The 129,619-nt window shown below is 35.7% G+C and overlaps 16 protein-coding genes, 1 long non-coding RNA gene and 1 pseudogene across 22 annotated transcripts; 12 read left to right on the forward strand and 6 right to left on the reverse strand.

The window, feature by feature from the left end:
* Positions 1–805: 805 nt before the first annotated feature.
* Positions 806–4,519, forward strand: LOC147552590 (Peptidase family M48 family protein). The gene is made up of 3 exons (XM_086664819.1): positions 806–2,523; positions 3,136–3,287; positions 4,021–4,519. Exons 1-3 carry the CDS (start codon positions 1,564–1,566, stop codon positions 4,268–4,270), a joined length of 1,362 nt encoding a protein of 453 aa, XP_086520945.1. The 5' UTR covers positions 806–1,563; the 3' UTR covers positions 4,271–4,519.
* A 562-nt stretch (positions 4,520–5,081) lies between these two features.
* LOC147552591 (coiled-coil protein) lies at positions 5,082–7,368 on the reverse strand. The gene is made up of 5 exons (XM_086664824.1): positions 7,130–7,368; positions 6,992–7,047; positions 6,306–6,532; positions 5,502–5,631; positions 5,082–5,386 (listed from the first exon to the last, which is right to left on the reverse strand). Exons 1-5 carry the CDS (start codon positions 7,332–7,334, stop codon positions 5,246–5,248), a joined length of 759 nt encoding a protein of 252 aa, XP_086520950.1. The 5' UTR covers positions 7,335–7,368; the 3' UTR covers positions 5,082–5,245.
* Positions 6,983–12,551, forward strand: LOC147552592 (putative pentatricopeptide repeat-containing protein At3g23330). 3 transcript variants are annotated; one of them, XM_086664823.1, is made up of 4 exons: positions 7,540–7,685; positions 8,964–10,048; positions 10,306–11,839; positions 11,925–12,551. In XM_086664823.1, the coding sequence occupies exons 3-4, from the start codon at positions 11,647–11,649 to the stop codon at positions 12,380–12,382; spliced, it is 651 nt and encodes a 216-aa protein (XP_086520949.1). In that variant the 5' UTR covers positions 7,540–7,685; positions 8,964–10,048; positions 10,306–11,646; the 3' UTR covers positions 12,383–12,551. The 3 variants fall into 3 exon arrangements, with proteins under 3 accessions (XP_086520947.1, XP_086520948.1, XP_086520949.1); XM_086664821.1 differs by lacking the exon at positions 11,925–12,551 and having other exon boundaries at positions 6,983–7,685; positions 10,306–10,852; XM_086664822.1 differs by lacking the exons at positions 7,540–7,685; positions 11,925–12,551 and adding an exon at positions 7,397–7,520 and having other exon boundaries at positions 10,306–10,445.
* A 722-nt stretch (positions 12,552–13,273) lies between these two features.
* Positions 13,274–16,324, reverse strand: LOC147552593 (putative late blight resistance protein homolog R1B-16). The gene is made up of 2 exons (XM_086664817.1): positions 13,677–16,324; positions 13,274–13,577 (listed from the first exon to the last, which is right to left on the reverse strand). Exons 1-2 carry the CDS (start codon positions 16,204–16,206, stop codon positions 13,528–13,530), a joined length of 2,580 nt encoding a protein of 859 aa, XP_086520943.1. The 5' UTR covers positions 16,207–16,324; the 3' UTR covers positions 13,274–13,527.
* Positions 16,325–21,855: 5,531 nt separating this feature from the next.
* Positions 21,856–22,377, forward strand: LOC147552594 (uncharacterized). Its single transcript, XM_086668645.1, has one exon. The coding sequence runs from the start codon at positions 21,856–21,858 to the stop codon at positions 22,375–22,377; it is 522 nt and encodes a 173-aa protein (XP_086524771.1).
* An 11,683-nt stretch (positions 22,378–34,060) lies between these two features.
* Positions 34,061–36,996, forward strand: LOC147552595 (Protein kinase superfamily protein). Its single transcript, XM_086664828.1, has one exon. It carries the CDS (start codon positions 34,716–34,718, stop codon positions 36,849–36,851), a length of 2,136 nt encoding a protein of 711 aa, XP_086520954.1. The 5' UTR covers positions 34,061–34,715; the 3' UTR covers positions 36,852–36,996.
* A 2,623-nt stretch (positions 36,997–39,619) lies between these two features.
* On the reverse strand, positions 39,620–41,446 carry LOC147552596 (glutamyl-tRNA (Gln) amidotransferase subunit C). The gene is made up of 3 exons (XM_086664829.1): positions 41,153–41,446; positions 40,962–41,038; positions 39,620–40,620 (listed from the first exon to the last, which is right to left on the reverse strand). Exons 1-3 carry the CDS (start codon positions 41,248–41,250, stop codon positions 39,827–39,829), a joined length of 969 nt encoding a protein of 322 aa, XP_086520955.1. The 5' UTR covers positions 41,251–41,446; the 3' UTR covers positions 39,620–39,826.
* Positions 41,447–42,578: 1,132 nt separating this feature from the next.
* On the forward strand, positions 42,579–47,299 carry NSI (nuclear shuttle interacting). Of its 2 annotated transcripts, none has more exons than XM_086664831.1 (9): positions 42,579–42,875; positions 43,060–43,122; positions 43,197–43,279; positions 43,722–43,785; positions 44,180–44,363; positions 45,272–45,371; positions 45,937–46,037; positions 46,549–46,642; positions 47,115–47,299. In XM_086664831.1, exons 2-9 carry the CDS (start codon positions 43,070–43,072, stop codon positions 47,189–47,191), a joined length of 756 nt encoding a protein of 251 aa, XP_086520957.1. In that variant the 5' UTR covers positions 42,579–42,875; positions 43,060–43,069; the 3' UTR covers positions 47,192–47,299. The 2 variants fall into 2 exon arrangements, with proteins under 2 accessions (XP_086520957.1, XP_086520956.1); XM_086664830.1 differs by having other exon boundaries at positions 42,635–42,875; positions 43,725–43,785.
* Positions 47,300–47,941: 642 nt separating this feature from the next.
* LOC147552598 (Ribosomal protein S5 domain 2-like superfamily protein) lies at positions 47,942–51,024 on the forward strand. The gene is made up of 4 exons (XM_086664832.1): positions 47,942–49,019; positions 49,705–50,145; positions 50,411–50,491; positions 50,647–51,024. Exons 1-4 carry the CDS (start codon positions 48,386–48,388, stop codon positions 50,736–50,738), a joined length of 1,248 nt encoding a protein of 415 aa, XP_086520958.1. The 5' UTR covers positions 47,942–48,385; the 3' UTR covers positions 50,739–51,024.
* Positions 51,025–52,734: 1,710 nt separating this feature from the next.
* Positions 52,735–53,331, forward strand: LOC147552599 (phenylpyruvate reductase pseudogene; annotated as a pseudogene).
* A 7,593-nt stretch (positions 53,332–60,924) lies between these two features.
* Positions 60,925–62,938, reverse strand: LOC147552600 (gibberellin 20 oxidase 1-D-like). The gene is made up of 3 exons (XM_086668730.1): positions 61,966–62,938; positions 61,544–61,865; positions 60,925–61,430 (listed from the first exon to the last, which is right to left on the reverse strand). Exons 1-3 carry the CDS (start codon positions 62,472–62,474, stop codon positions 61,167–61,169), a joined length of 1,095 nt encoding a protein of 364 aa, XP_086524856.1. The 5' UTR covers positions 62,475–62,938; the 3' UTR covers positions 60,925–61,166.
* Positions 62,939–75,712: 12,774 nt separating this feature from the next.
* LOC147552601 (polygalacturonate 4-alpha-galacturonosyltransferase-like) lies at positions 75,713–80,190 on the reverse strand. 2 transcript variants are annotated; one of them, XM_086664833.1, is made up of 10 exons: positions 79,530–80,190; positions 78,993–79,021; positions 78,851–78,895; positions 78,533–78,658; positions 78,350–78,404; positions 78,200–78,246; positions 77,695–78,029; positions 77,244–77,601; positions 76,529–77,116; positions 75,713–76,343 (listed from the first exon to the last, which is right to left on the reverse strand). In XM_086664833.1, the coding sequence occupies exons 1-10, from the start codon at positions 79,684–79,686 to the stop codon at positions 76,068–76,070; spliced, it is 2,016 nt and encodes a 671-aa protein (XP_086520959.1). In that variant the 5' UTR covers positions 79,687–80,190; the 3' UTR covers positions 75,713–76,067. The 2 variants fall into 2 exon arrangements, with proteins under 2 accessions (XP_086520959.1, XP_086520960.1); XM_086664834.1 differs by having other exon boundaries at positions 78,993–79,222; positions 79,276–80,093.
* Positions 80,191–82,535: 2,345 nt separating this feature from the next.
* SAP18 (SIN3 associated polypeptide P18) lies at positions 82,536–86,266 on the reverse strand. The gene is made up of 6 exons (XM_086669283.1): positions 85,858–86,266; positions 85,564–85,596; positions 83,422–83,532; positions 83,203–83,298; positions 82,969–83,043; positions 82,536–82,879 (listed from the first exon to the last, which is right to left on the reverse strand). The coding sequence occupies exons 1-6, from the start codon at positions 85,963–85,965 to the stop codon at positions 82,847–82,849; spliced, it is 456 nt and encodes a 151-aa protein (XP_086525409.1). The 5' UTR covers positions 85,966–86,266; the 3' UTR covers positions 82,536–82,846.
* Positions 86,267–90,137: 3,871 nt separating this feature from the next.
* Positions 90,138–91,559, forward strand: LOC147552603 (expansin-A7-like). The gene is made up of 3 exons (XM_086664835.1): positions 90,138–90,365; positions 90,531–90,846; positions 90,943–91,559. Exons 1-3 carry the CDS (start codon positions 90,188–90,190, stop codon positions 91,253–91,255), a joined length of 807 nt encoding a protein of 268 aa, XP_086520961.1. The 5' UTR covers positions 90,138–90,187; the 3' UTR covers positions 91,256–91,559.
* A 3,823-nt stretch (positions 91,560–95,382) lies between these two features.
* Positions 95,383–96,831, forward strand: LOC147552604 (expansin-A7-like). Its single transcript, XM_086667674.1, has 3 exons — positions 95,383–95,622; positions 95,746–96,061; positions 96,162–96,831. Exons 1-3 carry the CDS (start codon positions 95,445–95,447, stop codon positions 96,472–96,474), a joined length of 807 nt encoding a protein of 268 aa, XP_086523800.1. The 5' UTR covers positions 95,383–95,444; the 3' UTR covers positions 96,475–96,831.
* Positions 96,832–97,639: 808 nt separating this feature from the next.
* LOC147552605 (uncharacterized) lies at positions 97,640–98,858 on the forward strand. Its single transcript, XM_086669674.1, has one exon. It carries the CDS (start codon positions 97,725–97,727, stop codon positions 98,628–98,630), a length of 906 nt encoding a protein of 301 aa, XP_086525800.1. The 5' UTR covers positions 97,640–97,724; the 3' UTR covers positions 98,631–98,858.
* Positions 98,859–102,331: 3,473 nt separating this feature from the next.
* On the forward strand, positions 102,332–106,763 carry LOC147552606 (B-type cell cycle switch protein ccs52A-like). Its single transcript, XM_086668722.1, has 10 exons — positions 102,332–103,255; positions 103,343–103,465; positions 103,667–103,771; positions 104,577–104,756; positions 104,896–104,958; positions 105,045–105,239; positions 105,739–105,840; positions 105,929–105,991; positions 106,100–106,168; positions 106,270–106,763. Exons 1-10 carry the CDS (start codon positions 102,662–102,664, stop codon positions 106,321–106,323), a joined length of 1,548 nt encoding a protein of 515 aa, XP_086524848.1. The 5' UTR covers positions 102,332–102,661; the 3' UTR covers positions 106,324–106,763.
* An 11,097-nt stretch (positions 106,764–117,860) lies between these two features.
* LOC147552607 (uncharacterized) lies at positions 117,861–121,154 on the forward strand. 2 transcript variants are annotated; one of them, XR_015237884.1, is made up of 4 exons: positions 117,861–117,985; positions 118,090–118,138; positions 119,555–119,768; positions 120,953–121,154. It is a non-coding gene; the product is annotated as an uncharacterized LOC147552607 (long non-coding RNA). The 2 variants fall into 2 exon arrangements; XR_015237885.1 differs by having other exon boundaries at positions 117,864–117,970.
* Positions 121,155–129,619: the final 8,465 nt, after the last annotated feature.

Below are 129,619 nucleotides of genomic sequence, written 5' to 3' on the forward strand. Positions count from 1 at the left end.
TACACCTAATCATTATTCAGATCCGAAATGGAATGCCAAAGCCTATGCCTGCGATTTTTCCTTCCCCATTTCGCTAATGTATCCCTGCGTTGCTATCTCTCGGGATGTAGATCGCCATTGACATGATTGACGCTGGTCCTTCAAATAGGAAATGATGTTCAGGTTGTCGCCTTCAAGGTGGACATGAGAGACTTGCAGATCGATGGTCCATAAAATCGCAGTCTTAATAGCTATGCTTTCACATTCTTCTACGTTTTGTCCTCGGATTGAGTCGGCAACAAATGTTGATTCTGGATCATGAATGATGCAGCCGATGCCTGGTGGTTCTCCTCTCTTTCTCTTACGACCAGGAACCCTTTTGCAGGACGTTTTCCAATTAAATATTTCCATCAACCTATCTTTTTTAGACTTTAACAAGTTAATCAAATTCATCCATTTTACTGCTTCTCCAACGAGTATCTGTCAAACTTTAATCAGAGTAATGTTAGAAGAGGCAACAAGTCAAAACCTACTTCAGACCTGCAAGAAGTCAATGATTTCCATCTTCGAGTCAACTCCCTTCCTATTTCTTGATGAAGTTTTTCACTCAAGATAGACAGTTCTTGTTTAGGTTTGGGGTACGTCTACTTTTGTAATCTCTTCTACCGTTTTCCTTTAAATAGTAGTAGTGAATATCTATCAAACGGAAGTTGATCTCGCTCCTGGGCCATCTCCAATGCAACACTCAAACTTTAAAATTTAGAATGTTGTTTATGAACTTTTAGAGTTTCTTTTATTAAACCTTCTCTAATTCAGATTCAACTTTAGCGGTGCAGTGCTGCACCTGGATGACGAGAGTCCAGTAGGCGAAAGCATCACTAGCTTACGTTCTGACTCGAGTTTCACGGGACACGTGGAATCCCGTTTGAATCAACAAAGACCACCTTGCAAGGACAAATACTCTGGGTGACCGATAGAATCTCTAAAATGACATGACATCATTTATTATGAAGATTCGGAAGTGGACATTCTAAGAGCATCTGTAATGCTAAACTTCATTAGTTTATGTATTAAGTCTTAATTGCGATTCTCATTGCTACGTAGCAAAACGAAGATCCTGTATTTTCTTTGTGTGTCTAGTGCAAATCTTTGCTGGTGAAATATTTAAAAAGACTGATATGTGTACCCAATAGTTTTTTTTGGAGATCACTATTGGTGACACAAAAAATCTTTAGAACGTTTTGATGGTTTTGAGTCGTGAGCATTTGGATTTTGAGAGTTTTTGTTGAATCTAGGGTGGGACACTGGGACATCATTTTAGGTGTGTTGGCACAAGCATCCCCTTTCTCCTCTAGATGTTCTTCCCCGTATGAGTAAATTCTAGACACATCTTGAATCATCTTTATTCTACTTCTATTACATCAAATTCCTTTATCGGATTTCCTTAACGGTATTCCAATCCTCCGTCTGCTAAGAAGAATCCGACAGAAACAAGGGAAGAGAAAAATTCCACAACAATCCTTCTTCAACGATCCAATACTGTTTTTCATGAAGTTTGATCGTCTAAATTAGGGTTTTCAAATCATGGGTAGTGTTAGAAAAGCGAAATTTGCGATCAATTCGTTTTGTAATAACCTTGCTTCGAAGATAGTAATCCGAGGAAATTCTCGAGTTCCGATTGAAGAAGCAAAAAACCATCTGAAGCAACGGATTTCTGATTACTCTTTGAATAACAGTTCTAGGGTTTCTGGGTTTTCTTCTTTGTCTTCATTAATTCGTTCAAAACCTAATTTTGATCATGTTATTAGAAGACAGAATTACTATAATCCATTTATTGGAGCTGGACGAAGATATTACTATGTGGATCGGTACAGAGTTCAACATTTCAGACCTAGAGGTCCAAAGAGATGGTTTCAAAACCCTAGAAATGTTTTAGTTGTTGTTTTGGTTAGCTCTGGAGTTGTAATTACTATGTACTTCGGAAATTTGGAAACTATACCTTATACAAAGAGATCTCATTTTGTGCTTTTATCAAAGAATTTAGAGAGAAAAATTGGGGAAACACAATTTGAACAATTAAAGGGTAGTTTCAAAGGGAAGATTTTACCAGCAATTCATCCTGAAAGTGTTAGGGTAAGATTGATTTCAAGAGATATAATTGATGCTTTACAAAGAGGATTAAAGAGTGAACAAGTTTGGAGTGATCTTGGGTATGGTTCTGAAACTACTGAAACTAATGAAGGTAAAGCTAAAGAGACATTAATGGCTTTAACTGAAGGTGTTGAAGGAAAAGTTGAAAGAGATTGGCGTAGAGAAGATGAGATTCTTGATGAGAAATGGGTTCAAGAGAGTAGAAAAAAAGGTCATGAAAAAGGTTCATCACCAGCAACTCAACATTTGGAAGGATTGAATTGGGAAGTATTGGTTGTTGATGAACCAGTTGTTAATGCCTTTTGTCTTCCTGGTGGAAAGATAGTTGTTTTTACTGGATTACTTGACCATTTCAGAACTGATACTGAGATTGCAACGATAATTGGACATGAGGTATTATGATTCTTATCATCTCTCGCAGCTTCTTACAATCTTATTTTCGAGCTTGCTATGATTAACTTCCAATGATAATTGCAATCTAGTAGAAAGTTCATGTTCTTTAATTTCTTTCGGGATTAGTATTTTACTGGTAGCTTAGTAATGGGAACGGATTAGGTTGTTATTGTTCAGTGGTCTCTTAGGAACCTTACTTGCAGTCTATAGATGTTTATACTGAATTTTCGGAAATTCGGGATATTGACTATACGAAGTAGGTTTCTGGCTTTCGGCGCGCCATGTGTGGTATATCCCGTTGGACTGCCTCCATTATGTGTGATAACGAGCTACAATTTGTGGCGAACCTATGTACCGGTTACGGTCTAGCATGTTGCAGTGGTGCATGTATGTTGGGGTTGTGCATTTACCTAGACGTTCATATACCACTGCATCCTTCCTACTCCATCTCGCATGATGCATGTACCTCTAATTCGTATATCCTACGCCAATGACAGGTATCTGCGTGACCTCAGATGGTGTATTAAAGTATAGGATTGGCCAGATTTTGATCGTTTTTTTTAGACAAATTTATGATCTTAATATGAGTTTTTATTATATTTTTGTCATCAGATTGGGCATGCAGTGGCTAGACATGCTGCCGAAGGGATCACAAAGAACATGTGGTTTGCAATTCTACAAATAATTCTTCTTCAGTTCATTTCTGCGCCTGATCTTGTCAATATGATGTCACAACTTCTCTTTAAGCTCCCTTTCTCTCGAAGGTATTCACCACCTCCTATTTCAGTTTTATGAGCAAACCTTTGTTCTCTTGTCACAATTGCTTACTTGTATGATTAGTGGTCGAGACTGAGAGTTTCTTTCTCAAAACATTCACAAACATAGTACTGTTTTACTTGTTGGAGTGTTGGTAAAAACTTGATACTCAGCTGAAACTATGCCAATTTCATGGATTCTTAGTTTAATAATTTGTAAATCTAGGATACACTTAAAAGGCGTCGTAGCTCTTAATTTGGAAACACCATTTTACTTGTTCATATGTTAATGTTTCTTATATGAGATGTTTATATATCTCTTACTTGCCCAACTTTCTGTTTCGACTTCTTTTGCGAAGTCTGAAATGTAGATCGATCTAAATTTATGCGCGATAAATTAATGTTGTAGAACAGATCCATTCTTGTTAAATTACATTTAGAAACGGAAGTAGAGTTCTGGGAGTGAAGAAAAAAAGGACTACCCGAGGATGAGTTCTGTAAAACATCGAATCTCACTAGAGCTGAAATATGGCAATTGTGCTATTTGCCTGTTATGTCGGATGTAGCGCTGCAAATAACAGATTTTGAAATTTAATGTGGATGGTGGTAAAGTGAAGTGGCATTGTGAAGAAAAGCCTTCTATGGGTTTAATACTCAGTAGGCGGAAATTTCTTCTAAGTGGTGGTGTTTTATTTCATTTACTCTTTTGTGTATGTTTATACTTGCGTGTTTGTGATATTAGGATGGAAATGGAAGCAGACTATATTGGGCTACTGTTGGTTGCTTCTGCTGGATATGATCCTCGAGTGGCACCGAGAGTGTACCAAAAGCTTGGGGAGGTGTCTGGTGATTCCTCACTGAGGGATTATCTCTCAACTCACCCATCCGGAAAGAAGAGAGCACAGTTGCTGTCCCAAGCCAAAGTCATGGAGGAAGCACTCACTATTTACAGAGAAGCAAGAGCTGGGCGAGGCGTCGAAGGCTTCTTATAAGAATAATAAACTAACTCACCAGTTCAGATATCAACATTAGTAGAATATGAAGATCTCCCAATATGATGTTCCACTATCGTTTCTGATACATCTTGTTCTTACAACAACTCGAATTGTCTTTATTTGTTCGGTTGATGTTGTTTGTGTGATCATGTCTTCTGCTGTGTCGTGAAGGTAGATCCTCCCTTAGCTTTTGTTTGATGTAAATTGTGAGAATCACAATCAAAGAATAATTTGTTAGAACAAAAACTTTGTCATCACTCCTGAAATTTGCAGCTGTGTTCAGGAGATGAAGAAAAACAGGGGAAAAGAGACGGACGTCTTTCTTTATGTTTCTCCCTGACTTCCCTCGACAGAGGGGAACTTCTCTCGGACTGTCCGTAAATGGTCAGGGAGGCGACCGTCTTATCAATTCGTACGTATCTCCCTGAGGGGAACTTCTCTTGGACCTCTGTAAATGGTCGGGGCATCCTTCTGTAAATGGGCGGGGGCATATTTCTGTAAATGGGCGGGGCATCCTTCTGGAAATGGTTGGCTGCTCTTCCTCTACTCATTTCTCTCTCCTCTCTTTGCTGCTAGCAGAGGAGCTCCCTTCTGATTTCAAGCGACACCAGCTTAAGGAGAACCTCCACAAGGTTTCAAGCAAAATTCTCGTGGAGAGATTTAGGACATTTGAAACGGTAATCTTTGGGGTTCGCAGAGGAGAGAGAAACGGGAGGAAGTAAAAAAACATACAAATTCTATCTTAGGTCCTTAGAATAAGTGTATAACAGGCATCACAGTGAAGTTAGACGACAAAGTTTCTGTTTCAAATGTATGCTAAGTTTCGAACCAAATGAAAATCAAGAACGATCCTGCTTAAACACTATATGATCAAGCTACAGAGAGTAATAAACAAAACAACCATAAATAACACAAAAATTGAAACAAAAAACTAAGCATCTAAGATGAATTAAATATACTAACTTAGGCCAATCACAAGGATTGGTCTAGGTTTACAGAAGCAGGAATCTGTATACCAGGCCTCGAAGCCCATCCTTTCCTGTTCCTATAAGCTTCAACAGCCTGCAAACGAAGCCTCTCATGTGAAGCATCTGGGACAGTCTTCTTTGATGCCTTCATGAAACACGAAAAATCTTTTTCAGTGACATAATCTAATCTGTAGATTTAATTATAGGTTCCAAAAGTACTTCATAAGTTTTTGTAGCATTGAAAATTGTGAGAGTAATACCTTAGGAACTGCTGACAATTTTGGTGGAGCTTGAACAACTTCCCCAAACTTGATTTTCTCGTGCCCCTGGAACTCCAAAGTCTCTCCCGAAGGGGCTTTCTTGTGTTTGTTTTTCTTCGCTTCCAAATATCTACACATGTTTAAGATCCACTTATCACTATCTATCAACTAACTATAGAATGTATAGCAAGCCTGACATTCTAACTCATAAATTTTGAAAAGAATGTAGTTTGGTCAACAAGGATGATGCAGGAGGCAAGAGAAAAAGGTGCATGTCGATAACTGAGGCAAAGTTAGCACTTCAAAGTGCTAATTACACATTATATAATCAAATGACATATTCAAATGTACTTCTCTTTGCATCCATTGAAGAAAAAAAGACAATCATTACGCAAGACTGTTCCATCTGAAATTCACGTGACATGACCCCCATTATGGGCATCAGCATCTGACATGATAATGTGTCGGAAACTGAAACCTAAAAATCCCAATATGGGGATTGGTCGTACACATATTTATCCTCGTTCTAGATACAATAGTTCTATTTTACACATATGATGTTAATGTGGTGGTGGTTTTCACGGATTAACACCGTGCATGTACAAAACATCAAATTGAACTCATACAGGTATTACCGAGTATTCATCTAGTATCCATGAATTCGATGCATGGAGATACAACAAAATATTAAAAAGAAATATCTATTTTACATATATGAACATCACTACACGAAAGGAGCACTAGGATTCATGTTTAAAAGGTCAAAGAGACTACAAATTGAGTGAAAGTAAAAAAGAAACTTACTTTTTCTTGCGTTCCTTTCTTTTTAACCCAGTACCAGCACCTTTAACAATTTCCTCAAACCGAAGGTCATTAATTTCCTTCCTCTTTCTTTTTGCTTTTCTCTTAGCATTCTTATCTCGATTTGAATCTTCATCATCACTGTCTTTGTTTTTGTGTTTAGGTGTTTTGTCATTCCCTTCATCATTGTCTTTTTGTTTAAAATCATTCTCACCCTCTGGAACTGGTTTCTGCAAATGAATTAGAACTAATATATGAGAACAACGCAAAGGCGATTCAAAGACAGAAAGTAACTTCTATCTCCTTAGCAACTGTAATTTACACTACACTCCTAGCCTCCAAAGAGCATTCAGGTTTGAAAAATCCCCATCTTATATCCCAGACCTTAAACCCTAAATTCAGCACAAAAACTTCCCTCCCATACTTCGATATCAGACAATGTGATACAGTTATTGTTCAAGATTCCAACTTTTCAAGTTTTGATTAAACATCTCAATAACCCTTCATTAACGAACCACAATTGAGAACAAATTTCTAAAAAAATTGCTATAATTTGTTAATATGGAATGCATTGGAATCTAAAAGTCCCAAATTTGTACTTCAACAAGTGGTAAACACAACATGTACTATCTCAAACCCTATAACTTCATGTATAAGGGAGAAGAAAAAGATGTGGGTTTAAAACTCACGGTTTCACCAGCAAGTCCTCTCTTTTTCTCCTTGCGTTCTGTGTCAATGGAAGATCCTGAAAAGGCCACAACTGATTAGAAAAACGTCAACAGAGAGGAATAGAGTCTAGAGAGAGAGAGAGGTAAGTTAGTTAGTACCTGTGTTGGTGGTGGAAGGGAGTGGTGAAGGGTGGTTAGGGTTTTTAAGATTGTTAGTTTTGGGGGAGGTGAAGTCCATAAGCTTGCGGAGTTTGGAGGGCAAAGCGTCAATCTCGTCAGGTTTTGGTGGTGGAGGAAGACGAGCATAACCTCCATGAGCAGCTTTGTAGTTCTTCTCTCGCCGTCTCTGCCCTTTCCCTCCCATCTCCTCTCTCTCTTTTCTCACTCCTTTTCTCCTCCGTGACGGCGGAAGTTTGTTGAAATGCCCCAATTTAAGGGGTACTTTCGGAAATTTCCCTAGAAGTTTTCAAAATTGTGAAGAAGGGGAGAGAATAAATTCCCCCCCAAACCAGACCAGCCGAACCCTTCCCTCTTCTTCCCGTCTTTAATGGTTGGTGTAATAGCTATTCCCCCCTTTCTTTCTTCTTGTTAGGGTTTTTCTTGTTTCCAGTGTTCCTGGTTTACCATCTCTCTCTCTCTCTCACTCTCTATCTATCGATGCCCGACGAAATCTCTCTAATATGATTTCCAAAGCGTTTTTAGCTCGAGATTAACGGTACTTTCATTTGCTTCTTCATCTCACTATGATTTTTGTATATATGTTTGATCTTAGTTTAAGATTAGGGTTTTATGTATAAAAAAATTAGGCCTTATGTTCTGTTGGAATTAAATTAATTTCTACCTAATTGAATTTTATTAGTATAATTTTCTTTATTTGCTGCGTAAAATGATTCAAGCTTATGAAATTGAAAAAGGTGTAATATTTCCTTTTTCATCTCAATATGTGATATAGTTTTTTAACTGATTATTGATGAAATAGCTTGCCTAAGCTCTTTCAGTTGAAATCGGTGGTTTCATGTCGAACTCCCTTGAAAGGAATCGACACCAAGCCACCGATATCAACGCCAGTAGCTTGCCTAAGCTACTAGAGTTCAAATTGGTGGTTTCTTTTCGAACTCCCTTGAAAGGAATTGCCACCAGGCCACCGATATCGACTCAATCTAAGCTACTAGAAATCAAATCGGTGGTTTCTCTTGAACTCCCTTGAAATGAATCGACACCAAGGCAACGATATTGACTCTAGTGGTACTATTTTGGAGTGTTTAATGTCATTATTTCTATCGTACCCACTGATCAGTGGGTACTATTTTGGAGTGATTCTCAAGTCACAATCAATGTTCACTAGCACTTAGGATAATAAACAAACATAATGAAAATTGAAGAGGGAAGGTAGTTGATTCCACCATTGCAGAACAACGGTGCTTTCATTTTATCTCTTCTAGTTTCCCTATCATTCATGATCAGATTATCCAATTTTTAACATTGATGATATAATTTCACTGATTCTATTAGATGCAAGTACTCCATTTCTTAGAAAATATTATTTTCATTGAAGAAATTCACCTGCTGCAGTTTATTAATTTTATCCTGAGAATTTAGAGTCGTGGGTTCCACACCCAGACATCTTCGTTTTCAGTTGTTTGGTACGAAAGATTCTGTAGATAGAAAAATTGTTCAAGATGGCCAGAAAGTATTTGATGAATTATTGAAACAAGTATTTGTTTTCAGTTTAATATTCTGATTCATATGTGGTTATGCTCAAAGAGGTTTGTATTATCTTTTAAGTTTGAACTTTGAATATCAGTATGAGTTCTTGAAACGCTATTTACGTATTCTTGTTTTACCAATTTTAGAATATTTGTCAATGGTGAAACTAGAATATGAGGAAGGATCTTCCAGTTATTTTGATTTTCCTTGATTGAATTTCTCTGCTATATGTTTTCTAATGTTGTTTTTTAAATTGACACAATTTTTTTTTCGTATCAATTTGCAGCAATGTCCAATAATTGAGCAAGGGATTTTTTTTTGTATTTTCTTATTAGCATGCGTACTCCTGCTGATGTCCCATTTTACGCTTCTCTGATTGAATCATGTTCTTCCAGTAAGAACCTTAAATCACTAAAACGAATCCATGCTCAGATCATCAGAATCGGTATCTTTCACCACGATTTCATCCGTGCTAAACTTGTCTCTTCTTATGCCTCCTGCTCAAAAATGAATGAAGCAACCACCATCTTCTATCGTACAAATCGTCAATCTACTTTCCTTTATAACTCATTGATTAAAGGCTTCACTTCCATAAACGAGTTCCATGAATCCCTTCATATCTACCAACAGATGATTCTTGCAAAAAAACAACAAGATCACTGCACCTTTCCTATTGTCATCAAGACTTGCGCTGGAATCTCAGCTCTCCATCTTGGCCGGCAAGTCCACCTAGCGTCCTTAATCCGAGGCTTCACTTCTGATGTGTCAACAAGTAATGCATTGATCTCAATGTATTCCAAATGTGGGGACTTAACAGCAGCACGTCGAGTTTTTGATGAAATACCCGAGAAAAACTTGATCACGTGGTCGGCGATGATAGGTGGGTATAGCATTCATGGAGTTTATAGTGAAGTTTTCAGTTTGTTTGAAGGGATGTTAGCAACTGGGGAGATGCCGGATGAGATTACTTTTACAGGGATTTTGATGGCTTGTAGCCATGGACGGATGACAGAGTTGGGGATGAAGTATTTTGAGATGATGGAAGAGAAATTTGGTTTGAAACCTAGAGTGGAGCATTATACATGCATGGTGGATATGTTGGGTAGAACTGGACAGGTAGAAGAAGCAGAAGCTTTGGTTTTGAAGATGGAAGTAGAACCAGATGATGCATTATGGGGAGCATTACTCGGGGCCTGTAAGATGCATGGAAAAGTTGAGGTAGCTGAGAGAGTGGCTGAAAAGATTTACGGGAGGCACACATCAAGCTTAACATGAGCTCGACTGAGCATTTTGAAAAAAAAACTGGCTCTTGTCACACATATTGTCACAATTGGGATTCTTGTCATTCATCTATTGATGTTTCATCACAAGGTATTATTCTTAGTCATAATGAGTTGGCGGTATCAACATATTACCAAATACTTGATTTGAATTTCCGTATTTTCCTCCTGATGTTTGAGTTGCGTAAGTTACATATATATGTTCGGAAGAATCTTTGCTGTTGTATTGTGGTTAATTTATTATTCAGTTACCGACCTGACATGTTTGTGCAACCAGTCAATAAGCCCGGAAATACTGAATGACCGACTTTACATTTCTTTTCTGATAATGGTACTCTTATTTTGCAGGAAGAGATGATTATTTCTTTGCAAGTTAGAGCATCAACATTTCGCAACCCATATATCTTACTGATGCAACTACGCGAACCAAGTGGTACAACTGCCACTATAACCTCATTCACAGGACAGCAAGTTGTCTTTAGGTCAAGTATGGGACGTTGCTAATGAGGTCAGACTTGGAAGAACCTGAATGAACCTCTCATCCTCTCGGAATACCCCGGTTTTTCTGTCCTTATGAAGAAAAAATATAATTAGCAGTGTAGGGTTCGAGTTATCGTTGCATTGAAAGACGCATGAGTGAAGCTGCTCATTGAGGTGATCACTCTTTTTAGACCTGCTTTTCTTTCTCCAGGAAAGAACTTAGCTTTGTTGCTGGTCTAAAAAATCTCGATTTTTCGAGACAAAAACAAATAGTTTGCAGTTCAAGCTTGAAAATCCAGCAGAGTTTCTTGTATCGAAAAATAGAGACAAAAACAAATAGTTTGCAGGTCATGTATAATCAGATTTGGGGTCTGAATTGACTCATTAAAATATCAAACTATTTGTTTTTGTCTGATTCGTGATGTCTACATGGATGACGATCCTTCCCCCAACAAAGACATTCCTCCATCTCAAATGGACCACCTACTAGAAATTTGTGGCAATGACATTAGAAGAATGTTTGTTTGTACTTGGCGTATACCCTTGTTTGGTAGTACTAGTGGTTCATTTGATGGAAAATATAGGCATACACATCTTAACTTGCCGAGATAGCTTTAATTTTGTTTCTAGATTGGACTACTTTCTCGTTGCAAAGTTTTTTTTTTTTTGTTGTTGAAACTTTGTAGTTTTCATTAGAGAGGCCGAGAGTGGCATTGCTCAAGCGAAAGTTAAACCAACATTCAGACAGAAGCGTGGGTTCATTAACTTAAAATCATACTCCAATAGAAAGGGCGATTATTTTAATCACTTTCATCATCAACCAAATTGTCGGCCTTTGAACTCAAAGTTAATATAATGTACAACCAATTTGTGAGATTGATATTTGAATTAACCTATGTCATAAAGTCCTAAGAAGTTTTTTTTTTTTGGTTCAAGTCCTACCAAGTTAAAAATAATAATTAATTTTATTACTTTAAATTCAATAATCCATTAAAAAATCAATATTAATTAAGAAATACACACAAAATTTTAAAAAAACCCCATAATATAATACTATTATGATAATCAGATTGGGACAACTGTGTTACAAATACCCACCCACACTCTTTTATTTGATTCCTTTCTCCATGTGAACTTCATACCTCAAGTCTCTCCCAATCCCTTTCCTTTTTCTTTCTCTCTCTATACTTTCTCTCTCCTCAATTGACAATGAAAATGGAAATAATTCTATATCTAACGGTCATGACTGTTCTGATCACTACAGTTGCATCTGATAATTCTTACACTAATCACACCGTCGGCGATTCAGCTGGTTGGTTCTTCAATCCTACCACCAATACTTCCGCCACCGATTACACCAAATGGGCTTCAAATCAAACATTCAATCTCGGCGATTACCTCAGTAAGTTCTTTACTTATATAAAACTTTACTTTCTCTCTCTAGAATACTGAAACTATAGATCTACTACTACTACCCATGTTTGCAGTATTCAATACCAATACAAATCAGACGGTGATTCAGACCTACAATGAAACGGCCTATCAAATTTGCAACGCCGACGATACATCGGAAACAGATACTTCTGTTTATAGTGGAGGAGTAAATGACATCGGAAAAGCGTTGACTTTTTCAGTGCCGTTGACTATTGAAGGTGAGAATTACTTCTTTTCAGGTGCGGATGATGGTGTACAATGCTCACAAGGTTTGGCATTCAAGATTGATGTTAAACATGGGAAAGGTTTACCACCTAGTTTAAATCAACCACCACCTCCTCCTTTTGTTGAATCTCCACCGTTAGATTCAAACCAGTCTACACCATCAACGGCCACTAATAATCAACAAGAAAGGTTATATCGTGGTGGAAGTACTAGTATTATTGGGGCTAAAATGAGCTTGTGGGTTGTTAGTGTTTTATTTTTGTTTGAGTTGTTCATTTTATGTTGATATTTTTGTTTATGATGAAATTATAGTATTTCCAAGGATTTGTTTTGAGATACCACGAGAAAAAAAAAAGAGTAGAGTTGAGATATTGGAGGCTATGTTGATGTATTTTGTACGATTAGTGATTTATGTTGTCTACGATTTCAATAAAAAAGTAACATTATTCGAGAAATTGGGTTATAAAATGTACTACTATTGTTTTGGTTTATAAGTTTTTTTTTGTGTATTTGATATGAAAATTTTATTGGGGTTAGATGTTAAGAACCCTGGTATTAAGCAATACATACAATAGTTAAAACTCTATCTAATTGCTCTTTTCTACTCGCTTCAAATCGTGATGAATTAAGCAAGTTTGACGTTATTTCTATTGTTTCTTTCCGCTTAACTCTTGTACATAGAGAACGAGAATAAATCTTTTTACTGTTTTGGATTTTGTTTTCTAAATTTGTTGTTCTTCTAGGAAATCTTAAATTTGTTAGGAACTTCGAAGAAACACGTCCCTTTTAGTACCAGGACTCCCAAAATTAACCTTTAGCTGGGTTGAGCATTACAATGTCTTTCGATCTTGTCGAAGATCTCATGTGAGTTAAGGGTTAATGTACATGTAGATAGTTGACTATAGGTTACCAATATGTCGGATCACCCCGTTCTGTTATCTCTTCATATTATGTGGGTTTACATACATGCACATACACACATAGTTGACTAAAGGTTTCCAACGGGCCCTGTCGAAGTACAAACAGCCTGTTCATTAGGCATGTCGGCCGAGACAAACGCCACAACGTTTCACTGGCAATCTATAATGTGTCGAGTCGGGATCGGCAAAATTTATAAATTTAAGAAATGGAGTACTACCTTACAGAGGTTTTAACAGTAAAAGAGAAGCAAGAAATATTGAAAACAAAAATGTATGAGTTACCATTTCTGGAAGACCAAAATTGCATATTAGTTGTAGTTATGACTCCAGTATCGACTATTATTGGACAACATGTAACAAGGAAATGTGAGTAAAGAATGAGGACAAAATTGTGTAGATGTGCAGAAGACGAGAAACCGAAAATCTGAAAGCTCGTATAAAATGAGCATTCCCACTCGAAGTTTATCCACAAAAATGTCTTAGGCGTCGTTGATGTTCTAATAGTTTCTGTTTATGCCTCACGAGTCACTTTGCACGATTTGTGAAGACGGGATGAGCTCACTGGAAAAGGACAATACGAGTTTAAATGTCTTTACCACCAATAGAATGATCAAAGAAAAAAAATGTAATAGAAGTAAAAAAAGAATTGGAAGATCTCACCTTTAGTTTGGTTGTTTTTGTGATTCTCTCCAAATGCATTTCCTTCTTGTAAATTTCGATGCTTCATTACTACTATACACCGAAATGATTCCACTAAATTAGGATAAGGTTTATCGATGACCACAGTCGAAAGATTTGCCATTGCATCTTTCACAAGTTTCCACTGCAAAATTTCCATCTCAAGTAGATGCAAGACTTGAAGTTCATGAAATGTACCTGCCTCACAAATCATATTTTTCGTGTCGAATTTGACTTTTCTCAGTTTGAGGATTTGAAGGTTTGGTAACTTACCCAAGGTTAGCATATCGTAAGATGATAGTTTAGTCTCAAGTATCGTTATCTTCTTCAAGGTGTCGTTTTGAAATTTCGGAAACACAGAATAACTAACAACCTTCAGAGATAGCAAATGAGGTAAATGAGGAATTGACATTATATGATTAGCTGATGGTAGTGTGCTTGAGCCTGGCAGTTTCGATAACCCCGTTCCATGTATTCCTAGTTTTATCAGATTAGGTATGGAATCAAAGAAATTGCGATAGCTTTTTCCGTAGTAGTTTATGATAGACAAGGACTGAAGATTACCTAAAGAGGACCAACTGTTTTCATTTTTAGGCTTGGGTATGTTATCACAACCACCTAAGAAGAGATGTCTCAAGTTTTTCATTTCCCAAATTCTGTCGGGCAACTTATCGATCGTACTGTTTCTTGCATCAAGTGTTTGTAAATTCCAAAGTTTTGTAATAGATTCTGGAAGCAGTTTCGCAGAAGGAGCATTGATCCTAATGTACCTCAAAAGATGTAGACTTCCTAGCTCTTTTGGAACTTGAGTAACAACAACTAACCCAATATCAAGAACCCTAAGATACTTAAAGTGTTTGTAACTAAGAGACAAAAGAGTGGGAATGGGATTTAGTGGCTTAAGATTACTGTAATGTTTGTCGAAGCAAAGGATAGAATGGAGGACCGAGTAACTATTAAAAGACGGAGTTGAAGTTTGAATATTGGTGATTGTACTTAAATCGTATATGGCAAGTCTACGAAGACTATCAAAAGGAAATGGAGAATGTGGGTACCTGTGAACGTGAAGGAACTTCTCTTTGGTGCTATTTATGATGCATAATTCACGCAAAACACTATGGATACGAATTTGTTTGATACCTTTGTCTGTTCTCCATTTTGTTACTTGAATCAAGCTTCTTCGATATAGTTCGTAAATGTACTCATCTGCAATTTTCTCAATACTTTTCCCGTCTTTTGTCTCTGTGATTAGTCCCTCGCTGGTCCATAATCTAATAAGTTTTCTTACAGGAATGTTGGTATCTTCCGGGAAGGCAATAAGATATAGAAAGCATTGTTTCAAGTGATGAGGTAGATCGTTGTAACTTGAGGAAAATATTATCTCTAGCGGTCGTTTTTCTTGATCATATAGGTAATCTTTTATTCTCTCGTCAACTTTCCACCAAAGATTACGGTCTTCATCTGCTAATATACCTGCCATAACCATTATTGAAGCTGGTAGACCACCACATTTGGAAGCAATCAATTTCCCAAATTTATCTTCTTCTTGTGTTTCACTTCCTCCCAATGCTTTTTGAGACAATAGTAGCCAACTTTCGTCTAGGTTTAGGAAAGGAAGATTAAAGGGACGGCCGATCCCACTAGAACGACTAGTGAGTAATATTCGACTTCGATTATTGTTATCAGGAAACACTTTTCTTATTTCAATCCACACATCTCTACCAAACCATACATCATCAATGACAATTAGATATCTCTTACTTCTTAAGTAATTTGATATCGTCTCTTTTAACTTCTGTTCATCCTTCTTTATAATATCCAACTCTGGGAAGTTTTCCTCCCCACGCAAATAATCTAAAATGCTACACAAGAATTCACTTTTTTTGAAGTTTCTTGTTGCATTAACCCAAACTAAGCATTCGAAATGATCAATGACCATGTAAAATATTTTTCTAGCAAGAGTTGACTTACCAATTCCGCCCATTCCCACGATAGAAATTGTATCGAGTTTTACCTTTCCTTGTGTCAAAAGCGTCACGATATCTTCTTCTTCTTGTTCGAATCCCACCATATAGTTCGATTCCTCCCATGAGGATACATTCTTCAACCTTGTTTGGCTTGTAGTAATTCTCTCAATCATGCTTTGGTTAGTTAGTATCTCTTTAATTCTTTTGTTAAGGCATATTAGCTCATCTAAGTAACACGGACCGGAAATGAAGTAATGAGCAAATTTCTTACCTCTGCTTTTCCAACATTGGCTAATCATCATACTCTTGTGAGTATCGATCGCGTCTTCTGCCTCATGGTGTTTGTTTCTTATATGATTCAAGAACTCTTTGACATCATCTTTGTGTTCTTCCTCCTCATGAGAGTAACTTTTGAGGAGCTTTGCAAGAGAGTCTTTCTTTTCAATTAACTTATCTACTTGTTTCTCCTCTTCCTCTGGTAATTTCAAAATGTTTTGGGCATAAAAGAGAAATTGAAGTACTGCAGGTTTGATGTCAAATTTCATCTTCTGACAGAAAAATTAAGAGAAGAAGGGTTAGCTAATTGATTTTGGAACTCAAATGAATTAAGGTAAATGAAGATTATCTCAGAGGAAGTTGATATTAATTGAAGAAATCAAAGTCAACCTCTTGGGTCAAGTGTGAAATGCAAAGTCATGATCATACAGATAATTAAAATTTAAATATCACTGTTTGTTTAGCTTATTTTCATTTGGTGACATTTTCTCTGTTTCCATTTTTGAGGAGCACATGGGATTTTATTTTTTACTCTTTAATACAAGTAATCTCTTTTATTTTATTTTTGGGTTATTTCTCTAGAGGCTCCCTACTTTGTGATCAGCATTCTGCGTAGCCCCCTACTTTATCAATAATATCGAAAAGGCCCCCTTTTTCCGTTACCGTTAATTTCTCTCCTCCATCTCATCACCCCTCTCTTTCACTTCAACTCTCTCGCCACATCATCATCTTCTCCGATAGGGTTGCCGGGCGATCAAAAATTTCGGTGACCGGCGACCTCCATACTTAAAAAAAAAAATTCTCTTTTTTCTCTCTCTCTCTAAACACTCTGGCGAAAGGATTCCCTTTTCGCCGGAGGTCTGGTTCACCAAATCTTAGGTCTGTTCGTTGAACATACCAGATCTGGTATGTTTGGAAACAAATCTTTCACGAAGGGGTTTCCCTTCGCCGGAATGCTTAGGAAGAGAGAGAAGAGGAAAATTATTTTTTAGTAGGAAGGACGCCGGTCGGTCGTCGCAATTTTTGACCGGTCGGCGACTTTATCAGAGAAGATGATGATATGGCGAGAGAATTGGTGTGGCAGAGAGAGGTGATGAGATGGAAGAGAGAGAGAGACACACACTTAACAGTAACGGAGAAAAAGGGGCCTTCTCGGTATTTCGATAAAGTAGGGGGGCTTCGCAGGAAGCTGGTCACAATGTAGGGGCCCTCTAGGGAAATAACCCCAAAAGAGAAAGTAGACTAATTCTTTTTTGGTCCATGAATATTTTTCCCTTTACAAGCCCATCTTTAGGGTGGTTTGTCATTTACTGTTTGAATAGAAAAAAAGCAGAAAACTAAAACTTGGAACAATTCGTCGCTTTCAGTCGATCAAAATTTCGCACTTCCGGTACTCTAATTATGTACTCGATGATGTCAAAAAGTGGCTTCCTGAAAAATTGTCCTGCAACAAATTTGGACAAAACAAAAAAATTCAATCGGATCGAATGTAAGATCAAGTCAAATGGAGTTATCTGAAATGAACTCATTATATTTAGAGTTGGGACGCCAGAGAAATCAATGAAAATAAAAACAATTAAACCATCAAAACCACCAAGTCGACTCTCAGCTCTCTATTTTCTTAAATGAACGGGTGAAGTTCTTTGTTTTAAGAGAAGGGGTGAAGTTTATAGTTCGGACTGAGTGATGCTACCTTTTCCTACACTTATGCTGTATCTTTTTTAACTAACTTACGGTTCATTGACTATCTTTTTATAATCGGTCTCAAAGAATTTTCAACCATTTCAAAATTGGTCGCAATAGGAGGTGTAACGGGAGGACTAATATATCATTTTCTTTTCTAAATACTAAATCAAATGGGGTTGGTTTGTATAGTTGTTTTATATTACTAAACTAATGTTTCAACTACACCCACACGGCATACATCGATTCTGCTACATAAGTTTCAAATTTTTTCTTTTCAAACCTTTATTTGAAAATATTAACTATTTAGACTATTAAATTTAATGATATAAATTGAAAATCATGTTTTAGTTATCCATAAAGAATTATATTATATATTTTTTAATATCTATCAATATATATAACTTGTGCCTTTAAAAATTAATAATAACTAATATAAAACACTATAATACTGTACAATAAGTATATTTTAACTCGTTAGAAAAATGCCCTAACCAGATCAACAACCAATTTTCCTCAATACGATAAATAGTGACAACTCTTAGATTGAACCCAAAACGGAAGCCCATTGTTGACCTGCATTCAAGACTTCTCGAGATCTATCTAATAAACGGGTGAAATTTTCTAATTCGGACTATAAAAAATCTCATTTGTCCGCCTCAATCATCTAACTCATCCAATATCCAAGGTGAAATGAGGGTATTACAGACAAAACATATGAAAATAATTTTTCTTGTACAATGGTGATAAGTGCAGTTTCATTTTAGGATTTCTTCAAAGTTAACCATTCTTAGCAGAAAAGTTAAAAAGAGGGCCAAAACTGGGTTTTGACCAATGCTGGGACCTAACAAAAGTTTGTTTTTTCCACTAGTTGGTCAAAGAGGTTTAAACGTGTCCTTCTACGAATTTAAACTAAGGTTCAAAGAAGGTTTAACACGTATAAAGGGTCATTTTCGAATTGGTCTTTAAAGTGTGATCGGATTTTTGCGTGGTCCTTTAAAGGACGAGAAATGTCGAGATGACTTTTTTTTCAGTCTTTCTATCCACGAACTATTACCATCACATTTTTACTTCTTATTTTACCCTTCTCACGCGTTTGAATTCAAATGATGTAGAAATATATGAAAGGATTATTTAGCCATTGATCTCAAACTATTTAAGAGACATGAGGATTACATCCCAAAATGAAATATATGTATGGGGTTAGTTTCCATTCTCAATTTATCGATAATATGGCTACACCTCCAAAATGATAATATGTCTAGGACTGACCCTCATTCTCGATTTTTTCATCAAATATCAATTAAGTACTTCACGTGTCACACAAATTGATCGAATAAAATTTCGATAGAAAAACAATTCCAACATACAATTTCCATAGCTAAGATGGCGTTTTTTCCATATTGTTTGAAGTTGTCTCGTGTGACTCAAATGAACCAAAATTAAACCACAATAAGACAAGTCAGACATCACGGGTCAAAAAGAATAAACACTCTGAAATATGTGATTCGAGTTAGTTTTAATCTGACTTTTAAAGAAAACAAACACGAAGTTATTAATCCATGAATTCAAAGTTAGTCTGAGAGTCTGATTGAAAAAACTCGAAAATATTACGGAACATGGGCTATTCGTAGTGCGAGACGAGTTTGGGCGGTCTGGAACAAGATCACATAGGCTACCCCTGGGACACATGAAAAAGGCTTAGCCAACATATGCATCTAATAGATCTGGTACTTTCCACGATAGAGTTATCCATATTAAGAATTCCCTTAGGGCCTGGAGTAAAGAGACCTTTGGAGTCATCAAAAACAGACTCAAAATCCTTAAGAACAGACTTCTTCAAATGCAAACTCATTTGCCTAACTCTAACAGTATTGAAATTGAATCTCAATTACAGGAACAAATCATTTACTTAGAAGAAATCCAAATGACAAAAGCCGAGCAGCGTTCCAGACTAAAATGGGCTAAGAATGGGGATAGGAACACTAAACCATTCCATTTATCTATGTCTCAACGACGCAACAAAAACAGGATAATCCAACTTCAAAATTCCTCGGGAGAACTTCTAACCTCTGAAAGTGATATTTCTACAGAATTGGTAGCTCATTTTCAGAACTTATTTGAATCTGAACCAGTGGATCAGTTCCCTCCGGACCTTTTACAGGCTCATAAGGTCATATCGGCAGAAGATCTGGCCTCTATATCAACTATTCCGACAGAGGAAGAAATCAAGCAAGTGGTCATGAGTATGAATGCATCAAATAGCCCTGGTCCTGACGGACTTCCATGCCACTTCTACCAACACAATTGGGAAGTATTGGGAGCAACATTGGTAAGTTACATTCAAACCGTCTTCGCTACAGGTACTTTTGAGAACTGCATCAGCTGGACCCAGAACGCTTTTGTCCCCGATCGACAAATTCTTGACAACATTATCATAACCCAAGAGCTTCTACACTCGATGCGGGTTTCCAAGGCTAAAAAAGGTGGTTTCGCTTCAAAGGTGGACATGGCCAAAGCCTATGACAGAGTTAACTGGTCGTTTCTGGAAACTATTCACTCTGCTACGGGTATTCGAGGCCCCATTCTAGACCTCATTATGCATTGTGTGACCTCGGTTAATTTTAATATCCAAATCAATGGTGGCTTGTATGGGGACTTTTCTCCATCTCGGGGCCTGAGGCAAGGGTGCCCCTTATCCCCCTACCTCTTTATCATTATGGCCCAATCCCTATCACTACTAATTTCACTATATGAGTTGCAGGGTACATTTACAGGATATCAGGTAAATAAAAATTGCCCTCGGATATCTCACCTTCTATTTGCCGATGATTTAATCATCTTTGGCAATGCTACCTCTCATAACTTAAATATAGTTACAGAAATTATCTCTCGTTACTCTAACTTTTCTGGACAGGCAATCAACCTTGAAAAATCTTCGCTATACTTCGGCTCCGGCGTTCCAGATAATATTAGACAAGATTATGCCCGAATATTGTCAGCCCCCTTAATGGACGATCGAGCAAAATATCTAGGTTCCTTGATTCTCAAACCTGGAAATCGTATTCAAAGCTATGATTGGTTACTAGAAAAATTCAATAAAATGCTAGCTGGATGGAAAAACAAATTTGTCACTCAAGCAGGTCGCACTACCTTGATCAAGTCAGTCCGCAACTCTTACTGCACATATCCTTTCAGCCTACACAAAGTACCCATCACGATTATAAAGAAGCTGGAACAGTTAGAACGATCATTCTGGTGGGGCCACAGTATCAATGAGAGGAAAATGCACTTTATAAATTGGGATCATATCACCTGCTCCAAAAATCATGGTGGACTTGGAATTAGAACACTAGAAGAAACAAATGACTCACTAGTAGCAAAAATAATATGGAGAATGCTTACCAATCCTGAAGCTGTTTGGGTACAATTACTAAAAGGGAAATATCATCATCAAGATAGTTTCTGGAAATGCAACAATAATAAACCAAAAAAAAGTTTTTGGAACTCGGTGTTGAAGATTAGAGAGATCATGAAACAGAACTCTCTCTGGCTCATAGGGACAGGAGCTGAAATAAACATTACAGATGACCCTTGGGTACCTACTATAACTTCTCAATCTCCAACACCCCACACCATTCTACCTAGTAACATCAACAAAGTTGCAGACTTGATAGACAATTCTACAAATCAATGGAAATTGGACATTCTACAACAATATTTTAATCAAGATGATATAGATGCAATCATGAACATATCAATTAGCAACTACAGAACTACCGACACTCTCATCTGGTGTCCTACCCCTACAGGTAAGTTCACCACAAAATCCTTTTATACCACCATTAGTACTAATTCTACTTTGACAAATAGCATATCAGACTTTCCATGGACAAAATTTTGGAATAAGAAAGACATGAGTCCAAAAATTCATCTCTTTATATGGAGACTTATTCATGATGGTATAGCAGTTCTGGACAATATTCATAAAAGAGTTAGTCATATAGATCAGACTTGTAAGATGTGTGGTCAAGAACCAGAAACAGTCTCTCACCTTTTTGGTGCTTTCCAGAGATTCAAGGACTTAGTAAATCTTACCTCTATTTCTAACTAACAACTTAATTTCAGATCCAATTAAATTTCTCAAACATTTACTAAATCATGGAGAAAGTACTAATAAAGAATAGTACCAATATATTTATCTCATATGGTCATGGTGGAAAGCTCGCAACAACATGCACTTTAATGGAGTCGAACCAGATCTCAACAAGATCTATCGATCTTCTCTGTTAGATCTGAGGTACGTCCCTTCACTAGCATCTTTAAACCCTAATCAACCTTCTCTTGATCTACAGATACAAAGGTGGACTCCTCCACCACCAGGTAAAATTAAGATAAACGTTGATGGAGGTTACTCACCGACCAGAGGGTCTGCGGCGGCGATTGCTAGGAATGAATCGGGAGAGATCATCTCATCATCTAAAATTGTGTTTCCCCCAATTTCGGTTTTAGACAGCGAGCTAAGAGGAGTAGAGCTAGGGTTAGATTTAGGTTGTCATTTGGGTGAAGGAGCTTTTATACTGGAGAGCGACTCATCTCTCATCGTTGGATTTATATCCAACGACACGAGTATTACCCCGTGGCGAATCCAGGACCGGATAATGCAAACCCGAGCTCGGTTAAGTGGTATGAGGGTTACAATTACCCACGTTTCAAGAAGCGGCAACCAACTCGCACATGACTTGGCGGCATCTTGACCTAATTTATCTTTTCCGTCTGTTGTTAACATCTCTCTAGTCAGTTTGTATTCATAACATTTGACTAGTTTATATTATTGGCGTTTCAAAAAAAAAAAAAAAAATCTGGTACTTATTACAGAGATTATAGAAGGTCTCTGATATGTAATAGTTATATATAAAATCTAGTCTTTAATTAGTTTTACGTTTGGTACTTACAATGACTAAAAAAAACTCATGCATGTAGTTGTTAAACGACCCACTTAATATTTGACAGAAAGTCAACAGTAGGAGTCAATCCCAATTATATTTTCATTTTTGGAGCGTCGTCCAATATCTCGAAATACTGGGGGTTAATGTCAAAATAACTCTAAATGTTTTTTGAAGATAATTTTGTCAAAACTCACTGATGTGGTTGACATATGAATCACTTAACAATTTGACGGAGAAATCGATAATGGAGGTCAATCCGATACATACTTTATTTTGAAGATGTAATCTTATGTCTAAATTATCCTATATGAAAATGTAAAAAATAATAATTTTTGGGTTCCTAGTCCAAAAATCTACCCCTAAACACACATTTAGTCCACCCTAATATTGATATAGGATTTTTGAGCTAAAATAATAATTATAGTGGATATTTAGTCCAAATTGACCCATCTCTATAGAAAAAACAGATCCCTATCATTTATATTTTATCATAATGCCCATTATAACTTTTTATATAATGAAAAACTCACTTTTGAAAATCAAACCCCAAAACTCTCGTTCTTTTTCTTTTCTCAGATTTTTTCGATTGATTTCAAACTTACTATCTGTTTCGCAATATACACGTTATTTAGTATCAATTACGTATATTTTTACAACAAAACACATTTAGTATAGTTAAAGTATATCTATATGTCAAAGTTATAGTATTTTTCTGTTTACTGATTCTTGTTTTGTTTCATAAGTGACGTGTCATTTATGGTTAAAGTTTCATACTTTATTTCATTTTTTTATATGTGTCATACATAACACATTATGTATCAACAATGTTTCTTCCAAAAGAAAAAATTACTAAAATTCATTTTTCTGGGAAGATTGGATCTTAACCCCTTTTGAATTTTATTTTGGACCTAAAACTTGTTGACCCAAAAAATAATCTCATGTAAGTCGCCCCATCAAGGAAACAAGTATGTGGTACGACCAATGGGCTTTGGTTTCTTTAAGCGCCCAACTATCACGATAGTAGCAATTACAAAATCCCTATTCCATGTCAAATGAGGACTACCTGGTCAAATGTTTGTTGGGTGGTTCCATAGCCACACCTCGTTATTTCTTCAAGGGCCCTTTACCCTTATGAGACTAATTGGGTCGCCAGAAACAATTCTAGGGCGTTTTTAGAATTTGGCATGTGAAGTTCAGAGTTTTTGGTTTTTGCTATTGGCAGGGGCAACATTCTGTAACCACCCTCATTCCATGTACAATTCCCACAACAATTTTCCAACACAAACTTCTTTCTGCATCGGCCCACGCTAAACAGAAGAAGAAAAAGATACTTAAGTAGGAAGAAGAAGAAGAAGAAGAAGGTATCGGTTTTTATTGTGGCTATTTTTATCTGCACGTAGCTCATTTCAACTTTCATTTAAATTTTGGCCCCTTGGTTTTAAGTGGCACTAGTTTCAGCCTAAAAGAAAAAAAAAATGAAAGATTTCTATGTTAAAATGATTTAATGAGCTTGAATTCAAGTAGCGATGTTCGAAATCGAACTAATAATTGTACATCTTCATGGTAGACAAACTCAAACTATTCAATTTTGACTTCCTATATATACCATTAAGTTTTGCACAAAATAATATTGTATTAACAATATTAAAAGCAGTTAGAATTTGACTAAATTCTGATTAAAACTCTTATAGGAAGGACTTTTGTATTTGTAGTTAGCATAAATAGAAGACTAATTCTAAGAAGGAACCAAGACAAATTTAACCAAAATCCAAATAATATTCTTCTTGGACTAAAGATGGGACTTAGCCCTTTGTGAGAAGCAATATAACATCAAAAGTCATTTACAAAAGTGGGTTTAAGTGGTAGCTTTTTTTTGTTGAAAGGGTTTAAGTGGTAGCTGTTTAGGTAGTTGTTTGGCCCTCTATGCTTTTCCAACTAGTACACTTATCATTTTCCATGCATGCCTTCCTACCAAATCCTCAACCTACTTTTTCTTACAATTTCAACTCCCACCATCAAAACCAACATCAAATCACATGTTCATTCTTTTCTTCCTTGCCCAAATTTTGTTAGGGTTAATTCCTATCTTGCCTCCAATTTGTTGCCAATTCATTCATTAGCCTCTATATTTTTGTTGACTCCAATTTCGACCCTTTAACGAACATAATTGATATACTTAAATGACGGCATTTTTATTTTTTATATTTAGGATAAGAAAGATCAAAGGAGAAAAAAATTCGTCATTGAGGGCCACTGGTGGTTTGTCCTTTAATTTATTTCCCATTTGAAATAAGACAAATTAAAAAATACCTTGATATAATGTATTAACCCAAACAATCGTATTAGTGAGAAGGCCAAATCTAGAGATGGTCAAAAGCTAGGGACCTAAAGGGTGACTTGGTCACAGATTGGTACCAAATAGGAATGAATACATTTTATTATAAGAGACTCCTACATCTGATTTAGACTCGAGTCTAGTAGCTCACTTCATACGAGCCACTTGCTCACATACACAATAAACTTGTGTGCCCGAAAAAGTCCTTGCACTTTCCTACTTAATCTTTTTAGCCCAACATTGGATTCTTACCTACAAAAGGTCCAAATTTCTTGAATACTAAAGTGAGAATTCATTCCAAATGTGGGTCCTAATAAGATATTTAGTAAGATTTCATTGAGGATGGTTCATTCATCCAACTTTAGGTGCACCCACCTTTTCAATTCCTTTTTAAGATTATCATTCATTTTGTTTTTGGATGAATTCATATAATTTTTCATGTTTGTTTGGTTCTTTGATGTAGATGTATTCCCATGTGTAGTGGAAAAGTTCAAGACATTTTAATCATCTTTTGATGTCTTTTCCAATCAATACTGATATATCAATTTTCTTGACCCACTTCTATACTATATGCTCTTTTATCAAAAAATAAAAAAGTAAAAGAAAAATATACACTATATGCTTTTATATCAATTTTCTCGACCCACTTCTTTACTATATACTCTAATTTCACTGTTATATTCTTCCTAAATCTAGAAAAATATGAGAATGGTTAAAAAGAGTTCATTCCTATTTGGCCCCCTAATTTGTGACCAGCTTCAAATATGGCCTCCAAATTTCTATAAATTCAAATATGACCCCCTATTTTCATCAAATGCCATAACTACCCCTCTTACTAATGTATTTTCAAAATAAAATAAAAAAGAAAACCTATATTCCACCTCACTTCCCTCTCCACCACTCATTTCTCTCCAACTTACCTCTCTCTCCAACTCACCTCTCTCTCTCTCCACCTCACCAGTCTCTTCTGCGATGAAGGTCCCCGGCCGGAAAATTTTCTCTCGTCTCTCTCTCTCTAAAAACTCCGGCGAAGGGAGTTTCCCTTCGCCGGAGTTCTGGTCTGTTGAAGAACAGACCGATCTGAATTTACAAAAATTTGGAGCCATATTTGAAGCTGGTCACCAAGTAGGGGGCCAAATAAGAATTAATAATTATAGTGAATCGAGAAAGGGATTAAATTTCTTCCTCTAGCATTGGAGGTGTTTTTTTTTGGTACTGGGTAGGGTCGAGGTTGTCTCAACGTGGTAAAGCGCTAGAGGTCATTTGGTGGAGACTAGTTAGATTAGGGTAGTATGAAAATAAAATGAAGTATGATGGTCCATGGCAGGGTCCAAGCGAGTTCCACACATATGCCAATTAAGAAAGCTAGCTAGCTAGTCTTGAACAAACACATAAAGAGAGAAAATCCAAGGTTCACATGCATGAAAGTAAGTATTTTGTTGTGAAGTAATTTATTACTACTCTATGACAGTTTTAGTTTTGTCACTTGGTCCTTTACTCCTGTATCCACCTAAATTTATACTACTTGTTTGTAGTTTGTAGTGATTCTACACTATTTTAAGGGTTCAATCACATATTCTGATTTAACTGTTTCAGATTTGTTATTTTATCATTTTAAACTTTAAGCACACAAATATAAAATTTAATACAATAATACTGCATGATTAAAGGGTCAGTATTGGTATGCCTTCTGACAATGTTAGTATTAAAGAAAAGGTTTACTGAGTTAATAGTACCAAGGTTAACACTAATGTGGCCCTCAATTTGTGTTGTAATATTGGCTCAGCTTGTCTATCCAGCATTCTAATTTCACCTACAAACAATGATTATGTTAGTTAAATTTGACCATCAATATTTTTTTTTCTATTTTTGGCCTTAACTATAAAATGTTTTTCATGACCCTGTCTTTTTTCTCTATCTTCTCGCGAAACAAAGTTGTTGGCCAGACGACCAGCAGACCCTCGACTGATGACCTCGACTTACAAACTTAAAGTAAATCTTCTTCGCCACCACCATCCATCACCATTATCTTCTCTCTATTTTCTCTCTTTAGGAAACCTCTATCTAAAGTTTCAATCAATCGAAATTCTAGTTTTTTATTTACTTAGTCAGAAATCGCGACTTTTGTTTCAGTTCAAACAAAACCAAAAACACCCTATGACTAAAATCATGGGGTTCAGTTAGAAATCGTGACTTTCGTTTCAGTTCAAACAAAACCAAAAACACCCTATGACTGAAATCATGGGGTTCAGTCAGAAATCGATCGACTGAAAATCATAGGTGTCAGTCAGCTGAATTGAAGTACACGGTTTTAGTCCATTTGCACGAACTTCAGGTTGGGGTTTCTTTCTGAAGTTCTTTGAAAAGAAAATTATCAAGTGGAGGTTTTCATTCTTTTTCATCCTTTTTTTCTTCACCCAAGAACACACAACCATAAGGCTACCGAACTTATTAGGGGATACCGCCCCAAGTCCACTCGGCCAACCGAGTGGGCTATCTTGTGTACATAATGGAAACTTCCATAATATATATTCTTAGTATCTTTAGTCATAGAAACAATATATTTAGAATAGGAAACCCTATATTCATTGTAAACCCTATATATACTACTTGTGTAAACTTCATTAATCATCAATACAAAGAGAATACAATTGTTAACTGTAACTAACCAACTCTTTGTACTTGATCTCTTTCATCTCTATCTCTCCTCCACGATTTCTCTATCTCTCTCACTCTCGGCTTCCAACCGAGTCAAGCTCTCTCCCTCACTCGATCACTCTATCTCTCGGCCTCAACCGAGACGAGCTCTCTCTCTCTCTCTCGATCTCTCTATCTCTCGGCCTCAACCGAGATCATCATTGTCAGAGGTTGATACCTCTTCACATGGTATAAGAGCTAGTTATATTTTTTTTTTTTTAATCATGTCTACCAACGATTCTGAAACCGTTGTTAATTCTCAACCAATTCCTGGTGGTCCATTCGATGTTCACCATTCGGATTCTCCTACTACTGTCCTTATCACACCACTTCTTACGGGTGATAACTATTCTTCATGGTCTCGAGGGATGATCAAGGCTCTTCGGGCAAAGGACAAGTTAGGTTTTGTTGATGGAACTATCACCAAACCTACCGATCCTATTGATTTACATGTTTGGAGTCGTTGCAACGACTTAGTTTCAAGTTGGCTCGTCAACTCCGTTGACCCTTCTCTTCGTTCATCAATTCTTTATGATGACAATGCTTATGATGTTTGGAAAGATCTCCATGACCGGTTTTATCAAACCAATGCTCCGAAGGTTTTTCAACTAAAACGGGCTATTTCCTCACTCAAGCAAAGTGGTTCCGATGTCTCCACTTATTTCACCAATCTAAAATCTCTCCAAGATGAATTGAATTCTCTCATGACTACTGAACCATGTATTTGCGGACATGCAAGATCTCTTCTTGATCGTACAAATCAAGATAGAGCTATGGAATTCCTTCAAGGTCTTGACGACCGGTTTTCGGCTATTCGAAGCCAAATCTTATTAATGGACCCTTTTCCATCCATCCTTCGTATTCATTCCCTTGTTAAGCAAGAAGAAATTCAGCAAAGTTTATTGAACACCATTAACAACAATGAAGCTGCTACTCTTGCCGTCGGCTCCCATGACAATGGACGTTCCTCTTTTGATCGATCGGATAAACAACGCCCAAAACGTCCTCGCCCGTTTTGTGATCATTGCAAAATCCATGGACATACTATATCAACATGTTATCAACTCCATGGTTATCCACCTCAATCCGGTGATCGTCCTCGTACCCGAAACCGAACGGGTCCTCTAGCCGCCGCCGTTCAAGACCAATCCGGCGACTCGACTCCAAACGTCTCCTCTCTCACCGCCGATCAATTCAAATCACTCATTGCTCTCTTGGATCAACAAAAGCAATCGGCTAATCCATTCGACTCTCCTCGAATTAATCTCACGGGTACGTTTTCTTCTTCCTTTTCTCCTCCTTGGGTTATAGACTCCGGTGCCGCAAAACACATATGTTCGACACTTACTCGTTTTTCTACGTATTCAAGCGCTCCTCCTAACCTTTTTGTTAGACTACCGGATGGTTCTCGAGTCCGTGTTCTCCATATAGGATCAATTTTTTTCTCTAATGATTTATATTTACAAGATGTATTACATATCCCATCTTTTCAAGTCAATCTTATCTCAATTTCTCAACTATCTAAATCTCTCCAATGCACCATCTTATTTGACTCCGACTTATGTTTATTTCAGGACAAAAGGACGAGGAAAACGATTGGGCATGGTAGTCTTCACGACGATCTCTATTTTCTTCGCACGGAGCGTCCAGTTTTTTCAATTACTAGTTTGGATAGTAGTCCTAGTAGTATTTCGTCTAATTTATGGCATTGGCGTCTTGGCCACCCATCTATGTCTCGTCTTCAATATTTTATTTCTCGCATTCCATGTATGAATTCTATTAATATTAATAATAAAGTGCCGTGCGATGTTTGTCCCCGTTCTAAACAAACCCGTTTACCGTTTCCATCTCATAATTCAACCTCCGCTAATTCTTTTGATTTAATTCATGCCGATGTTTGGGGACCTTTTCCGGTTCCCTCCACTAACGGTTGTCGATATTTTCTTACCCTCGTAGACGATTTCTCTCGTTGTACGTGGATTTTTCTCATGTGTTCAAAATCCGACACATTCAAAATAATATCAAATTTTTTCAATTACGTCTCCACTCAATTTAACACTAAAATCAAAGTTTTCCGTTCAGATAACGGTACTGAATTTATGAATAATCACTTACAATCTTGGTTCCTTTCCAAAGGAGTTATTCACCAAAGAAGTTGTACCCATACACCTCAACAAAATGGGGTGGTGGAAAGAAAACACCGCCACATTCTTGAAGTGGCTCGTTCAATCCGTTTACAGGCTCATCTCCCTCTCTCTTTTTGGGGAGAGTGTGTCTTAACTGCAGTCTATTTAATCAATAAACTGCCTACTCCAATTCTTCGTGGCCTTTCCCCACATGAAGTCTTAATGGGTTCTCCACCCGATCTTTCACACTTACGTGTGTTTGGGTGTCTCTGTTATGCCCGTATCCCGTTAGTCAAAACGAAAATGGATCCCCGTGCTTCCGCCGGTATATTTCTCGGTTACCCTAATGGTCAAAAGGGATACCGTATATATGACCTTCATTCTCGTCGAATTTATACATCTCGGGATGTTGTATTTCATGAAACAAGATTTCCGATGTCTCGGCCATTAACCTCCCTCTCACCGTCCACCGATTCACTTCGCCACTTCATCTCCATTCCGGACGATGGTTCGTTCACATTTCCGGCTATCCCGCCTTCGGTCCCATCGGTGACTACCGATTCCAATTCCCCGATCGGCCAACCGACAGAGGTGACTTCATCACCTCCGTCGTCAAACCCTACGGTGGTGCCTTTAGCACCACCCGATTCATCTCCCTCGGCTCAAACCGAGACTTCATCGGCTACACCGGGAGTCTCGATTCAACGCGAGACTCCATCGGCTACACCGGACGCACCATTAGAGGTCGCCGAATCATCTCCCATCGTCGTAGAACGACCTACCCGTCAACATCGTCCGCCAAGACATTTAAAGGACTATGTTTGTTCCACTCCATCCGTCAACATCAAGTATCCAATCGAGAACTATTTTTCTATCAATTCTTTCTCAACGTCTCATCAAATTTTTCTCTCTTCCGTCTTATCCACGGTTGAACCTACTTCTTTCACTCAAGCCATGAAATCTCCTCATTGGCGAGAAGCTATGTCCAAAGAAATCTCTGCTTTGGAAGCTAACAATACATGGTCCATCGTCCCCCTTCCTCCAGGAAAACGCCCAATTGGTTGCAAATGGGTATATAAAGTAAAATTCAAGTCTGATGGCTCTATCGAGCGCTTTAAGGCTCGCCTTGTCGCCAAAGGCTACACTCAAGTTGAAGGCTTAGACTATACCGATACATTTGCCCCGGTAGCTAAGCTAGCAACTGTTCGGGTCTTTCTTTCCATTGCAGCCATCAAAGGGTGGTCACTCCACCAACTTGATGTCAATAATGCCTTCCTTCAGGGTGACTTGAATGAAGAGGTCTATATGAAACTTCCTCCCGGATTCTCCACTCAGGGGGAGTCCAAAGTCTGTCGTCTACAAAAATCGCTCTATGGCCTTAAACAGGCATCTAGACAATGGTTTTCCAAATTTTCCTCAGTCCTCTTAGATAGAGGCTTTTCTCAATCCAAAAGTGATTACTCCCTATTCACATATTCTTCGAAATCCACGCAAATATTCGTTCTCGTCTACGTCGACGACATCATCATTACAGGAAATAACGAAGTCGCCATTTCCAAACTCAAGTCCTTCCTTGACCATACATTCTCTCTCAAGGATTTGGGACGATTACAATACTTCCTCGGTATCGAAGTTTCCCGTTCTTCCAAAGGCATATTTCTTGGTCAACGCAAATATGCCCTTGACATTATCAAAGATTCCGGACTCACCGCTTCTCGTCCCTCGGATTTTCCTATGGAACAAAAATTGCGTCTAAGTCCCACTGATGGAGTTCCTTTAAAGGATCCTTCAGTCTACCGTCGACTAATCGGTCGACTCATCTATCTCACCGTTACACGGCCCGATATCTCCTATGCGGTAAATAATTTGAGTCAATTTATGCAGACTCCAAGTCAAGTCCACTTAGATGCTGCTCATCGTGTGGTCCGTTATCTCAAAGGTTCCCTCAATAATGGAATTTTTTTATCCGCTGACAGCTCTCTTCACATCACAGGCTACTGTGATTCTGATTGGGCTGGTTGCCCAACTACTCGCCGCTCTACCACCGGCTACTTTACCATGCTTGGTTCAAGTCCATTATCATGGAAATCCAAGAAGCAACATACTGTTGCTAAATCTTCTGCGGAAGCAGAATATCGTGCTCTCGCCTTTCTCACTTGTGAGCTCCAATGGCTCAAATATCTCTTACTCGATTTTGGCATCGACCATTCTAGCCCGATGACAGTTTACTGTGACAATCGGGCGGCCCTCCATATTGCAGACAATCCGGTCTTCCATGAACGCACCAAGCACATCGAAATCGACTGCCACATTGTTCGCGAGAAGATCAAAGATAATATAATTGCCACACGCTTCACATCTTCAGACAATCAGCTTGCCGACATATTCACAAAACCTTTAGGAGCTGACTCATTCAAGACTATTATTGGCAAGTTGGGCATTACTTCAATTACTGCTCCACCTTGAGGGGGAGTATTAGGGGATACCGCCCCAAGTCCACTCGGCCAACCGAGTGGGCTATCTTGTGTACATAATGGAAACTTCCATAATATATATTCTTAGTATCTTTAGTCATAGAAACAATATATTTAGAATAGGAAACCCTATATTCATTGTAAACCCTATATATACTACTTGTGTAAACTTCATTAATCATCAATACAAAGAGAATACAATTGTTAACTGTAACTAACCAACTCTTTGTACTTGATCTCTTTCATCTCTATCTCTCCTCCACGATTTCTCTATCTCTCTCACTCTCGGCTTCCAACCGAGTCAAGCTCTCTCCCTCACTCGATCACTCTATCTCTCGGCCTCAACCGAGACGAGCTCTCTCTCTCTCTCTCGATCTCTCTATCTCTCGGCCTCAACCGAGATCATCATTGTCAGAGGTTGATACCTCTTCACAGAACTACATGATCAGAGAAATAGTAAAAAAAGAACCAAAACTACAAAAGTAAAAAAAAAAGGTAAACTAGTTTAGGTAAAGGACTTTCTGAAACACCACTAAAAACTCTTTTTTCTCCTAATGCTTTTATAAGTAGAGTTCTATTTCATGAAAGTGTGAAGTTTGTCAAAAGTGTTAGAAAGTCTTCCAACTTTGTACATTCACATGGGCAATTTGCATATTTGTGGATGAAAAGTGATATTATTTTCAATATTTTGTACATTACACCAACTAATGCTAAAAGAAGAGATAAAACATGGGGAGAATGAGCCGACCAAAGTAAGCTTGGTAAAGATCATTGGCACATGAAGATGAAGTAGAGGGTTCAATCCTAATTCCTCTTATTGGATAGATATAATATAATTTATGATATTTGTCATGATAAAAAAGTAAAAACATTTATCCACTTGAGGCTTGTTTATAATTGTGTTATGTTGCTTTCCATTTAACAAAACTAGGCCAATTAACAAAATAGATTAATAAATTTTGTTGTCTTATTATATTTTTATCTCATAAATTTGAGCTAACGAGAGCGGGTTCTCTCTCCCCTTTATACGAGTAATCGCTCAATAGTTAGGGAACTTCACTACCTAAAGGCAATACAACAACCCAGAGCCAGAAATGGTAGGTTAATTGGAAGTGGTGAAGATTAGAAGGTAAAAGACAGACAACATGATTTAAGACCCATAATCTAAATTCAAATCGTCCTCCGCATCAACTTTACTCTACACTTGGTTGCCCAAGTAGTTTCAAGTGAAGACATAAACTCCACAAGTCTCTGGAGGTTCTAGATTCGATCTCTAGAGGAAGTGGAATGTTCGAGGTATTGAGTTTGAGTTATCGGGGTATAAATAATGTAGTTAAGCTTTAGACCATTATTAGTTGAATTTTATGTCATACTTTAATTGGACTTTAGGCCTGTTCTTGTTAAAATTTGGGAAACATCGTGCCCATCACATCTTTATCGTATCAATACCATTGTTGAGACTATTGTACATTATAGTCAATTTCTAAACTAAAAAAACTTCACTCAAATTTAATGGACCAAGATTTAGCCATTTCGGTACGGAAGCCATATTTGATGGCCCAAAGCACTGGCCAAGGTAGTTGCCCCATTTTTCTGAATAATACTACTAATAAAATATTAATCTTTTTGACCTATGGAGACCTGTGCGTCGCACGTGACCTAGGTGCGACCTAGCAAAAAAATGTTCGTTGAGTTATCATTAATGTTTTCTTTCTTTTTCATTTACCAATGAAACCCCATAATTAATACTAAATTAAACGAAATTCTCTGTCAAAAAAAAAAAAAAAAAAAAAATTAAACGAAATTCTCAGGTAAACTCCTCATCTTGGAAATATCACTCTTTCTTCCTGTTTGTCCCATACACACTCACATGGATCTCCTCAGTCGTATTACTTTCTCTCTCTACCCACCCACCACCACTCTCTCCACTGTAAAGAAAACTGTAAACCTTATCTTCTAGCGAGAGAACAAAGTAAAACATCAAAAAGTCAAATACCAATATCATTATTCCCCCAACTACCCTTATACTTTTATTCAACTCTCTAATACCCTCACTCTAACCGTGTCATTCATCTGCTGTATTCAGGGTAATTTTGTCATTTAAAAAAAGAATTAGTCAAAGAATCTAGGATGAAGAATACAGTCCTGGTTTTTCTGGTCTAAGTGGGTGGTTAAAATGTGACACGTGGATAAGATAGTATCGGGGCCCACCTGAAGAGGTGAAAGTTACCGTGAGATAGTATAGCTTTATTTTGATGTACTTGTTTTACAACAAAAAGTGAGTCAAGAACAGTAAAGGAGAAACAGTTGTGATAAAAAAGCAAACCACGAGGAGTAGTGAGGAAGAAGACGAGAAGATTTTAGGAAGAGAAAGGAACAACAGAGAGATAGAGACTTTAGAGAGAGAAAGTAGAGAGAGAGAGAGAGATCTCAGTGTTAGAACTTGTAATCTTCAACTAGTGGTCTTTCAGTTAGTGATGATCGATCATCATCACTATTATTCTCATTATTATCATGCCTTCTCGCCAACTATCATCATCATCGGAGATGATTTCACCGGTGGTAACTTTACCATTGATTCCGCTCAATAATCAGACTTTAATCGAACATAATCGACAACATCACCGTCATCGTACTCACTTTCCTCTTATTCCGGTTGTTATCGTCGTCACTGTTGTTTTTTCTCTTTTGATGTTTCTAGCCGTTTTGTACCGGAAGCTATCTCGGAAAAGGACTGCTCCGGCTGATTTAAAACCTCCACAGAGATTTTCTTACTCTCTTCTCCGGCGCGCCACATCTAATTTCTCTCCATCTAATCGTCTCGGTCAAGGAGGATTTGGTTCGGTTTTTAGTGGTACTCTTCCTTCTGGTCAAGAAATTGCTGTTAAATTAATGGATTCTGGTTCTTTACAAGGTGAGAGAGAATTTCAAAATGAACTTTCTTTAGCTGGTAAAATTGATTCTAAATATGTTGTTTCTTTGATCGGATTTTCTTCTGATCAGAAACGTCGTCGGATGTTGTTAGTTTATGAGATGATGCATAATCGTAGTTTACAAGATGCTTTGATTGATCGGAAGTTGCCTGAGTTGATGGAATGGAAGAAACGTTTCAGTATTGCCATTGATATTGCTAAAGGACTTGAGTTTCTTCATTACTCTTGTGATCCAGTTGTGATTCATGGTGATATTAAACCTAGTAATATTCTATTAGATTGTGATTTCAATGCGAAGATTGCTGATTTTGGTCTTGCCAGATCAAAGATCGAAGATGTTGGAGGTGAGATTGTATCTGGAGTTTCAGGGATTGAGATCGATGAAGAAGAGGAAAGGAAGATCTGTAATGACTCTAAGAAGAAGCTAAAGAGAGAGGGATCTGAGATTACTGGGGGTGAGGAAAACGGATCCATAATTGAAGAGACTGAGAGTGTTGTGACTGGATGTGAGGAAGGGAATTGCGTTCTAGAGGTATCACCGGAAAGTTTTATTAGGGTTCCGGATGTGGAAGCATCACCAGAGGCTGTTGTGTTGGAGGTATCACCGGAAACTGTCACAGTGGACGCTTCTACGTCGGAAATCATGGAGAGAACGAGTATATCCGAAGGGAATTTCGATAAACTTAGTGTTGATAGTAGAAAAGATCTGGTTGGGGATGGGAATCGGAAGAACAGTAGAATGAAGAATCTTACAGGGAGAGATTGGTGGTGGCGTCAAGATACTGGAAATGTATCTGAATCTGGAGGTGTAAAGGATTATGTAATGGAATGGATTGGAACTGAAATTAAGAAAGAGAGACCTAAAAGTGATTGGGTTACTTCATTGAGAGATGATATTAGTAAAGCAAATTGTAAACCAGATAGAAAGAAGCAACATAGGCGTCTCGAATGGTGGGCATCACTAGATGAGGAGAAAGTAAAGAAGAAAGAGAAAAACAGACCTGCTAGAGAATGGTGGAGGGAAGAATTCTGTGAAGAACTTACTAAGAAAAAGAAGAAAAGAGAATTAAGTTCTACCAGTGGAGGTGAAAATTGGTGGCAGAGAGATGAAGATTTATCAAATTCCTCTAGAAAGAAGAAGAGAACGTCGAGTACATGTAGTAGAGGAAGTGTTGATTGGTGGTTAGATGGGTTAAGTGGTGAAATTCGATCTTTCCGACGAAGCAGTCGAGATTGGGTAAGTGGAGAAATCCCTAAAAGTTGTGGAATTAGTAGCACTCCTAGTATGAGAGGCACAGTATGCTACATTGCACCAGAGTATGGTGGTGGTGGGCAACTCTCTGAGAAATGTGATGTTTATAGTTATGGTGTTCTTCTATTAGTTCTGATTTCTGGTCGCCGACCTTTACAAGTTACAGCTTCACCCATGTCGGAATTTGAACGTGCTAATCTCATTTCATGGGCTCGCCATCTAGCCCGTCGAGGGAAACTTCAAGATCTGTTTGATCCAGCTATTCAGTCATTGGATCGTGATCAAGCTCTTCTATGTGTCACGGTTGCACTTCTTTGTTTGCAGAGATCACCGTCTAAGCGGCCTACTATTAGAGAAATTGTTGGGATGCTTTCGGGTGAGTCTGACGCTCCTCATTTGCCGTTTGAGTTTTCCCCATCTCCGCCCTCTGGTTTTTCATTTAAGTCCCGTAAGAAGGTTCGGTGAGTTTTCAAATGTTTTTCTTAGTCATTTTCATTAACATTATTGTTCTGTTGTAGAGTTGTAGGTTATATTTATTCAACATCTAGTGTAGAAGATTGATGTGAAAAAGAGAAAAAAAATTGCAATGAAATTTCAGATGTTTACTTTAGTATCCAATTTTGTTTGAACATGATGCTTAGAGCTGCCATTCAATAGAAAAAAAAAAGGAAATTTTCACCTACCCGCACTTTTTATTTTCAGAAGTTCATCAATCATCATTCAACATAAACACTAGAGAAAAACTAAAATAAGCATGGAAAGAGAAAATTGAGTACCTTCTTTTTGATAGCTGTGGTGGGTCATACTAGTCCGTAACTTACTGTATGTATAAATTCCTATACCGATGTTAATATGCCTATGTTTCTATATTTGCTCATAAAATAGAAGGCAATCTGAATTTCTCATAGCATTCCCAAGTTGGGTGCTCATAGTTTCTACTGTATATTTGTATACAAGATTCAAATATAATGCTTTGCGTAATCGCTGTTTCGTAATTACATCTTGAATTGGTTCTACCAATGTCGTGTAAGTGTTACCCGTTCCTATCATATGAAAAGAGAAACGAAAAAGTGTTCCTAGTGTTACCACACGATGTTTCATCACTCTCAAGTTTCAACAACCCAGGCATCAGGGTTTCCTCGATCAAGTAGCTAGCTCCTTCTCCTTTGGACCCTCTCCCCTTTCTTCATTAGGTGTGGTCTGCCATGACCGCTCCAGGACAATTCATTATAAGAGGAAGAGAAAGCTGTTTAAAATCGCTACCGCACTAATCTGCAACATCAGGTGCATCTCTTTAATATTCACTCTACCTTGTGTATAATTAACACGGCATTTTTCTCTTCTATGATTAGATACTAAACACTAATGAAATTACACTTTTCTCTTGTTGCGCACATATTACTCTGTACCAATATACAGGAATTATCTCAACTTAGCAATTAGGATACGAACGACTAGTTCTTTTGATATAAGTTATCGGTCTACATTGATTATCGTTTTAAGTATTCTGTAACCATGTGTTGTGCTATTGGGTCTTAGGTTTAGTTTGGGTTTGCTGATTCAAAGGACGCACGTACTTTGTTTATAAATTTTCATTATGAGCCACTCGGGTCGACTGGTCCACCCTGAGTAACACGTTGATATAAAGCACCTCTACAAACAACAACTTGCAGTACAATTGATGTGATTGAATGGCTGAGAAGTACAGGGTGTTCATTGATGCAGCCAACAATTAAGGCAAGAGAGTAAAATTGCAGAAACCAAGTCTGCTGATGTCCGAATTTCGCCCAGTCCCGATATCGGCAACCATGGTTTCGACGCTTTACCATCTTGCCTTTGTTTTCTGGCTGCATCAATTAACTCCATGTAGTTCTTAGCCGTTGTCTCTACATCACCATCAGCTGTTAAAAGCAGCTCGTATAATAATATGCGCTCTGAACTCGGGATCCTTGGGTAGCTGATCCAGCTCCTAACTACTTTTCATATGAAAGCTGTTTGATGTGACTTGTAGCTTTAGGAGTAATTGTTGTTTTTACTGATATCAAGTAAACTCAGTTTGTAAAAACTGAAGTGTACTTTCTTACTGTGTTATATTTAAGATTAGTTGTTGGTTGAAAGCATTAAATTTAATGAATTGATTTCTTTCAGGGGAGTTTGAGAGCACCGGGGTGTTTGTCGATAGGTTTTTTTTGCACTAATGATCCAAAGCAGAAGGATCTAACTATAGACATCGCAACTTATTGATACTTTACCTAACATTGCATATTCTGGAGCTAAATATCCAAGAGTTCCTTTTACTCTTGTTTGCAAACCCAAAATCTGCAACTTTGGATTTTGAATTTAAGGGGACATTGCTTGCCTTCCTTTTATCTCCTTGAATTGTGTGGATTTGCTTCATGGTGCAAATACCTTCAACAAGAAAATTCAAATGTATGGTGCAACTAAAACTGTCAGAAATGGCTATACGTTTCGTTTCTAGAGAGATTTGGAGTTCCAAGTCTGATGACCTACACAACAAAAAAGGAGATTTGGAGTTTGTGACACTCTTCTGTTTTAGAGCTCTCTCGGACACCCTCCTCTCTATGGTGTGAGAAGGGCAAAAATTGACATTTCTCCCAAACTTTATTCGAGAACTACTGATTTTATGTGCATATTCAAATAACGAAAATTCATTTTGAAAATTAGCTGAAGCGATAAAACTAACCATATTCTTGTTTGATACAACACCAGAGAGGTACCATTCTCCCTCACTTTGGAGTATATATACACATACAAGCATAAGGTGCATGAAATTTGAAATATTATCACTTGTAACTAAGTTTTCATGAAAAATCAATTAAGGAGTTTCGAGTAGGTTTGATTTTGGCGGAAGGGGAAGTCCGACGCTTACTGTCTTGTGTAGGATATCAATAAAGGAATAAACTGGCCTTAGCCCCTAGAGGATAGCCTTAAGGGTCTCTATAAAGGAATAAACTGGCCTTAGCCCCTAGAGGATAGCCTTAAGGGTCTCTATATGACCTTATTTAATCTTTGCCGTAGTTTTTTTTTTTTTTTTTTTTTAAAGCTATGCCGTAGCTTCATATTATATATTACCGATGTATTCATGACACGTAACGGTCTAAACATTGTAACCTCTTATGTTATATATGGATATTCTCAAAAAAAAAAATTATTTAAGAGTATGAGTTTACTTGTTACCTCCTCACCCTTACCAGTTCAACCTCAATAAACACTTTGAAAACCTTCCTGGTTGATCTTATAAATTTCCCATGAGTAATCCATTATCGCTTTACTTATAAAGAACCAAACCTATTGTCACAAAGTATTACACTGAAGTAGAAAACTGATCCAGAGTTTGGATAAGGCTTAATTACTACAAAAAGAAAAAGCACTTGAAAGACGCTTTAATGGAATGAAGAGATTAATGTTGAGTTACTGCTTCAGCGTTTTTGTGCTTTCCTTCTTCTCGATTGAGTTTTCTGCCATTTCTTTCTTTGTACAAGTTTGCTTTTCGGCTTCAACTTCAATTCTGGTGAAAACCTAAAATTCGGATCTCTCATTCGTGCTTGTATATCCTTGAAGAATTCCATATTTAGCTTCTTCGGCCCTCCTCGTCTAAGCTCTGCATATTCTGGTCCTGAAACAATATTCTCAAATGCTCCTATTAAAATGTCGATATCGCTCATCACCTCCCAAACATTCGTGTATCGTCCATCTGGTCCTTTCTTTAACTTCTTCAATGCGTTTTCGACTGCAACTTTTCTAGCTTGTTTTCCTGGAGATAACTCTTCTGGTTCTTGTTCAGCTTTCAACAGTTCTGAGATTGTTCGATATTTAGGTGTTTCTTCAAACTCGAATAATTTATCTAAGTATTCGTCACTTTTTTTGTTTGGGTAAGCTTCGGTTGGGATATCTTCATCGTCGTCGCATTCACTACCTGTCCAAAGTGTTTTTTCTTCATCACTTTCGGACCAAACACTTCTTAATTCATCACTATCATCCCCGTCGATAAGATTTGAATGCTCTTCTGCTTTCTTTTTCACTTTCTTCATCTCTTTTTCTAGTCGGCTTTTAGCTTTTTTAGTATCGGTTTCATCTTCTTCGCTTCCTGTCCATAGACCAGAATCGTCATCTGTTTCGTTCTCCCAAGCTTTTCTGAATTCCTCGTCTCCTGGTTTTCCTTTACCAAATAGGTCATAATTTTTACGTCCATCACGAGCATATGATCTTGATACTGATAGAAGCCACGGTATACAAGTAAATTTCACATAAATAGAATTCAGATGCGGGTTCAGAACAAATAAGAAACCAAACATACCGTCCTTCAATTTCTAAATGCAAACAAAGATTATCCCAAGTATGAGAGAATCAGGGGATTGATTTTCCATAATCCTTTACACTCTTAGTCATTTCTTCGAACAGTTAGTAAACAACTAAGAGAATGCTAATATTATTCATGTTAAAACCTGATTAGACAAATTTTCAAAGTACCCAGTTCGAGATTTTGCTCAAATTTAATGTTAGTTTTCAAGATATTAATCATGATGAAGCCTTTTAGGAGATTGAAGAACTTACCTATTAGATTGGGGTGATATGATCCATGAATTTGATTTCTGAAATAGCTAAAAATTGAATTACATTGAGAAGCTAACCTGAAAAAGAGGAAATGATAAGATTCACGAGTTGAATAAGTTTTGAAGATTGAATTACAAAAACCCCAGAAATTAAAGAGGGAGGAAAAACGATTGTGAGGTATAAGAGAAAACCTGGGAAAAGATGATGAAGATTGAAGATGGGTTGGTTTGTATAAGTTTTGAAGAGATGAAACAAGTTTGAGGCGACAACAGCATACCCTTCGAGCCATTTGATCATCTACAACCACCCATGTTGGAAATACAGAGAAATCAGACCCAGGAGGAGTAACAAGGAAGAATAAGGATGATGGGTTTAAGGGTCAACAGCATTGATACTATGCCCGGGACATGTCCCGAATACTGCATGGACACTTTTTTCTCTCTCCAAATCATGCCTGACACGTACTCCAGTCAGAATTCGATAGGGACATGTCCCGACTCTCGAGCATAGTCACAGTATCAAACATGACAATGAGGTGGCAGTTGTGTTAGTTGTTCACCAAGGTCGCATCTCTATGATAATGACAAGATGACACTACTTTGCTCTTCTGGTGGTTATAGTGGTGGCAGAGAGTAAATGATTGATCGAACGTGAGGATATTTGTATTCAATTGGCGATACTCGATTTAATTAAAACTTGAATCCGTGTATATGCAGTGCGTGAGCATCTAAAATATATTTTGTGAGACATAAAGACTTCAGTAAACCAAAATTAACTTAGGGGCAATCTTGTTGTGAGTCCAAAATCAATTTGTTTCGGTTCTTTTATGATCTTTATCTTTGCTCTTACTTCTGACCACTACTACAATTTCCGACCACCACTCGCCACCTCCAATCTCTACCACCGATTTGCTCTCTTTGTCTCTTCCTCCTCATCTTCGCCTCTCCCTTCTCTCTCTTTTCTTTCTCTTCAGGCGAAGAGGGTTTTAAAATCTCAGAACCAAATCGGGTTTTGGTCTGGAGATATTAGAAAGAGAGGTAGAAAATAGTGGTGGTCGGAAGTGCAGCTGAAAATTGGAGGTAAAAATATTTTCAAATTCAGAACAAACTCATATCTTAAATCAAATTTGATTGACCAAACTTTTGGGTGTGTTTCTTCCAGACATCACTTGCCCAATGTCTTTTCAGTTTTTTTCTTGCTCCATCTTCTCATCATCAACTCCAACGACCTCCACTATCAACTTCCTCGACCTCCACCACCAACTCTTGTCGTCTCCTCTCCCTTCATTATTTTATCTCTCTTCTTTCCTCTTCCTTTACTCTTTCTCTCTCTCTCTCTCCCTCTCTCACTCTCTTTCCCTCTCTTTCTTCTCACTTTCTAAGTTTTGGCGGAGGCGCTCCCCCCTTCGAATCAACTTAAAGAGAAGTAAAAGAAAAAGCAAGGAGACTGGTGGAGAGAAAAGAGGAAAGAGGGAAATAGGAGAGAGAAAGAGACAATGGTTGCCGACAGTTGTCGCTTGAGAGTTGACCGACGACCATCTGCCGGTGACATGAGAAAGAGTGTGTTTGGCTCATTTTTTTGTGTTTTTCACCTTGTACTCCAATTTTTTTTTTCTTATTTCTCATAAACATCGACCAATAATATTTAAATTAAAAGCTTAAAATTCTCAAGAAGTGATAATTAACCACACCCTTGCGGCCTTGCCCAACCAAACGCACCATCTTATCTTGGATTTCTTTCTCCCTGTAAACCTCTCTCGGATATATTATTGATGCGCGCCTCCTTTGATCCTCCTTCCCAGCGAGCTTCCCTTTCTCTCTCTCTCTCTCTCAAAATGGGTATTGACTAAACCGTGAAGTTGGGAACTTGCTGTAGTTTCTCCAAATTGTTTCTCGTCCAAGGATTTCTCTGAAGGTAACTGCGATTATGTCAAATACTAGTTTTATTCTTATTCTATTAGCTTCAACACAGCTTGTTAAATTTAGTTTCTCTCACTAGAAAATGTTTTTTTTTCTACTTCACAATGAATCAATTTGTGGGTAATAATAACTCTATTGAGTTTTTCAAAATCGTTATCTACCAATTCTTACTCTTTCAGGCAAACAAAAATGTTAGCCCCAAACGCCATGGCTGGACTTCCATCTTCTTCTCCTTCTTCACTGTAAGCATTCATTCATTCATACTCTCTCTTTCTCTAGTTCTGTATCCAACCCTTTGTACTTCTGTGGGTTGCAGATGTCTCCATAATCAGTCATTTGGTTGCAGAGGAAATCAAGTATTATTGTTTCCTAGCAGTTCCAACTCCGGGTTAACTGGAGGTTAGTGTACTAACCCTCAACCTGGACACCATCTAGAAATCTCTTGACCTCCATTACTAGCTTAATTTTTATGATGTCATTCACATCAAGTTTGGGTCTTAAGTCTTAACCCATTTCATAACATATTCTATTTCTGCAATTTTACATTAAGAACACACAATTTTTACAATGGTTATAACCAGATCAGCCGCGTAGGATTTATCTTTTGGTATATCGCATATGGTGCTTCCAAGAGGTCGCCCCATGTTTGATTGTTGTGGATGATTTCTTATTCCGCAAATTTCTTCATCATAGTTCCTTTTTTGAAACCTTGTAAATTTCTTTTGATACTCCATAGCTTCGAACATCACTAAACGTTTTCCCCCTTTTTTTTAATGTAGAAGTTATTGACGCGTGTTATTAACCAATATCATCAATTTAAATTTATATTTGCATTTTGCAGCAGGAAGGAGGCTAAAATATTTTCCTCCATTGAAGGCTAACTTTTGGGAGTCCATCAGATCAGGGTAACAGTAATGTGTTCATACTGAAATTTTTTAAGTTAGTTATGAGTTTGAATTGTCAGTGTATTTACACACTTTCCTACATGAGGTCTCTACTCTCTAATGTGTCATGTGTATATATGCAAGTAACTAAAAAAATATTTGTGTGTCAGATGACTGCCCTTGTAGCTTCTTCTCCGTACGGGAAATTCCTACCGAAAAAATTGAGGGGGTTCTTAGAAGACACTTTTGCAATGAAAAGACATACCCAACAGTCCAACTTCTTTATTTCATTTTCTCTCTACGCTGTTAGATGCTTAGATCATCTTGTGAATGAATAAACCCAAACCCATGCTTATTCTTCTTTTCCTGATAGTTCTGTCACCTGAAATTCAATTGTCACAGTTCGCTTGTGCAGTTTCCTGCAGAACAACACGACACAAGTCATTGAAGCACCTTCAGAACTTCCAGAAGAGGAAGAACCACTGGAGCAGGAGATTTTCCTCGTGGAAAATACTCAACCTGATGGTACAGTAGAGCAAATAATGTTTTCTTCAGGAGCCGATGTTGATGTGTATGAGCTCCAAACTTTATGTGACAAGGTGAACTTTCAGCTCTTTGATTTAATGAGTTCCTGGTGATGTTTGAACTAAGGATAATACAATCATTGTAGATGTGATTCTGATTCTATCTAATGTAAATATTTGTCTATATTATGTGTTTATATGTTAATTTTATATTATGTGTGATTCTGTCCCTGTCATCACACACATGTATAATATGCAAATTTAGAGCACTCCGAGGTTCCCTTTGGAATTGACATCCCGTGTTTGTTGGACTTGTGAATATTCTTTATTATTTGCCATCAATATGACGAATCCTAGTTCTAGGATAGCGTTGAATCGGTCAATATAATGTCTTCAGATAGTATCTACCATCTTACATTATCCTGTTAAGAGGTAAGACTACTTTGCCGACAGTATTACTGTATTGGGCATTTGGCCTCAAATAGAGTTCCATTCGGCTAATATGAAGTACTTGTTTGCGATTGCCCATATGACATCAATTGGCATGCAGCCAGAGCTGTTTCCTCATTTACTACACATGTCGGAGCTCGGACTCGATCTTGATTAAAAATGTTGTATTCTTCAAAGCATAGCTATTCCATAAATCCATATTTGAATTGCGGTCTTTGCAGACTAGTGCATATCAGCAGGGCTAAAATGCTTGTTTATTTTCACATCTAACCGATGTGTCCACTTTTAGGGAGATCTAGTTTCAGCCAATTGAGAGCCTCTTGACGTTTTAAATGAGCTCATGTTCCCGTCATTTACCTCAAAAACTTTAAGGTCTTAATAGATAATCTAAATGTTCCATTTATTCATACCTCGAAGTTTTTTAAAATTATATACTGCTGAATTCTGACAATCAACAATGTATACTTTTCTTTGGAGACTTAGGGCAACTCAATCTCTAATTGTTGCTAACCTATTCAATTTAAATTTAATAGGTGGGTTGGCCAAGGAGACCACCATCAAAAGTAGCTGCAGCTTTGAAAAATAGCTACATGGTTGCTACTTTGCATTCCATAAAGAAATCCCCTGATGCAGGTCCTCAATAATTATATTGGTCTATCCTTATGCGTGTCTATATTAAATTCATATAGCAGTTGAGATTTCTCTTACCAGATACTCTCCTCTACCCTACGTACCGCGTACCCGATTCACCGTACCCGAATTTCGTACCCTTTTTGGGTGGGTTCGCGATGCAGTACCCCACAATTAGTGTACCTGAATTTTTAGTCTTAATTAACCTAAAATCTTTGTAGAAAACTATAAATTAGACTAATTGGGTAGTTAAACCACAAGAACTTTTTTAATTGGCTTGTTAGATTGTAAGTTTGATGGAGAAATGATGTCTAAGAGTAGGTGTATCTATTATAAAAGCATCATAGAGTATTAATTGTCTATGAAAAATAGTCCAAAACGTATTGAACTCGAAAATGACGTACCGGAGAAGTATACCCCTAGCGTACCCGATACTCACATGGTAGCGTTCCGCGTACCGGTACCCGTACCGCGTACCGGAGCGATCCGCGTACCAGGTAACCTTGGTTGAGATTTATTTGAACAATAGACAAGCAATTTCCTCTAATTGACGAAGTTCCATTGACAGAGGGAAAGGATAAGATGGAGCTTATTGGCGTCGCTCGTGCTACATCAGATCATGTCTTCAATGCCACAATATGGGATGTCCTCGTTGATCCTCTTTACCAGGTATAATTTACGAACTACTTAGACTGGAATATGTTGAATTTATAACATACTGAGGACATTGGCACCTTGTCTGAGATGTGGGCTAGGCCTTTTGGTTCGGTTGAGCACCGTCTAGGTTGGTAAAGTAAAGAAGCCTTGGGTGTGGCCTAGGACTCTAAGGCAGGCCTGTGTGAAGAGAAAAAACTTGTACCATGCGGAACTAGGCCAGTCGGCATGGGGTAGTGCTTAAATTAAGGGCAACATGGGTGGTATTGAGGCGGGTGTTAAATCAGTACATACCTCTGCCTTGGTACCCTTGGAAGTCACTTCTTGTTTGATCCAAATAACTTGATTGACGTAACGACGGTACTCCTTCTGGTTGAAATCTCGAACATATTTCAAGCACATTCATCATTTAAGGGTGCATTTTCAAGGGTAGTGGTTTTGGTAAACAGAATTTGAAAGTCCTATAGTCATGTTATAAACTCTTAAGACAGAAGAAAGATAATTTTGAATAATGATATGTTCTCAGGGACAAGGACTTGGGAAGGCTCTTGTGGAGCAGTTGATAAGAGCACTGCTCCGAAGGGATATTGGTAACATAACATTGTTTGCAGATGGACAAGGTATGATTGCTAAATCTTTCTCCTTGTTCATTATAAATTGTATTTAGATGAAGCTATTAAGCTTTGCCTCTCTAAGAGGATAACTTCGATCCCTTATGCATGCTATGCCTCTGGCATGCTTCGCATGAACAGTCTCTTCGTTTCTCCCTGTTATAGGCCGCTGGGCCAAATTCTCCTTGAAAACAAGTTCACAAGGAAAAGTTTGCCTCAGGGCTTGTGCACTTTCGTCTTTAGAAATGCCAAAGAGAACGGGTTATGTGTAACTTATTTTCGGAAATCTATTAACGAATTTGAATAGTGATCCTAAGTGTGGGTTATGTGTAACTTATTTTCGGAAATCTATTAATTATTCCAACCAACAATCACATTGACTGATGAATTTGAATAGTGATCCTAAGTGTGGGTTATGTGCAACTTATTTTCGAAAATCTATTAATTGTTGTGTTTGTATGTGTATTTTTCTTCATTGCAGTTGTGGATTTCTACAGAAATTTAGGGTTTGAAGCAGATCCAGAAGGCATTAAAGGCATGTTCTGGTATCCAAGATAATAGGATTCCCCATTTGATGATGAAAATTAAGATTTGAACAAACATACATACTTGTATGTTACTTATAGTTGAAATTATTCAATCTCATCTCTTATCTTTGTTGTAAAATTGTATAGATAGTTTCAGTATTTGCGTTTGATCAGCTATCAATGTTGCCCATGAGAAGACCTCTGAGTGAGATGAGATTGAATAAATGATTCCTCCTTCCATTAGTTTCCTCTCCCAACCCTCCTTTATTCTCTCTCGATTTGCTCACGCTCAAGTGAGATGTCGTCACATTAGCGGAAGGGTTGGGGGAGGGAGCAAATCAAAGGACAAATAAAAAATTTGAAACAAAATATTGGGTTCATTGTTCACATATATTCCATATAATTTACATGTGGCAACCGAAGTAAAGTACTTCTACTGTTTGTCATCACGGGATTCAAGGCAGGTAGTGATGTTGGTGTTTCTACCGTTGTGTTTATTTCCAATCTTAATCGGTACTTGTATGATGTAATGTACTATTGATTGCGTGACATGTTATTATGATGTGACTATGTATTACCACAGCTCTACACATGCAATATTGTTGTGGATAAAATAAATCTATGACCTTAGTAAGATATTTTATAGGAGAGACATGAGGGGATAGACTTGTGAGATATTGGGGAACTAACCAAGAACCTAACTAAGAATAGGTCTAGATTTATGACCCAATTAATAAAAATTTGACATTCTAGACATGTCCCTGCCTATAAATGGTGCAACGTTTTAATATGAGAAGTCATATATAGTGATATAGACCTTGTTAGGTCTATCCATCTAAAACTTTGGACAATTCGAAGTATGCGTAGATACTAAAAGAATGTAGGACACGATCTAGAACATATGTATGGATGTCGCTTAAAAATTAAAAATATTATTATTATGGCTTTAAAATTGTAACAGTCTATCTGAAAAAATTCATCAACAAAACGATTGACCCGAAAATGAATAAGGTGGATTGAAGTTTGGAATAGGCTTTGAAATATTGGTTTTTGTCCATCCTTGCTTACTATGCTCTTTCAACTGAGCCTAAAGAAGGGAGGTTGGTTGGTTGCGGGAGCGTCTTGGTTTCTTATAGGGGTTTTTAGGGTTTTTATTTTCTGAGGAGAAACGAGACGTTCTCTCTCAGACTGAAAGCTCACAATTCTCCTAGGGCACAAGATAGAGATGATTTCCCGGTTGATTTCTCGATCTTCTTCTCACCTTCGTTTTCTAACCCTAATCTCTTCAAATCCTTCTCTCTCTTCCTATTCTCCAGCTCCCACCTTTGTTCAATCATCATCATCTATTCCCATTCTCCAAAACCCTAATTTTACAATCACTCGATATTTCTCAAGCAATCACGATAACAACAATGGTAATAGTAAAGATCCCTCCATTTCAGCAAGTACATGGAAACTCACTGATAATAACGAGGGAGATTCAATATTTGGTGATGAAAATGCGAGTCTTTCAGGAATTAAAGATGGTAATGGCGATTTCTATGAGGGGTCAGGAGTAAATGTGGGTTCATGGGGTGAAAATGCACCGGAGACTGATATTTTTGGAGGGATCGATAAGGAGTTTGAATCGAAGAAGAGTAGTAGTGTTAGTACTGGAGATGATGAATGGAAAACTGCTGATGGATATAAAGGTTGGAGTTTTGGAGATGATGAGAAAGATGAGATTTTTGATATTGGAATGACGAAACAAGAACAACAATCTAGTGAGAGAGTGGATACTGTTGGTGAGAGTGAAACGGACAAAGCTGATAATAAACAGTTTGAGGAGGAACAAAAATTGCTTTCTGATCAATTGAAAGGTAATCTGATTTTCCCCCCATCATTTGCTTTATGGGTTAATTTGTTGGATTACATAGTGTGAACTTATTGCATTTTAAAATCCTTCCATCATTAGGATGTGTTAGTTCTTACTATTTGGTTCTTCTGCTTTTAATTGATTCTTGGTTACTTGATAGAATGTGGATGATGAAGTTCAAGTTTTTCTAAATGTGGTAATCCTTGTGTTAAGTCCTTCCTCTTTGATGTATTGGGTATAAATTGATTAGACCACTATTGTGATATTGCCACACGTTGAATGCTCGTCTCAAATTCCGATTCATTTCTTTCTTTTGTTTTGGAACTACCTAACATGTAGATAGATGGTGGGTAGAGGTGGAAGAAAAGAAAGGGCTTATGAGTATTCAGTAGGAAATGGGAATTTAATGGATATAACTCACCCACGCATAACGCAATATGTGAAGAAGTGAAGAACTTATTCCTCGATGGCTCGATGAACATGTTTTCTTTTTAATATATTTCGGATGAGCTGTATTGTCCTGATGAAATTCGTTCTTGTGCTTCAACATATTCACTAAAGCAAAACTTGTATGCCTTATATGATGTTCCAATTTTGAAATTTTAGTAAAGGATATGATGATTTGATTGTATTTACTGGATTGTATACGTTCTAAGGGATAGTTCTATACCGTTTTTTAATGATTTCAGGCCCAAACCGTGCATTTGGAGACCTAATTGCTGCATCAGGAATAACAGATGCAATGTTAGATAGTTTGATTGCTCTGAAAGACTTAGAAGGTGTTGAGGGATTGCCACCTTTAAGAGAAATTGAAGATATGCGTTTAGAGAGAAGTGAGAGAAAGTCTACAAATGCTGAAATTGAGCGTAAGAAACAGGAGGAAGTTGCTAAAGCACGAGTGAGACAAGTTGACGAGAAGGGAAGGGCTTACGGGACAGGCAGAAGGAAATGCAGTATAGCTCGTGTGTGGATCCAACCCGGTGATGGAAAATTTACTATCAATGATAAGCAATTTGATGTTTATTTCCCTGTTCTTGATCATCGTGCTGATCTCCTGAGGCCATTTTCCGAGACAAAGACTTTGGGTCTTTGGGACGTTACTAGTACTGTCAAGGGAGGTGGTGTCTCAGGTAAACATTTCTTTGTTACGTCGTGTGAAATTACAATTAAATTTATGTTGTTTGAGTAACGAGATTGCAGTTATCGGTTTTTAGTTTCTGTTAAGAAAAAAATAGCATGTGTGGTATCGGAGAAACTTGTTTTCTTACTAAGCAACTTATTCGACTTCAGAATTCCTTTCGCGGGCGCCAGCTTCAGTTACTCCAATTACCTCCTTGGGTTTAGTTTTTTCAATTGAAACCTCATGATTAATTTTTTATTATCCTCTCAAAATAGGTCAAGTTGGGGCTCTTCGTTTAGGGATCAGTCGGGCATTACAAAACTGGGAACCTGGGCTACGGCCATATCTCAGATCAGGTAAACTTCTAATTAAAATTGATTTCAAATTCACATCCTTTTACAGATCCGAGTTCTACTGATTACATAGTTATTCTTAACACGTAATCCGTATTTATTTATTTATTTTCCATTATGTTCTCTTTGTGGCTAAAATGTCATGTATTGTGTTGCAGAGGGTTTCTTGACAAGGGACTCGAGAGTGGTAGAAAGGAAGAAACCTGGAAAAGCAAAGGCAAGAAAGAGTTTCCAATGGGTCAAGCGATAACTTCTCTTTTATACAACCACTTCTTCATGGAACATCATCATCTTGATACAACAGTTCTACTTCAATAAGTAATTTCTGCAATTTTCTCGAGCTCACCTGTTTTCAATCTTTTCATGTAACTTGATATTTACACAGCCTGCACTGTCGCAAGGTGTTTAATGACCCGATTGAACAAAGCGCTCCAAACTGTGAAAGCCTGTAAACCCGGAATTATCTTTTCTTGTTCTACTGAATATTGTTAGGTAGGAGAAAACCCTTATCCGTTGTGGAAATTTTGACAAGTTTATAATGGTTTTTCATTTACTTTTTCTGAGAAAAATTGGAAACATTCGAAGGAACAAACACGAGATTACAAAAATAGAAGGAAAATAAAAGGACACAATCCCATATCAGGACCGAAACAATTGCATAGACAGACATAATCTCATTTTTACCAGATGCTACAAGAACTGAAAAACCTTCTTTGCCACTATCTATTATCACTGGATACACCCTGGAGAACCCTGCCACAGAACCCTACCATTATGCTTGATACGGGACCTGAAGAACAAAACCTCGTTCCTGCTAGATTGTGAATTAAATACTGCTGAAAATACAAATGGAATGTCTCCGAGCCAGGTTGGCTAGCAGGCGACTGGTAGTGTAGAACCGAAGTGAGTAGCAACTAGTCTGGGCGATTTTGTTGGATGGTCATTCAAGTGTCGGACCGTTTTTTGAAAGAGAGATGCTTCCTATGGAGTTTTACTAAGAGATGATCACCAACTCTGACAATTATAAATGCTATCAACTTAAGTTCAACAGCAACAACAATATATCATCAATGTTTTGATTAATACTCTAAATATTGCAATTCATTAAGAGGACGAATTGAAACTTAACCCAATATATTTAAGCATCATCGATGTTACTTTCAGTTGAACACCGCTACATGATTCTATTTCGTATAATAGGACGATTGGGTGGGTTTTGTTGGAAGTGGTTGTTCTAATGATGCTCTGGGCTTGTTCATTAGAATGCAAATAGAAGGCTTTAGAAAGGAATATTTTGTTTGTAATGCTTTGGTTGATATGTACTCCAAGGGTGGTGAAATCGACCGAGCAAGGTGGTTGTTTGATGGATTGGCTCATAAGAATGTTTTATCTTGGAATCATGGAATTCGGATTATTTGAAAAATGGGAAGCCTGAAAAACGTCTGCATTTGTTTAATGAAATGCAATTAGCAGGTTTCTAAGGTTTTTTTTGGAGTTAATGTTGGAAGTGGCTTTATCGAATAGGTGAATAGTATTTTTAGAAAGATGAAACAGAAAGACAGGGTTTGTTAGACAACTTTATTGTTGGTTATGCACAGAATAGAAAGAAGAAGACGGTTAATGTTGTTTAGTGGGACACTGTCGTTTAGATAATGGCAAGGCAGCTTCGTGGAAAAGCAATTCTTATTAGGTTTGAGAATGATTCGTTGATATACAATGCCCTTATCAATATGTACTCTAAATGTGGAGAAATTTTGAATGCTTGGAGTGTTTTCGTGACAATGGCAATTACAAGGAACGCAATGATCGTGGGTTACGCACAAAATGGGCAGGATTGATAGGCTTTGGAACTTCACAAAAAGATGTCGCATCAGAAACTAAAATTCGATAATAATATTACATTTGTGAGTGTTCTCTCAGCTTTTGGACGTAATAATTAAATTAAATGTGCTAAGAAATGTTTCAGTTTGATAAGCGAGTTTAATGGAATGAAAGATCATTGTGCGTGAATGATTAATCTCCTTGGTCGGCGTGGGAAAGTATGGATGAAGCAGTACTTAATCAATGAATTGTGTATAGGCAATCATTTGGTCATAAAAACATAATTAACTTTATTTCCAAGATTAAGTATCTAGTTAGTAAAGCAAATGGTGTTCAATTATTTGTCATATTTATATTATATCTTTTCTTAAAGAAACATATTTTATCTTTTATAAAATAATACAGTTACTTGAATCTTCTGATCAATGGAAATAGATGAAGCAAATGAGCTACCAATCGTTCTTACCCTTCAAAAATTCCCATTTTCAGAACCGTTTGAAGAACAATTTTCCAAGAAATTCAAAGTCCTGAAGAGAATCGAAAATGATTTGCCCATGAATCAATTCCTGAAGACAGAGGGGAAGTATGTAAAAGCCCTAATTTGCGGTCACAGTTCAGTCACGGTCGAAATCTTAAATTATTTGCCGTCTTTAGGTTGCGTTTTGACAATTAGTGCTGGTGTTGATCATATTGATTTGAATGGGTGTTGTCGGAGAGGTATTATCGTCGGTAATGCCAGAAATGTTTACTCGGAAAACGTAGCTGATTTGGCTATTGGTCTTTTGATTGACGTTCTCAGAGGAATCTCATCGGCAGATCGTTTTATGATCCGTGCTGGACTTTGGCCTTTAAAGACAGAGTTTCCTCTTGGTTCTAAGGTATCTCCTCTGTTTTTAAGTCTCTCTATTTCTTTTTTGGGTTAACTCCAATTTGGCCCCCCAATACCAATGTGATCATTTTGTTTCTTAAACAATGTGAATATTAATCATTAGTTTCCCCCAAATAATACTATATGTGATTAATACGGTTCTAAACACAATTAAACATTAATGTTGGCGACAGATTTTGCCAACATTATTTCTTGCTCTAGTAGCTAATAAATTTCAGGCAATAGCGTTAGTTCATCAAAAAAAAAAAAAATCATATTAACTCTCTCTTTCTAAGAGCCCCAAGAGTACTTCGTACTGACAAACACCATCCAAGCGAGCTCAAACCACCTTTTTAACATTGTTAGTTTGATGTACTTAAGCCAACTCCATCCAAAGGGGCGGAGGACTAAAATTTAAATTTGGCCCTCCACCCCTCCCTCCAGCATGGCCCCTTTGGGGCTGAGCCTCCCACGTGACCGTTGGGTTCCTGACAATCATGTGGAGGATAAATCTAGTCGTTGGGTTCAAAATGAATATAAATTTGCTGCTCCAGTAGCATAAAATTATGCTACTATACATGTTTATTTTAATTTTTACATTATTTCCGGCATTTGATATTAATAGTAGTCCTACCCTTGTCCAAGAAAGAAAACTGGTTTCCATACCAGTTTCCTAAATCCCCTAAACTCTTCAAGTTTATATTCTTCAAATATATGATGTAATCTTCTTTTTATTTGTTTCCAGCTTTTGTACAAATCTTGGTATACAAATACGACATGGAGCTATATGGTTTTTCTCACCCTTAACTTAATATTCATTCTTGTTTTGTTCGATTTTTTTTTTTTTCCTATTTGCCGGTTTCCTTTTTACATAATATGGTTTTTTTCTCTTCATTATTGGAGTTCAATTCGGTGACTTCATGTCGAAGTACTCTAATAACTTCGTCACGAGCTTGCCAAATTCACCCTCGAAGTCTCGAAGAAATAACTAAACCTAAAATCGGTAAGATTGTGTCGAAGTTTCTTTCGACTTTCGGCCTGGTTCGAATGAATTTAAAAAAAATTAAAATCACGTGTATTTACCCAACAATAATTCAAGACTACGAAAACATGCATAAAACTAATGCCAACATCAAAACATCAATATTAACTTCATCAAAGCATACAAAAATGTTCGATTCTAGGGTTACGTCAAATTGGATTTCCTTCCTCTTCGTTAAAGAAAAAACTTGAGTTAACTAAAGAGGGGGCCTATAAAACTTCCTTATACCATAACTTGCACATTTGTTTGTAGGCAGTCTGAATTTTTAGTATAACTTGAGTATTTATCAACCCATTTTTCACTCTTTTGTCTTCTTTTTTCATTTATTAGATGACACCTATAAAATGTCATGTATACTTTTTTTTTTTTTTTTTTTTATAGCAGACATGTTATGTGTAATTGGGTACAAGCAAGCAAATATGTACATATAGTAGTTTAATTTTGTGGGACAATGCTAGCTTATCAACTAGAAAGAATTATAGTATCCTTATCTTGATATCTATTTTAGATATCCAACATTTTTAGTTTTGAAAGAAACTGTCCTTTGGCTTCAGACACAAAAGTGACAGATATGGAAACATGGGTAACTTTGGCAGTTTGGTGTATATCAATCATACATAAAATAATATTACACATTATTAAAGGTTTGTCCCATTCGACGACACAAGAACAATGTTGAATAAACAACATGAAGGAAAATAAGACAAGGACGAGAAGATATAAATTATATTTAAGTACCCGATTCAATTGTTGTAGTTTTTGAAATTTCACATTGTATAATTATTTATTTATTATATATTTTTGCTCTTGTAACGGATATAAATTTGTTTAATACAAATAAATGACAATCTTCTTCTCCTATAAAATGCCCAGAGTCTGGAAATTAATTTTGTGTTGCACTCGGGTAATATAAAAATGAAGAGAAGGTTCGAACCATTGTTGTGTAAGAAAAAAATATCACCAACACGGGGTACATGAAAGTTGTGACATACCAACCAACCGAGCTTGATCTCAAGATTAAACCTATATTCTTAGTATCAAGGTGTAAGGGTTTCTTCTTGTGGTTACTGTGATTATTACCAAGTTTTAAATCTTTGCTAAACATTATTTTTTCACCATTACAATTCATGTCTTTCTTTCACCTTTTACATTTATTTAACTTTTTTATGGTAGTGAACACTTCATTCCTTTGATCAAAGCATATAGTTCTCTCATCATCCAAGCGGATAATCAAAATTTAATGCATCATCTTCGAGGTAAGTATAATTAACTAATGGTTTAGAAAGAAACAAAAATTGGGTTGAATGAATGAGTTTGATATGGCCTCTCACATGTTGGATATGTTTTCGGGTTTGAAAATAGGGAAATGCTAAAATCGGATTTTGACAAAAGAAGTTATCTAGCTGATGTGCGGTTGTGATTTGAAACTGTGACTAAACCTAGGGCGTTGAGAGATGAATATCACAACCAGATTATTGAGAGATGAATATCACAACCGCCACATCAGCTGAGTAACTTAAAATTATACCTATCTTGGTAACATAAAATTATACCTATCCTGTTTAATTTTAGCTACTCAATACATACCACTGATTCTTACCTCAATGAGACTACCACTTGTTTTTGTGAAAAATGGTTCTAAAAATCTATTTTGGGTCTCTTAGTAGGTATATATAGTCCATGCTAACATTTTCTTTGGCTTAGGATTCACAAAATTTTGGATCTTAACTAGTTTTAGTTCAGATCTTCGCAAAATAAATTTGCAATTAGTCTAAGTCCAAATTTAATTTTTGTGATCTCCTTCTTATCTTCATAAGAACTTGTGTTTTATTTTCTCAAATCACAATTAAATGTGATCTACCACAACGGCGCTAGCCAAGAGAGATCTATCGCGTTTTACAGAAGCGACAGAAATCTATTTACCAGATAAAAAGAGAAACATAAAGTGTCTTGACTCTTTCTCTCTCTCTCTAACCTTACTCGCCCTCTTATTGGTCACTGTAAAATCGCCCACGCTAGTAAAGATCTTTAGATTAATCATTAATTCCTCTCAGTATCTTCGTCAAGCGATTTTACAAGATCTTGTTCTGGTATCTGTAGATCTAAATACATGTACATTTGTGTTTTTATAGTCGAGAAGGATCTACTTTTATATGTTCCTTCACGTAAAATGAGATTGGTTCTTTATATTCTCCTTCACTTAAAACGAGTTTTATTTTGATTTGAATGGATTTCACATCTTTCTCTCGTGACAGAAAAGATCATATTCGTTTTAGGGTTTTCTTTCTCTCTATAGGAATGTCGTGTTTTCACAATTCATTACTTTTTTCACTACCATAATATGTTATGTAAACAATATGTTTCTTTTATAATTGTAGTAGTTTTATTTAAAATGCGCAAACAATATTCAATGTAATGTAATTTATCATATGCCAAATGTTCACAAACAGCAACATATTACAGTTCATGATACATTATGAATACAAAAAAATTATTATAAATCAACACAATATGAAAATTCACAAGAAGAAATGTCAGATGCTACACAAGAAGACCTTCGGTTCGTTTTTGTTTTCAACGTAAATTTAAAACCTATTTTAATGTGTGAAGTGGATATATTATTTGGATATGGAAATTTCTTTAGTGAAAAAATATTTATTGTTAGCTTATTATTGGATTTTGTTGTGTACGCATACGGCCTGACTGTTGCTGGAACAATAGTCCAATAGACACTTTTATCTTTAAATAATATTGAAACCTAAAAAATGTCAAAAAATTGTGGTGGGCATTTGAGGGTTATTCATATGTCCCTACGCCCACGATGGCACACACATGGGTTTGCTAGCTAAGTGTATCACTAACAAAACAACCAAAATTCCCACCTTTATCTCTGCCTTTAGTATTTTCCTTATCCTGTCCAAAAATCAATTGTGCAAATCAATTAGATGCACGGCCAATTGTCTCCTGAATTTTCTATTTTCCAAAACTTATAGATGCACGGCCAATTATCTCCTAAATTTATATTCTTTTTAACACAAGTCAATAAATGTTATCATAAACCAAACGAGTGACCTTCATATGTTTGGAGTGTATGACAATTAACTGATCAAATAGTTATTGACATATTACTATAATCTCAACAATATATTATTATATAACAATATGGTAATACATATTAATTTTGTTACAGTGATGGTGTAATTTGGATCGACTGGATTTCAGATAGCATAAACAAAGCGGGTTGGAACGTGTGCCATATATCGTCAAAATATCAAGATAGATTTTTCAAATATTAAGATACTTTTGTTATATCAGTAAAAATATGTTATTTCAAGTGATAATACTACTAATACTACTACTAATAATAATTATTATTAATTACTATTTTTAGTATTAATTTTTAATTAAAATTGAAGTCACTAAAATGTCAATGAAACTCCTTCATTTTTTAGTTGACAAATTTGACTCTCTTTTCACACTAGAATCCATCAAAATGTAAATGAAAGTCTAAATCTATCGAAATTCATAGATTCATGACTATAAAATGTTCGTGATTGAAGGTCTCATACATTTACAGAGTTTAAAATGTCTGTGATTGAATGTCTCAGACAATCGAAGATTTGTCATCCGAAGTCATCATTTACTATCCTTTTACTCTTACGAAAGGGTGTGGCTAAAAGTACCCTCCCAAACTACTGTTGGCACCCGATCAAAACACAAATTATGAGATATCTCATGTGCAATCCGAGTGCCAACAATACTTTGGGCGGGTGCTTTTAACCCATCCCAAGGGGCCAACCAAAAGATAACGAGGAGAGAGAGAGAGGTTTTAGTTTGTCATTTTCTCGAACTAGGAGGACTATGGGAAAAGAAAGCCAAGAAGGAAACAAAAGACAAACAAAAGGACAAGTTGTTCCCACGTGACGCCAGTTTACTGGAAGTTAGTGAGAGAGTAATGACGGGATCATATTTTGTCTTTTCTGATGGCGGCTTAAGCCCGCCAAGCAGTCCTTCTCGGTCAGGGAACAAGCCACACGGTCACGTGGGTTACCACCTCCCTATTCGTGCTCATTCTACCCCACCCCCCCCCCCCCCCCTCCCATGTGTGTGCCCCTATCCAAGTCTCTTCTTGTTTAAGCCTCCCATCAACTTTTATTGAGAAATGTTTTTTCCGTCTAAAATGGTGCAATAGGAAAGTAGATGTGGTTGGCTTCCAATGATTCATGTGTTTCTCTCTCTCTACATGTTCGGACTAATGGAAGTCGGCCATATTAATTTTGGGGTCATTCTCTATTTTCGGACAAAGTGACACTTCTAAATGTTGTTTATGCATGGCGTTGAATGTACTTTCTATTATCACGTCAATCTTGAGACAAAAATTAGTTAAGAGCTAAAAAAGAAGGGTCCTATTTCGGATAAGATCCAGAGCAAATTAGAAACAGGTTGTAGGTCCAATGTGTTAGTAAGGGGTGAGTTTGGTATTTTACACAAAAAAATCATAAAAAAGTTGCAATATGTTGCATTGCCTTTGAGAATTTAGTAATCAATTATAAATGTATTGATTACACTAATTTTACATTGGTTGCAAAAGTTTATATTTGACTTAAATAACATTTTAAAAATAAAAATTAAATTTTAATTGAACAAAATATAACTTGATTTTTCAATAAAAAAGAAAATACTTAAATCTAGACCCAAGCTCCAGTAGTCCAGTTTCCTCTTTTTGTTGGGGTGGTTTAATTTAGGATTATTTTCCAAATGGCTACCAACTTTGTGACCAGCTTCCTTATAGCCCCCTACTTTATCAATAATTTCTGTATAGTCCCCTTTTTCAGTTACCGTTAACTTTTCGTTACTCTCTCTCCTCCATCTCATCACCTCTCTCTGCCGCATCATTGATCACGCCACATCATCGTCTTCTCCGGGCAAGGGTCGCCGGCCGGCGACCTTCAAATTTTTTTTTTCTCTCTTCTCTCTCTCTCTAATTTTTTTTTTTTATTTCTCTCCTCTCTCTCCCTAACACTCCGGCGAAGGGAAACCTTAGCCGAAGGTCCGGTCTGTTCTCACAAGCATACCATTGAAGGTCTGTTCGTGAGAACAGACCGGACCTTCGGCCAAATTTCCGAACAAACCCAATCTCTCTCTAGATCTGTTATAGAGAGAGAAAAAAAATATGAGAAAAAGAGAGGAAAGAGATTTTTTTATGTTTGAAGGTCCGCTGGCCGGCGACCTTCGCTGGAGAAGATGATGAGGTGGCAGAGAGAATAGATAAGAAGGAGGGGAGAGAGAACATAACTAGTTAACGCTAACTGAAAAAGGGAGCCATATGAGAATTATTGATAAAGTAGGGGACTAGGCAGGAAGCTGGTCACAAAGTTGTGGGCCATTTGAGAAATAACCCTCCTACAATAATCCATGTAAACACATTTTTTGAATTTCCTATTATGCCCCATTAGTATTCATCTCAAAATGGAAAAGCATAATTCAAAAGAATGTTGTAACATTTGAGGACAAAGGTAAAGACAAGATATATCTTAAAACTATATTTTAAGCAATTATTAAATCAAATCCCTCCAAAACTCTTTTGTTTTCACCAATACATAAAATATGACTTTGTTTTATTCACATTATCAATTTGTGTTGCATCATCTTCATAGGCCACTAAAATCCTTTTCATCACGTGTTAACTCTGAACCATCAACTTCTTTCATGTATTCATTGCTTCTATCATCTGTTTTTGAAATATTCTTATTTCTCCACAATTACAATTACAAAAATATTACTACCTTCTTGGTTATGACCTAAGGCTGAAGTACTCTTTTGCAACAAAAAAAAAGAGGTTGAAGTACCTCTTACAATATATTTCTATTTAAAGTAAGAGAAAGCATCAGACCATTGTTTGAGTTATTTGACATTTAGTTTTGTAATTGACAGTTGATAAAAATAATTGAAAAATTATATTATTCAACTTTGGTATCTAATACACATCAATAGCCACATTATATATGCAGTTAAGGAGTCAAACTTTAGGGTATTAAAGTTCTTCGATGATCTAGTGACGGGTAACCTAAACCAACTATGTTTATTATAATCTAGTTATATCTGTCTGGATCTTATTTGTACAAGAAGCTCATATACAAAGAAAAGTTGAGTTGCAAACCGTATAGCTAAGTTATACCCTTTTACTCGTGTTTATCGAAGTCATTTCTAGTTCACAAATGAAGTTTTATTGCAATATATAGACATATTATCTCGTCAGGATTGTTTGATAGCAGATTTTGTAGTTATTCGTCGTACACCACTTACGACATAAAACCATTTGGAGAATTCCAATGGTGAATCCTAATTCATTAACTCCAATATTCAACCATAGGAAAACTTTTTTTGTTTTGTTTTTTACAATATCCCCCAAAATCTAGTTTCAATTGTATATAATAATATTTACTTTCATAAAAAGATAGATATTTTGACCATAAGTTATTTATGAATTATGTGAATCATATTTTTATGTTAAACTTAGACTTTTTAGTGTCACATATTTCGCAGATGTAATTAAGCAAGACAAACTTCTGTTTTTTTTTTCACATAACGAACACACTTTTGTTTTTTTTTTTGTTGAAATACGAACACACTTTTGTTGATCTAGACATTTTTCTCAACTCGGTATTAAAATATATGGAGGGGGTAAAATTAAAATAACTAAAGTATGAAATGAAAATATCATACATCATCTTAAAGTTATTTCCAATTCCCTTGCTCATTATATGCCATGAACTTTTGTACATAACCAACAAAACTGCAAAACTGAAAAATAAATGAGCTCAATTAGGCCTTGCCTAACTTCTCTATATCCTATTCTTCCATGAGATTTGTTCTTCCATTACTTGGTTATTCACTTTCAACTAAATTTGCCCATTTGGAAAAGAGAGAGAGGGGGTTTTTTTTTTTCAGTTGTTTATTTGTTGGATCCATTTGGAGAAAGCATCAAGGGTCTTTTGATCAGCTCTGTAATGTTTCTGAGTGAATTCAAGAAAAGTTGCCCAAGTGAAATCTGGGTAAACTCTTGGACATTCTAAGTTGATCAATTCCTCTGGTGGACTCACCTTTCTATCTTTTTTAGGGCATAAAAAGAAAGCTAGTGATTTTCTTGGTGTTTCACTATTTACTACTGCTCTGTGTAAACAACTCTTATATCTCCCATTTGATAAAGCCTGCAAAAAAAAAAAAAAAAACTCATCCATTAATTCAAACCCTAGGAAAACAAACAAAATATGTAGTCCAAAATTTATCAGATCATAACTAAAATAGTAGTAATAACACTTACCATGAAAGTATCGCCGATATTAACGACAAATGCTTGTGAATTAGGAGCAATAGAATGCCATTGATTATCAACATAAACTTGTAAACCACCAACTTGATCTTGATGAAGAATTGTTAATGAAGTTGGATCACAATGAGGACCAGTTCCTAATGTTAATTCAGGATTTTGACAAGGTGGGTAATAGTTTAATCTCATTATTGAATCATTTCCTTGAAAAAATTCTTTGAAATGTTTTCTTCCAACTCCAAGACTTAATCCTAATAACTCCATGATTCCTAGTGAGAGTGTATTCATTGATTCACAGTAATCTTGATAAACCCTCCTGATTATCATAACCAAAAAAAATTAAATCAGTATGTTTTCTCTTTTTTAATAGAGAAAGATAAAAATGAACATGGGTATGTGAATTTTTTTGTACTTACCCGAATTCGCGAAAATTTTCACCCATAACTCCAAGTAAATAATCTTGAACAATGGGTTGATCAAATTCAGGTGAAAAACTAAATGAGAGTGTCTCTTTCCATGGAAGTTTAGTGGAAAATCTACCAGTAAAACTACTAGCATAACCACAGTGTTCACCTGGTTTTCTTTGAGCTCTCTGTTTTTCCATTAATGGCATCTCAAAGAAAGAATTCATAAAATTATGAGCATCTTTAATGAGATTAAGATCAACACCATGATTAACAACAAGAAAAAACCCATGTTTTTCACAAGCTTCACCAACTAGTTTTGAAGCTTTATTGATAGAAACAGGATCCCCTGATAAAAAACCACCTAAATCTATTAAAGGAACAGAGAGTTCAGGTGCAAAAGAAGATGGTTTATCTTCATCTGGCCAAACAAATTGTTTGGGTATGTTTTTTTGATGTTGAAGAACAGATGCATCAAAAACTAAAGAATTTTTATCTTCTTTAATGCAATCAATAGCCATTGTTTCTGCTAAAATTTAATGAAAGTTTAATAAGAACAGAGATGACAACAAGGGTGATTGATTGATCAGAGCTAAGGATTAACACAAAAGGAGGGAGATAGAGAGATGGAAAGAAATCTAGAGAGAAAGAAAGACTTTGGTTTTCTGTTAATGAGAGAAGAAGGGAAGTGAGATTGAAGTAAGTTTATAAGTGTGAGTAGAGAAAGGCCAAGGCTTCCTATTGGAAAAATTGGTGAACAAAAGTTGGAATCTTATGGTGATTCACTCTCTTGTCTATATTCTCTCTTCTATCTTCTCTCCCTCTTCTTCTTTCCCTCTCTCTCTCTCTCTCTCTCTCTCTCTCTCTCTCTCTCTCTCTCTCTCTCTCTCTCTCTCTCTCTCTCTCTCTCTCTCTCTCTCTCTCTCTCTCTCTCTCTCTCTCTCTATTTGTAATTTTGTATTATGATCTCTACAAGTGAAGTGTCTATATATATGTGTAAATTGAATCCCATATTTATAATGAAGCCCACATGTATTTGGGGTTGAATCTTTACTACCACTCTACCTGTCCTATCATGCCTTTCTAATTTGAATTTGAATTATTAAAGGAATAAAATTGTAATAAGTTTGTCAGGCTTTAGTCTCTATGTTGTTGGACTTTAGGCCTTTTAGTTATTGGTTTAACTTAGGCAGTTATCGTGTTTATCCCAACTTGATGATTTATCAATATCTTGTAACGACTAACTAACGTACATTGTAGTTGATTTTCTCAAAAACAAAAAAACTATTCAAAGTCAGTATAGATCCTGATTTTCTTTCTAGCTGAGAATATTGTTTATTTTTTCTGTTTTAGTTTTTCAAGTGGAGACTTCTCTGAAATTTAATATACTTACAACAATTCACATGCCTTTCTTACATGAAACACTACTTTTTTTTTTTTGTTGAACTTACATGAAACACTACTTGATGGTAAAACATTTGCAGGCCTTTTCTCACATAGTTGCCGATGTTTTTGGTTTAAAAATTAGCAAGTGTTCCCCTAGTGATGAAAATTATTTCAAAACGTTCTATAAATATTCTTTAAGGAATCCATTGCTTACTACAAACATTTTACGTAGTAAAATATTCTAATTCTAATTTTTTTTTTTCTATAAGAGTTCTGCAAAACGTTTTTATTATAGTTTTTAAACCATAAGTGATAAGTAGATTCCTTTCCCTTCTAATCTGGTTCATTTTCTTAATTAAATGACATGAAAATAGTTACACCGTCAAAATCAAAATATATTATTATGTAATTTTCTCATTAAATACAATTATTTTTTTATTCTTCTGACTTGTTGAACCTTAAAGAAGAATAATGTAGTTCTTAATTACATCCAAAATGTCGATTTCCATACATTTTTTCAACTTACCAAAATAATAAGGTTTTAGTGTTGTAAATCAATTCTATTAGTTAATAATAATAATATGCTATCTTTTTTTTTATGAAAAATAATATGCTATTTATGTTACATTATTATCAATCATTGTATGTATACTCATTTACTTATATTATGTCACGCTATATTGTCAATTTGTGAAGGATGGAGGCGCCTTTTAACAGTTAGGGGAAGCGCCTAAAAAGTTCCCATACTATTGCCTATTTCAAACTTTAAACTAAATAATATGAAGCTAGGGAAGTATAGTTTTGCACAATTTAAAACAATAATTTTTTAGTCTAAATACTAATAACAATTCATCTAAAAATGAAACTTAAAAACCAATATTTTCTGATTAAAATTAGGAGGAAGAAATTGTTTACCATAGAAAAGAGTTGCTTTTTGCTAATTGTTTTCATCTACAAATCTTTTGCTTTAGAAAATAAATGTCTTTTAATGGATTACATTATTCCATTTACCTTTTGCCATAATAAATTCATAATAGAGGTCAAGCATTATTTTAAATCCTTTGACATTGAAGGGGAAAAAAATAGTCAAGTTATAATTTTATTCATGCGAAGTCATAGATATATTATATATTAGTAGAATTTAGTAAAAGGAAATCTTCATGGATCTCTCCAAGGTGACAAAAAATTGAGAAGAAAGTGAATTGGACATTAATCTATAAATTTCAATTATGAGTATTAGTAGAATAGTAATGTAGAATGTGTTTGTCAACTTATTATAAAATCAAAATGAATAAGTTGACATGTATTTTGCCAAATGTATAATTTCTGATAAAAGTCCACGACTCTTTGGTGCAGTGGTCGGACGCTTCTTAAATCTATGAGGTCTTTTGATCGAGTCTCGGTGGAAAATACTATCATCAAGATTTTTCAATGTAATTTAGACAATAAATAAAGGTAGGAATAGATGGACTTTCAGGACCTCCTAGAATGACCCTAAAGGTTTTTATATGACATTAAGAGCCCAAGATGTCTTAATTACTGGTTATATTGTGCTTGCGTATTATTTTAAGGGTTATTTCCCTAATGGCCCCCAACTTTGTGACCAGCTTCCTGCCTGACCCCCTACTTTACGAGAAATACCCATATGGCCCCCTTCCGTTATAACATCGTTACTCTCTCTCCTCTATCTCATTTTCTCTCTCTGCCACATCATCTCACCTCGCCCCGTCATCATCTTCTTCGGCAGGGTCGCCGACCGGCCAAATTTCCGGCCGGCGACCTTCAAATAAAAAAAAAATTCTCTCTCCTCTCTCTAGAATTTTTTTTTTTTAATTTCCTCACCTCTCTCTCTCTAAAACTCTGGTGAAGGGGTTTCCCTTCGCCGGAGCTAGGTCTGTTCAACGAACAGACCTAGATCTGCTCACGAACTGAGCAGATCCGGTCTGCTCACGAGCAGACCTTCAAGATCTGTTCGTGAGCAGATCCGGTCTGCTCGTGAGCAGATCTAGGTCTGTTCGTTGAACAGACCTAGCTCCGGCGAAGGGAAACCCCTTCGCCGGAGTTTTAGAGAGAGAGAGAGAGGTGAGGAAATTAAAAAAAAAAATATTCTAGAGAGAGAGAGGAGAGATAATTTTTTTTTTAATTTGAAGGTCGCCGGCCAGCGACCCTGCCGAAGAAGATGATGACGGGGAGAGGTGAGATGATGTGGCAGAGAGAGAAAATGAGATAGAGGAGAGAGAGAGTAACAGTGTTATAACGGAAGGGGACCATATGGGTATTTCTCGTAAAGTAGAGGGCCAGGCAGGAAGCTGGTCACAAAGTTGGGGGCCATTACGGAAATAACCCTTATTTTAATAATGTACTAGTGCCATTCAAATACAAATGACTCTTGGAGTCCAATCTCAAAAAAAAAAGAGAAAATGTGGGTCAAATGTCCAGAGGTTTAGGGTAGTTTACTTGTACCATTTACCTTTGTTGTATTCGCACTTTGGCTTTCGATTTGTACTTGTGGCTCAAATGACAAATTTAATTGAAACTTTTCCTTTTTTCTCTTAAAAAAAATTCAGATAAGGCTCGTACTAGTCAGATTGAAGCAATAACTAAAACATAAAAATTGCCTTAGGAGAGAGTGTTTAACTTGCATGCTTCTTGAAGGTGTGGTTGCACCAACCCCTCTCGAAAAACAAAAAGCTAGTGAACAAGAAAAAACAGTTGAATAGAAATCATAAGCGACCTCTTACCATTCAAATTTCTGATGATTCTGATCTATTGAAACGTGAATCATCAGAACCATATAACATTTCCGCTTAAAATTTTTTAATTTTTTTTTATTTCCTAGCATTGGTCCTGCAAAGAGAGGATGAGGTAGTAGGATATGATCACCTCGTAAAACTGGAACCGATTTGACATTAATTGGAGACGGTGGGCGGGAATAAGTTAATTTGTTTTTCCAGGTTCACCAGCTGACTAAAACCAAACTGACTCATGCCAAACAACACAAAAGGACAAAACTTGTTTTGAGTCGAATCTTAGAGGTCCCACAAATCCGTTAATTTGGAAGTATTATGAGAAAACTGGTGAAGAGTTGTTTAACTTATTTGACAAGTGATATTTTATGTTTAAATAATATATAATATATATATAAATTAATAAAGAGTAGTTTTAGACCCCTATAAACTGTCCATTAATAAAATGGTTTGCCTAAAGATTTCCAACATCCTCCTAGACTAGTTCTTCTGTTCTGAGAATCTAAAATGTATACACTGTCGGACAGAAAAAAAAAAATAGATATTGAATACAAAAAATCATTTTAAGGGTTCTAATTCAAAAGAACTAGAAAGTCAACCGATATTGTCAACAATTTAGTTGGAGTGGTAAGAAGTTTGGTATTCCACCTTACAAGTAAAGGGTCGGACGCACAATAACAATTCAAAAGAAAAGTCAACAAATATTTCATAGTTATTATTTAGTTCAAAATATTTATAAAGACTAAATTATCTTTTTGTGTAACTATTTCTTTAGTTTGTTTTTTTTTTCAAATTTTAAATACATATAACATTTTGATTAGATGTTGAATTTCGATAAAAATTATATATTAAGAAGAATTTTAAATTATATTTCTAACAAGATCCACTTTCGATGCTATTTAAAAAAAATCCAGCAAAACGACATTGTTTTTCCAATTTTTTTGTAAATTGTATTTGCGAATCTTGCGAATTCTCTTTTCAGAGTGCAAACTCAATTTGCAGATCTTGCACATTCGGATTGCAAAATGCAAATCCAACCTGATGACCTTGTAAAGTTGATTTGTATAATGCAAACTAAGATTGCACAATGCAAACTCGGATTATAGATTGTGCAAACTCTGTTTTGCATAATACAAATTTATTCGCAGATGTTGCAAACTCCACTTGGAGAGTACAAATCTGGTAACTAATGGTCTATCTTCCACTAGATTTCTATCTGGTAAAAAAAAAAAGCCTATCTCTCGTTCTCCTGCATATAAGCTTTGAAGTAAACCAATAATTCAATCTTAGAGAGGAAAATGAGAACGAGATTAAAAACTTAATTTCAGAAATGAAAAAACCTGGAGAAAAATGAGAAGAAGTTGAATAATTATGGATTCCTATTATATTAGGAATAGTTTTGGTAAAGAAAAACTAAAATAAGTCATTCCAGCCGGGGGTTTATTGACCAAAACAATTATGAAATCGGATCATCTGGCCTATTTCCCTTCACCAACTCTCATTTTCATCCCCAAATTAACCATTTTGTTAGATTTTTATCTCAAACTTTTTTACTTCCAACTTTACCTTTCATCCCAATGCCGCCATCTCCATCATCATTAAACATTTTCACTCCAATTTCAAACTTTTTGTTGGCGTCCAAATTTATTCTTCATACATTTGATTCTCTTAATTTTCTCTCATGCCCAATGAATTTATATGCATTTCGTTCCCCAAAAAAAAAATTGAATGTTTAAAAGCGATGTTCAATTTTCTCTCTCTAATATTTTCTGGCCAAAGTCTTTTCTCTCGATCAAGAATACTTGACGGCTACTAGGCAAATTGTTTCCCAAGATATGACAAGCCTTTGTGAAACTACACCAAGTAATTTGTGAAGATTTCATTTAAAGAGCATTAGAACATATTGAAAATGGCAAAGGATATTACGACATAGTTTCTACATGGTTTTCGATTACATTAAATGTGTTTAGAGAAAACATTATTTATAGAAAACAAAAAGACTATTTTCAAGTAGAAAAATCTTTTCACAAAAAGAGATATCTCCCCAAATAATATATCAAAAGATATAATTACTAGAAATAAATTTTAAATTCAAATATCATAAAACTAATTTCTGATTTTAGTTGATAATTGTACAAAAATTCCAACAACTTCATGCTCTTTATATGTAGATCTATACTCTTTTATGAAATTTGTACCTAATAAACACCAAAAATGTTACGAAGCTTCATATTGAATCATTTACACTAAACTTTATTCTATAAAGATCCATATTATCTTATGCAACTTTGCAATAACTTATGAAGCTTTCGTATATTGTTACGATTTTCTGTAATTAATTGAAGAATTGTAGAATACAGTTATGACAAAATTCATCCAAAACCCCAGAACATAAACAAGTCCATCAATATATGAGTAGATCTTGATATAATATTCTATAGAAGGAAATGACAAAAACAAAAATTTGGTGATCTACTTGATCAAACACGTAATTATAACCCAAATTTCATGAGAGAAAGAGAGAGATTGCGGTTTTTATTGAAAAAAAACACATTCACTCAATCATTTGAAATTTTACAGGCATCAACTTGAACGATAGATTCAACTAGATTGAAGAAAACATTTCGATTTTTATTATGACATGATTCAAATAGTCTCTACTCCAATGAATTTCGAAGAGGATTTCAATTAGATTTACTTTCGTAAGATGTAAACAAATCTAGAGAGAATCGAGGAATATGAGCGAGAACCTCCGGGTTTGATTTTTCACGTGTGGTTAACATAAAATTTCTTAATGAAATTCGGAAATCTCATATATTAGGTGTAGACGCATAATAATTTTTAGACATTTGTTCTGGAACTCTCGGTAGGTCACAAATTTTTTACCTTAATTTTTTTAAGGGTGAACGTAACGTAACACCCATTAGGTGGCCCTCAAATACACTTACAACCCATAAATCCTATTAGAAAAAGAAAATAATGAACAAAATTTCAACCATGTGAATCAAAGTAAATATTAGAACGGTTAGTTGGTGTCGAAATGATAGCCAATCAAACTACGGGGATCAAAGTGGTAAATTGATAACATTGTGGGGTCAAATAGGAATTTACCCTTTTTCCCAAAAAAAAATATTTTCGTCATTGGGAATCAAATAAAGATATCATATATGTTCACAAAAGCCTAATAAATATCTGAAATGACCATGTATGCAAACTCACTCAAACACACAAGGCAATAACACAATAAAGAGAAGAGTGAAAATCAAATCATCCAGGTAAGGAGACAAGGTTACTTATGATCAGTGGCGGACCCAGAAAGTTCTCTTTGTGGGGGCACATTTGATTATGTTAAATAGTAAAAAAAAAACAAATACCGTCATCAACCACAAAAACTGGGGAGCATCATTAAGAATCTCTACCGAAATTAGTTATAAGTAAATTACTAAAAAAATAATTCAAGTTAATGATCCCTATATGTCATAAGATTGCTCTGAACTAATTAGACTACGAAATCTAAATAAATAATCAGTGTACTTAAATTATATAAAACAAATATTTACGATTTTTTTTAATTAAATTCTTTTTCACAAATCCATATGTTGTAAAGAAATTAAGGAAGGAGTGGAAGAGAGATAGGAGTGAATTTAAAAAGTATATTGTAAGAAAATATATACAAAATTAAAAGATGAAGAGGGCATATGGGTTATATGAGGACACAAATAACGTTATTAGAGGTTGGATGAATATTAGCAAAAGTAGAAGTCAAACTTGAACTTGCAAAAGAATATTACAAAAAGAAAATCTGATTAGAAAATTGGATTTAAAAAGAAATTTAAAGTGTCACATGATAAACACAAAAGATAATAGGAGCAAAAACAAATGAGTAATTTTAAAAAGGTTGCTCCAAAGTGTTATTAATGCCCCCATTTCGTCATAATCATCCCTCAAATAATTACCTTTGAGATGGGCTTCAATACCACTTAAAAGGGCGCCTGTAAAATCACTCAAAGAAATTATTCGAAAAATCAAACGAGAAAAGGATGATGGTGGGGCTCGAACCTATGACCTATCCCGTGGTAAACTTAGCACACCTCCAGTAAGGCAGCCGTTAATTAATGATTGCTTGGTGCGATTATAGGTATATTAAGCAATAAAACTCTGATAATTTAGGGTTATTGCGCTTTTTGACTTGGGGCCGTGGGGGCACGTGACCCCATAGGCCCCAATGTGGGTCCGCCCCTGCTTATGATATCTGAATCTCCATCTACATTAGAAGACTTTGTTAGAGCATCCCCTACGGCCCAGGAGATCACCAAATTTTGGTGATCTCCCGGGAAAAAGGGACCCAACGGCACAGCAGATTGCCAATAATCTGTTGTGCCGGGCAGTTACTGTTCACTCCCATTAAAATAGTGGGATGGTGGGTCCCTCTGTTTTAATATATAATTAATCCTTTTGTAAGTTGGTCTTTCTCCTTTAGTCCTTTTATTTATTTTAAAATTTGTATTTGGTCTCATAAAATATTTCTGTTTGGTCCCCATAAAACAATAAAATACCGTAATGATCTGAATTTGTAATTTAAGTTTTATAATTCTAATTACTATTTTAATAAATTAATTGTTATCTTATTTTATTTAAAAAAATGAGTATTAAAAATAATAAAAATGAAATCTAGTGTGATGAATAGTGATTTAGTGGGAGTTTTAGTGTTTTCTCTTTGGGTTCAACAATTTGAAAACACCAAAAAATTTGGTGAAGATTCTTTTTTGGTGATATTTTTGGTGCCAACCATTAGGGATGCTCTTAATGATCTTCTCCCACTATCACTTGTACCTCCTTCAGAAGGCATTGATATGACTTACTACATTTATCCCATTATAGTGCTCTACTTTGTTCTCTAACATTCACAAAAGGTGCTTTTTCACTTGTCATGTTCCAATAATTTTGGTATGAGCATGTTTTAATAGTATTCTAATCTTATCGATTATGGTGTTTGTACAAAGATTATATACCTCCATCGAAGATTCCAGACGCATGAATAAGTAATCGTTTTGACGAATCAAATCTTTATAATCAAGCATAGATATTTTGTTCTGTTTTTGAGTTCGAAGCCAACAACACATAGTTTTGTTCTTTGGGAAACCATTTTTTAAATTGCGTTTACTTTAAGACAAAGTTAAATAACAAAATTTGTCCGAGTCAAAATAGAACTTTTAGAGCGACATTGACTGGAGCGTAAACAAATCAGTCACATGTTGTCGATACAGGAAATTGTGTCGATGACTCAATTTTAAACCTTTTTAAATTAAAAAGACAAGTTATATTTTTTTTTGTAGTTAAAACTCATTCTTTTTTTAAAAACTCAAATATTTGTATTTTGTTTAGTTAAAACCTAACAACTTTTACAAAGATGTCGTAAGGTGTTCCAAAGTTGTCGCGAGGTGTTGCAAATTGTCGCGAGGTGTTGTTAGTTGTTGCGAATTAAAAAAGTAAATAGGGAGCTGAAAACTAGAAAAAATTGATTAATCTATTTTCACAAAAAAAAATTATATGGAGTTTTGATCAAATTTCCTTTGCTGATACAATACATGCACACTTGGTGTATTCTAGAAAGAACTATGGACTCCTAGTATATATAAATAAGACATTTTTTGTTCCTTTACTTAAGCTAGTTGATTCATTATTTATCATATATGTGACGTTTTATAAGAAAACCCCCTTCTGAGTCGGACACCAACCTTAACTCCAATAGAAAGTCTTGTTCCTAATCATATGCAACTTGATTTAGCAACTCAACCATTAATCCAGATTCCAGACCACCAATTTTAAGTTATCATCAAAATGATAAAAGAAATGTCGGTTACAATGTGAAGTCAAGTGATGTTTTCTCAAAATAGTCGGGATTGATACTCTTGCAAAAAAAAAAATAGGCCGTTACAGAAAGAAATTATGTACACATTTCTTTATTTTATTTATTTATCACTTTAACATAATCTGTGCCTGTTACGATAACCACTTACAATACTTCTTTTCATATACGAATATTACGAGTGGAAATATATTAGTCTGTTGAATGATAACTTAGTTGTATTTACTGAGAAGGTAATTAGTGAAATTGGCGATTATATTTCAAAACATGATAACTTGCAGGGGGTCAATTTAAATTTGTAAACCTAATGTATTAATATTATGAACCAATAAGTATTGGTCTTATGCTTATTTTGAGATATAAAATAGATTATTTTGATATATATAATTCCTCGACAATATGAGTGATATTTTGGGTCCAGCAAATGGTTCAAATAGTTAAGGGTACAATAATGTGGATGAGAGTGGGGCAGGCATTCTTAACAAAAAAAAAAAAAAAAAGAGTGGGGCAGGCATCAAAATGAGTGTCTAATAATCGACAAGAGTGAAAGAGCTGCCGAGATTGAGTTAGGGTTTTCAATCCTATGACCCATTGTACTTGGGGTCAGGCTCACTAATATATGGTTTTGAGGATGTTAATGGCATGTGTTTCCTGATGTAAATGGTAAGTGGGGCATTTATGCTATCTACTGACTCAACTCAATCAGAGTGTGGATATGTTTTTTTTTTTTTTTTGTAGTTGTAGCTCTCAGTCGGACTACTTCAATTTTGATTGATGTGCTTTTCTAAAGGTATAAAGTTCTAAAGTCATGTTTGGTGCGCAGAAATCACGTGGAAATGAAATACCTGACTTGGCTCGCGAGAATGCAGGAGAATCCTATTCCTCCAGAAATGAGATTTCCCCTACATGGAGTAATAGCAAATCCAGGGAGAGAGGTGGGTTTGTGATTCCCATTCCCGAAAATGATTTAGTTTAATATTTGTAAATAAAATTATCCTTAATAAAATATTAGAATGACTAATATTAAAATCGTCCTTGACAAATATTTAACTAATGTTTTTTCAGACTTAGGTTTTCAACCATCACCACAACAACTCTCTCTCTCTCTCTCTCAGACACACAAACACTTTCTAGTGTTTTCCTCTCTCGTTTTTTGTTCATTCAAATCAGTTTCATAACGTTTAAAAAGAAAAAAAAATTAAGCCGATACCTTTATTTATTTTAAACAAATGTTTAAATACAAATTAAGTTAATGTATTAGTTATATCTACAAATTTCAATAAATAATGTACTGTATATATAACAAAATTTACATATAATTATGTAGTTTAAGTAAAAAGGGTATGATAGGACTTTTATACAAGTTTGCATTCCTATTCCTAAACAAACCAATCACCAAGGTAGGAATTCCATTCCTATTTCTGGTCAAGCCAACATCAAACTAAAGTAATCTGATTCCCAGGAATCATTTATGGAAATGCGACGCCCGGGAATCACATTCCGTTCTCGCGCCAAACATAGCCCAAGTGTTATACGATGATGCGGACCAGCCTTTTCAGTTATAGTAATATTCTTAGGTCTCACAATTCTAAAAGGTCTCACTAGAGAAGGTTTAATCTCTCAAGAACATGCACCACCCTCCATCTCATCACCGATGTGGGATTGTTTTACAACACACCCTCCCACGACCACATCAAAAGTGGAGCGATAGGATGATCCTGACCAACCTTCTGGGGTGGGCTGCTAATGATATTTTCCGCTTTAACACTAGTGGGTCTCATGATTTTAAAAGGTCTCACTAGGGAAGGGTGTTTAACCTCTTGAGAGGAGCACCACTCTCCATCTCACCACCAATGTGAGATTGTTTTGCAATTGTAAGGATATATCCTCCGGTACTTTGTAGAGAATAAATGGTCTACCACTAGTATGGATGGCTTCGCTTGATATTATGGATTAAAATGTATCCCTTCAGTCATAGTCCTGGGAAACAAAAAAAATTTGTACAATAGTTTCGATACAATATTAAATTTGTGGTCATCTAATTCAAAATTACTTGACAATAAATAGAGAAGGCTTAGACATTATATTTTGGTTATTGGAGTGTATTCCTAATGTGAGACTATTTTGGCAGAAGACCGAGCCAAATCAAAACTCTAATATTTCACATTATTCATACACAAACAAACAAACAGACCAACAAACATAACTCACTTATTATCCTATTGATGAAAAGACAGATTAAAATCTCTTAATTTGAGTTTCTCTTATCACCCATACATGTAGTACCCCACTAATTTGAGTTTCTTTTTCTTGTGGGTCTTCTAGGGTGATGGGGAACAAACAATGTAGAGGAAAACACATATACAAGAAAACAAAATCAGATCCAAATCATCAAAAAAAGCAAGTAAAATAGTGAGTCAACAAGTTATTTCAAGTTGGGTGCTCTTTACACCAAAATGCCACTCACACATGTACATAATAGTGGACTCACAAACTAAGAATTTCTATTGTTGTCGAGTTTGTATTGGATAGATTTGTGCATTACTTGGTTCTTTTCTCCTTTTTGTACTGTTCACTATTTCTACTCTTTTCATGGAAAAGCATCATTTTAGTTGTCCAACCATCACTCGTACATTTGAACAAAAAAAAACTATTACTCGTACAATCAGTTACTTTCTGATAAGCCCTGTAGGTCGTCAAGCTATGCAAGAATATTGTTTTTTTCTGAATAGAATGCTTAAATAGTGTGACAATGGGGTAGCTTGATCCTCTATGGATGAAGGCTCAAGTCTTCGTGTGGGAATTGTGCTTTATCCTAATCTAGATAAAGTGTGGAAGAAAATATTGAGGTATGAAAAGAGAAAGATTTTGTCTTTATCTACAGATTATCGCAATAACATGTCTTTTTGACCTAAAGGTAATAGGAAAAACATGTAGAAATATGTACTTAGATTCGATTTGTAAGTTAGTTGGATTTGTTAGTGGATTAAGTGGACTAGATGTTCATAAAATGATGCTAGTGTACATGGACATAGTGAACTTTCATCAACTGTTTCCCCAAGCTTTTTTTGTATAGGGACTTTTCATGAACAGTTTTGCCCACTTGTTCCTATTCCAACTTTCTTTCCTCTTTTAATTTTATTCTCTCTTAATATTATCCTCGTATCCTCTCTTTGGATTAGCCCTAACGCACATGATAATACTTACATTATCGACATAATTAGTGAGAAGAACTGAACTTCAATTTGTTAAAACTAGAAAGAGCTTATTACTTTTCCTGAGTAGAGTGACCCCTCTTTTAATATTATTTTCTCTTTTACTTTTAAATTATCGTAGTTCACTAACATGTGGTCATATCTTTAAGTATTGAAGCGAGATAGAATAGAGAGAAATGGGACGGGAGAGGGAGAGAGAGAGAGAAGGTAGTTGGTGACAATGATGGTGGTGGTGATGGGGGAGGAATCGACGGTGGACTGGTGGTGTACGGAGTACCGATGAATCTAACGAACCTGAAAGGTGTTATTTTTTTTTTGTTGAACTACCTGTATAAAAAAAAAAAAAAAAAAAAATACAATCCCTCTATGGGCAACCCCCAAATTTTCCTTTCCAATAACATGGCCAGATGAGAAAAGTGGTTACTAACAAATAAGGGTTGGTTAATTCAATGTTGCCTCTATGGATCTATCTATGTATAACAAGCTCATGGAGTAGTTAACAGTAGTTCATTCATTTCCACACAACAGGAAGCCCATTATTATGAATAAAAGAACAAATTTGCATTATGACCTCAGTTCACTTTCTATCACAATTCAAACTTCAACTTATACTACTACTAAACAAAGAAATACAATGAAAGACCTTTTTCCCCCTAAGAAACACAAAAGTCCCATACAGATTCTTCCAGAAGAGGTGAAATGATAATAACACCAACACCCAACACATGAAATGAATTGTAAATGAACATGGGAAGAATATATAACCTATAAGAGAGCATCTGAATGAAATCACGATAGATTAATGAAACTGGGCATACCAATTTCCGGCCAGGAAAGATTCATTCACATCTGATTTGCCTTTTATAGTCACATTTCCATGAACTCTCTTTGTCTGATTCATTCGCTTAGGTTGCAATTTCGAAGATATGGATGATTATACTTGATATACTTTGTCCAGTATGGCCTGTATTTGGTCATTGCAATCTCTAACCATGGTTTCATGTTCCCGTTATAATGGATAACGGCTGCTTTATCTATATCTGCCTTATCGATACTTGGGTTGTATCCTAACCCAAGTACGTGCCAAGACTTCTCTAACGGATGTGTTAGCCCGTAAAATGTGATCAGTCCTGGAGGCAGAGTTCCAAGCTTCCATAATGTTCTCTCTTCATTCTGTGAAATGCCAAAACAGAAAATAATGATGACAAAACATCAGAAAGCTTATCAGAAAACCCTAATATATCTCTCTATCATTGGTTAGTTTTTTCACTTGGTGACTTGGGTACATTATTTTATCCGATTACTTGCAAGACGAAATAAACAGAAAATAGATCAACAATTGAAAGTGATCTACTTACCATGTTTTGCCATTTGTGATAGATTCCAGTTATATCCTTTTTCTTCCACTCTTTCAGATCAAACATATTCATACCATATGCCCACCCACAAGCATTTGGGTCGAAGTTCTTTGCTATCCGTGGATTAGAGAAATTAAGATACTTGTCGAACCTGTGGAAGCTCTCCCCACACGTCTCTACCGCGCCATTCACTTTTCCATTGAGATTAACTGCCCATAATCCTGTCAAGTCCTTCTGGACCACAATGTCATCATCAAGAAACAAGATCTTATTTAACTTGGGATATACCTGAGGAAGATAAAACCTCAGATGATTCAACATAGAAAGATACTTTGGGTTCCTATACTTCAGATTAGAAGAACCAGCAGAAAGAGTAGTGGGATGATCTGCCTTGAAATAATACTCTTTCATAGCAGCAGACTCGAGTTGCCTCAGAACTGGGCAATAAGATGAGTTCAACCATTTAAATTCATCGACATTCTCAACATGAATAGTAGCTTTTCCTGGTGGATTCAACAAAAACCACATATTCATGGCTCCAAAGTTCAATTTATCCGTAACAAGATGGAATACGTGTTTCTCTGGCTCCTGCAATTCAGGCAAGTTTTTTAATCACGTCAAATGACAAAAGTGAAGTCAAGTAACTCGATGATGTCAATTTAATCATCAATCTAGAAAGTTAAAAGTGATATAAAATATGGTTCATTTGCTTCACCTTGGAATTTAAGATGGTTGAGTTGACAACCACAGATGCAGCCAAGACATTATCAGAGAAAAGGGCGTAGTGGTAAAGATTAGGATTTATCAAATTCTCACTCCTCGGAAACTTCCTTTTTTCAAGAGGAAGGAGGTAGTAGCCTATTGTCAAGCGCATAGATAGGCAGTGGATTCCATTAGGAAGAGTCTTCGCTGCTAACTGGCTAAGAAATGTGCTCTGTTTCTTTAAACTCCTCACTTGTTCATCTGCTGACTGAAGCATTGCTCTGAGCTTCCTAGTTACCAATTTGCAGTCATAGAGTTCTTCTCTTGATTTTGCTAGAATCTGACCCATAGCTTTGATTTTATCAGGTGCACTGAAATCAATAAAGTGGACAAGCGAGAACAGTCAATGAGAAGACAACCAAATATGCACATTACTTTAAACTCTTACTTAAATGGTTATTTACCTACGAGGTAAGTCTGCATCAGTAGAAACCTCTCCCAGGGCACGCTGGCTTTCTTTCAGTCTAGTCATAAGTTCCTGGTATAGGTCAAGCTTGTTCTTCATCTTTGCGATGCTTGAATATACTCTAGCCATAATCATTTGATCGCGCATCAACCGCACTGTTGCATCAGAGTTTTCGTTCTCATTATCCCTCCTCCACAAGCTATACTTTCCTAAAACTGCTGAATCAACTGCTTTTGAGCGTTCAATAGCTGCATTTTCTAATTTTATAATCGCTTCGTGATCTTGCTTGACCAACTGGTCTGCCCTCCTTTCACGCCTTTTCTCTCTTAATTGCTATATGAAGCATGATTAAACAAACTCAGTTGATGAAGCTAGATACACAGAAAACATCTGGGTAGCATTAAGTAATATATTTTATTATGCTTTAATCATTCCTTTCAGTTTTTAGGTGGATAAAAATTCAACAATAGTTAGTAGTGGAAAAAGGAGGATGGTATATTCACCCGTCGAAGTTGTTTAGCTGGTGAATCAACAAATGGTGGACGATCATCTGCAATGTAACAGAACGTTATTAACTTTCAGTAGTAGATATTAAAAGTTGTTCACACAGTACAACAGAATTTCCATATAAATTATATGATGGAAAGACTAACCAGCTCTAGCAACATTTTCCTTCACTGGAGAGGACAATTGGCCTGCATCTTTTGACTTTAAAGCACATCAGAGATCAAACAAATCAAGGATTAGCGTCCGAGCTAACTTTAATGTAGAATGTGGATGTACGCATAATAATCAACACAACACTGAATGCAAGATTACATGGACATGTTACTTACCTCGTCATTACTGTTGTCAGAATTCTCCGAGCCAACAACTTTCCATGAAGAAGATGAATTTTTTCTAACATTATCAAGACTCAGTGCTCCCAATTCACGTGTGTTTGCAATTATAATGTCAATGACCTAAAACATAAGTTTCATTAGTGTTACTAGGCCCTCAAAAACGGCTACAAGTGAAAGATACATGAATATACCAATATCTATCTACAGCAAAAACACAGTTGGATACTTAGATGGACTTCATATTCATTCAAATATTTCAACAAGAAAAACTGTTAGATAGACTTGAACTCATATTTATCGATTTCTACTTGCCTCCTTTGGAAATTGCATCACTAATCGCTCCTTCCAGTCCATATTCTACACAAAGAATCAGAAAAATTTGACAAATGCTTTCTCTATCATAATCATGCAACTTAGATTAGCAACGGGGAAAATATGGCAAGTAGCCAAGTACCTGATTATCACTGGCAACATCCATTTCATCTGCACAGAGAATTTACAAAACCGTGAATAACAGAGAAAAAAACACCCTAAATGAGGACCATCACCGTCATTTTTTATGCCTGATCGATATTCTCAGTATCGTGCAAGCACGAATCCTCGAATCAAGCATACTCTACAAGGAGCTAGACATTTCAAAAGATAATGTGGGACACATCACATCTATCCAGTAAACATAATTCCCTTTAAGAATTACCAAATGGGGATGCTAAAAATGACATAATGAATGCAAACACGATCGAGATGAAACTTCTGCAACTATTTATGCATGGCATGAGACAAGTTGGTCTATCCACACACAAACTCCTTCAACTTGAAGTCTTGCTGCTTTAATTGATGAGTTCTTGAATCACAAGTTCTTGAAAAATAAGCTAAAATTTCAACTATTTTTGGTAATATACTATATTATAAGTGATCAAAGACATGTTAAAATCAAACAAAAAAAAACCCCAATTTGAAAAACCCAAAGAAGTGAAGTTAAATTGCTAACCAGTGAATGATTTCAAGTGAAGACCTCGTCCAGTGAGGAAAATTAAAGGCGCAAGGACTGACAAAAATAAGAGAACGATGATAGGTAAACGACACCCACAAAATCCCCCAGCATTTCTCTGAACGCCAACCCCATTGGAGCTGCGCTTCACAGCCATTACTGATCAAAACCTAGAGAGAGAATGTTAGTCAGAGAATGTTTCTTGTTTGAGATCTAATGCCAACAGATAAAAGTAGTCGTTTATTTTCAGGGATGATGAAATTACATCATCAAACAATCAAAATTTGATGAATTAAAAGAAAGATCGAGAGAGAAATAAAATGTGGAAGAACGATGAGAGAGAAGAAGGGAAGAGAGAAGGAGAAAACAGTGAGAAGAATTGAGAAAGAAAGGGTTAGATTAAGATCGGAAAGAGAGGGAGATGGAAGTGAAATTTGGTGCCCTAGTTTTATTTGGGGGAAACTGACGAACTTCGTTCTCTCACTAAAAATCTAAAATAGTTTCTCTCTCTCTACCTTTTGATAGGAATCAATTACGTAAAATTGCATTATTCTTGCATTAGGTGGATACCATGGACAAAAAGTTCATACTATAATAGTCGCCCGTCTTCTTAGAGAAGTCAAAGTCGGAATTACAAGTTTGTGTTGAAGCTTAGTAAAGTTCCATGTCTTTTCAGTAAACTGGTGGAGTGTTTGTTAAGAACAAAATCTCGTATAGATTAGGGTTGGGCGTTGATTTCTTAAGCGGGATAATGTTAATAAAAGTTACAGTTCGGATGTCACATATGATATCAGAGTTGAAGACGGTTCATCATCGAAAGTGTGTGATTATGATAGTCCTTGATCGAGTGGAATAGAGTTTGAAGCCTTTGTTATAAGTGTAAAATCAAACTCGATAAGTGTTAAGGTCTTTTTGGTGAAACCTTTGCCATAAACAAAATGGATACATGTTGATTCTAAAACTGAGACAATATCGATATATGTTGAGGTTTGGACGTTGTAAAGCAACCACACAACATTCACATTTCGTAGGAGTTACACGTGTGGATATTTTTGGCTTTATATACTTTCAACAAATTCTCAATGACTCTTAATTTATGACCAAACACGGTAATCACTTAGATATAATAACGTTTGTTTTCCATCACTTTTAAAAGTATTATGTTTGATTTTATCACTTCTAAGAGTTGTTGGAAATTACCTATTTTAACTTTATGCTAAGTGTTGTTAACATTTCATAATAATTCATTTAATGTATCATTCTCTTCAATTAAACAAAACTTGTGAAGACTTTGTGCCGATAACATATATCGAGAAAAACCTAAGAATTTATGATGGAGAAAGATATCAAGTTGCACCATAGAATTGGGTGATTTCGTGGTTACTGAAAGAGAAGAGAAGAGAAGAAAAGAGTTAGGTCGGGCGAAGGAACAAAGGAGATAAGCCTCGACAGAAGTCATAAAGAATTTATATTTATCAATGACTCAAAATTTTAGTTTGGTTTTCACTTATTTAGAGTTCATCTAGACTCGATTAAGTGAAAAAACAGTTATCGGTCCATACTTAACAAATGAAAATCACTCGGTAAGTGCAAAAATGAAACACCAATTTTTGGAAGATGTTGACTAAACCGTCTTGTTTAGAGTAGACTTGATTAGGAGAAGAAAATGGAGATGAGCGAGATAAATAAAAAGTGCAATTTAGATATGTAAAATGTTTTTACTAAAAACTAACCTTAGAGCAAGTCCAACGAGGGGTTGTCCCAGGCCCTTAAAACCACTTTTTCACTCAAATTTTACAGCCTCAGCTCAGCCCCTGAAATTCACCTCCAACCACAGACTCTCTTGGGGCCCTTAATATATGCATGTTGGAAACGCGTGTGTAGGTTCTCTGTGGGTGTGCGAAGAACTTGTGTGATTTAGTGTATGTACGCAACACTTGTTCGAACTATTTGCGAAATAATATTTTTTCTAAAGTTAGAAAGTTGTTCGGGAACCCACACGTGGGATTTTAAAAAATTAAAATTAATCAAAATTTTAATGAGTTATTTTTATTAATGGGTTATTTTTCATTTTGTTTGTTTAAAAAAAAAATTAAATTCGATCATCGGATCACCGTTGGATCACATCCAACGGTGGATGTGATCCCCCATATGACCGTTGGGGACCTCCCCAACGGTCATATGGGGCTGTTCAACCCTGGTTCAGCCGGCCCTGCCGGTCCTTAATAAGGGCCGGCTGAACCAACCCGTTGGGGCTCAACCCCAACCGGCTATGGTTGGACCGGTCGGGAGGGGGCCTTAATTTGAATTAAGGGCCTCAGCCCCCAGCAGTTGGAGTTGCTCTACGGAGCCATAGATGTGTTTGATTAGAACCCTAGAGAAAGCTGGTCAAACAAGAATTTTGCAACAATTAGAACCTAAACAGCCCTTTCTTTTTCTGTTTTCCCCTTATCGTTTTCTTTTCCTTAGACCCACTAAACATATAATTAATGTAGGAAACGTAAGAGTCTAGACTTCACAGATACCATGAATAAGTAGATCTCTTAAATAACAAGCAAAGTAAGAGCAACCTATACTAGTTATACAAATAGCTCAATTAGTAAAAGATATTTAACGTAGTTGTTATTTGATGGAACTGAAATCTATTATGAATTAAAACCGATATGAATTATTTTGATGGAACTGAAATCTATCATGAATTAAAACTGATATGAATTGAAGTCATATTCCTTTTATTATCCGCACCTATCATCCTAGACCAACTTTGATGCACCTAAGAGAGACTGGACTCAGCTTCACAAGAGAGCATGAGCTCTATATAGTGAAGCACAAGGCACCTCTTCACTTATTTGCTAGTTGGTTAAGAGTTGGATGCCCACAACGCAGGCTCCACATCTATCACTAACCTCGACCACTACCAGCTCTTATTTTCAGTTTCTACTTATTTTCTCGTTCTTTTTCCATCAACTTATCTTTTCCCTAAAACTTCATTCCCTTCAACTTCTCTTTCTTCTTTATAAACTGAAGCCAAATGTCTTTACCAATAGATTGGGAAAATAGCATAAGTTAGCTACACGAGAATCATCAGATTTAAACCCACTTAGATATCATATGAAACTATAAAACCAAGTTCCTCTAAGAGCACATTTCAACATTTTAAATGAGCATTAAGATCCAGAATAAGAAAGCACATGAAATGATGTACGACAGAAGTCTTGTGCATTATACGCCTAGGCCGCTGGAGATAATGGATTACAAGAACAACCCTGATAGAACAGGCGCATTATCAGCATATGCTTTCTTGAGCTTTTCTCCTCTTACAATATTGCCACATCCAAGTAATCTCCGATCTTGACAAATTTGAAAGAGAAGAAGAAATAAGTGAAAAATTATGTAGATCGGCAAAACATGATATTTTTTAACAAGCTTTGAGTTTTACCTGAAAATTGAGGTCGCCCAATGCTTTACTGTCATCTATACGTCTGCCGTTTCCATAAGACTGGGTCAATCCGACCTTTTGCCACAGAAAATATCAAAATACAGTCAAGTTTCTAAATACAATGTTTTCAAGCATATTTTTTTTTCAAACTTTAGATGGTGTTTTAAGTTTATGAAGGAGAAATTAATAAGTGGTTGGAAAAATAAAAAGGTGAAGTACCAAACTACCACTTACCGGTCTCACCACATGGCGTCCATTCTTATCAGGATAGACAAATGCAAATGATAATTTTGCATCTCTTCGTCTTGCCTCAGGAGCGACTTCTTTGACCTAAAAAAGGGTTACTATCAACTATTAACATGTATTTTTGTAATTTGACAAACTTAAAACAGACACACGAGTTCCTAGACATTTTTCAAGAAAAGCTGAATTTATAAGCACTGTCGAACATACCAGATCAGTTAACTCACGAAGAGTAGCATCTTTCCATGTATAGATTTGGACTTCCTTCTTTGGCTCTTTTCCTCTCACTGCAAAGTCCTCCATAGTATGATGACTTCCAACCTGTCACGAGTTTAATTCACGGCATAGTTAAAAAAATTTATCAAGTGATAAGTATACAAGTATATCCCAACGTTACCAGATACTCTCCTCCACCCTACGTACCGCGTACCCGATTCGCCGTACCCGAATTTCGTACCCTTTTTAGGTGGGTTCGCGATCTAGTACCCCACAATTAGTGTACCTGAACTTTTAGTCTTAATTAACCTAAAATCTTTGTAGAAAACTATAAATTCGACTAATTGGGTAGTTAAACTACAAGAATTTTTTTATTTGGCTTGTTAGATTTAAGTTTGATGGAGAAATGATGTCTAAGAGTAGGTGTATCTATTATAAATGCATCATAGAGAGTATTTATTGTCTGTGAAAAATAGTCCAAAACGTACTGAACTCGAAAATAGCTTACCGGAGAAGTATACCCCTAGCGTACCCGATACTCACACGGTAGCTTTCCGCGTACCGGTACCCGTACCGGAGCGATCCGCATACCATGTAACCTGGGTATATCCATGTATCCTATTATGAGCAGTTCATAAGGATCCTACTTTTCTCCTTTAGAACTGGATGAGTGACTGCATCAATAGTTTAGGCTTCAGTTTAAAACTTAACCTAATGGTTCCTTGATGTACATTATTCCCATGGACATGGTCGGGATTAAACTCAGATAAATAGATAAGGAGGTATATTCGGAGTACAGGAACTCAGAACATTTTCTATCAGTAAATGCAATTTTGACGAGGCCAATCACCACATTCAACATGAATCTTATAACCATAAATGGATGAAAGTTATGCCCCCAAGAAAACCATAGATGGATCTGTTATCCAGAGGTAGTAAGATTGCATTTTGCAGGAGAACAAGATCTTCCAAAGTTAGAACTTTAGATAGTCTTTCGGGGAATGACTAACGAATATCGATAAGATATTGGCGATTTCATGAAATTAGAGCTTTAACACTGAGCTTAGAAGTTCAGGGAAATTGTATCTTCGACTTTCAAGATTTTGAAGACAAGGTAGTTTCTAACTTTCTAATAGTCGTTCCTTTCACGGTTAATTAGGTGTATTCTGATTTGTGATTCACAAGCTCCAAAGTACAAAATAATTTCCATAAACCAGCTTGAAGAGGCACAATTCATGCTTGCTAAGATGTAAGCAACGAAAAATAATTAAAACTTTTGAAATGAAACTTTTTGTTAATTTTGGTTTTCCGAAGGAAATCACATAAAAATTTATGATAAAGTTCAAATAGCTGAGAAGGTTATACACAATGTATGTTATTGTAACTGTAAATTAGATCCTGGAACAAGTTCTTGGATCTCAATGCAAACGACACCTTAACAGATACTCATCTCTCATGTAGTTCTAATGTACAGTTTTTGAGGATTGAGGAAGAAAAATTTGACTTCCTCCAATTTTATTTTGGGCTCGTCATGAGGGCCACACAGCGATGGCCTACACCACTTCTTCATTCTTATCACAGTGGAGTATACTAATATGCATTATCTCCTAAACTCCTTATTCATATCCTGACACTAAAAAGACATGAGTCACGAAACAAGTTCAATATCGGTTCTTAGACTCTTAGTTATATAACTATTGCGAGTTGCTCGTTCTAGCTGTGGAAAAGAACCATAAAGATCTAGCAACGTGTAAGCGAATTTAAATCCACATTCTTGAATGTGCAGTTCATGACTGTTTGGATATACTGAGCATTCTATAGCAAAAGCACAACGACTTGTTGAAAAATCCACTAGAAAAATTTGTACTAAGTTTAAAAGTTCTACATTATTCATCTCAATTATCATAAAACCCTAATAGCAACTTAACTATCAATTCAACACTTCATTAGTTGTGCATTAGGAATTCGGCGATCTTTGCAAATGTATTTCAGCGATGTTATCGTGATTCCACGAGTAAGTTCCTTTCACTAACACAGTAATCATTTGCCCTAATTTTTCATCCTTATCCCCAACTTCATATGTATCAAAATAAACAACAAGTAAATAAAACTGAAGTACAAATAAGGAGAACATACCTTAGTGAAAACTCGAAGTAATAAAGGACAAGTCTGCATATAATGAAAAAAAAAACAAAATCTTCATCATTATAAATCACACAAGAAATTATCGAGTTTCTGATAAAACCCTAAATTATCATGCCAACCTATTTCCTTTTTCATACTCTTCATAGTTTATAATTTATAAATTTTAGGTGAGTATAAAACCCTAGAAATCGTTTAACTGAGGCAACATGATAAAGAAAAGGTAGATAGATACTCCAGAAATTGTTAAAGAAAATAGAAAGAAGAGAGAGAGAGAGATAGAGAAACCTTCTCACGGTCGACGGGTTCGGAGCGAGGACGAGGAGGAGGGCCTCTGGGGTGAGAAGAAGGAAGAGGTCTTCCCTGCCTGCTTTGAGGTTCTGCAATTCCTGCCATCTTCTTCTTTCTCTTTCTCTTTCTCTTTCTCTCTCTCTAAAACTGGACTATTTTTCACTGTCTAAGTGAACCAAGGTTTGAAACCCTCGAATACTCGAGAATTTGGGTTGTATCGACAGGGTTCTTTGGCCTACAAGTCAAAAACGGGTCACCCACGAGCATATCGACTCTAACGCAAGGAGGACTAGGGCTGAGAAAAAATAAGCTGAACCAGTCGAACCAATCTGTACCGACAATAATGCAAAAATAAGCTGAACCAGTGGCCCCTATTGTGCGCTATAACACCTGGCTAACCACTCGGGTTTTAGCACAGAAACTTTATCCCAGGCTGGAGCCAGCACCCTGGCTCCACCCTTGCGAATAGGTCCTTCAAAAAAAAAAAAAAAATGACTCTCTCGCTGAGTGACTAGATACTGTAGGCTGATTGTTCCTACCTGAATAGAGCACCCGCCCTCATATTGTTCTTGAAATCTCATTATTTAACTTCTTATATTTTTAAATCTTAAATTACTTTCCTATTCCATGGTGTGCCCGGTGCCCGACTAGTCTGATACCAGAAGGCTTTCGTCGAGTAGTCAGGGTAGTGCACATTGAAAATTTGTAACTAGGCGGGATCAGCCAAAGTACTCTAATGTTCATCGAAATCTGGTACTAGATTGAGAACAAAATGGACGATTTTGCCCCTTGAGTTATCATCGGACTGATTACCACCATAGTCTTTGAAATTTGATTCGAGATATTTAATTCGAGGTCTGAATTATCTCGAATCAAATTTCTGAACGTTTATTTTTGTCTCGTATGTGAGGGTTGATATGTATGATTGTATGAATGACTGATTTGGTCTGGTTTTAAGTCCCCATGAATAAGATGATTTGATTGGGACAATGAGAACAAAAATACAAACATTGCCTAACCCTACATTTTTAAAATGAGTTAATTCCTATTTGCCCCCTACTTTGTGACCAGTTTTCTTTATGGCCCCCCTATTTTCTGTAAATTCAAATATGACCCCCTTTTTTTAAGTTAATACCCTAACTATCCTTCCTTTAAATCCTTTTTCAAAATTAAAATTAAAATTAAAATTAAAATTAAAATTAAAATTAAAATTAAAATTAAAATTAAAATTAAAATTAAAATTAAATCTTAATTCCACCTCATGTTCCTCTCCACCACACATATCTCTCCACCTCACCTCTCTTCCCAACTCACCTCTCTTCCCAACTCACCTCTCTATCTCTCCAACTCACCCCTCTCTCTCTCTCCAACTCACCTTCATCTTCTCCGATTAAAGTCGTCGGTCGGAAAATTTTCCGGCCAGCGACTTTAAAAAAAAAAAAAATTTCTCATCTCTCTCTCTAAAAACTCCGGCGAAGGGAAACCCCCTTCGCCGGAGTTATTAGAGAGAGAGAGATGAGAGAAATTTTATTATTATTAGAGAATTTAACCGGAGAAGATGAAGGTGAGTTGGAGAGAAAGAGGGGTGAGTTGGAGAGAGAGAGAGAGGTGAGTTGGGAAAAGAGGTGAGCTGGAGAGAGAGAGGTGACGTGGAGAGAGATGTGTGGTTGAGAGGAAAATGAGGTGGAATTAATGTTTTATTTTTAATTTTAATTTTGAACCAGCATTTAAGGGAAGGGTAGTTAGGACAATTACATAAAAAAAGGGGGTCATATTTGAATTTACAAAAAATAAGGGGCCATAAAGGAAGCTGGTCACAAAGTAGGGGGCTAAATAGGAATTAACTCTTTTAAAATCTTCACTAGCATATACCCTTTACCAATTATCACGTAACTGAGGTTTTCCCATGCCTGTAAACTTACACGTTACCAAATGTTTCGTTCTCCACTTTGGTACTTTTGAGTCACAACTCACACGGTTGAAATGCGTCGTTCCAAAAGGAGTGCTTAGTTCAATTTTGGCACCACACTTCATCTCCCACTGTTGTGTGATTGTTTTACGTTAGCAGTTAGGGAGTATGGTCTACACAATTCTACGACACGTTATCAACACGATAGTTTCAACTATAACCTGGTAGAAAAGAGTATGTTGTAAAACCTCGATAGGAGACGAAGTGAGGTATCCCTCGTAAGAGATTATTCACTATTATCCGGTGACGTGTTCTTACTCTGGAATATCAAAGCGAGCAACATAGCTAGCAACCTAAAAGATTGGGTTACACGATCACTTAGTATTCCACATTGATAGAGTGTTGAATTCCAATATTTTTGTTAGAGTGTCACGGGCCTTTATAAACAAAAATAGTTCAATATGTGAAGCAGGTCCTTAAAATAGATTGTCTTCCTCACAATATAGTTTTTTTTTCTTTTGAAAATTCGACTACGATCTACGTTAGTCGTTACAAGACATTGATACATCATGGAGATGTAATAAGCACGATAACCGCCTAAATTAAACCGAGAATGAAAGAGGCTTAATGCCCGACAACAAAGAGGCTTAAAGCCCGACGAATTATTACATTATTTATAGCCTAAATTGCATAGGATTAATCTTGATGGCAACTACTTCCACCGAGACTCGATCCCACGACCTCATGGTCTTAAGAGGGGTGTCCAACCGTTACACCAAAGGGTGGTGGACACAATATAGTTAATTAGATCAGTTTAGACACTTAGAGCATTTCCGATGCACAACTCAAAAAAAATCTAATTTCATCCTATTTTTCGAAAACCAATTGAGATTATCACTGCTAGGTGGCGAAAATGTAGATCCTCAATATTTGTATGTCTCAAATGCAAAACTCTATATTTTACTTACGTGACATGGTTATTTTTGTAAAAAAATAATTAGTTATTTTGAAAATATTCGAAAACTTGATTTCTATTGGTTGAAATTTAAATATTGACGAGTTAGACAATTAGAGATATCTCGAGATGACACTGTACTTCTGTAGTGTCCTCTTGAGATATCTCTATTGCACTCTCATCATGAGTTCTTACTTGAGTTTTGCATTAGAGATGATTTTGTAAGAAAAATTCTAGAAAATCCTATGTGCACTCCAAATTTCTAAGATTGAGTTTTGCATTGGAGATGCTCTTAATAGAAATTACAAGTATGTTATAGGATGGTGCGGACCAGCCTTCTGAACTGCTACTGATACTGTCCACTTTGGCACACCTGGGCCTCACGGTTTTAAAAGGCATCACCAGGGAAGGGTGCTTAACCTCGTAACAGGAGCACCACACTCCGTCTCACCATCAATATGAGATTGTTTCCACAACACACCCTCCCAAGACCACACGTTATCAGCACAATTCGCTCTACTATGTTGTGGTCTTGAGAGGGTGTGTTGTGGCAACAATCCCACATTGGTGGTGATACGGAGTGTGGTGCTCCTCTTAAGTGGTTAAGCACCCTTCTTTAGTGAGGTCTTTTAAAATCTATGAGGTCTAGGTGTGTCAAAGTGGACAGTATCACTAGCCGTCCAGAAGGTTGGTTCGCACCATCCTATAACAAAGTACATATTTTCATGCAAAAGCTAGGCTTTTTTGGGGTCCGTTGACTGCCATTTACACATTAAAAAAAAGACTTAAACATAAGAACTAAATTCAAACATCTTATATGGCTTTAATCACATTATAAAATTTTGAAATTTGAATGTATGGCTTGATTTCAATTGGATTAGGTTGACCCCAATGTGCACATTTATTAACCTCTCATCCGTCATAGGGAAAGTCCACTGCCGTACCAATAAAACTTGATCCACTTTAGTTGTTGTCACGTATTTCATCCATTTTCAACCATAAGATAAGTTTTTTTTTTGTTGAAAAACCATAAGATAAGTTATCGACTAAAAGAAAATTCATGTCAATTCTTGATTTATAAAGTTTCTTCATACGTGTCAAAAGAGAAGGCTAATAAACAAACTTTCAGATAATGGCTCATGACTTCTAAGTACTAAAATTGGTAGACTAAATTTCAACAAAAAAAAAAAAAAAGTTGGTAGACTAAATATTTGAATTAAATATAATGAAGACTTTGATCAAGGATGATGAACCTCAAGATTAGTATAACATAATCTTCTTATTCTTAACCTATTGATTAAATATAAGTTCTTACTTACGTGCTTGTCACTAATTTAAGAGAATCCTTTCTCTTAATTTCTTCTTCTAGATAGCTCTATATAAATCCCAATTTGCAAGGGAATTGACATCAAATTAAAATTTCCTTATCCATACAAATAGTTTTGATTAAATTCCCAAGTAAAATGGTTTCTTCTTTCCAGTCATGGAACTTGTTCATCTCCTTCTTCATCTTGATCATCTTCGTGTCAATAATGATTCTTGAATCTCCTATTGTAAATGCAGCCACTTATTTCCGACCGAGTCCATGGAAACTTGCTCACGCTACATTTTACGGGGACGAAACTGCGTCTGAAACAATGGGTACGTTTTTTTATAATATAAATAAGCAATGTTCTATTTCATAAGTTTTTGTGACTGTTTTTAAATAATGTGGCGAAAGAAATACTCATATGTTAGAGTTTGTTTGCTTTTCAATTTCAAACTTGCCTCATGAAAAAAATCATTTGACTTGGTACTAATTTACAGGAGGAGCTTGTGGTTATGGGAACTTGTTTAATAGTGGTTATGGGACTCAAACAGCAGCTTTGAGCACAACATTGTTCAACAATGGCTATTCATGTGGATCTTGTTTTCAAATCATGTGTGTTAATTCTAAGTGGTGTTATAAAGACTCCCCATACACAACCATTACTGCTACAAACCTTTGCCCACCTAATTGGGCCCAAGCTAGTGACAATGGAGGTTGGTGCAACCCTCCGAGAGCTCATTTCGATATGGCAAAGCCCGCTTTCATGAAAATTGCCCAATGGAAAGCCGGTATTGTTCCAGTTGCATATCGCAGGTAAAGTATATATATATTCTAGGCATAAACCGTTGCACGCTCATTTCTAAGACGTTTCTTTTTTTGCTATAACTAACATTTTTTTTGACATTGTAGAGTTCCATGCTTGAAGAAGGGCGGCATTCGGTTTGCCTTCCAAGGGAATGCTTACTGGTTACTAGTTTACGTAATGAATGTTGGAGGCGCAGGAGACATATCAAGTTTATCGGTGAAAGGAAGCAAAACAGGTTGGTTAAGTATGAGCCACAATTGGGGTGCTTCTTACCAAGCATTTGCAACATTAGGAGGACAATCTCTTTCTTTCAGGATCACTTCTTATACTACTAAGCAAACTATCATAGCATGGAATGTTGCTCCTTCGAACTGGAACGTCGGTTTGACATACTCCGGTTCTGTGAACTTTCATTGATTCATGCAAAGAAGATTATGAGATCAACTCGGCGACTCACCAGTTATCTCATTCGAATAAAACATAATTATGTTAGCATCATAAGCTCCCTTAATTTTTTCAGAGGAGGCTAGCATATCAATATTCCTAAATAGGTCATTTATAATGGTGAAGGAGTTATTTTAGTATTTTTCTTGTAATTTTAGATTTCTGATTGGTTAAGACCCTAAAAAGGGCAATGTTGTAATGCTGGTGTCATCTTTTATTATGAATGTGATCCACAACCAAAGGGGTTGATGAGAGTTTTCTTTTCCACAGCCTAAAATGTTGTTTATGCTTGTGTAACTATATGTTTCTGTTATAAAAGAACAAATTTATCTTCATGATGTTTCCTATGAAAACTCCGTTTTGATCCTTTGGCACAACTCAATGAATTTAGTAGATCATTTTGGGAGGCTCCAATGACTATAGATCCAACCTATCCAATTTTTACAATGGGATGTATCTTTTCTTTTTCGTTTTTAGCTAGGTAACAAGGACCAATTAGCATATTATAAAAAATTTCGAACCAGATGAGTTTTGAGCTGTCACCACGTACGAATCCTAGCTTCAAGTTTGTCGCACATATTTGTATCTTTTTTCCTTTCTTTGTGTTCTTAACAAAGATTTAAGGTCCGAGATCTGTTAAAAAACATTAAGATTCTGAATAAAAAAGATTTGGTTCAATTTAGTCTGATATGCACATGCATTTATCTTTACATAATATCATTATTATTTACAAATTTAAATGTTTACTTGATTGATTACAGAATTTCAATGTTGACATATTTGCCTCTTCTTCGCGTCGGTAGACCAATATCCAAACATTTCAACAACAAATAACAACCATACCAAAACTAACAGGGAGAAAAAGAAATGGTAAATGAAAGCATAAAATGAAATAACAAAACAATGTCAATAGAACAACTGATTTTAGAGCGATGTAGAGGGTCTAAAATTCCAAGGGTTAGAGGTTTGATGGTCAATGGGTCATCGGTAAGAAATACAATGGGTCAGTTCTCGTCTTGGAGACACCGACTACGTGGCGAAACGACCATGCTAACAAAGAGTACAGAGAAACATCGTGAAACCTCTGAACACCACGGTGGTGTCAGTGAAAGAGACTCCCATGGTTAAATTAGTTATTGTGAACAATGACTAAAAAAGCAGAATGAGGTTAAAAGGAGTCATCGTCGGCGGAAGTCGGCTTGGTAGAGTGGCCCAAACTCTACTCCATGGCGTAAACGTACTTACTATTGGTAGATGCAAGGGAAAAGGTTGACGAGCTCGAACTTTACGCGAGCTTGTGCTCTGCGCCTCTGAGAATGGGGCTTGAAGACTATGCTTTACGCCTCTAGTTATGGGGATCGAAGTTTGTGCTCTACGCATATGAAAATGGAGCTTTAAAGTGGTAGGTCGGAGTTTTGTCCTATGGTGGCGTCGGCTAGAGGCTTCGTCTTATGTGATTGTCGATTAGAAGATTTGTCCACTCAGGTAACTCAGAGATTAGTACCAATGGAGCTTTATATCCTTTACAACGAGTCAATAAATGATGGATTCCACCTCCACTCGTAGACCTCCAGGTTTTCAAAGTAGAAGCACACCCAATTGGCCAAATTGTTGTTCGCATTCCATTATTTCTAATACTTACCGACTTTTTATAAGATTATTTTTTAGTACTCAAAGATAAGAACAGGGGCGGCCCAAGTAGTTGGGAGGCCTAAAGCGAAATATAATTCGGGGCCCTTTTTGTCGTAACAAATGTATTACTATGAAAAACATTACCAAAAAACGTAAAGCTAAACTTATGTACTAAATACGGAGTGCATGCGGTTTCCATAATGATAAGCTAAACATATATCGAAAAGATTCTTCTTACAAATTACTAATGATGCGTTCATAACCCAAAACCAACCCATTTAATCTCTCTTCTGATATAGTGGAGCGGAGGTAAGACTTTATCACCACTTACGATTCTACTTTAGAATATAAATTCGTTTTAAATATAAATAACATAAAATATATATACTCAAAAAATCTAAGGGTCAAAATAAAGATAATCGGTACCAAAATAATAAAAATAAGAGAGTACATGTACCTGCAAACTATTGTTAAAGACTTATGATTTATAGAAAATTGTTAGAGATAGAGAATAATAACAAGGGCGCGGCTGAAGGCTCCCCTCGAAAATGTTGTAGGCCTCCGGATTACAAACAAATTGTGAGAGATCTCCTGTACAATCCGGAAGCCTACAACATTTTCGTCGGGAGAAGGAGCCTTCACAGTAAAAAAAAATTAGAAGGTAAACAAAGCACCATAAAATTCTAGAGAGATCTCCGGATTACAAACAAATTGTGAGAGATCTCCTGTACCTAAATAGTTTCCGGGGTGTGAAATTTTAAAGGGAAATATGCAAAATTTTCAAAATTTTCCGGGAAAACATATTTTATGGGGAATATTTTCTAACTTCTACAACTCATGTATTCGCCACCTCGTCGTCTTCACCGGCCGGCGAATTTCCGGGCGGCGACCTTCAACCATAAAAAAATTAATTAATTTTTTTCCTCTCTCCTCTCCTTCTCTAAAAAAAAGGTAAAATATTTTTTTTTTCTTCTCCTCTCTCTCTAGATCAGATCTAGAGAGAGTGGAGACCCCATTAAAGGTCCGAGCAGACCTTTAATGGTGCTTCCACTCTCTCTAGATCTAGATCTAATCTAGAGAGAGAAGAAAAAAAAATTTACCTTTTTTTTAGAGAGAAGAGAGGAATTTTTTTTATGTTTGAAGGTCGCCGGCACGAAATTGGCTGGCCGGCGACCTTCGCCTGTGAAGATAATGAGGTGGCCAATACATGAGGTGGCAGAGAGAGAAGTGAGGTGGAGAGAGAGAGAATAGGTGAGGTGGAGGGAAGTGAGGTGGAGGTTTTTATTTCCTTATAACAATTTACAAAATAAAATTGACCAAGTCTTCACACCCCGAAAACTATTTTGCTTTCCCCAAAACGCTGGCTTAAAAAAAATTCATTTTCAAACCTTCCTGTTTCTATTTTATTTTTATTTATAATATCTCACACTTATTATGTCACCTGAGTTTAAATTCTTAAATCAGGAGACATAGAAAAAAATATATCTCCGTCTTTTTTCAATCTTAAATCAGTAAGAGATTCAATTACGAATCATTTATTCTTAATAATTGACATTACAGGTTAGAAATAAGAACGATACCAAAATATTGTCTTCTTAGTTTTTGTAACTTGATGATTCAGTTACTCGAGAAGACTTGTCTTTGAATCTATATACAGAAAACCATCAATAGTATACCGGCATAATTTAGTTTGATTGATTCTACTCCTACCATAAGAGCATCTCCAATGCAACACCCAAAAATCTATAAAAATTCTAAGTTTTAAGTGTGGAAAGTAAGTTTCTGAATTATTTCTTCTTTACTTGGTCATTTAGAGATACTCTATTTAAAAAAAATTCTCAAATGCAGCACTCGAGAAAAATTTAAAAACTTATATTCCAACTATAAAATTTACTGAATTACTTAAGTGACACTTAAAATAAAGTTTCTCCGCATTTTCTAAAAGTAAATAGTTCCCGCATGAAAAGAACTTGGCACTTGACTCATATAAGTACGTGATTAGTCATCCTCCATTCACTGCCGTTTTCAATTAAAAAAATAAAGTCCACTGCCGTACCAATAGAACTAGGTCTGCATTATAGTTGTGCCCACGTCTTTCTTAATCTATTTTTTTAAAGATAATTGTCAATTCTTGATTTAAATAAAAGAGAAAATTAGGGTTATATTGCATAAGGTCATAAGTCGCACAATTGGCGCCACTACTTGATGCGGCATGACCTCTTGGATTGTGGCTTGTCTAGATTGTCTTAAATTAAAATAAGAAAAAGACTATACGGGTCAGGATCTTTAAGACTATAATAACGTAATCTTGTCTTTTCGGTTGAAATATAATATAATCTTGTTGTTCCTTCACTTTTATTGACTAAAGGAAGTTCCGACTCTACGTGCTTGTCACTAATTTAAGGTCCTTTCTCTTATAATTTCGTATTATGAATGCTCTATATAAACCCCAATTCTCCAAGTGTATTGACATATAATCAGATTTTCCTTTACCTAAACCAAGAGTCTTGAACAAAAGTTCTCAAGTAAAATGGCTTTTTCCTTCGGCTCACATTCGAACTTGATCATCTCCTTTTTCATCTTGAGCTTTATGTTAATGATGATTTTCGAGGCTTCCGTTGTTGAAGCAACCACTTATTTTAAACCGAGCCCATGGAAACTTGCTCATGCTACATTCTATGGCGATGAAACTGCGTCAGAAACTATGGGTACGTCTATATAATTAAATGTGTGATCTTATTAATGAAATTCTCAAATTTAGAATGGGAAAAACATTCCCTAAATGTATGGGAAATGATAAATATATATTTTTTTTTTTGGTCAATTTATAGGAGGAGCTTGTGGTTATGGAAACTTGTTTAATAGTGGTTATGGGACTCAAACGGCAGCTTTGAGCACAACATTATTCAACAATGGATATTCATGTGGTTCTTGTTTCCAAATCAAGTGTGTTAATTCTAAGTGGTGCTATAAAGGCTACCCATTAACAACTGTTACTGCTACAAACCTTTGCCCACCTAATTGGGCCCAAGCTAGTGATAATGGAGGTTGGTGCAACCCTCCTAGGACCCATTTCGATATGGCAAAGCCCGCTTTCATGAAAATTGCACAATGGAAAGCCGGTATTGTTCCTGTCGCATATCGCAGGTAAAGTACATATTCTAGTCCTAAACGTTGCACGAAATCGTCGTATCTTGGACATTTTTTATTGCTATAATTAACTAACATTTATTTTAACATATTGTAGAGTTCCATGTGTGAAGAAGGGCGGAATTCGGTTTGCTTTCCAAGGGAACGCTTACTGGTTACTAGTTTACGTAATGAACGTTGGAGGGGCGGGAGACATATCAAGTTTATCGGTGAAGGGAAGCAAAACAGGTTGGTTAAGTATGAGCCATAATTGGGGTGCATCATACCAGGCATTTGCAACATTAGGAGGACAATCTCTTTCCTTCAAGATCACTTCCTATACGACTAAGGAAACTATAATAGCATATAATGTTGCTCCTTCAAACTGGAACGTCGGTTTAACGTACTCAGCTTATGTGAATTTCCATTGATTCGAAGACTGAAGAATGATATATGAACTCACCAGTTATCCCATTGAAAAGACAACTTATGTTAGCATCTTAAGCTCCCTTAATTTTTTTCAGTGGAGGCTAGCATCTAAAATAGTTCTGCTAAATAAGACCTTAATAAGGGCAATGTTGTAGTTTTTTCTTTTCTTTCTAATAGATCCACAACCCTGATAGTGAGGTTGATGAGAGTTTTCCCAAGAGCTGCTGTAAAATGTAGATGTTTTTATTATTCGAAACCATGTTTAAAAACGAGTACATGGGAAGTATACGGTATACCCTGTGCCCAAACCCTTATTTGTTGTGCAACATACTTAAAAGGGAATGAAACACCCCTTTTTTTCACCCATTCGTCTTTGCTACTACCGCCGCCATTTGTCTTTGTTTTTTGCCAAATCGATCTCTTCCATAAATTTTTTGACCAATTCTTATACATTAGTTCCTGACCTTCTTCGTCAAGTCTACAAATTAAATTGAATGAATATGAAACCTTCAACCGATAAAAGGAAGTATTCAACTAAAAGTCCATTTACATGATGGTTTTAAAAATTATTTCTAACTAGGTTTTCTTGAATTACTTCGAAAGTAAACGTAATAATTTTAGATAATTTTAGACAATTGTCAGTCTAAATAATGTGGCGAAAACATAAAAAAACAGAGAGAAAACATAGGGCAAAAGAAGAGACAATATAAAAGGTAAAAGAACAAGTGCAGAATTGTTATGAAAAAAATTGGAAGTTATTTCTGTTACATTATGGGCTCTTTCTAAAACAATGCTCTTTAGTTAATGACATACATGATCCCCTCCTATAAACTAAAACGTTGCTTTCTTTTTGCCCTAAATCCTTTTTTTCCTTATGCACGCCGGTTCTTGCTATTCATTGTTTGTTTCTTTAAAGAGAGTTTTCATCATTTCCTTGTGCTACAACCCTAATCATTCTTTACCCACCCAAAAAAACCCATTAACACAAACTTGACCCCTCAATTTCAATAATGCAATAACAAGTCCTAAAATCAAGGGTGCAAAATTTTGCTTCTCTTCTAATTGGATCATCCAATGGTTCTCATTGAAGTGATGGTTGACCATTTCATACCCAAGGGAAAACTTTTGGGTACACAAATTAGAAAAAGGAAAAAAAAAAAGGGGAGACCAAAGATGTTACTAAGAAATCAAACTGCACAAGGAAAGAGAAGCTAAGAGAACCAAAACTTGGAGTATTTCTAATTCCATTAGAATGATCATAAGGTCTTTTCTCTCCCTCATTCTTACTATCAATGTACTCATGTTTCTTATTTGGTTCTCGGAAAAATTCGTCGATGCTCACGAAATAAAAGATGCTCGTCTTCTCGACCTTGCCCTTGGAGATTTCGCTTTACGTTCTTTCTCAAGTCTACGCAAGACGGGATTTGTGTACTCCTTACATTTACCGGCTCATCTCTTTGGCGTTCAAGCCGATATGGTAAGATTTAGGTGTGGAAGTTTAAGAAGGTATGGTGCTAATGTTAAAGAATTTCATATAAGAAATGGAATTACTATTCATCCTTCTTTGAAAAGAGTAGTACTAGTTAGACAAGATTTAGGTCTAAAGATGTCTTATATTTACTATAAGAGTTACAATATCTCTGGTTATCAACTTGTTTCTCCTGTTCTTGGGCTTCTTGCTTATGATCCAGCAAATTTAAATTCTACAAATAAGTTAGCCCATGAGGTTGAAATTTTGGCCCAAAGAAAGCCAATTACAATTGATTTCTCCAATGTTACAAGATTTTTAATGACTCCTAAAGGCACTAGGCATTTTTGTGCTAGTTTTGGTGATGAAGGAAAGGTATCTATATATGATCAAATATCGTCGAATATTTGTTTATCGATGACTCTCGGGCACTTTGGATTGGTTATCGGTACGACAACGCTGGTAACCTCCGGTACGACAACGCCGGTAACCTCTTCAAAGTCAGGTAAGTTGAGTGAGTGGAAAATCATAATTGGAAGTTCAATAGGAGGTGCATTAGGCGTTTTTCTATTTGGTTTGTTGCTTATTGCTCTGTTTGTTAAGGTGAAGAAAAGGTCGTGTCAAGTGATTAAGATTGATCGAAAAGCTTACGAACAAGAAGCATTGCAAATATCCATGGTTGGGCACTAATTTATCGCTACCCCAAGTGACAACAAGTTAGTTTGTTTATTTGTTTGATATGAAATCTAATGTGTAATCTAAGTGGGTTAATTAGAATCAGACAGTTTATTGTTTCTTTTCAGTTCTAATTCAGTGCTGTTCATATTTAAAGGGATTAGATTGGAAAAGAAAAACCCTAGTTAAGTCTTTAACACGAGCAGTGTCTTGGAGTTGATGATATGAATGGTTTTCATGAAATTCGAACAATTTTATGGTTCTTCTTACTATTTAAAATCTGTCAATAGTTCATTTCATGGTGATTGGTAAAAATCTTCGAAAGAAAAACTCCCCAACATTAGTGTAGTTCTTATGACATTATTAAATTACAGTCTAGTTGAGTAATATTTTTAATACTGTCTGCAATGGTCATTACAAAGGCATTAATACATCGATACGATGTGATAAGCACGATAACTGTCAAATTACTACTGACAGTAAATGACCTAAAGTCGACGAAATAAAATGATCTATAAAAGATAATATGAGAGTGAAGTCATAATTCATTAAGTAAGAATGTTGTCATCTCAACAAAAAAAAAAAACAGTAGGAATGTTGTCTCTTCAACAAAAAAAAAGTATGAATGTTGTCCTTTTATTTATTTTTCAGAACTTGGAGGGTGCTATTAGGAGACCCATTCTGGATAAGAAGAATATCAACTTTCCTTCATTTCATTTTTCTCCATTTCCTTTCTCTACAACTATAATTTACGACCACACTGAAATCAGTGAGTCACCCTGACTAACTTTCCTGAAAAAATAGTGGAGAGAGAGAGAGGATGATCTAGAATTTTTTAGGTCATGAATTTTCATAACAAGCAATGCTTATATTATATATTTTATATTTGGTTTCTAGTACTCCACCAAATCGAAGCATGTGTGAATAAAAAATAATTGTACTTCTTGTTACACTCCTAAGTCTCTATATTATACGTACTTTAAGATTTGTTGATCTTTTGGGAAAAAGTTGCAAGTAGAGTAGGAGTTTGCAAGAATAAAGTAAACAGTGATATATAAAGAGAGGTTCCGAAAATATTTCCACATTATCTTTATTCACATGTTACTTTATCAAGTTTTATTTTATCTATGGATGGTTAGACAAGTACAGAGTAAACAATTTCATCAAAAAAAAAAGTACAGAGTAAACACAAAATAACAAAAATACTCGTGTTTTGCCTTGTGATTTGTGGAGAGAGAGATCTCTTTGTGTTGTTTGGATTTCTACCCCTTGTAAAAAAAACACACAAAAAAAAAATTGATGTTTGACTGTTGTTAAGAAAAACTTACTATAAATTTTAGTGGTAGTAAAGACTTGTAACACTTCTTCATCAAAAAAAAAAAAGACTTCGTAACACTCATTAGTGTGAGATCAACAACCAAATAAAAAGCTTACTGTAACTAATTTTGGAACATTATTATTTGTGTGGTCGCTTTGGAGCATAAGGAAAAGTTTTCGGGACATAAGGACTAAGTCAATCAGGATTGACCTCGAGAGCATTTTTCTTTTGCCCCATAAATTTACTTGATTAAACTCCTCTCTCGAATCTTCATCTTCTCTCTCTTCCTCTTTCTCATGTTGCTCTCTATTCCATTGTCTCTCACCATATCGTTCTCTCTCTCTCTCTCTCAATCTCTCTTTTGATTCCTCCACTCTCTCTCTCTCTCTCTCTCTCTCGATCTTTCACTCTTTCTTTCTCAATCTCTCGTTGTTTCTCTCTCGATCTTTATCTCCCTCTTCTTCTCTCATACAAAGACCGCAATAGAGTGAGTGAGTGAGAGAAATAATCTACAGAGAGATATATATCTACAACGAGTGAGATGAGATAGATCTACAACGAAAGAGATAGTGATCTAGAGAGAGCGACACAGAGATAAACAATGAGAGCGAGGGATAGATAGTGAGAGAGAGAGATAAAGAAATAGTGAAGGAGTGAAAGAATGAGAGAGATGATGAAGATTAGGGGGCAAAGTTCAATAAAGTAATTTTGGCTAAAAAATGTCTCAAAAGTCAATCTTGATTGACTAAATCTTTATGTCCCGGAGATTATTTTTTATGCCCCAAAGCCCCCATCACTATTTAAGGGTTAATTTCATATAGCCACCAACATATGACCAACACACGTATTTGACCCTTAAGATTTGACTAGCTTCAATTTCGATTTCTTATTTTAATGGCCAGCGCTTTGGGGAAAGCTAAATAGTTTCCGGGGTGTGAAGACTTGGTCAAAAATTGGTCAATTTTGTTTGACAATTTTACTTAGGGGGAAAGCAAAATACTTCTCCACCTCACCTCACTCTCTCTCCACCTCACCTCTATCTTCTCCGATTAGGTCGCCGGCCGGAAAATTTGCCGGCCGACGACCATTAAAAAAAAACATTTTTTTCATTTTTTTTCACTCTCTCTATCTCTCTCTCAAGAAACTCCGGCGAAGGGGTTTCCCTTCGCCGGAGTTCCGGTCTGTTCTTCAACAGGCCAGATCGGTCTGTTGAAGTACAGACCAGTTCCGGTCTGTTCTTCAACAGACCGGGACTCCGGCGAAGGGAAACCCCTTCGCCGGAGTTTCTAGAGAGAGAGAGTGAATTTTTTTTTTTCTTCATGGTCGCCGGTCGGAAAATTTTCCGGCCGGCGACCAAATCCGAGAAGACAAAGAGGTGAGGTGGAGAGAGAGTGAGGTGAGGTGGAGATAGAGTGAGGTGAGGTGGAGAGAGAGTGAGGTGAAGTGGAGATAGATTGAGGTGAGGTGGAGAGAGAGTGAGGTGAAGTGGAGTGTTTTTTTTTATTTCCCCTTAAAATTTATTTCCTCGGAAAATCTCTAAAATTCTACATATTCCCTTTAAAATTTCACACCCCGGAAACTATTTAGCTTTCCCCAAAGCGCTGGCCATTTTAATTAATAAAGAGTTGATTTTAGATGAGGTCTTGAGGAGATATTGGAGAGAGAAAGAAAGGAGGATGAAAAATATAGAAAATATTTTCGTAAAGGTTATGATGGTTATGGCAAATCTTTATTCATGAATTTGATTATTTACAAAGGAAATTATTTCTAGTTAAACAGTAAACTAGGTAAATTTTTTATCTCTATATGAGTTCACAGTGGCATGAAAAGAAATGACAACTACTGTAGTCTATTACTTTTTGGTGTAGTGGTTGGAAATTATCCTCTTCGCAGTCCGGAGGTTAACCCCTCAAGATGGCTTTTAGGGACATATATATGTTTTTAGGACTTAAATCAGACAGTTATAGATGACTTTTTTAGTCTATTTTCAAAAAAAGAATAACACTATGTATAACTTGAGCCTCTTGTGTCCAACTCTTTGTTGTTTTTTTTGTTTCTTTTTGATGTCTGATTTCTTAAACATTGTGTGTTCTTATGGCATTGTGAATACATTTTCTTCGATATATCTTCATTCACGTACTTATACGAAAACCAAAGTACAATCTTTCTTAACATACAGTTTACAAGAAGAGGGTGAAATTGAAACTGACCAATTAATTGTAGGATCTCAATATTGAAGCTTCTTAAATGTTAGAGTAGGTAACATATTGAGAGATGAAGAGGTTGAAACTCACTTACCCAAATTGAGAGAAAGGCCAAACGGACGAGGCCCATTGGATGGGCCCATGTTGTTTTTCAAACGAGTTGTGATATTTGGAAACGAACCGGGAAAAAAACCGGGGAGTTTGTCGACTGAAAAATACTACTAGCAGCTAGCTGAAAGGAAAATTACAGTTATGACAAAATAATTTTCTCCCGGGAAAATAAACGTTTCCTTCCTTAATACTCTTAGTTACTAACTTTTAACAGTCTTTCTAAATTCTCAATTTTCCACAAACATACGAGTAGAGAGAGAGAGAGAGAGAGATGATCTTCTTTCTCTCTCCTCTCTGTCTTACTCGATTCAATCTCTAGGGTTTCCATTATTTCTATTCCCAAATTCTCACTCATCAATCAATTTGACCAACTATAAGACTTATAAATCCATTAGATCCAATCTAAGCTAACAATGGCTGATCCTTCTACTCCTTCAATTGATTCTTCCTCAATTAGAAGACCTTTTCCTTCTTCTTCTTCGATGTTGAATCTTCCATCAAACATATCGAGAAATTCTCTCTCTCTAGAAACCCCTTCTTCTTCTTCTTCTTCTTCTCATATAGATCGAATGGTAGGTATAGGTTATAATCCTTCTCCGTCTAGAACTATATACAGTGACCGATTTATTCCTAGTAGATCTGGTTCCAATTTTGCTCTTTTTGACATTTCTCCTCCTCCTCCATCAAATTATTCATCATCATCATCATCAGATGGTCGTGGTGGTGGTGGTGAAGATGGTTCTGGTGCTTATTCAACTTTACTGAGGACAGCTCTTTTTGGACCTGATTCTGGAGTTATTTCACCATTAACGCCTGAAAAGCATTCTTCATTATTAGATGGTCGAACTACTTCATTGACTCCTCCAAGTAGAAATATATTTAGGTATAAGACAGAAACTAGGCGATCAATGTATTCTCTCTCTCCTTTTGGTTTTGATGACGAATTACCTGGTGTAATTCCAACTCCACCTAAAGCACCTAGAAAAGTTCCTAGATCACCTTATAAGGTACAATTTTGATTCATTTTAGGTTCTATTTTATTGAATTTTGAACAAGTTTTGATTTTTAAATGTGGGTTTTTTTTTGTGTTTTAGGTATTGGATGCCCCTGCATTACAAGATGATTTTTATCTAAATCTTGTGGATTGGTCTTCCAATAATGTGTTGGCTGTGGGGTTGGGTAATTGTGTTTATCTATGGAATGCTTGCAGTAGTAAGGTAATTTGTTGGAATTTTTTCGGTTTTTGTGATTGCAGGTTCGATAATTATTCCTGTGTATGATGAATTCGCGATCGAATCCCAAGTTCGCGATTTGATGTTGTGGCGAAGATTCTGTATTGTTCTTTTTCTGTTTCCTGTGTCAGATCTTGTGTTTTCTTTTCTGGATGATTGAACTTTTCATTGATTTCTTATATGTAGGTGACTAAGTTATGTGATTTAGGAGTGGATGACAGTGTCTGTTCGGTTGGATGGGCGCAACGTGGGACACACATTGCTGTCGGAACTAACAATGGCAAAGTGCAGGTAAGATATTGTTTTAAATTGAATGCGATTTCTGGGTTTAGATTATGCAAGTAATATAGGAGCTTGCATGTTCCTTGATGGGGAAACTTATAGCCTAATAGTATATAGCCGAAGATGAACTATGGTGGTGGTGAGAAGAGTGACTTATTTGCTAAAGAACCCTAGAGAAAGTGTTAGACTAACTTGTGAGGTGTTCATGGAGAATAACATCCTAATTTAGTTAGTAACTACATCAAATCATCAAGGATCGTAGAATGGAAGGCTGAGAATCCGGGCTACTTCAGGTTTGTTAAGGAGAAGCAATGTGGGAGAGTTTTGATCTCCTGAGCTCTTGGTGGGTGCAGGTTTGAATTGATTAGGAACATGATTTTGTTATAACCCATTCACCTGATCGATGCAGGTTTAGCTTTCCTTAGAAACCCTGCGTCTCTTTTCTCTCCAATTTTTACTAGTAATAACAAAGAGTGATAGCCTAAGAAGATCAAATTGCCACATAGAGCATGACTTTTTAGCTCCTGGCAGCTCGACTTCAATACGGATTAGTAGAAATTCCATCTGCGAATCATTGAGGAAGGGATGTGCAGCCTAATCTCTTACCAAAATCTCTACATAATTGATGCTGATCATAAGGTGCGGTTGAAAGTAGACCAAAAGCAAGAACAAACTGATCTATATAGGCTACAGCTCTTTATGTTTTATTGCATAATGATATCTAACTTGAAGCACTTGAATTGCACTTTCATAAAAAAATTTGCATGTATGTGATGTTCAGCTACTTTAACTAGTTAGTTTGAACCGTCTATAGATTTGGGATGCATCTCGGTGTAGGAGGATAAGAACAATGGAGGGGCACAGATTACGTGTTGGGGCTCTTGCCTGGAGCTCATCCGTGTTGTCTTCAGGAAGTAGGGACAAGTCTATTCTTCAAAGAGACATTCGTGCCCAGGAAGATTCTGTTAGTAAACTAACTGGACACAAGTCAGAGGTGAGAGCTTAATACAAGTTGTAGGACCTCGTATAGATTTCTGGCTACACTGGTTTTTCGACCTTCAAATCCAATTTAAGTAAAGCTTGGCTAAAAAGATTATTGCTGCTTCTCTTATAATATCAACTATTGGTTTTAGGTTTGCGGACTAAAGTGGTCTTATGATAATCGTGAGCTAGCATCAGGTGGAAATGATAACAAAGTGAGTGGGTCTAGTTTTTCTATATTGAAGGGGTTACGTTCTTGCATATAATGTACTAACTTTATGTTGATTTCATTTATATGAAGCTTTTTGTATGGAATCAACGTTCAACACAACCAGTGCTAAAATACTGCGAGCACACGGCAGCTGTGAAAGCAATTGCTTGGTCCCCACATTTGCATGGGCTTCTTGCATCTGGTGGTGGCACGGCTGACCGATGCATTCGTTTCTGGAACACAACCACTAATTCACACTTAAGCTGCATGGACACTGGAAGTCAGGTGATCGTCGACTCACTCCTTAACAAATTTATATTTGGTTATACATCTTAGAACATCACGTTATTAAACTTGAATTGGACTGATATATGTTAGGACCAAAATATGAACTCGAATTTGGGCTGTATTCTGCAATAAAATTTGAGTCTACAGATGGAAATGCATGAATTACTTTTCTTAGTAATGTATGCATGATACCCAGTATTATGTTAGATAACCTTAAAAGATTACGATTTCAAGGTAAAGTAGATATGAATCCCTGTACTATTTTTTATTTGATTTTAAGTCACCCCGTTGCCAAATTTGTGTGGAATAACGACAAATCAGGGTTATTCCTTTATATTCCTGCACTTAAAAAGAGAGTAGAAAAGGCATAACTTGGAACATAAATATTCACGAAAAAATCAAGCGGAGCACAAGTAACATGTTTCTGTGAATCGCTTCTCATGTTTTTTTGGATAATAGCTGTTTAGTACTTTGCTCACTGTGAACTTTGAAACAGGTATGCAATCTTGTGTGGTCTAAAAATGTTAATGAACTTGTTAGCACCCATGGATATTCGCAAAATCAGATAATTGTTTGGAGATATCCTACCATGACGAAGGTAAGTTAGTTATCTGTTATATATATGTCCACGACCTGCGAAATTCTCGAATTAACCGATTTGTTTTACGATTTTTTTGCCAATATAGTTGTCAACCCTCACTGGGCATACATACAGAGTTCTTTATCTTGCCATCTCACCTGACGGGCAGGTACTGCACACTTTTTTCGTCGACCTTCTGTGACTCGATATGTCTTTCCTTCCCTCTTTTTTTGTTGGCGAACTTTTATCTCAAATTGAACAATTCCTTTTCCTTCAGACAATTGTAACAGGAGCAGGCGATGAAACACTTCGGTTTTGGAATGTGTTTCCATCTCCTAAGTCCCAAGTAAGTACTATGTGGATCATGTCTTTCATTGTTCAATGCCATTCTATAGTATCTATTGTAAAAGAGATGAATAAGGACTCATTGTGGAAAATATATTTCAGAACTCTGATAGCGATATTGGTGCATCATCTCTTGGGAGAACTCAAATCCGCTAAAAGCAAATGGGGCTAGGCAGGTATTCCCCTGCTTCAGGCGCTGTTGGCCCCTAGAGACTTAGGTTGAATAAATCTGGTAGCGGACTAGGAATTTTCTCGGACACCCTAGGCCTTACGGAAGAATTTTTTTTGCTCACTTTACCACGACAATTTTCTACTTCTAATGCGTAGTTTATACCTCTTCGGGAGCATCTCAAAAGAGAAGACGAAAGAATTGAGAGGCAAGTTATCTCTGTTTTATTTCGAAATGCTCTCCTTTTTGTTTCGATAGAGAAATATATAGATGTATAGTGGGAAAATGTTGGATATTCCAATGCATTAAATGTTTATATCACTACTGGGAGAACCATTCACACGTCCAGACTTATTTATTTTTTAACGAACCAACTCTTATGTAACGAGATCGTTTGCATTAGTAAATAAAGTATCAATTCTTTTGACTCTTGTTTAACATGTTCTATTGAGCTGTTGTTTTTCATGAATTCTTTGGTGTTTAAATACTTCAAAATAAACATAATTTCAGTCTGTAGTTAGATTGGGTAAGTTTGAAGAAATATAATATTTCTTTTATGGGGTATACAAATTTACGAATAAAATTTGATATGGGAAGTGAAAACTCATGGGTATATAATAAAGTTTCCTTCAGTGTTAACATGGGTTCAAAGCTTTTCCAGTATCTATCGTCTATCGGAAGATGATTGTCGTTTCTATTTACACACCTTAGATATTGAGACATCAAAATAGGTAAAATCATCATTTTATAGCATTTCTAGTGCTATTAGTTCTTCTCTGGCCTCTAACTAAAAGATATCAACCAAATTGATTTTGTTTTGCAGGAAAAATATTTCGGTCATCTAAATTTTTTTTGAGTTACTTGTTTTATGGAAAAATGGGCTTTCAGTTCCGACCTAAAACCTCGTCTTAAGAGAAATGAGTTTTTGGTCCAGTAGTATTTCTCCACCAATAATTGGTGGAGAAGAGGGTTGCTTTTGGGCCTCCAACCCATATTTTCCATAAAAATTTCACATTTTTTTGGTGGGAAAAATATCTCGGTCATCTAAATTTTTTTGGCTCTTGTGATGGAGGGTTACGTTTCTTTTTCTTATTTTGGTTGAATCGATGGTAGGTTATTTGTTTTGCGAAAAAATGGGCTTTCAGTCCCAAAGTAAGAAAAAAAAGTCTTCAAAGAAATGAGCTTTTAGTGCAGTAGTATTTCTTCACCAATAATGAGTCGAAAAAGTACACTACTCCGTGTACTATTTTTCTCTTACTATTCATTTTACCCTTTTGTGGGGAAAATGTTTCGGTCACCTAAATTTTTTGCTCTTGCAGTGGAGGGTTACGTTTCTTTTTCTTTTTGGGTTAATTCCGTTTTGGCCCCCAATTGTTGACCAACTCACCGTTTTGGCCCCCAATTGTGTCCGGCAGTTCGTTTTGGCCCCAAAAAATTCCTAAATGGCCCCAAATTTTTTCAACCTCCCAATTCTACCCCCATGGCATTTCTGTAATTATTTTTTTTTTCCTTTTCTTTGTCCACCTCATCTAACAATTGACACATCACTCTGTCCACCTCACCCTTCTTCTCCGGCGAAAGGTTGCCGGCCGGAATAAAAAATTCCGGCCGGCCACCTTTACCAAAATAATTTTTTTTTTTTTTATTTCTCTCTCTTCTTCATCTCCTTCTTTCTCTCTCTTCTTCATCTCCTTCTTTCTCTTTCTTCTTCATCTCTTTCTTTCTCTCTTCTTCTTTCTTTACCTCTCTCTCTCTCTCTAACCCCTCTCTTTCTCTTTCTCCAACCCCTCTCTCTCTCTATCTTTAAAACTCCGGCGAAGGGGCGGAGCCCCTTCGCCGGAGAACCAGACCTTGAAGGTCTGGTTGGAAACCAGACCTTCAAGGTCTGGTGAGAAACCAGATTCGGTCTGGTTTCAAACCAGACCGAGATCTGGTTTCTACAACCAGATCCCGGTCTGGTTTGAAACCAGATCGGAATCTGGTTTCAACTAACCAGATTTCGTTCTGGTTAGTTGAAACCAGATTCCGATCTGGTTTCAAACCAGACCGGGATCTGGTTGTAGAAACCAGATCTCGGTCTGGTTTGAAACCAGACCGGATCTGGTTTCGCACCAGACCTTGAAGGTCTGGTTTCCAACCAGACCTTCAAGGTCTGGTTCTCCGGCGAAGGGGCTCCGCCCCTTCGCCGGAGTTTTAAAGATAGAGAGAGAGGGGTTAGAGAAAGAGAAAGAGAGGGGTTAGAGAGAGAGAGGTAAAGAAAGAAGAAGAGAGAAAGAAAGAGATGAAGAAGAGAGAGAAAGAAGGAGATGAAGAAGAGAGAGAAAGAAGGAGATGAAGAAGAGAGAGAAATAAAAAAAAAAAAAAAATTATTTTGGTAAAGGTGGCCGGCCGGAATTTTTTATTCCGGCCGGCAACCTTTCGCCGGAGAAGAAGGGTGAGGTGGACAGAGTGATGTGTCAATTGTTAGATGAGGTGGACAAAGAAAAGGAAAAAAAAAAATAATTACAGAAATGCCATGGGGGTAGAATTGGGAGGTTGAAAAAATTTGGGGCCATTTAGGAATTTTTTGGGGCCAAAACGAACTGCCGGACACAATTGGGGGCCAAAACGGTGAGTTGGTCAACAATTGGGGGCCAAAACGGAATTAACCCTTTCTTTTTTTGGTCGTATTGGTTGTAGGTTCTTTGTTTTGGGGAAAAATAGGCTTTCAGTTCCAAAGTAAAAAAAAGAGACTTAAAGGAAATGAGTTTTTAGTCCAGTAGTATTTCTTCACCAATATTGGGTCGAAAAAGTACATTACCTGGTGTACTCTTTTTCTCTTACTATTCATTATACCCTTTTGTGGTTTAAACTGTTATTCATATTTGGCTCGTTCCTTTTATCTAGATTTTATGAAGGTAAATACTTTTACAACGCAAAATGTTATCTAGATTACACGAAATGTGCAACCTAAGTATGATAAATGTGTAAAATTTAGGTCTTCCGCCATTTTGTGACTGTTATTTCGAAATTACAATAATTATTTGTTTGCAACATAATTCAAAATATTTTCAACATGTTGAAAGATACAATAAATATTTTCCATTATTCTTTCTTAAATAGTAAATGAGGGAAAAAAAAATTGTTGTTTTTAATTGTTAGTTTTCAGTTATTCAAAATTAATTTTGCTCACAACCTAATGGATAATGTTCAGGGAAAAATAGAATAATAACTTAGAAATGGTGATATACGCGCAAAAGCAAAGCAAAGAGTATAGGATAACATCATTTCCAATGCAACACTCAAACTCTAAATCTTAGAGTGTCAAAAAAGGTTTTTTTTTTAGAGTTTCTCTTTAAAATCCATATCTAATGCAAAACTCAACATGAATATTTGAAATGATGTGTCGAAATTTATTTTAGAGATTCAGATCCTTAAGAGGACACTCCTCTTGAAGATCGTGTCACATAAACAAATTAATTTTTCACACTTGACACATAAAATTTTTAGAGTTATTTTTTTTTATTGAAGATGCTCTAACCCCCTGTTTTTCATCTATTAGGACTAAAGACTTTTGTTAAATATGAAGTTTTATTAAAACAAATCATTTTGCTTAGGAATAAGGACATTTAGATAATTTTAGTAATATTTGCCAACCCACCCTTGAGCCTTGATGATGTCTAGCATTACTTATTTGGCATCACATCTTTCAATTTACTCCTGTCTTGTTTTTGTTTGTGTACTTTAACCTTTTTCTTTTGTTCAGATCTAAAATACAATTATTGTAGATTGATTGTAGGGGCGGTAATTATCAAGCCCAAAACATGGGTGATAATAGGAATCCAGGCCCATTCATGAATATTATTTCAAAAAAAACCCACTCTATGAAAATACCTTATTACCCTCCCTTAATCAAACTAGAGACAATCCTATCCTCCCATACTTTCCCGCCCAAAGAGATTCAAATCCATCCCATCAAGTCAGGTGGGTTAATAACCCAAGACCCAAAATTACTCCTTCATTAAGCAGCCGAAAAACCCATTCATATTCTCATTCTCTCTCTCTCTCTACAAAAACTAAATCTCTCTGCAAATCTTTCTTTAGGTTAGTCCTTCTCTTTAAAATTTCGAGTGAAATCCACAGGAAGTTAGGGCATCTCACTTCTTTTGTTAGGGTTTTTGTTTGAAAAGGCAAATTTCTCTTGAAAAAGCTAGGGTTGTGTTGATTCCGGTGAAAGAAATAATCGTTACTTACCGCCGGTTGAGAAACACCTGTTGGAAAGGTATAAAAGAGATGCTTATATTCAAAAAAAAAAGAAAAGATTTTTGTTGGCTTTTAAACCCTCAAATGTTTGGTTTCATGTAAGTAAGATAATAGTTAGGGTTTTGTTAGTCGATTTTTAGGTGAAAAATAAAGTTTTGTTGTTGAATACACCACGATTTCATGTGGGTGGTTCTTAAATCTTCATCATGTTTTGATGTGTTTTAAACATTTCTGTGTTTTTGGGCAAACTTGATGTATGTTTGATTTTGTATTCTTGGTTTTCAAAAATTGAGGGTTTGTTCTTCAGAACCAAAAACATTATATATATATATATATATATATATATATATATATATATATATATATATATATATGTAAACATCTACATGTGTGAACCTTTAAGTTTCTTATGTTTAGAAACATTTTTATCTTTCCAGAACACATTTTGATGTGTTTTAAACAATTTTTGTTAGTATTGAATGGTTTTCTTCAGATGTACATTCATTTTTCATGTGTTGTAAACATTTCTGGTATTTGTGTAACCATATGTGAGATTTCACTATTGTTTGTTTTCAAACGAGGGTTTGTTCTTCAAAATCACAAACATTTATATACATTTGTAAAAATTTTTACATGTGTAAATATCTAAGTTATTTATAGGTAAAACACAGTCATCTCTTCTTGAACACATTGAGATTTGTTATAAACAATTTTCATATTTTTTAAGACAACTGGTTTCGTGTATGTTGTTTCTTGAGTGTTTTTAACATCAGGTTTTATGCAGAAGCGTAACTAGGATGGGAAAAGGAAAAAAGTCCAGTTAACAATCCTCCAAAAAAGGTGGGTTCTTCCAAAGTCAAGGAAGATAAAACTAGAGCTAGCCCAAGGAAAAGGGCATCATCGACTTCAACGGAATTGCCTCCAAAAGGGCAAAAAAACCAAAGACTTGACATTATTTCATATGGAGAAGAACCAATTGAGAAGGTAAGAAATGTCTTGTTCGTTGTTTTCAAAAAATGAGATTTTGTTCTTCAGAAAAATTTGATATGTAGAAACATTTAGGTCTTACCAGAACACATTTTGATATGTTTTAACAAATTTTGTTTATTTTGGATGGTTTGTTCTTCAGATTTACATAAAATATTCATGTGTTGTAAACATTTCTGGTTTTTGTGTAACTTTATGTGTGATTTATTTCCTATTCTTTGTTTTCAAAACTTGAGGGTTTGTTTTTCAAAACCACAATACATTTGTAAACAAGTTTACATGTGTAAACATTTAAGTTATTTATAAGTAGAACATACATCTTTTCTAGAACACATCGAGATGTGTTATAAACAATTTGAGATTTATTTAGATATATGGGTTTGTGCTTGTTGTTTTCTCGAGTGTTTTTAACATCTGATTTTATGCAAAAGCTTAACAAAGATGGGAAAAGGAAAAGTTGGATCATAAAAAAAAAGTTGGTTTTATGTCATCTTCTCTAGAACACATTGAGATGAGTTATAAACAATTCCCTAAATATTTGGTTTTATGTAAGTATATAATAGTTAGGGGTTTGCTAGTAAATGTTTGGTTTTAGGTAAGAGAAGAATTATTAGGGGTTTTTAGTTAAAAGGTGCAATATCTTGAAGATTTTTAGGTTTTTGTTTGGAAAAAAAGTTAGGGTTTCTTATTCTATAAAAGTGGAAAATATATTTTAAATATGGATTTTTATGGTTCTGTTGAAGATTATTTGTGTTTGAAACACTTTTTTTCTACATTTAAGACGGATTTATGACCATGGTTGATTTGCTTTATATATTCAATGATATGTAATCAACATTTTTTCTAAAACACATAATTTCATTTGTTCTAAACATATCAACATGTGTTGTCTCCATGCTTTGATGTGTTTATATCTCTACCGAAATGCTATTTGAGTACTCTGTTAAGTAGGTCCCAAGTAAGTATTCTGAACTTTGCATCTTCAATACATAAGAATTATCTATTATTATCAGGATATTTCTTAGTATGTTTACAAAATTTTAAAATGTGTCTGAGACATACGTATGAATGTTCTGATATTATTTGTTTTTCTCCTTGACAGTCTTGACTGTGGACTCTTTGTCATTCTTCGCACGGAAGAAATGATATGCAATTCGATTCAATGGAGATTGGAGCAATAATTTCGAGAAGTAACCATGTTCTTGTACTTTTGTTCAGAAAACTGTGTTAATGCTACATGTAAGGAGATTTTTTATGTTACCTTAAGAAAATTTGAAAGTGCTCTGAAGAATATTGCTACTGTTCTTTATGTAACTAAAAATTAACAGAGCAATTTTGAATTTGCTTAAAGCATTTTGTGTATTGTCGTAAGTATTTGACAATGTGTTGTATGGGAATTCTAAAATCATTTTGGGGCATAACAATAAATGGTTTGTTTAGAAAATTTTGAAAAGTTCTTTCAACATATATAGGAATGTCGAGAAATTATGGCCAATGACTTTTACTATGATGTTTGAAAGAAAAGTAGATATATGAATATAAAAAAATTGGGAAAAATATTGAAAATTATAATAACAAAATTTGAGAAACCCATATGAACATATAGAAATATGTCTAATCTTAATAAAGTCTGAATATGACACAACAATAAATTCTCCAAACATAAAAGGTTATGCAAAGGAAAAAAAAGTTACTGCGGCAAATACATGTGTAAATGTTGTTATATGTGACATTATGTTTCCAACAGTTAAATTTTGAAACATAGACATTCAACAAAAAAAAAAAAAAAAAAAAATTTGAAACATAGTAAATATCTTTTTCTCTAAAGATTGTTAACAAATGTATGAATTTGGGAACATAAAAGTTTATGTTCAAAATTATTCAATTGTGTTTTTTGCACGTCATATTCTTCTTTAAAAACATTGATTTGTGCAACCATATAACTGAAAATGTGGCTAAAACGGAGAGATGAGAGAGAAACCAAAAAAAGAATATCAAATTGTCTACAGGAATTTGTTCCATAAGAACAAAAAAAACTATTTTGTTTTGTAATTTATATTTTGTTTAGAGCAATTTGATATTTGTCTGAATTATTTCGATATGTTTTATATATAATCAATATTTATTGTGAAAACAACTTTTTGATGAAATTTAGTATATGAATATAAGAAGCGATATTTTTCTCGTAGCATTTCATTTAATGTTATCTACAACTTCGTTAGTGTTGACAACATAGATGAGTTGAGTAAACAACAAAAATTCAAGTATTAATAACAAAAGCTTTGTATCTAATACAAAAGATAGAATGTCCCCAAACAAAAAATAATTGTCGAGACCAAACAAAAAATATACAGACCATACTGGATAATTGGTGTGCGTCCATGAACTTTCTAATTACAACGGAATTTTTGGCATATGGTTATTACACGGAATGGTTCGTTCTTGATAAATTTATTATTATTCTTTGTAGCTATTGTATATATAGCCCGTGAGCCTCTCGAAAAGCTTTCACTACCGCTGGTTAAAAATCAGTAACAAAAAAGAAACTCAGTAACAAAAAAGAAAATGATTTTGATTACAAATCATTATATGCACAGAGAAGTAAGAAAAATGTACTAAACATATGTATGCATGTCAATACCAATATTGTGAATGTTATAAAATATAATGGTTGATCTCAGAACAATTATGTACGTTTTCTCATATATATTAGAATTGCACGAACAAAGAATTTTGTTGCAACAAAATGTCAAAAACTTTTTGAACATAAAGGAAATTTATATTATTACCATAAACTAGTACGAATATGTCATACCAATAGTGATTTATGCAGTGAACAAAGAAGATCTGCTTGAAACATTAAACGTAATGTAAACATTAATAAAAAGAACAGTATCGTGGTTAAAGTTACGTTGAACAATTTCGTTTATGCTTACAACATAAGTAATAGTAGTCACGAAGGTGTGATTTGTGCAGCAAACACGAGCAATTATGCTTACGAATGTTTCTATTTGTCCGGGTTTACGACTAATCTGCACAAAATAAAAAATGTCAATAAAAATGACGAAATATATAAAGCATTTTCCATTTATTTTTATTTTTGTTGAAAGGAAGCATTTTCCAGTTTGCTCGTTGCATAAACATTGTTTCTACAACAAATTTAAGAAAGCTTAAAACACCAATCAATTAGTGGAAGGGAAAAATCTGGGGTTTAGTGGTAACATCTATAAAAATAAATAGAACATTTTTCAGTTTGCTCATTGTATTAACATCGTGCTAACAACACATTCTAAAATGCTTAAAACACATGACAATTTGTCTGTTAAACATCAACATCTGCTAAAACGTAATTTCTAGAGAGAGAAACCGAAAAATAGATCTAAGTTTGTACTTTTTGGTTTATTAGAACAAAAAACTGTGTAATGGGTTTTCACCTTGTTAAAGCTAAAAGATTTTGTTGCTTAGAACTTTGAAATTATGTTGCTTGATGAATAAATTTTATGAACCAAGAGAGATCTAAGTTTGTACTTTTTTGGTTTCTTAGAACTTTTGAAATTATATTGGATGATGAAGAAATTTTATGAACCAACAGAGATTATGTTGATGTTCATGATGAAGCTAAAAGATAAAAAGAAATCATGAAGAAATAATCATGAAGATAAAAACAGAGTAATGAATGAACATAAACATGAAGCCAAATGACAATAAAAGAACAATGGAAGAGAGATTGAGATGGAAAGGAAAAAATTACCTGTAGATGGAAGGTGAGAGATTTCCGGCGAAATGAAAGGGTACGATTTCCGGCGAAAGCAAATATTCCTGATTGCTTAAAATTCGAGAGAGAGATGAGAGAGGAAGGAACCTAATTTTGTGTGGAGGGAAATAAAATTTATAATGATATTTTGAGGGAAACTTAGACTTTATATATAAAGGGTAAATTAGGAATTACCTAAAATAATGGGTTCCTAGAGATGGAAAAATGCACCTAGGGATTCGAAATTGGGTTTGATATTGGTTTATTTTTTAAAAAATGGGTTTTGTAGGTATCATTAATCTATGGTGGGCCAAATTTGGTATTTGATCCCATTTTTTGGGCTTTTAAATAAAAAATTCTTGATTGTAACTTAAGGAATATCTAGATGTGGATTTCTTCATTTTTTGGACCTAAGAAAATGTATTTTATAGTATAAACCCTTAACAATGTCATCTATATTTGATTTTTTGTGTAAGTAAAGATGGGAAGATTTGATTTCTTTCTTTTTAGGGGAACAACTATTTTAAAATCTTTGAAAGTTTAAACTGTCAGAGAATCTCATAGATCGGTTTTTTTTATTCTTTATTTTATTTTAACAAATTGCCATTTGGGCTTATAATAAAAAATAAATTTTATTTGTTTTTCATTCGATTATTTTTAGAAGTAACAAAACATGGAGGAATTTATAATTAGGTCGAGCTTTTTTCAAATTCAGCTAGTTTAATTCTTCTTATTCCCCTTGTAAACGAATTTTTAAGTTGTATTTTACAAATTTACAAAGAAATCGAGATTGTTCCATCAACCTTTTTTTTTCTCAAATTTCCAACAATTTGTTTTAACCAAACTTCTCCTAATCAACCTCATCGAATTATTTTCTTCTTCTCTTTGAGTTTATCAGTACGAAAATTTCATTTCGTTTCTCTGTTACTTTGTTCTTCTTCTCCATCTTCATATTCATGTTATAGCATAGAAAGGGAAATCTGTGGGTCAAATAATGGAAAATCGTAGAGACACTCTCAATTTACCTCTAGGCACTCTCAATTCACCAAGGGTACCTATGGTGTTAGATGTAATGTACTCCGAAATAGAAATTTATACATGAATAAATACACTACTACTAGTAGTATATATACCACATTTTTCCCGAAGAAAATGTGAAGGTGAAGTAAGGGGCGACGACAAGATTCCCTCAACCACCTCTTTCTCTCTCTCTCCCTCTCGTCTCCACCACCATCTTTCTCTTGCATCTCTCTTCCTGTCACCAACTCTCTCTCACCACCACTATGCACTACCTAACCTCACCAGTCACCACCACCATCACTCTTGTTTTCATGGAAACCATATATACATGCAGTCAGCAGAGAGGAACTCCACATCCCTATAAGAAAGTAGGGATGTGGCGTATGTAAAAAACTGGTGGTGCTTATATATTTTGGTTGAAAAATTATCTCCCTCCTGTAAAGTGGTCATCCATCTCACTTGGGTGCTCACAGCGCCCACTGAAAAAGGGGGTTGGGGTGTTTACTGTCTTATCAATAGTGCCTATAAATTTCCTTCACCATTTCTCCAAAAATAAATCTACATAGTAAGACTCTAAACAAATTTTACTGTTTTGACTTTTTTTTTTTTGAGTTAATTCCTATATGGCCCCCTACTTTATGACCAGCTTCCTTTATGGCCCCCTTTTTTTCGTAAATTCAAATATGGCCCCCTATTTTCATGGAAATGTCCTAACTACCCTTCCTTTAAATCTATTTTCAAAATAAAATAAAGAAAACAAACATAATTCCACCTCACTTCCCTCTCCACCACTTATCTCTCTCCACCTCACCTCTCTTCCCAAATCATCTTTCTCTCTCTCCAACTCACCTCTCTCTCTCTCCACCTCACTCTATCTTCTCCGATGAAGGTCGCCGGCCGGAAAATTTTCCGGCCGGCGACCTTCAACCTAAAAAAAAAAAAAAAACTTTTTTTTTTTTTACTCTCATCTCCCTCTCTCTCTAAAAACTCCGGCGAAGGGGGGTTCCCTTCGCCGGAGTACGGGTCTGTTGAAGAACCCCTAATTCAAAATCAAAACCTGCACAAAATCTTATCTCTGTGACCTGCGTAAGCCCTAATTCAGAGTCCGAATGCTTCGAGTTCCAACAATAAGTACAGAATATGCAGAAAAACTAACACTACAAAAACACGTCCTATTTATAACGGCCTATTGTAACGGCTTTCGCGTGAGCCGTTATAAATACAGTAAATATAACGGCTTTTACTGAACCGTTATAATTATATACTCTTTTGTAACGGCTTTAATATGGATAGCCGTTGCAAATGGACTCTTTAAGTTAGCGCCAACTTTTTGATGGCGCTAATTTATTTACCGCCTCTGGCGTGTTGTCGTTTTATTATAACGGGTGCTTTTTTGTTATAACAGAGTCTTACTGTAACGGTTTTATTCGGCGTAGCCGTGATAAATGAGCTGGACTTATTGTAACGGCTTAGGTCCGTTACAACTGTGTCTATATATAACGGCCTTTAGTATTTTTGGCCGTTATAATTGGGAGCCCTAGAAATCCAGTTGCCCAGTTCTCTTTATACTTCCTATTTCGATTTTAGGTTTAGGTTTGGATTTCAGAGTATCTCGGTTGGAACGATTTCTGGTGATTTGCGTTTAGGTTTTTTACTCATACCTAGATCGATAATTTCCTTCCTCTTTTATCGATCTGGAACTGATTTAGGTTTTTTTTTGGTTTGATATTTATGTTTGTTCTTCTTCTAGGTCTATCTGCTACTTGCAACTTCTTCTAGTTCATCAACCCTGAAGTCAGGTTAGCGCCTCTCTCTCTCTATATATATATATATATAATTGGTGTCGAGGGTATCTAGCTTTTCATCTAAAGCTCTTAAATTTCTTTCAAACTTTTGTTGGAGTCTCAATTATAATTTACTCAATTTGGATGCTTAATAGTTGGAACAGTCATACCCATGTTAATCCACCACCTTCAGGTCCATTTCCTCAATCTTCTTCAGCTTTTCTTTTGATGAATTCTGAAAATGGGGATATTTTTAGGGCTCAATTTCATCATAATTTCAATTGGAAAATGGGAATGGGTGTGGGTCTTGTTTCTGGTCTTGATGATGAAATCCAATTTGGGAGAAACAAGCTTCCCACTCCATGGTTAGTTAGTTAGGGTTTTCATATTATATGCTTTTGCTTGATAACTGTTGTGATTGCATTAGGTTACTTGTTATTTTGTTTATAAATTTTAGTGATTTTGGGTTTAAAATATGTAGCTTTTTTTCTAGTAATGAATTTAGATATATGTATTTAGATACCCTAACCCTAATTAGAATAGTCCTTAAGTTAGGTTTCTCCTTTTATTTAAGTTTTACCTTTAACAGTTTATAGATTTATAAAGTCTGCAGTTACTATTTCTAGTCTAGTGTACTAATTACTTAATTAATTAGGTACCCTAGCAAATGTCACTATTCATATGGATCATGGATAAGAACTCATCTTATTTTCTATTATACAAGTTAGGTGTGACAGGAAGAATCGAAATCCCCATCGCTATTTATGTCATGGCAGTTGCTGCCACTGTAGTTTCCCCTTGCTGGTCTCTTAAGAATGCACCATAACCACCATAGGAGGAATCGAAAGCCCCATCGCTATTTATTACTCCATTTACATGACATTTGAACCTTCCTGACTAGTGGAATAGATAGGTTCCACTTATCTAATATAAGTCTGGCCTCACTTGTCTCCACTGTCTTGCGTTTGCAAGTTCCTGCCCTAATTTTTACTTCGATGATTACCGCCTGTGTGACAACATCAGTCGGATTTGATTTGCCTCGAAAAATTCAGTTGTTGTAACGGCTTTCCGCTGAGCCGTTAGATTGGGTTCATTGGGCAGGTAGGTGATTGGCATTGGCTAGAGAACCTTTGAAGGTTCATTATGGAACAACACCACTACTATTATTTGCAGATTGTATAGAGTTCTTCAACAGGTCATCAATGGAGGGATCATGTTCTGATAACTATGGCAGGAAATCTGATGCCTTTGTTTTTAAAACTACTACTACTTCTCTTTGTTTTAATTATCACTTTCTTATTCTACGTCTGCTACAGCTTTTCACATGTATAGTTCTCTTCTGAAATAAATGTTGGTCTTATATAAAGAGAAGTGCTTGGGCTGTCTGTGTTTGATTCATTTTGAAAAAATGTTTTGTTTGTTTGGTGGTAGGGCTCGGATAAAAGTTTGGAAACCCATTCTCTCTATTGCACTCATTTCCTACATATTGGAGTTATCTTTCAATGGGTGAAATAATAGAGAGACAAGCTGAAATGGCAGAGAGACAAGCTGAAATGGCAGAGAGACGAGATAGAGATATTGCTGCATTGATGACACTCTTGCAGCAACAACGACAACCAACTACTTCAGAATCTTCACAACCTAGGTAAGCTTGTTTCCCTATATTAAATACTTAATAATTTTTAGGTTAATTGTGAAGAGAAGTGAGTTGCTTTCTCTTCACAACATCGAGTACATTCGTAATTTGATATTAACATGATTGAGATATAATGATGGGTTGTCTTTCATGAATAACATCCCATAAACGTAAGTATACAACCCAAGATGTGGGATTAATTTCATATGGGGAAATGGTAGAACAAAGTCGTCAAATTACAGAAGCTATTATTGGCGTGTGTTATGAGTCAAACCATTTAGATACTTGAGTTGTGAGCCGTACTTGTTGTTTTTACTATTCTAACAGTGTTTCCAATTCCATGTCTAAATACATGCAAGCCTTTTAAGGAACCAACACAAGTAAAACATGTATATGTTTGAATTGCACAATAGTTTCATGATCTGACTATGCAGGCTGCCTACATTAACATTTACACTGTCAATTACTTTTTCATTTCCATCTCTTTTTTTCTTTTTTTATACTTTTATGTCAAGTCTCTATCCAACCATCTGTTTTGTTTATTTCATTAGATGAATGTTGTATGGTCACTCGTGGCCATGGATGACGCATATATAGGACTGTCACACCCTATTTTGCACTTCAAATTATAGATTGTTATTCTAACTTGTCTGAAATGTAAATATGAAGAGAGAGTGGAGTCAGTTTTTGATGTCTAAGAAATCCGTGGCAGCAAGTAATGTTGCTGGTCAAGCCAGTGCAACTAAAAGTGTACTTAACACAATCAGCATAGCACCTTGCTTCGTCAACTCCATTGCAATTCCTGAAGCACAGGAAAACATCACATGTTGCTGGTCAAACAAGTCTTAGGTGGTGTTTGTGCTTTTACTGTTTGAATCTGACTTGTTTGAGTCCGAGTCAGACTTCTTCGTCAAGGGGACATTAGTAATTTACGGAATATTTTTATCTAGTTGCAGCAGCGGTGTTTAAAGACCTAATTGTGTTAGAATAGCATTAGAAAGTTGCATTTGGGAGCCAATTTGGTCATGAAGTTCTAGTGTACAAAATGTGCCAAATTGTAGACTACTACTGTCGATTCCTCTACTTGTGAGTCGATTAGAATGTAAATGTTTCTAACTTGTTGATACTTGCTTGAGCATATGTTGTATCTGATTCTAAATGTGGTTAAATTGTGTTGCAACTCTTATTTACAGCTAAAGGAGTTAAAGATGATGCAATGTGGAACTATACAAGGCCGAGTACGAAGAGGTCCAACTCCTGCTGATGATCTGAATGTACCATGTGAAGGAAGCGTGTGAGATTTTGATTTATATAATGTTATACGTTTTTGGGTTGGATCGATGCAGGAACTTGAAACTTGTGTTACTATCAATCAAATACAGTTGTTTCGTTTTATTTATTGTGTGGTTAGCTTCACATGTCTCTTTTGTTTTAGTTTTCTGAATTATAAACAGGGATGAGTAAAAGCTGCAATATAATTGCAGCTGGATTCCAGAGCTTTTGAATTTTTTTTTCTTCAAATCAGGCATTTATAACGGCTACCTTCAAAAGGGGTCGTTATAAGAAAACGCATATATAACGGTCTTATTCAGAAGAACCGTTACAAGAGGAGCCTTTTTATAACGGCTACCCTCAAAGGACCCGTTACAAATACTCCTTCTGATTTGGCGCCATCATTTTCCCGCCATTTTGGTGAGCTCTTTTGTAACGGCTAACCCACACTTAGCCGTTATAAAAAGACTTATTGTAACGGACGGAAGCCGTTACAACTGTATTTGCAACGGGGGTTTTTATAACGGCTTAATTTTTTTTGTAACGGTTTAAAGCCGTTGCAAGCGACCTTTTATAACGGCTTTTCGGCCTATTTGTAACGGCTAGGCCGTTATAACTGTTACGTGTTTTTGTAGTGTAATAACATTCTGCGATTAATCGACAACAACAAGTCAAGGACTTAATTGAGGGATAGAAATCATCCAATTCTTTTTTTTTTTTATTTCAGAAATCATCCATTATTATTAGTAGGAATCAACATATAAATAAGAAAACTATTAAATCTCCCAATCTTTACTTCATGAAGAACAGATAAAGAAACTACTTTAAAAACTATCCATAAAAAATCTCAAATTAGGTATTTGGAGAAAAGTTTAGAAATTGCCAAATCAAATCAACTAATCTGTAAATAAAACAAAGTCAATTGAAGTAAATAATATGTTCTTATCAAAATAACAGTGATTTAGGGTTTGGGGAAAAGTTATCAAAGAAGAATCTATAGGTCTAAATTAAATTTACAAAAGAAAGCAAATAAGATGAAAGGGTTTTCACATGCATACCCAAAATCCGAACTTTTTATTGCTGATTGGGGTTTGCAGTATGAAACAGTAAACAATGGCTAGAATCTAGATGATATGAAAACTAGGGTTAAAACAATCAAAGAAAGAAGAGAGAGAGGGAACCTTGAAGGGAGAGAGGATTTGTCTGTAGAAATTTGAAGGGATGGATTATATAAATATATGGAGGAGGAGAGGTTCTTCAACAGACCCGTACTCCGGCGAAGGGAACCCCCTTCGCCGGAGTTTTTAGAGAGAGAGAGAGATGAGAGTAAGGTGGAGAGAGAAAAAGGTGAGTTGGAGAGAGAGAAAGATGATTTGGGAAGAGAGGTGAGGTGGAGAGAGATAAGTGGTGGAGAGGGAAGTGAGGTGGAATTATGTTTGTTTTTTTTATTTTATTTTGAAAATAGATTTAAAGGAAGGGTAGTTAGGACATTTCCATGAAAATAGGGGGTCATATTTGAATTTACGAAAAAAAGAGGGCCATAAAAGAAGCTGGTCACAAAGTAGGGGGCCATATAGGAATTAATTTTTTTTTTTTATGAGAATTACTGTTTTGACTTGAAAGGGAAGGGCTTACTACAAATGAAAATATTCCCATTCAATTTTTCAATTATCTAAAGTTTATTATTAATGTCAATGGAACTTGCCAGTAATGATTGTATTTGTAAAAAGAACAAAAAAACTTAATCTACTTAAAAGATTAAATAATATCTAAAATGTGTTAAAATAAGGATGCATGTTATATAAATATAATACGTATATATGTACGAGTGTGAGTACTACAGGATTATTTATTATTTCACTATACAATGCAAAATCTTCTTATGGACTACGACTATTTTCATCATCATGTAGATCATTACGATCATGGAAAATAAAAAAAAAATCATGTTATTTCCATTGCTCCATAAAACTAAAGGTGTCACACAAGTTTGTTTGAAGAAGTTTTAAAGGTTTCTCCAATAAGTGTTATTACTTGCACCCCGACCGCCCTATTGATTTGGTAAATCCAGTTTGACTATATTTGGTTTGGCAGACCCAAATGGGTGATCTTGGGCAGAATTTTGTTACAAATTCGCCCTCCGAATTTAACTCCAATTCTTTGAGTTGAAATCGGAGGACTCTGATCGGATTTTGTTTTAAAATCCGAGTCAAGTTCTACCGTATTTAACATTAATATTTTAGAGTTGAAATTGAATATAAATTTGGTTGATTCGAGCCGAAATTTGTGACGAAATTCAAGTCGGTGGAATAGTTCTTTGGCCATTTGGGATAGGTGGACAGTGGACTTTTTTTTTTTTGATGAAGATGTGGACATTGGACTTGAGTTGATATTGTAACCAAATTTGCTCTAATCCTTAACAAAAAAAAAAAAAAAAAAAAAACCAAATTTGCTCTAGTCACTGATTTTAAGTTCAAAAAAATGCGGAAGTGCCTGTTTTGAGAGTAGACACTATCAACCATTTTCTGGAATATGGGGGCGGCAATAATTGGAAGCCCCAATAACACTTAGTGGTGGTGCTTTTAAAACTTCCTTTTGTGTAATGGGATGTTATCTCAATGCTAATTGTGCCCCTTTGACCCACTATTGTTGTTGGAAGATCAACTGGAAATAAAACCAAAGCTGATTTTGTGTGGGATTATTCTCCTCCCCATATAGGTCCCAGCATCCTAAAATACCTCAATTTAAAACTTTATCTCCCCTCAAATCATCCTTAAATTTAACAAAACTAGAATTATTTAGGTGATTGAGTCACATAATTCCATCATAAAATCAACATATTTTTCATGCCTAACCTATGAAACATCAAATCAATTACTACAAATTATTAATCAGTCTCATCTTTTTAAATGATAAACCAAGAAATGAGCCAAAAGAAAACAAGATAACTTAGTTAGTGATAGTGGGTCCATATTATTATATGCTAGGTTAAATTTAGATGAAGGGGGACTATATGTTGTGGGTAGGGTTACTGTGGTGCCCATTTCATTCATTATAATTTTATGTACTGTTTTTTCACTTTAACAAGAAAGCAATAAGAGAAGAGCATTGTCTTCTTCAACCAAAGATTAGAAAGAAGAAATGACATTGAATTTGAATGTGATGGTGATGGAATAACTATACTCAACCCACTACCAATGGAAAAAACAGTGAACTTACTAAAAATGGAAACCCTAATTCCAACTTTTTCATTTTGGAAAAGTTATTGGGTTTCTTCTCAAATTTGGACCATTAGTACTGTCTTTGTTGAACTGTTTAATAGTACTTGTGAAAAAATGTGTTTATGTGGTTCATGAACAAGATAAAGTGGGAGTCTGAAACACCACAATTTAGCTATCCTATTTTCTTTGCATCAAACATACATGTATGTATGATCAGTTGCTTTTCTAGTGGTTGTTTGGCTACTTGTTTCACATGTTCCTTTTGTCATCATTTTTTTGCAGATTTTTATTCAAATTTGATCCCAAAAATGTTATCCTTAATTTGATATGAAAAGGGTTATATGTATAATAGGGGTATTGTTTATATTTCCTAAGTTATAAAACCCTAACTTATGTTATCCCATTCGAGGCCCTGCAAAATTTCATTTCAACTAAAAAGTTTTTCAGATCAATCTTTAATTCTTGTTGGAGTTAGGTATTTCTAATTCTCAATCTTTTGTAAGTCAAATTTTTTGGAGTTATGTTTCACGTTTAGATAATGGAAAAGACGTTCCTTATACATTAAACATTTGGCTTGTGTATACTTGAAATAAGTTTACTTTGGTGTACTAAGAAAACATGATTCACATCCGTTCTTTCTGAAACCTTATATCGTTTCGTTGTTATAAATTTTTACAATATTTGAAACAAATTATTATAGTATATTTTGTATAGTTCGTAAAACAATACCTCTTTAGAAGGGATAAAAGTAATAACACAACGCGAGTTTAGATTTTCCTTTCCAACAAAAACAACCAACATCAGGTGCAGAGGTAGCGATGAAAAAGAAGCCTTCCGTCACTATCAGCGGACCGATGGGCCAAGGATCTCTAACTTTGGAGATAGACATAGAAGGAGACTCCACTATGTTAGCAACTCCCAAGAAAGAAAATAAATCTAAGTATTGGAGTGCAGAGGCTGCTCTACTAAATTCATTGGTCATATTGAGTTCCTTGACAACATCAAAGTCAAGAATGCTGACATACAAGCAAATAAATGTGCAAAATGTGCTTTTTATTCAAGATAATGTGTAATCACGACGCTAAGGTGGTGTTTGTTATGTAGATTTCAAATCTGAAATCTAACTCGAAATTTGAGTTGCATGTTTGAATAGCTAACTCGTTTTGAATGTTTATTTTTAGCTAAGTCGTTTTTTGTTGTTGTAGAAAATCCAAGTCATCGTTTCAACATAGTTGATTTTAGGTCCATTTGACATAAAATAAATCTGAAATATAGTTATTGTAGTCTAAAATAAGTATTATGCTTCAAACTAAAACAACTTAAGACTTTTAGATTCTCTGAAGTCAACACTGAAGCGAGACAGACAAAAACCCCTTTAAGTGTTTGGTGGCAGGGACGGAACCAGGATTAATGATCTAGAGGGGCCAATGTAATTGGAATTAGAGAAAAGGTCTAAAACAAAGATTACATATAAAAAAAATTACTGCTCCAGAGGATCAAACCTGGGTTAACTAGGTGGTAAGCAGATAGTTATACTAGTGAGTCAATTAAGCTTTGTTGTTATATGTTGCGTATTACCTAAAATAATAGCATAACCTTTGTGACCGGACTATAATGTAAACCACTACGGCTAGGTCGAGGGGGGTCGTGGCCCCCTTCGGCCCAGCTGTAGTTCCATCCCTGTATGGTGGCGCGTCTCAGACCTACTTATCTCTTATCTGTGTGAATGTTTGTCATAGAGAAAAGGGTGAAGAATCATCTCTCAAGCGATTGAGTTTTTTTTCTAACAATTACTACTTAGTAGGAAAAGGGGGTTTGTAATATAGTGGACCACCAGATAAAGTAAAGTAGTAAGCTGTTAAATAAGGTAGTTGAAGTGAAATAGAACTTCTCTCTTCACATGATCAACCACTAAATTTCTCTACTTTTCTTTGCCCCTTGTTTTCCAAAGACCTTGAAAAGGATAAAAAATGAAACACCCCCATAAATAAGGCTAAACACAAAATAGTCCCTCAGTCTGCAAAAATATCCAAATATACCTTGGTCATTAATTCTCACTTTTAATTTCGGTAAATGACAAAGTTGTCCTAGATTCTTCTGAAATGGAAAAGAAATATAAAACTTTGAATACAACTGGCATGATGGAGGGCATGTTTGTCATTTTACATACTTCAATCGTTTTCTGGAGTTAAAGTGTGCGTTGGTATTTCTTAAACCTACTCTTCGTCTAGCTTTGATGAACTTATTCATTACTATGATATAGACCGTTTATAGCTTTATTGTATCTAAATTTCTTTCTTATATTCATTGTCAAATGTTATTGTTATCAATGTTTTAACTAAAGTTTTTGAAGGAGGAATAGCACATGATAACGTTGTCATAGAAGAAATTGTAGATGAGTGGTTTTAATCGATCTAATGGAAGGAAAATATTGAGAACAGAGTATTCAAACAATATAACGACTTTTATGACAATCTATGTAGCTATTGTTCTAATAAAAAAATGATAACAGTTTTATAGGTAATAATTGTATGACTTCGACCACTACCACCGTCACACCACCATGTCAACCACCCGCACAACACAACAACCAAAACCATGACCAACGCCACAACAACTACAATGCTGGGCTTCAACAACAACACCGCAACCTCACACCCTCTTCGACGAACCACAAATGCCGTCACTGTCAGAATCAATGGCACACACTATAGCATCTATCCATCCCCACCAACACCGCCACAACTACCACAAAACCATCAAATATTTCATTCTCCCCGTTAAAAAAAAAATATTTATTTTAATATTTCAAACTTTTACCATTTTTTATGGTTAAATGACTATGGAAAACTAGAACTTTTTTTAAATGAATGGAAAACTAGAACTTGGATCCATCATTCATAGATATTATAATTTTGGGATTTCTTACTGGTTAGTTGGCTAGTAGAACTTTTTTTTTTTGATGAGATGGCAGGTAGAACTTGTGAGGCACTAATTATGTTATCGCAACTATTAATTTTTTCGATTTAAAAACATGAGGTATCAATGAATCCCAACAAGAAAAATACAATAATTTAATAGATTGATTTTGATAGAATTTATGGAGAATTTACAAAGAAAGTACATAGTGATGTCAGCTGATGCGGATTGGACAGTTTGGAGAGAGATGTAATAAATAATAAATCAGATCCTCTTTCTCTCCATCCATCCAAGTTGAAGCTGGGGATTTTAGAGAGAGAGAGAGAGAGAGAGAGAGAAAGAGAAAGATGATGCAGATCACGCCGCCTGTGACACTGTTTGCTAGGGTTGTGGAAGTATATATGTGCTACAGTGTTGACTATGACGGCTACTTGTCCATCAACTTCGTCCTTTTTCTGCTTAAACACTTGAACCCCACTCAATCTAAACATTTTTTAACAATAAATTAAAGTTTAGCTTTTTTTTTGATGAAGGGAAATTAAAGTTTAGTTGTTTAACAAAATTGTGGATATTGGTTTTATGAGACTCACTTTTGTGTGGTCTCACATATTTATGTTTTCTTGAGTTTTTTGTAATATCATTTGGAGTTCAAAATTGTAAGGATGGTTTTAATTGTCTCTCAGTTGAGATACTAAAAATTTTGACAGTGTTGAATTTTCGTCTAAATGAAGATTAAAATGTTAAATGAGTAAAAAGAAGTACTACGAGTTAACTCATTTATAGAATGTAAAATCTAAATGATGTCAATCATATGCTTGGTGTCCTTCAATATTAAAATGTTGAAAGAGTAGAAAAGAAGAATTATCTGACGCCTGCGTTATAGGTGTACACTCAAGCTTAGTAAGTGTCAAGGTCTTTTGGGAGGGGGAACGGGGGTCGTGGAGCCCTCGCCAAGAACGAAATCTCATACATGTGTGAGGTGCAAAAAGCAGGGACAATATCGATAACTACTAGGGGTCAGGGCGTCACAAGTGGTATCAGAGTCGAGGGCGGCTCTTCGCTGAGAGTGGGGGGATTGTGACAGTCCCACGTCTCTCATGAAAGTGTCCGTAGTCTGGGTTATAGATGTACACTCAAGCTTAATAAGTGTTGAGGTCTTTTGGGGGGCTTGTTGAGCCTTTGCCAAGACAAAACCCCGTACCTGTGTAAGGTGGAAAAACGGGGACAATATCGATAACTGCTCGGGTTTGGGGCGTCACATCTTTGTTGCGAGATCTCCCTTCTCCCATGTGAAATTATTCTCACACGCTCCCTCAGGTGTGACATTCTTTGAGTTTAACATAGTTGTGTTTCTTTTCTGATGACGTAAAATACGTGTGACTGTTTTAACCTATCACGAGTGGACTTTACCTGGATACCATGTTAAATTTATAGTCATCAAACTCAAAATTAATTTGCAAAGAGAACCTCAACATTGTATTCTTGTTGCTAGATCGCCCATATCTCATGTAGTTCTATTCTCACACTAATCTTCCATTAGTATACAGTTACACAAAAAAAAAAAAAAACTTCCATTAGTATATAAGTGAGGGAGTGGCACAAAAATCACAAAGTATCCTTTCCATCTATAAATGTAATGGATATGATCATTTCTAGTTGTATTTCCAATTGACACCAATTTCAATGATTTTAACATCTATAAATACCAAAAATTCTTCATGAATATCGTATAGGCCAATTAATAAACAACTTGGTAGGAGAATGATTTCTAAAGAGAAGGAACAATCAGAGCTATAAGCTATTCTTTCCTTCTCTCGCTCTATATTCTATACTTTCTCCCTCTCTCTAAACATTACAATTTCTCTTTCTAGGTTAAGGAATTAATTTAAGAAGGTAGGGTTTTTCTGTAGCAAAGGGTCCCCCATAGAAAAGCAATAGATGTTGGAAGGTAACGAAGGATCGAAAATGACATTGACGTCGTTAGTGACAGAGCTGACGTGACTAACGGTTGTCTTGTTTGGCTTTGTAATCCAACTATCCAATAACAAAAATTAAGAAACACAAGGTTGTACCCAGAAGAAGACAAGAAGTAGGACTAAGCCAAACTGCATAACAGTCTACCACATATCGACACAAAAGATACAATAGAACCAAAGAAGCTCAGAAAGCTTGAGTTACTAATAAAATAAAGACTACTTCTTAGGGATAACGACAACCCAAAGACAAGATATGCGAAGTTATTAGATTAAAGTATCTATTAGGCGTTCTCCTGAAAAGTGAACGTGACTAATAGGCTCCAATGACATTTTGACGAGTCAAGTACAGTTGTAGAGATAGTAAAACGAAATGTTAATTTCTATTCAATAGATTGTTGTTACGCGGACTAAATATGTCATATTTAAACTATAGATTTTCAAAGAGCATTGGTTTTCCCCTGCCTATGGTAGA

This window comes from Eschscholzia californica, unplaced genomic scaffold (assembly GCF_041429995.1).
Source record: "Eschscholzia californica isolate CP2 unplaced genomic scaffold, dmEscCali1.0.p SCAF_3, whole genome shotgun sequence".
Lineage (NCBI taxonomy): Eukaryota > Viridiplantae > Streptophyta > Magnoliopsida > Ranunculales > Papaveraceae > Eschscholzia > Eschscholzia californica.

Coding starts and splice junctions, on each gene's coding strand:
- LOC147552595 (XM_086664828.1), top strand. CDS start 34,716: ATGCCTTCTCGCCAACTATCATCATCATCGGAGATGATTTCACCGGTG.
- SAP18 (XM_086669283.1), bottom strand. CDS start 85,965: ATGGCAGGAATTGCAGAACCTCAAAGCAGGCAGGGAAGACCTCTTCCT. Junction 85,597..85,857: donor AACCCGTCGACCGTGAGAAG/GTTTCTCTATCT, acceptor CATTATATGCAG/ACTTGTCCTTTATTACTTCG. Junction 83,299..83,421: donor TTCGTGAGTTAACTGATCTG/GTATGTTCGACA, acceptor ACCCTTTTTTAG/GTCAAAGAAGTCGCTCCTGA.
- LOC147552594 (XM_086668645.1), top strand. CDS start 21,856: ATGCACTTTAATGGAGTCGAACCAGATCTCAACAAGATCTATCGATCT.
- LOC147552593 (XM_086664817.1), bottom strand. CDS start 16,206: ATGAAATTTGACATCAAACCTGCAGTACTTCAATTTCTCTTTTATGCC. Junction 13,578..13,676: donor CAAAAACAACCAAACTAAAG/GTGAGATCTTCC, acceptor GTCCTTTTCCAG/TGAGCTCATCCCGTCTTCAC.
- LOC147552601 (XM_086664833.1), bottom strand. CDS start 79,686: ATGGCTGTGAAGCGCAGCTCCAATGGGGTTGGCGTTCAGAGAAATGCT. Junction 79,022..79,529: donor TCACTTGAAATCATTCACTG/GTTAGCAATTTA, acceptor TTCTCTGTGCAG/ATGAAATGGATGTTGCCAGT. Junction 78,030..78,199: donor CAGCTAAACAACTTCGACGG/GTGAATATACCA, acceptor TGCTTCATATAG/CAATTAAGAGAGAAAAGGCG.
- LOC147552603 (XM_086664835.1), top strand. CDS start 90,188: ATGGTTTCTTCTTTCCAGTCATGGAACTTGTTCATCTCCTTCTTCATC. Junction 90,366..90,530: donor AACTGCGTCTGAAACAATGG/GTACGTTTTTTT, acceptor ACTAATTTACAG/GAGGAGCTTGTGGTTATGGG. Junction 90,847..90,942: donor GTTCCAGTTGCATATCGCAG/GTAAAGTATATA, acceptor TTGACATTGTAG/AGTTCCATGCTTGAAGAAGG.
- LOC147552606 (XM_086668722.1), top strand. CDS start 102,662: ATGGCTGATCCTTCTACTCCTTCAATTGATTCTTCCTCAATTAGAAGA. Junction 103,256..103,342: donor TTCCTAGATCACCTTATAAG/GTACAATTTTGA, acceptor TTTGTGTTTTAG/GTATTGGATGCCCCTGCATT. Junction 106,169..106,269: donor TTCCATCTCCTAAGTCCCAA/GTAAGTACTATG, acceptor AATATATTTCAG/AACTCTGATAGCGATATTGG.
- LOC147552600 (XM_086668730.1), bottom strand. CDS start 62,474: ATGGCTATTGATTGCATTAAAGAAGATAAAAATTCTTTAGTTTTTGAT. Junction 61,866..61,965: donor GAAAATTTTCGCGAATTCGG/GTAAGTACAAAA, acceptor TATGATAATCAG/GAGGGTTTATCAAGATTACT. Junction 61,431..61,543: donor ATATCGGCGATACTTTCATG/GTAAGTGTTATT, acceptor TTTTTTTTGCAG/GCTTTATCAAATGGGAGATA.
- LOC147552592 (XM_086664821.1), top strand. CDS start 9,014: ATGCGTACTCCTGCTGATGTCCCATTTTACGCTTCTCTGATTGAATCA.
- LOC147552596 (XM_086664829.1), bottom strand. CDS start 41,250: ATGGCTCGAAGGGTATGCTGTTGTCGCCTCAAACTTGTTTCATCTCTT. Junction 41,039..41,152: donor TCTTCATCATCTTTTCCCAG/GTTTTCTCTTAT, acceptor CCTCTTTTTCAG/GTTAGCTTCTCAATGTAATT. Junction 40,621..40,961: donor ATATCACCCCAATCTAATAG/GTAAGTTCTTCA, acceptor GGCTTCTATCAG/TATCAAGATCATATGCTCGT.
- LOC147552590 (XM_086664819.1), top strand. CDS start 1,564: ATGGGTAGTGTTAGAAAAGCGAAATTTGCGATCAATTCGTTTTGTAAT. Junction 2,524..3,135: donor CAACGATAATTGGACATGAG/GTATTATGATTC, acceptor TTTTGTCATCAG/ATTGGGCATGCAGTGGCTAG. Junction 3,288..4,020: donor AAGCTCCCTTTCTCTCGAAG/GTATTCACCACC, acceptor TTGTGATATTAG/GATGGAAATGGAAGCAGACT.
- LOC147552605 (XM_086669674.1), top strand. CDS start 97,725: ATGATCATAAGGTCTTTTCTCTCCCTCATTCTTACTATCAATGTACTC.
- LOC147552598 (XM_086664832.1), top strand. CDS start 48,386: ATGATTTCCCGGTTGATTTCTCGATCTTCTTCTCACCTTCGTTTTCTA. Junction 50,146..50,410: donor CAAGGGAGGTGGTGTCTCAG/GTAAACATTTCT, acceptor CTCTCAAAATAG/GTCAAGTTGGGGCTCTTCGT. Junction 50,492..50,646: donor ACGGCCATATCTCAGATCAG/GTAAACTTCTAA, acceptor ATTGTGTTGCAG/AGGGTTTCTTGACAAGGGAC.
- LOC147552604 (XM_086667674.1), top strand. CDS start 95,445: ATGGCTTTTTCCTTCGGCTCACATTCGAACTTGATCATCTCCTTTTTC. Junction 95,623..95,745: donor AACTGCGTCAGAAACTATGG/GTACGTCTATAT, acceptor GTCAATTTATAG/GAGGAGCTTGTGGTTATGGA. Junction 96,062..96,161: donor GTTCCTGTCGCATATCGCAG/GTAAAGTACATA, acceptor AACATATTGTAG/AGTTCCATGTGTGAAGAAGG.
- LOC147552591 (XM_086664824.1), bottom strand. CDS start 7,334: ATGGGAGGGAAAGGGCAGAGACGGCGAGAGAAGAACTACAAAGCTGCT. Junction 6,533..6,991: donor GAGGACTTGCTGGTGAAACC/GTGAGTTTTAAA, acceptor ATTCATTTGCAG/AAACCAGTTCCAGAGGGTGA. Junction 5,632..6,305: donor AGAAAGGAACGCAAGAAAAA/GTAAGTTTCTTT, acceptor AAACATGTGTAG/ATATTTGGAAGCGAAGAAAA.
- NSI (XM_086664831.1), top strand. CDS start 43,070: ATGTTAGCCCCAAACGCCATGGCTGGACTTCCATCTTCTTCTCCTTCT. Junction 45,372..45,936: donor AAAGAAATCCCCTGATGCAG/GTCCTCAATAAT, acceptor TTCCATTGACAG/AGGGAAAGGATAAGATGGAG. Junction 46,038..46,548: donor TCGTTGATCCTCTTTACCAG/GTATAATTTACG, acceptor ATATGTTCTCAG/GGACAAGGACTTGGGAAGGC.